This window comes from Amborella trichopoda, chromosome 6 (genome assembly GCF_054954075.1).
Source record: "Amborella trichopoda isolate Santa Cruz 75 chromosome 6, AtrichopodaSantaCruz75HAP2 v2.0, whole genome shotgun sequence".
Taxonomy (NCBI): domain Eukaryota; kingdom Viridiplantae; phylum Streptophyta; class Magnoliopsida; order Amborellales; family Amborellaceae; genus Amborella; species Amborella trichopoda.
This window is the reverse complement of record NC_142341.1, coordinates 49,575,296-49,706,952: the sequence shown is the minus strand read 5'-3', so window position 1 is coordinate 49,706,952 and position 131,657 is coordinate 49,575,296. Positions and strand designations below refer to the sequence as shown.

Here is a 131,657-nt window from a genome sequence, read left to right as displayed (position 1 = left end):
TAGACCTAGGGTTGGGGCCTGCCCCCTATGGAACTTTAAGAGAGAGAAAGTTAGAGAGAGAAAATCTGAGAGGAGAGAGAGAGAGTTTATGGGAGAGAGAGAGGTATGTAGAGATGCGGGAGAGTACCCCTATTTATATTGAAATTTAGATTTAGGGTTTCTCATTGTTTGCCTCTTTCTTGAGATTGAATATGGACCGTTCATCAAGGTGACTTGTGGGATGAGAGATATGAGCCATCCATTCTATAGATGGGTCATCAACAATATGGAAGGTGTATGAACCATTATCCCTCTTTTCTTAAACCATTTTCCCATCAATATATTTAAATAAAATAAATATCATGTATTCCATAAAACTGTATGATATATCTCACATATTCCATAAGGATATGTCAAATATTATTAAGTTAATATATACTACCATATTTAAACAAGATAAAGTCAATGTTTACTATATACTCAAATTGACCATATCCCTTAAAGATTTGACCACATGCTACAAATCAAAGTTACCGAAACTTAAATGACTTGAACACAAAGCAAAAAAAAAAAATCCAAAGGGGTTGGGCATGCCACCCCTATGTGGCACATGTGGGCCCCCACCCACATGTCACATGGTGGGCCTATGTGCACTATGGGCTCCCATGAAATTTTATAAATATTTTTAAAAATTAAATAAAATAATTTAATATAAATTTGAATTTTTATAACTTTGTAAAATCAAAAACTGTATTTTTATAAATCCAAAAATCATAAATAAAACATTGAGAGATTCATAAAAATTCAAATAATAAAACTAAAATTACTTCAATAATAAAATGAAAACAATCAAATTAATATGATGGAAAAATGATTCATATGATTTTAGAAATTCAATCTGTAATTATGCGGTACTCCACCTTCAACTGCAGACTACAGACCAAACTTGCTTTATCGAACCGACCAAATGTTTCAACCCACAATCCAAGCAGGGGCTCATTAGCAGATCACCAAAGTCGGCCAGATGAGTCAAGGGGTCGCAATCCTAGTATGTGGATTATAAGTCCTCCTCTATAGACGAGTCAATGTCACCACGATCTGATGCGACTACAACTCTATAGTGCATATGGGCATCTTTCGCACATGCATATGTTTCATTCAAAAGGTGGATAACTGGTTTTTTCGAACGATCTATCGATATGCATGTTGTGTGATGGAATATGGATGAGGTTTTGGCTCCCATCTCTATAGGCCAACCGTCACACATAAGGGTCACACAGTCTATCAGCTCAGTCATCCAGGCATAAGCTTCGACCTCATCAAGGGCTAACCCAAAACCCTTCTTGGTTTATTCTTTATGCCCAGATACCTTGGGTTTTCTAACCGACTGGCCTAGATCGTCAAGCACATTCCGGTATTAGCAAACATCATTTGCTTAGTATGGTCATCGAGGGATCGCACTCCCACTGAGTTTATGTTCCACTATAATAAATGTTTTTCATTACACACTCATAAGGTCTTTAAAGATCACATAAACCTAACAGTTTCAACGCTCAAATATCCTCAAATTGATCATCTCAACCTCAAGATGTATTAACATGGAAAAAAAAAAAAAAAGATTTCAAATCTTGGAAGTAGTACATCTTGTAATGCATTTTTGGACCGTCAATTTTCAAGATTTCCAAATGTTAATAAATATACTCAATCTACACTATTTTTAAAACTTTAAATTTTATAATTAGGATGAAGATATATTTTCATGACAAAAATGGCCAATACTTAAACAACACCTTTCAACACTATTTAAAGGCGCTCGACCTTACTTAGATGGTTTAGGTGCTGGCCTTATACAAACCACAACCAACAAATAATAATCATTTATAGCCGTGCTTTTGAGAATATCTATAGAGAGAGAGAGACAGAGCTTGGGAAGTGAAAGTACAATGGATAAAGAGCAGAAAAATCCTTTAAGTTATACATTCGATTTAAGATGTCACTTGGCCCACAATTATGAAAGAGAGAGAGAGAGTAGAGGGAGAAAAAGAGAGATACGTAAATAAGAGAGAGAGTAGAGAGATACATAAGAGAGAGAGAGAGAGAGAGGGATGTACAAATAGGAAAGATGACACGGGCACATACAAAAGGTTTTGCATGTAGGATGTGACCCTGACCCTAAAATTTAGGGGTTTTCTTTTCTTAAGGAAATATGACCAAGAAACCGACCAAATGTGTTGCGTATGTGTGAAAATATATAAGAGAGAGAGAGAGAGTCCTAGTGGATATGAACCTCCAAAGAGAAGGGATATCCCCTCGTGGAGAAAAGTCTCCAAATATGAGAGAGAGGGGGGTCCATTCCTAGAGAGAGAGAGTAGGGTCTGTAGCCGCCTTTCTTCTTTTCCTTTTCCTTTTTTTTTTCTTTTTTTTTTTTTTTTTTTTTTTTTTTTTTTTTTTTTTGTAAAAAAAAAGAGAGTTGGGCTCATAAGATATGGGATGCGAGTGGCACGAGTAAAGATAAATACTTATATTTGTACCTACCTTAGCGTTTATGGCGTGCCTCATCTCACAATAATTGTGACCCTCTTCTCTCTACAAGCCCTTCCCCTTCCATTTGAAAGGCCCAACGCACATACAAATAAATTATAAATTTGGTTTTGGTAAGAAATAAAAATAAATTTATCTTTGGTGAGAAATAAAAATAAATCGAGAAATTAATTTTAATATCGCTTTATTTTAGAGGTACTATCTTTTTATTTTTGAGATAGTCGGTGTGGAAGAGAACCCTTACCCCTATTAGGAGTGGAATTCGAGACGTCTTGAGGCATCATATTGTAGTGCCCCACTACCTTGAGATATCGTATTGTAGTGCCCCACCACCTTGACTTCCTAGCTTTACGCCCATTTTCTTAAAAACATCTCCAAATTTTTAAATTTTACATACATGTCTTTCTTTTCTCTTTTTCTATTTTTTTAAAAATACCTATCGGAAATCTGAGTATTAAACCTACTTTGTTCACATTTTACTCTTGTTGGTTCGAAACTTTGAGTTGTGAACCAATTCTTTGTTAAAATTTTGAAGTGGGGAACTAACTAACTAACTAACAATTCATTGAAAAACTTATTTCTAATGATAAAAATAATAAGGGCGTGGTTTGTATAGAGTCGAGGCTCAAAACAATCAAAATAAAGCACACCTTTAACTAGTGTCGAGAAATGTTGTTTCAATACAGAAAATCTTTGTGATGGCTTTAAAATATATTTTCATCTTTAATTCTAAAAAATTAAAGCTTCAAAAATAGTGTAGATTAAGCATATCTATGAAATTTTGAAAATTGACGATTCAAAAATGCATTACAAGATGCACTATTTTTAAAACTTGAAATCTATTTTTTTCCTCATGTCTATGCATCTTGATGTCGAGATGATCAATTTGAAGATATTCGGACATCAAAACAACCTCTTCTAGTGAAATGTTTGAGGTGGGCTCTAATTTAATTGCTTAGAACCTCAGCTGTATATAAACTTTTTTCTAATAATAATGATATATTTCCCAACACAGTTTACTTCCTATTGCGATTAGGTATTGATGATAAGCATTACTTCAATCTAGCTCTAAATTTTCAAAGTCATTGTCAAATTTAAAATCCAAGGAAAAGGCCAAAGCTCTTCGTGCAAAATTCTAAATGGTCCAAGGAATTTGCCAAAAATGGTGAAATTCATTCTAAGTCGAAAACAACCATAATTGGCTGCATTTTCTTCAACTTGCAATTATTTGGAGGAATCTGAATGTCAGAAATTTCCCAAAAAAAAATAATAAAAAAAAGAAACCCAAATTACCAAAATTGACCCTAGAACTGTACAAAAATATAAAGGACATTATCACACTCAGGTTAAATATCTACAATTCTATTCTCCGGAAATTCATTGAAGGCATAAAACAAAGGTTATTACAAAACGAATAAGGGCATAATAGTCCAACAAAAAAGAAAAAGTCCTTTTTGTCATTTGAGAAAACGTTTAGTGGTATTATCGTCCGGGCGCTTTCCCGGTCATTCAAGGTGGTCCATAATGCAAAACATAACACCAATAAATGAGTCTTTGGTGATAGAAAATCACAGCCGTCCATTGGCTAAAAATAGAAAACAAAAGATATTTGAAATTTCAAAACTAAAAAAATATATATATATATTTATTGAATATTTTGACAGGGGGTTTGAAAGGGGTCCAAGTAAAATTCATTCAAACATTTGGTTTACTTAAAGCAAGTGGAATTAATAAAATCAAAACCATTGTATCTACCCTTTCCTTTCCACAATGTAGGAGGCTCACCATTGAATAATCCTGATCATTGGTTTCAACCCATTGAATCTAGCCCTTGCGTTTAGCCTATGAATGCTTGAGAAGGTTCTTCCTCTATAAAAGTTTTCAGTGGCTTAGTGGTGCTCTTTTGAATGAGATTTTGCCTTTTAAGGGGCCCTTTTAGGTTTTTTTTCATTGTGGATTATTTGACTCATTTACCATTGGCTTAGTTTTCTTGTGAAAGAAAGCCTAGTGGAAGTGGAGGGTGGCTTGAAGAAGAGGAATATGACTTTTGATGAACATGTTCATACTGGAAGAGAAAACATGGAGTAGGGGACTCTCGATTTGAGAATAAGTGATAGAATCTTATGACACTTGGGTAATTTAAGGTGGCTTACTTGCATTGCTGTTTTGTACACTCGCAAAGAAAAGATCCCAATTCGTTCCTAGTCAAATCTAAACCTAACAAAAGATGAAAGATCTCTCTCACTTTATATCTCTCTAAATTGAACATTCAAAAAGTTGAGAGGGAAACAAGCTCTAAGTCAGCGTTATCACGATTGGATCGGTCATTGAATCAGTGGGGGCTTTGATCGATCTTGTCTAACCATTCGTCGAACCGATTGGACTGATCTTCAAAAATATAAAAAAATTTCGATATAATAGCTTAAATATATAAAACGCATTAAAAAGATTTCACAATTTTATTTAGCTGATTGAACCGGTCAAAACTGATTAGTCTGATAGGTCCGAATCAATTGAAGAATGATTTTACCCAGTTTTTAGCCAAACCTTAATTTTATCTTGGACCAGATTGGCTACGACACGAATCGACAGTCCGATCGGTCAGACCACTGGTTCGCTCTGATCTTACTATGCTCTAGGTTATAGTTTCTTTCTTTCTTGGAGAAGGCATGCGACCATGGAATTGAGATTTTCTTCGGGCCAATTCTGCACCAAAAACATATACTCCATTAGATTAATGGTAAAATAGAGAACAATTGACTATCGTTGGAGAAATTCATGAATGATGACGATGTCGGACATTCTTATATCTTATCGCAAATCTTCAGTTTTATTATGAGCTTCACAAAGATAGGAATCTCCCTGTACGACGCTGATAAATTTCTTGAAGTTTTCTCAAGAATTTTTAGGAATCCGTGAGATTTTGGAGAGAGGGGCTCAGAATTTGAAAAGTTGTGTAAATGAGCCTCCCCACTTTGATGACCCCTTGGAGAATTGGTCTATCACTCTCCCCTGTTTGATAATTTGGAAAGCTAAACTTTCACTAGAAAATGTTGTTTTGATGCTTAAATATACTCAAATTGATCATCTCGACATCAAGATACATGGACATGAGAAACAAGTTTTGAAAATAGTGCATCTTGTAACGTATTTTTTTACCGTCAATTGTCAAGATTTATAAGTTTTTATAGATTTGTTCGATCTACACTCTTTTTTAATATTTAAATTTTATAATTGAAGATGAAAATATATTTTAAGGCTATCACAAAGATTTCTAGTATTGAAACCACATTTCTCGATACTATTTGAAGGTGTGATATACTTTGATTGTTTAGAGCAATGGTTTAAAAAACGGATCGGTGACCCGGATCGGGCTTCCAAAAAACCGATCCTGATCGACGAATCGGCGATCCGGATCGGGAATCGGGTGAATCGGTCAGAATAAAGCTTAAAAAAAATTCGAAAAAATTATTAAAATTCATTATAAATATTGTTTTTTAGGAATTCAATAAAAAATGAGGGTACTCCATTAAGAACTTTCATGTTTTTGAATGAATATGCGAATATTGATATGTTCCCTCCCTACATGAACCGCCATTCAGCATTTAATTTACAGTATTTTGTGCTCATCCCTACACTGTTGCTGTTGGGACTCGATATGTGAATAATATGGCTGGGATAGGGTGGCCTCAGAATCATCATCTCTCTCATTTTCTCTTTGAATAATATGGATTAAAAAAAAAAAAAACAAATTTTCAAAAAAATCGATCATGGATTAAAAAAAAAATCACAAATTTTCAAAAAATTCTATCATGGATTACAAAAAAAAATTCGATCATGGATTAAAAAAAAAAAATCACAAATTTTCAAAAAATTCAATCATAGATTACATAAAATTCGATCATGGATTACATAAAATTTGATCATGGATTACATAAAATTCGATCATGGATTACAAAAAAAAACAAACAAAAAAAACAAAAAATTCAATCGTGGATTACAAAAAAAGAAAAAAACAGTTCGATCATGGATTACAAAAAATTCAATCATGGATTACAAAAAACTCTATCATGGGTTACAAAAAAAGCAAAAAACAAAAAATTCAATCATGGATTACAAAAAAAAAAACAAACATTTCGATCATGGATTACAAAAAAAAAACAAACATTTCGATCATGTACTACAAAACATTCGATCATGGATTACAAAAAATTCTATCATGGGTTACAAAAAAAAAAAAAAAAACAAAAAAATCGATCATGGATTACAAGAAAAGAAAACAAACATTTCGATCATGGATTACAAAAAAATAAAAACAATTCGATCATGGATTACAAAAAAATCGATTAAGTATTACAAAAAAATCTATCATGGATTACAAAAAAAAAAAAAAAAAAAAAAAAAAAAAAAAAAAAAAAAAAAAAAATCGTACGGGACTCGCCGATTCCGTACAGTGAATCGGAGATTCACTGTACAGAATCGTCCGGTTCTCTCTAGAACCGGACGATTTCCAATTTTTTAAGCGATCCGGTCCCCTTTTCACTATTTCCGAGTCGAACCGGGTGAGTCCGGTTCGACTCGGCGTTTTTTAAAACACTAGTTTAGAGCCTCAGATCTATATAAACTGCACCCTTTATGTAAGGAAAATTGTTTCAAGAGGGCTGGACCGCATTTCTACATTTACGGTCCAAAAAGTGCAAAGTATCCATCCTAAAGATGGATGCAAAAAGGTGTTCTATCTAAAAAAATAGAAACTAACGATCCAAATGTTTTCTTATTAAAATTATTATTTTTAGTTTTTAAAAGTGGTATATGTTTTTCATATTCATGATCTCCGTATTAGCTATTACATGTCCTTAAAAATTAAGTCTTAAAATTCACCTCAAATATAGATTTATTAAGAGGCCTGCATTTCTACATCTGCAGGCTTGGTCGCATCGACTCGGCGTTTTTTAAAACACTAGTTTAGAGCATCAGATCTATATAAACTGCACCCTTTATATAAGGAAAATTGTTTCAAGAGGGCTGGACCGCATTTCTACATTTACGGTCCAAAAAGTGCAAAGTATCTATCCTAAAGATGGATGCAAAAAGGTGTTCTATCTAAAAAAATAGAAACTAACGATCCAAATGTTTTCTTATTAGAATTATTATTTTTAGTTTTTAAAAGTGGTATATGTTTTTCATATTCATGATCTCCGTATTAGCTATTACATGTCCTTAAAAATTAAGTCTTAAAATTCACCTCAAATATAGATTTATTAAGAGGCCTGTATTTCTACATCTGCAGGCTTGGTCGCATCGAGTCAAACATTTTGTGGACACCAATTTTTGGGGGTGGGTGTGGCCCTTAGAACCCAATAACCGATTTTATAGAAAAAAAAAAAAGATTTAGGCAGGTCTTTGTGCCTAAAAATATTCAAGATCCCCAAGATTAAATAACAATCGTCCATTTTTCCGAGGGCAAGGTCTAGGTATTCAATAACTTAAAGTTTTTTTTTTTTTAATAATCATTCGAGGATAATTAGATGGATCCCAAAAATTCGGATAAAAAAATCGTCTCCAGGTGCTCTTTTGCCCCAGGGATGCCCTCTTCTTAAAATATAGACAATTTTCTCTCTCTTTCTCCACATCAGTCTCTTTGGTGGTTTTCTAGGGATGGGCTTTTTCGTATACATCATATGGCAAAAGTTACAATGTGAAGCACTAATCTCAAATATTTTCATCACAAAATAGAGCTTGTTAAGGAAGTGTATATAATCTACCGGGTTAATATAAAAGGTGTATATTTTATTAGTATCTGTGCGAAGGGTAGATACAATATCTTATATTTTATAATACGTATGTTTATGGTGTAGATGTCGATGACTTATTTCTATTTTTGTCATCTATATTTGTCTTGTCGGATAAGCTTTCTATATTTCTACTACATAAAACTTAGATACTTCCCCCTATCCAACCGTCCATTCTGAATGGACGGCTGAGATGGCTCATTCACAGTGTAAAGTCTCTACACTATTTTATTTTTAATTTTTTTCTGTAAGATATTTTGACATCAAATTTTAGGTGTCCACTCCTATGTTAAAATTGCACTTGTAAAAAAATATAAAGAAAATATTCTCAATAAAATAAAATGATGGCAATACCCCTAAAAATTTTAAAGGGTATTTTGGTCATTATATTTTATCAAAAAATCTTTCTAATATTTTTTAGGTGCACCGCATTGAGAAGATGGCACGTACCAAATTTCATATTCATACAATTTTAAAAAAAAAAAACTAAAAATAAAATACTCTAAAGCGTCGTATCTAGATCAAACGATCAGCTCACCTTATTTAAATTGGATGTCTGCATGGGGGATGGAAAAATATATATCTTTTATATTTTAAAAAAAATATAGAAACTTTTTTCTTATCTATATAAGACAAGATTGTATATTCATATTAATTAATAGACACAAATAGTATCTTCACATAAACATGAGACTCTAACATGGTTTCATAGGCAGATTCATCTGCTCCATATCCATTCCTACATGACCATGCATGTTAATCTATTATTACTCGACCTTTTCTTTGCTACCTGCTTAAAGCCTATTGATCAATCCCATAAATTAGCGATTCGATTTCCATTCTACTGTGCACCATAGAATCGATGACCTTATTTGCTGGTCTTCATCTTACCTTTCTTCTCTTCTGCTTTCCTTGAGTTGTCTCTCTCCTGCATTTCCTCTCTGTTAAGACTTCTTTCAGTCACCTGATTCTCTCCCTCCCCTCTGTTTTCTTTTGGGTCTCTCTTATTTCAAAAATGTTTTGAAACCTCCTTAAAGTAATGTGTAACACTTTTTTCTAAAGCCTTTTCTTTGTAATGACGGACCATATGTGGTGACGAACCTCTTTGATGCAGTGATGAAACATCTGTAAATCTGTGGTGATGGACCATTCTTCTTTTGATGTTCTAACAGGCCAACAAGTCGTCATGGACCATCAATTGTGAGTTATGACATACTGATCTTTTTTATCTGTTAGAAAAAAATGAAAAAAGTAAAAATCATGTAAGATACTAAATGGGTAGTATATACTTCAAGTGCTATGTTAGGAAGGAGACCTCATGTCCAAAAAATAATTCATACAGATGAAATCTACATCAGTTTCTGGATTCAAACTGAGATGAAAATAATCTTATATAAGGCACCTAATGCTTTTCAACATTAAAGTTGTGTTTGGATAAACTCATTATCACTAATAATTTATTGTTTCTATAAAACTCATTTTGATAATGAATTATCCATTGTCTGATAGTGTTAATAACAAAATTACCTAAGATAAAATTCTAGGAAATTTTACATATAAATTTATCTTTTTGAAAATTTATTTTTAATTTATCCAAAATAATTAGCTAAAAATGCATAAAAACCAGCGTTTTAAAAAACGCCGAGTCGAACCGGACTCGCCCGGTTCGACTCGGAAATAGTGAAAAAGGAACCGGAATGTCCAAAAATCGGAAATCGTCCGGTTCTAGAGAGAACCGGACGATTCTGTACAGTGAATCGCCGATTCACTGTACGGAATCGGCGAGTCCGAACAGTGAATCGGCGATTCCGTACGGAATTTTTTTTTTTTTTTTTTTTTTTTTTTTTTTTTTTTTTTTTTTTTTTGGTAATCCGTGATAGATTTTTTTTGTAATCCATGATCGAATTTTTTGGTTATTTGTAACCCATAATAGAATTTTTTGTAATCCATGATCGAAATGTTTGTTTTCTTTTCTTGTAATCCATGATCGATTTTTTTGTTTTTTTTTTTTTTTTTGTAACCCATGATAGAATTTTTTGTAATCCATGATCGAATGTTTTGTAATATATGATCGAAATGTTTGTTTTTTTTTTGTAATCCATGATTGAAATGTTTGTTTGTTTTTTTTTAATCCATGATTGAATTTTTTGTTTTTTGCTTTTTTTGTAACCCATGATAGAGTTTTTTGTAATCCATGATTGAATTTTTTGTAATCCATGATCGAACTATTTTTTTCTTTTTTTGTAATCCACGATTGAATTTTTTGTTTTTTTTGTTTGTTTTTTTTTGTAATCCATGATCGAATTTTATGTAATCCATGATCGAATTTTATGTAATCCATGATCGAATTTTATGTAATCCATGATTGAATTTTTTGAAAATTTGTGATTTTTTTTGTTTAATCCATGATCGAATTTTTTTTTGTAATCCATGATAGAATTTTTTGAAAATTTGTGATTTTTTTTTTAATCCATGATAGATTTTTTTGAAAATTTGTTTTTTTTTTTTTTTAATCCATATTATTCAAAGAGAAAACGAGAGAGATGATGATTCTGAGGCCACCCTATCCCAGCCATATTATTCACATATCGAGTCCCAACAGCAACAGTGTAGGGATGAGCACGAAATACTGTAAATTAAATGCTGAATGGCGGTTCATGCAGGGAAAGAACATATCAATATTCGCATATTCATTCAAAAACATGAAAATTCTTAATGGAGTACCCTCATTTTTTATTGAATTCCTAAAAACCAATATTTATAATGAATTTTAATAATTTTTTCAGATTTTTTTGAAGCTTTATTCTGACCGATTCACCCGATTTCGATCCGGATCGCCGATTCGCCGATCCGGATCGGTTTTTGAAAAGCCCGATCCGGGTCACCGATCCGGTTTTTAAACCATTGATAAAAACTATCAGAAAATCACCCAAAAAAGTTGAACAATTACATAATATTATATATATATGTAAGGTACCAAACAACTAACAAAAATAATATCATTTAAAGTATATTAATTTTAGATAAAATAGTCTACTCCTAATAAAATTATTTGTCATTTAAACAAGAAAAAAGTTTATATAGAGCCCCAGTTCTAAACAATCAAATTAGAGCCCACCTCAAAAATTTCACTAGAAGAAGTTGTTTTGATGCCCAAGTATCCTCAAATTGATCATCTCAATATCAAGATACATGGACATGAGAAAATTATTTTGGACTCAATTTTCAAGATACATGCACTAGAGCCCACCTCAAGTGCATCTTGTAATGCATTTTTGGACTCAATTTTGAAGATTTTCAAGTTTTCATAGATTTGCTCAATATAAATTATTTTTGAAGCTTTAAATTATAATTAAATATAAAAATATATTTTAAGGCTATCACAAAGATTTCCACTACTGGAATCACATTTCTTGACACTATTTGAAGGTGCCTTTACTTTGATTGTTTAGAGCCTCAGCTCTATACAAACCACACCCTTTAGAGAAGCCAATGAAGATAAAACATCAAAAAGAAAATAAAGGAGCCCTAGTATGCATCGAGGATGATTACTATATTCACCTTTCGCTGATTAATAATTTGAAATTTCAAATCCACAATAAAGAGAAGCAAAAATTCTAATTAGGTCACTGGGCAGGAAAGTGAGATCATTAATGGAGCTATGGACTAAGAAATTTTGAGAAGCAATTTAGAGCTAGGAGGGGCTAGGGCGGAGGGGGAAGAGAATACTAGGAGGAGAAAGAGAGAAGAAAGAGCAAAGAGAGATGAAGAGCCTATTTTAGGTTTGGAAAATTATACAATGAGACCATTTATTGTTGGTGCAAGGTGGTCACCGTTAATCTTGACCACTGGATGTGAAATTAGAAAGTTGCATTTATTCCATTGACCAAGCTTAAACTCCAAAAAAAAAAATTTAGAACTTTATGTTATACTTAAACTTTCAGATTTCACATCGGATAGCTATACATAATTATGACCGCCTTATAAAAAAAAATTGATGTGTCCTTTTTAAGCTTTGAGATTCCTCATCTTTCTAGAAAGTCATAAACCATATTAGAGATTGATATGTGACCTTCCTTGTGTTTCCCCGTTGACAAGCAAAGACAGGGAAAATACTCAATGTAGCGCTCACCCGTACGAGTGAAATCTATTGAAACTAGGAAACGTGGATAAAATCAGTGGTTTCCGCATTTCCTATTTATCATACCCTAAGGGGCGTATGTTTCCTGTGAAAGCACTTTTGCCTTGAAAAAAGCTTGTTTTATTGAGAAAAAAAAAATTTAGTTTGAAAATGTGTTTTCAAAATGAATTAAATGTTAGACCACTTTTTTAGAAATATATAAAGCATTGGAAAAGATAAGGAAATGTTTTCATAGTAGCTATACGTAGTGTCCTGTGAAAACAAAAGTTAATACGAAAAAAACAAAAGCCTTTAAAAATAGGGTGGGGTTTCCATAAGGTTGCAACCTTAAACAATCCAATTAAGAGTACACTTTCAAATTTTATCATAATATATAATTTGATGTAAAATGTTATTAGGGTTATCTCAAAATCTATTTTTATATCTAATTATAAAATTTTAAATTTCAAAAATAGTTAAAATCAAGTAGAGATATAAACATGTGAAAACCTTGAAAATGGACGGTGTAGATAATATGTTGTAAGATGCACTATTTTTTAGTTTATTTTTCATAGTCATACATCTCGATGTCGACAGGGTTTTTCAACATTAAAAAACTTTTTTCGATAGATTTTTAAAGTGCATCCATAATTCTACATTTTAAGGTTGCAACTTTATATAAACTTTTTTTAAAAAAATATCCTTTCCCACGAATTTCCCATGAAACGAACATGCCCTAAGAGAGGCTCTCATGTAACTGTAACTATGGAGGAAAAATTCCTTCCACTCTTTACCAGTCAAATCATATGTGGTACCCTCAATGAGGGGAGCCCACATAAAATAAAGGTGCAGTGGGCATACGGATGCATCCGTAGCTGTAGAGGTAAAGTGCACCTTCAAATTTTATTAAAGTATATAATTTTGATGTAAAATGTTCTTAAGATTATCTCAAACTTTATTTTTATTTCTAATTATAAAATTTTAAATTTAAAAAATAGTTAAAATCAAGTAGATCTATAAACATATGAAAACCTTGAAAATGAACGGTGTAGATAATATGTTGTAAAATGTACTATTTCTGAAACTTAAAATCCTTTTATTTTTCATGGTCATACATCTTGATGTCGAGATGATCAATCAAAGGGTTTTTCAACATTAAAACTACCTTTTCCGATAGATTTTAGAGGTGCATCCGTAGTTCTACATTATAAAGTTGCATCCCTATATAAACTTTTTCCATAAAGAATATACGACTTTTTAACATTTTATGAGTTCTTTTTTTTTGGTAAATGACTCCTTAGTCCAACAAAAGCAAGAAACTAGCGTTCATGGTGGCACATGGACACATCCTTCAAATCCTCGTGTTCAAGTGCTATCCTGGCTAGTCCAAAATATTTATTGAATTCCATTTAGGGGTGGCAATGGATCCGGACCCGTCCCAAGAACCAAGGGGTAGACCTGATTCAAGTCCGGGTATAGGCCAAATTGAACCGGGCGGGTTGGGTTCGGGTCTAAATATTTTACCCAAACACTATTCAGGTCCAGGTCTAAATTTTTTACCCAAACACTATTCAGGTCCGGGTTTGGTAATATTTTTCGGGTTTTAATATATTAAATATATTTAAATACATAAAATTTTTAATTTTTGGATCGAGTCTAGGTCCAGCTCCGGGTCCCACACTATATTTTCGAGTCCAAGTCCAGGAAATTCATGTTCGGTCCAGGTCCCATATCATTATTTCGGGCCAGACCCAGACCCGACCTAACCCATTGCCACCTCTAATTCCATTGCACAAGGTCACTGTATGGGGAGTGGGAATGGGCTGGGTCAGGTCCAAGGAAATTGTAAAACTCGGATCAAACTTAAACGTAGTCGGGCCAGGTTTGGGTCTATATAAAAATTATTTCATGTATTTTATATTATATAGTTAACATGAAAAATTATAGGCATGCCTACCCCTAATATGTTTTTAATTACATTATTAACTACAATATTTTTTTTTTTTACATCGGACCCCCGAATAAGAAAGCATTTTTCTTCGAATGAAACCACCCCCATTACATAAACATGCATTCATTCCCATCTCTTCACTCTTTTTCAAATGTTTAGAATGTGTCTCTCTAGATACTTGAAGTTTGATATAGTTTGAAATTTAAGATAATTTCACTCTCTAAAAAATGGAGATAGTTTATGTCTCTAACATTTTAAATTTAATGTAATTTCTTTCTCACTAAAAATTATGAGATGGTTTTGCTTCTAAAAATTTAAAATTTGATATAGTTTCTTGCTCTAAAAACTTTTAGATAGTTTCTCTATTTAAAATTTAAAATTTCAAGTTTTTAGAGTGAGAAACTATCTTAAAAATACATGGGTATTTTTATCCTAGAAACACTTATCTTTTTACTTTGGAGAGAGGGGTTAGATATAAAAATAAATAGTATTGAGGTTAATAGTTGCATATAAAATATTTAGGTGGCATATCTAAAAATTATGGTCAAGGGGGATATCCATAAATTGGGATTACATACAATGAGATTGTTTATGTTTGTTATAAATTGGTCACAATTACTTATAAGTTATAACATTCTCATGTGAAATCCGATAGCTTGGGTGTGTTACAGAGTTCAGGAAAAAAAAATTTGGAACTTTGAGCTTGGTCAATGGAATAAATGTAGCCACCCAATTTCGGATCCAATGGTCAAGATTAATTGTGACTACCTTGTACCAATAGTAAATGGCTTTATTTTATACTTTTCCCTATAAATTTCTTGGGTGCAATTTATATAGAATTGAGGCTCTAAACAATCAAAGTAAAGTGAACATTCAAATAGTGTCAAAAAATGTAGTTTCAATACTGGAAATAGCCTTAAAGGATATTTTTATTCTTAATTATAAAATTGAACGCTTCAAAATAGTATAGATCTATAAAAAGTTAATAATCTTGAAAATTGACAATCCAAAAATACGTTACAAGATGCTCTATTTCCAAAACTTGAAATCTATTTTTTTCCTGATGTCCATGTATTTTGATGTCGAGATGATCAATTTGACGATATTTGGGCATCAAAACAACCTCTTCTAGTGAAATTTGTGAGGTGGGCTCTAATTTGATTGTTTAGAGCTTCTACTCTATATAAAGTTATTCCATATTTCCCTAGTTATGCGGGGATAGGTTAGGTGTGAGTCAGGGTCAAGCCAAATGCAGACTTGGACCTAAACCCAACCCGATCTAAATTGAGTCAAGGTCAATTGAACTTAGACCAAACCTATTGGGTCCATTATTTAGGTCCAGACCTAGACCCAAGCGGTGCGTCAGCCCGACCCGTATGGCAGTCTTTATTACATGGATCACCGGCCACATGTACCCAAAAAAACATGGACCACCAAATCTATTATGTGGACAAAACGAATTAGAAAAAAATTGCACTTGCAAATCACGTGCGAGTCTGTCTCTTGTGCCTGCTCGAAAATCAAGCGTTTTACATCCTTGGGCTCGACCTCAAATGTTTGTTAAAAGCCCCTCCATGTCCCATCTTTGCATGTATACTCCCGCGTGTTGTTTTCCACTTTTTTCCTCTCTCTCGCTCAATCAATGCAGTTTCAACATGACATGTTTAAATATTAGGGACAATTATGCCCGTATCGTTTTATTTGACCGTTATCATGATTTAAAAATATGTTATATTCATATAATGTTTTTGCCTTTATTTTTTATTTATTTATTTTAAGTTTGGTCTTAATACGAGGTTAAAAACATCGGACAACCTTAAACCTTGAAGTCTAAATGTGGTCCGATGTTAACCAACTTAAAACTTCAAAATATTAGATCCAAATGCAATCCGATGTTAGAAGATCGCCTTAAACCTTAAAAAAAACGAGCCCTAAATGTAGACTACTTTAAACCTGTTAAAACTTGGAGTTTAAATACATAGCGATGTTAAAAACATCACACCGCTACGAACTTTAAAAAGAAATGGACCCTAAAACAAGTTCCGATGTTAAATATCCAATCGGGACCGAAGCAAATTTATTAAACAATAAAAATTTGGAAGGGCCCATCCTTCACAAGAACGGCCTATTTTTGGGGCCTTTTCATTATAAAATCAGTACGGAAGTAAATCGTGAATGTTGTGTTGCTTGACTTGTGTTATAAGCCTACCTCTCTCTCGATAGAACCAACAGCCCATGTTTGCCAACGTTTATCTACTAAGACCGACGGCCCACGTTTGCCTGTATTTGACTCTCTGATCTCTCTCTCGGATCAACACCCATGATGGTTTGGTTTCACAGCGATCTCTTTCTCTCTCAAGGCATTGGCCGTCAACTCTTCTCTCGGCATGCTGTGTCCTGTGTCACTATATGTTTCTTTGTTTGGGTCACTATGTCTATATGTCTATCCCAATGCACATCTGTATATTTTTTTTTCACAATCAATGTTCGACAACCTGGTCGGGTTGGACCGAAAGCGGCCGGGTTACTCAGAACTGGCCACTGGCAGAAGCCGGTTTTGGCCGGTTCTGGTGGTCAACGAGCTTGACTACCTTAGCTTTATATATATATATATATATATATATATATATATATATATGAAAAAACAAAAAAAATAAGAAATTTGTTTGTCTATTGTATTGGAAAAGTTTGAGAAGCCTTGGCCATAAATACTTTTATATTTGAGAAAATTATATAAATATCTGTTATATTTTTTGTTATTATGAAAATATCTTAAACTTTCCGCTATTACTTAGATTTCTGGTTTTCAACTTCATAAAAAAAAAAATTTAAAAAAAAACAACAAAACTGCTCATTTTCTTTTTTTTGCTTTTTAATAAAATAAAAATATCCATTTTTTATTAAAAAATAAAATGGTATCAAATACTGTAGCAAGACTTGAACCCACCCTTGACATAAACGTGTAGAGCCATGCAACATAACCAAAAAGGCAATTCAACCCAAAGTGCACATATTTGGGCATACATAATATTGATATTTAAAAGCTTTGGTTTTTAAAATTCGGTTATTCAAAAACTGAAAAATAGGTAATTTTGTCTTTGTAAAAAAAAATGTTATGAAGTTGAAAAAACGGACATCTGTGTAATAATAGATAGTTTCAGCTATTTTTGTAATAATAAAAAATATGACATATATATTTATGTAATTTTCCCTTTATATTTTCCCATCTTTTTAAAATTATTTTTAAAATACCCCTGGTCCCAATTTGATTTTTCAAAATTCATTCTTTCACTACTTCTTTACTCTCATTTGGATATATCTTGTTTAATTATACTTTAAATATATTTTTTAGGATTTTTTTAGGATTTTTTAAAAAAAAAATGGATTTTTCGAAAAACAATTAGATTTTTTTTAACCCTTTCTGGCCGGATTGAGGCCTGTTCAGTTAGGGCTGGTTACCCGGACCAGGCCTGGGTTACTTGGACACCACCCATGGCCGGGTTCCGACGTACCATGCCTACAATCGAACACTGGTCCAACATACTATATATGTTTTCTATGTTTCTCTTACAACTTGCAACTTAGAACAAAGTGTCCGCGTACGCTTCTCTGTCGGTGGTTGAATAGGCTTTCAATGTCAATGTTTTGTATTCGAACATGTGTCCCCATGTGTTCCTGTCCTGTCCTATGCTCATTTCACTGACTCTCTCCTATGCTCATTTCACTGACTCTCTCCCTATACAAAGGCATGCCGTGTCGTGTCGTGTCGTGTCGTGTCGTGTCGTGTCGTGTCGCACTACAGGCTTCTTCCTTTGTATATTTTATGTCTCTAAATGCACATTATATTATTTTTTTACTATATATGTTTCTTTTACAACTTTTTTTCTTTTTTTTTTTTAATATTATGTTTCTCTTGAACAAGTTCCCCTGAAGCCTTCTATGCATGTGGTTGAACATGATTCAATTCAATGTTTGTGTTCGAACATGTGTCCCCAGGCGTTCCTATTGTCCTATGCTTGTTTTAGTAGTAGTGATGTAACCAAACTCTCTCTCCCTCTCTCTATCACTCATTTTATGTTTCTCTATATCTGTCTGTCTATCTATTTATTTATTTATTGATCCATATACATACTCAGCAAATAGCCCAACAACTATAAATATGTAGGCAAACAAAGTTGAGACGTTTATTTCGTTTTTTTAATAAATACAGATAAAAAATTGGGTTAAAAATGAATGAGAGTATCAAAGGCTTTTCAGAAAGTACACATGTGATTATTTCGGGTTTGGATCATAAAATCAGACTAAAAAAGGAGTATATAGGAGGATTGATACAAGCAATTTATTGCAAGTCAAACAATGTAAATTTCCAATTTATAATTCACAATGTAGGTAATCGAATACTATGTTAACATCCAGACATTGTCATTTTTAACCAGTAAAACCGTTAATATATTTATTTTAAAAGAAAAGTTAGCATTTATTTTGGAATAATATCATCTCAAACTATAGTATTTGAAATGTGTATTGTTATAGAGTGAAAAGTAGCGAGTTTAAGTCCCATGTTAAGAAACATCTAAGAGAAAATCTTACTTAAATATGGGAATATCCTCTTCTACTATGTTTATAACCAGTGGGAGAGAAGGCTCATAGACTGTGTGAAGCGTGCGAGGGTGCTTGAGGAGCACCGGCATGCTAGTGCCGATGCCCTTAGTATCTGCATTTGTACAGCATGCTTTTCTTTCTTTTGCGAATCATGTCATTGAAGGGGTTCATGTTGCTGCCCTGCAAGCGTTGCTAACCAAGCCAACGAGAGGTTCACAACAATGTTTGTGGCACGTTGCATCTCCTGCATGGTGAGCATCAGACGGCCACGCATTCACAGGGACGGTAATACATATGCGTCGCGTATTTGCATGTGAAATGACACATGCAGGGAACGTTTTCTACATGACTGTTGACGAACTAGGTTGAGTGACTATTAAACAATGAAGTGGTGTTAGATCAAACCACACAAAATGAACGGTCACAAGGCATCAAAATAGTCCTAATTCTCAACCAAAAAAGTCATCTATACGTGAAACTCATTTTCATTTCTAAAATACAGCCTCTTACACACTACCTCTTCTTTCACAGCTTAATTTGTCTCTCTAAAACTTAGGTAATTCTGGTAACTCTAGTGCTTTATGGTCTCATTATTCTAGTATCCGAGAACAAACTTGCCTGAAGAACTGGTTTTATTAATAGATGATAAATCGTGTCTTGAGATAAGGCATTGATGTGCTAAAAACAGTAGGATTTCCTATTCAATTACTTGCAAAATCCATCAGGCAATCGATTTATTACGACCCCGTTTCACCCACAACCACATTCGACCAAAGAAAAACTCGATCAACAAGCTAATTGATTTGAGGGTAAAAGAATATAAGCATGAATACCTAGCTCTATGAAAAAGATTTGGAATATGAAGTGTAAGAGGTAGAGAGAGAGGGAGAGAGAGAAAGTTTGACTAATTGATCCAATGACCCAAGAGAGAGAGAGATGGAAGTGAGAACTCTAAAAAGATTTTTTTATAAAATCTTGAAACAATGATACAATACTGCTATATTTCATTATCGTCAACAAAAGGATTATTTTGAAAAGATTGTGTAAACACAAGACGCAGTATTGCTAAGTATGAGCATGCCCCAATGGAAATATGGTTTCCCAAATTGTGTTCAAAGGCCCAAGTCTCTGTCTCTCTCAACTTCCTGAAAACCCTATATTTTCCCTCTCACGCTTCTTGACTTTGTGGTTCTGTTTCTCTCTCTTGTTCTGTCTCTCTCACTACCTTAAAATTCAGTCACTTTCTCTACTGCATCATAACATTAAAACTCTCTCTCTCTCTCTCTCTCTTTCTCTCCAGAGCAGCCCATGTTGTTTGCCTTGGACTTTGTGAACGCCGACCGTGAAAAAGTAGAGCTTTGTTTGTGAAAATAAGTGTTTAAAGCTTGAAGTTTGCGCATATGATCACGCATGCATGGCTCAGTTTCCCTCTCCTTTCGCGTGCAATAATATAATCGTCTTTTTGTGACAAGTCTTCCAAAATATGAAAAGGACAAATGCTTGCAATTAATGAGGCATGAAGAATTTGACGAGCACAAAAGCCTTGGTCTACGCTTTATGGTCATGGCTTCAATCTTCACCTATGATGATTATCCTCCTTGGTCGTGAGTCGTGACAAATCGAGTTGAGCTGGTGCTATCAGATTGGGGTGTAAATGTGGGGGGTCGGCCCGGGCCGGGCTTAGGTCCGAGGTCAGACACAAACTCCGTTGGGGTTTGATTGACCAGACCTATAACCTACCTGTTGGGGTTGGGTTGCTTTGGTCCTATTGAAAATAATAAAAATATACACAATTATATATAGAAAAAGTTTATATAAGGTTACAACCTTAAAATGTAAAATTAAAGCTGCGTCTCAAAAATACATCATAAAAGGTTGTTTGGACGTTGGAAAACCCTCTAATTGATCATCTCGACCTCGAGATGTGTGAATATGAAAAGAAAATAAAATACATTCTCAAGCCATTCTAATAATTTTTTATATCAAATTACATTTATGATAAAATTTAGAGGTGTGCCTTAATTGGATTGTTTAATGTTATGACCTTATGCAAACCACAACCATTATATATTTTGTATATATTATAACATAAAGGAAAAAAGATATATAAGGTCGCAACGTTAAAATATAAAATTAAAGATGCACCTCAAAAATCCATTGGAAAATGTCGTTTTAATGTTGAAAAGCCCTCTAATTGATCATCTTGACATCGAGATATATGAATATGAAAATAAAAAAAGATTTTGAGTCCCACAAATAGTGCATCTGGCAATACATTATCTAGACTGTTCATTTTCAAGGTCTTCGTATGTTTGTAGATCTACTTGATTTTAACTATTTTTGAAGTTTAAATCTTATAATTAGATATGAAAATAAGTTTTGATATAATCCTAATAATTTTTTACACCAAACTTATATGTTATGATAAAAATTTGGAGGTGCGCTTTAATTGGATTGTTTAAGGATGCAATCTTACATAAACCACACTCGCACAAAAATGTATCTATTCATATTAAACATAATAGGTTGGACCGGACCTGACTTGACTCTCTGGCCTATACTTCTAGACCTGGACCCAATTTGCTGGGTGTAGAACTCCGAACTGAACCTCGACCAGAGTTGGGTCAACGGCTCAATCTGTGGGTCGGCCAAACCCTATTGATAGCCCTTTTAGTAGAGCGGCATTGATCACCTTTGGTTGAATCAAAACCGGTCCATTGTCGTTGTACCAATTGAATTGGATTCAAAAAAATAAAAATAAAATACAACGAATAGTTTAAAATATAAACTATATTAAAAAATAGTTGTCCAACAATTTTTAGTCATTCCAATTTATTATCAAAAAATTAATCGAACATTGATTTTGACAAGTTTTCAATCATACTTATGATATGTTTGGTTCGTGTCAAAATATTTTCTAGAAAGCATTTTCACATGAAAAATTCTCTCATGCGGTCAAGTGTGGGAATATTTTTATATGAATTTGTCTTAGTATATCTTTTCACACCAATGAGCAACTAATTGATGTGAAAATATTCTTACACTTGATCGTATGAACAAATTTTTTCATACGAAACCAAACATGCCATTGGTCTTTGTTATGGATCAAACTGGCTAAGGCACTCTGGTCAGCGGTCCACTATGTGGGATCAAAAGGGTTTTAGTAACAAGACTACACTTTCTTTACTTACTAGAACAAATTAGGGCCAGCCTAAAGCATGGAGTTATGTTATGAAAAAGTAATTTAATTAAATAGTTTCTCAATCATAGGAAAAGAGAGAAAATTAAATGCCCTTTATATTCTACAAATAATCATAATTGATAATAAAAGATGAAATATGTGAGACTATTCTTAAATATTAAAAATAAGACAAGACTTGTATATAAATTTCTCTTATTGTTGTTTGATCTGCCAAACATGCTTAGAGTTCCATGCGCCACTATGAGAGCACTCAAGCACATGATACTGCGTTTTTTGGATGTATGTACACAATCTTGAGTGAAACCTTGTACACAATCTTGAGTGAAACCTTACACCAAAAAACCATAAGATGGATTTGAGGGAGATTAGCTTGTAGCCACCTAACCATTTTTTAGGCCTTATTTACCCAAAAAGTACCATTAATGCTTACATATTCCTATTTTAAATAACCGACCTTAATTTTAGTTAGGAAAAAGTTTTGAGGACGTTCCAGATAATTTTGAAAATTCGTTTTGAATGCCTGACACAAAAGCGTTTTGAATGCCTTCTTGAATAACATTAGTTCATTTGGTAATTAAAGTAAAAGTTAAACTCATTCGGTATTACAAGAATAGGAACTAAATTAAGTATGTGATATGTGCATATTGCATGCAATTCATTATCCAAAAGTCATTTCAATTTTCAACTATTTCCAAGTGGGACAAAATTATGTGAAGTAGACCTTGTGTGATTCAATTTATTGGAATCTCATATTCTATTTTCGAGAAAAGTTACTGAGTTTTATTCAATATTATATCTAAGGATCACAAGGAATCTCCTCATGATCATTAGATGAATATCTCATCATTGGGAATAGGCTCGAGTCATCGGAAGTTGGAGAGTCAGATGCTTCAACATAACATCCTAATCTTTATTCCCACTGTTCATACTTCAAAACATAAAATAAAATGAAGAATATTTTATTAAATAAAATAGGGATCGATGTGCACCCTACTCTTATATATAATATGTATAGATGCGAGGCTCTAAACAATCAAATTTGAACCTACTTCAAGGTTGTCTTGATGCCCAAATATCTTTAAATTGATTATTTCGACATCAAGATGTATGGACATGAAAAAAAAAAATGGATTTCAAGTTTTGAAAATAATGTATTTTATCATTCATTTTTTTACCGTCAATTTTCAAGTTTTCATATATATATTGATCTACACTATTTTTTAAGATTAAAAATTTATAAATAAATATGAAAACATATTTTAAGGCTATCACAAAGATTTCTAGAAGTGAAACTAAATTTCTCGACACTATTTGAAGGTAGGCTCTAATTTGATTGTTTAGAGCCTAGGCTCTATACAAACCGTACCCTTAGAAGAGGTTGTTTCGATGCCCCAATATCCTCAAATCGATCATCCCGACATCAAGATGTATGAACATGAGAAAAAAATGGATTTCAAATTTTGAAAATAGTACATCTTGTAACGCATTTTTGGACCGTCAATTTTCAAGATTTTCAAGTTTTTATAAATCTACGTGATCTATACTATTTTTTAAACTTTAAATTTTATAATTAAAAATAAAATGTATTTTAAGGCTACCACAAAGATTTCCAATATTGAAACCACATTTCTCGATACTATTTGAAGGTGTGTTTTACTTTGACTGTTTAGAGCCTCGGCTCTATACAAACTGCACCATATATATATATATATATATATATATATATATATATATATATATATATATATATATATATATATATATATATATATATATATATATATATAATTATTTAAAATATATACATAAAATATATTACCCAACAAAATATATCTTATATATTTTTTTATGTCTAATATAAAATAATATTTAATATATAATCTTTAAATAAACATAAATTTATATTTCAATAGGCTGTCAAACACAAGTACCTAGAATTTCCTTATCATTCCAGCCAGTTATCAAACATATACCCTCATAATTTCCTTAATTGCCTTCTTTCTTTCCAGCAAAGAATAGCTTCCAAATTTCCAAGGGACATTTATCTTTTAGTTATCAAACAGTCCTAAAAAAACATGGAAGTAAGGTTTTAGGTGGTATCAAGCACTTTTAGTGAGATTTCAATGTTAATAAAAGGCGTTTAAAATATGAAATATATGTGTCATATCCTTAATGTGTCAACACATACAAAAACTTAGATACAAGTATCCATGTTATACAAGTTTGAGTCTATTGATTGTTCAAATAATTTATTTTGAAAAAGATTTATATAAGATCGCAAATATAAACCATTGAAGTAAGGTACACCTTAAAAATCCTATAGAGGATAGTGCTCTGACGTTGGAGAACCATCCAGGTGATCCTTTGACATCAAGATGATTGGACATGAAGAATATAAAAAGAATTTCAAGCCTCAACCTTTCACATCAAGATATGATTGGACATGAAGAATATAAAAAGAATTCCAAGCCTACATAATGGTGATATGAAACAACTTCTTTAACTAAATTTTATAGGCGGGCCATATTTTGTACAGTATAAGAAGGCAACCTTATCCAAACCTCACCCATTTATTTTTCATTTTTATCGATACCACTTGATGAGAATAAAATAAGGGCATTTTAAACGCCAGCACTTAATGACTTGCTTATTTAATACTATTAATTCGCAATGTGGAATCGGCTATTTGAGACATGCGTATTTCACAGCCTTAATTATTGTTCATTTTCAAATTTTAATTGAAAAGATTGTTTATTGGTGATTAGGATAGGCCAATTAACATGGAAAAATATTTCATAGGCATACTTCGAAATTGTTCATTTGGACTTATGGGTCAAGGTCCTACTTAGAAGTGCTTCATTGATTCGAACACACTCAGATCATACTTATCACGTTCTAATATCATGTAAAACCATTAGTTTATTCTAGTGTTTTAAAACTGATTTTTAAGCAGGATCGTCGGTCTGGATGGGAATCGGTCAGGATAAAACCGGTTTCAAGATGGTTGGGCTCTAGCATTGTTCCCCTCTTAAGCCCCACCTTATATGATTTTCTTTTTTTTTAAGCTTATTTAATGTTTTTTTAGATCTCCTCTATATATCCCTACTCTATAAGCCTTTATGTTAATGTTAATTTTATTTCATTTACTTTTAATATTTTTTTGGATCACCAATTCGGACCGATCATACCCAATTTACATCGCCGATCCAATGATCGAACACGGGTTTGTGGGTGAACATTACACCCCACCGATCCTGATCTTGAAACATTGATTTAATCTAATATCCTTTAAATTATCAATTTGGAGCTCAAAAAGTGCCTCAAATAAAAATTCCCTCCAACTAAATCCTAGGCTGGCCCATTCTGGTAAACAGAAGCACAGGGGAATTTCAAGGTCAACATAATTTTCCTTTAATTTATATTGAATCACAATGTGATCTGGGCAAATTTGGAGGTCACACACTGCCCCCAAGTATTTCAGTTATTGGACCAATGTATAATTTGAACCGGCAGGTCCACCATATACTTTATTTCACATATTCTCGGATGTGCCCGCATTTCTTGACCTTAACAATAAACAAGCCTGTGAAACACGGAGATTCAAAATAAGATAAGATTTACACTGCGCCAAGAGACATAAACCTATGTGATTGGTGCTTCCCAGCCGTTAGATCTAAATAAACGACTGGGATGCTACCTGGCCAAATGTAAAAAAAAAAGTGGAATTTTTCTTGATGCTTTCGCTCTCAACCGTCAAAATGGACAATTAAGAGCGCTCCTGAATATTTTGATTGCTACATTGGATTGATCTCAAATTTGGAGCATCCATACTTATCATGGTCATGTACTTGTAAGAAATTATAGTTGCATTTCATTTTTATATAGGTGACACTACATTTGCCCTTCAAAATATTTACATTTGTGATGCATGAAAATTAATTAAAGAAAAAAGTTTAGATAAAATTGTAACTTAGAATTATAGAAGTAAGGTATACCTAAAAAATATAGTAAAAAAGAGTATTCCAAATAAGAAAACATTCCAACTGATTATTTCGACCTCAAGATGCATGGATATAAATAACAAAAGAATTTTGAGTCCTAAAAACAAAGCATCTTGTAACAAGTTATTTCAACTGTCCATATTCAAGATTTTCTAGTATTTAGAGATCTGTTCGATCTACACCATTTTTGAAATTCTAAATTTAGATTTTTAAACCATCATAAGATTTCAGACACCTGAACTACGTCTTCTGACAGAGTGCAAAGGTAGGCCCCTTTACATCAACCTTGTTAAAAGGCTTGTAAATTATGGGAATTTGATATCCTCATAATTTCACCACAATCTGTTGCACTAAAAACAAACGATCTTGTTGAAGGGCCTATATCATCGATTTCCCTTAGTCATGTTGGGAATTGCAAGATGCACAAAACTTGTTAATTGTTAATTGGGTTACCAAAGAAAGAGCTTACATTTTTTCTAGCTTTTTTTCCTTGTATAATTTGGCACTTCGAAAGGTTGGAATAAATGAGCAGAAAGGAAGATTTATAGAATGCATTTAATGAGTGCAACAAAAGTTTGGATGAAAGACATCACCCCAAGCCATTAGATGTGAACCCACGCGGTTGATGAGTGCTGTTCCTCTGTTCAAAGTTCTTAGAATTGTATACAAACCCCACATTCTTAATCGCGGAGCTCGAAAAAGCCACGCCGAAAAGAAAGTGCTAGATTAGCATGGTTAGTTTCAGTTATCATGGATTGCTACTTAGATGGCTACGTGTTTTGCACGTGTGTTTAAGAGTCATTGAACATCAAAATCAACAATATGAATTTTCTTTCAAACCAATAATTTAAGAATTTATAATGGAGCACAACAACAAATACCAATTTATGAAATTTTAATCGATTAAGGAGAAAATTTTATATCATAGTTAAGAAAATTAACAGCTATAAAGCTTGAAACTTAAACTGTGCTCTTTATTTAGACTTATCTTTAGGAGTATGATGGCATAACATGCACACACACATGCTTCTATATGTTCATGCATCAGTAGATAGTAGATAGATTGAAGAGATTTGGTCCATTTCTATTGTATCTGATGCATTCTCTTTTTAACTTCAAAGATATTTCTGGTTTAAGACTCGAACCTTTTATGTCTTGAATGGTACCTATGTTCCTTATAACAATGAGGAAGACCGGGCTGCCAAAGCTAGAGCTTGCACAGCCGCTAAAGCTGCGGTGGAGGTAATAAGAGTTTACACCTCTTGTCAAAGTAGAAGAATGCCATGTTTATCGAGATCAGGGCCAAAAGGCTGCTGAGTCCTATTTTACTGATACTCTTTAACAATCTTCATTGCCAACAGTGAGCCAACCAGCCTCTACCTGTTGCTCCCACTATAGATTTCATATGACTTGAAGCACTTTCAAGACTTCCAACTTCTATAACTCTGAACCTCCACCTTTATGTTTCCCAAATGAGTTGCTATATTGCACAGTTATAGGGATAGAAATGCAGTTCCACTTCCATCACCTTTGTCTGCTTCAATTCCTTTCCAATGGAATGTGGCTTCCACCTCATCAGGGTATCGGCAGGATGTATCTCTTAATGATTATTTTTCCCCAGGTATGTTTTGTCTTAAATTTTCTATTTGTTTGCAAATACTTTGATCATGAACTGCTGGCTTCAGTCTTCATTATTTATATTTGTTGTATTTTATTAAAAATCTTTCAAAACTGTGTACTTATTCAGAGATACTGATGGATATGTTTGGGGTGAGGACCTTGAATAGGCAGTTCATTTGCTTCATTGTCATATCCTTCAGTCTTTTTGAGTCCCTTATCTGTCTCAGGTTCTTTTGTTATTTACTAACTTATCTGAGTAGCTAAGGTATTACATAAAATCTAAGTTCTTGTTTGTTACTTGGACAATTGGGTTATGCATGTCTGTGTTCTGTGCGTTAAGGTAAGTTCACACAACTGAGTTAAGTCTTGTGCTGTGGATACTTGGTAAATTTCCGTTCAATTTCATCACCTACTGCAGATTGATTTCACCTAGTTAAGCTATGTTGATCAATGCAACTCAACATTGCCGATGTTTAAGTCAGAAATTGTTTTTGGCATTTTGATGCAACCCTTCATCTTTCATTCATTTCTTTCATGATGTTTTGAGCTTGGAACTCGTTTCTTAAGTGCATGTTATGTAAATTTTCACCCTTTTTTCTTTGTAGCAAGTAACCAATGCATTTCATTTGTTATGAGTCATCTTACGTGACCACACACACACACGAGATAAAAATCAGAATGTGCTTCTGTTATCCACTAGGGCTTTGGAGTTTACTGCCGTGTCCAGTGAACCTGCATTATAGAGTTGTCTCCATTAGAAGAGACCAGAGAGATACTTGGAGGAAGACTCTGATAACATAGCCTAAATGAAGAGGTCCCAACACTAACATATCCTAACACTATCCCATACCAAATTCTCCTATTTAATGACCTAGTGAGCAACTCTAGCTCAACACATTCATCATCCTTCATGTTCCCTCAAAAATAAGGATGCCCAAAAAATACCCAATCTGTCCTGATGTAGATCTTTAGTTCATAAGTTATCACAGTTTCAGTGAATTACTAAACACTGAAAAATAAATTAGACATTTGTCAAGTCTGTTGATATGGAAGATGATAAATTTTGGAGTGATACTTCTGGTTTTACAAGTTGTAAGATATGAATGCATTTTATAAATCATTAATTATGCTAAAAACATATCCCCTCAATTGTAGAAAATAAAGGGGAAGACCTTATCTTTATTCACAAACCTCAATGGCTTTTACTCCATTATACCTTGGAAGTTGTGGAAGAATGTGAATACCAGAAAACTGTAATGTTAACCTAGCCAAAAAAAAAAAGGAAATGAATTATACTGTTAACGTCAGGTAAGTTGCTGGTTCTACATGTACTTTCTGCAATACTTGTTGGTGTAATTTGGCTGATATTCAGGAATACTATAGGGAGTCGACAGAGTTCCTAAATTATACAGGAGTACTAGGGGTTTTATTGGGGAGACTTTTTTTTAATCGAAATATAGTTATTTATGTTGCATGTTTGTCCTGTGCATCTGCTATTGGCATCGTGTCCACTGCATCATCATGGCCAATTCCATATTTGTTTCCTTGATGCCATGTTTAATAAATTGATATTACAGAGAGTTCAGGAAGTGTTCTGAACCAAATAGCATGAACTCTGGGGGTTAAATTGTATGCACTAATTTTGTCAAGTTGGTGGGTACCTCATCCTAGAACTGACTATGGTTCAATCAGATTTGGCAGAACTACCTCAGTTTCCATGTGGGAATCAATCTTTTTTTCCTCTAACTAGGGCTGACAGTGGACTTGGTTCTTCCCGGATGCGGGCCCGAGCTTTTTTTAGTAAGACTAGGTGCAGCCCTGACTCTAAATATGACCGGGCTAGGCCCCAGCCCAGCCTGAACTCCTCAGTGGAGGCCCGAACCTGGTCCTGCCCAAACTCACGTAGACTTCAAGGCTTAATAGATCACCCCGTACTCTACCTCTCTCTTCCTGCACGATGTGGAATGGCATCCACAGAATGATGGATGGTGATAGTAGAGTGGGAACATCAGAACAGGACATGACCCCAATGGTGGATGCTACTCTCCTGATCCGCATATATCATGTCATTTGACAGTGACGGCCATGGACTATGATTTGCCATATCCAATGGATTATTGAACACTTTCCATTATTGGAAATCAAGTAATTTACGATTTTTGTTTAATGCTATTTGAGTAGCCAAGTCCTCGAGCACACTGCAACAGTTATTCAAGGAATTCTCACCAGTTAGGGCCACCATTTTTCATGGAGACCCCAGGCCATGCTTTCCATCTGCTTTAAAAGATGAGAAGCCTTTTGATGAGGTTATGCATATCCTCTTGTCGAAAGTTTGCATTTTAAGTTCCACGAGTGGAATTTGGTGGATGTTAAATCTTGAAGTTTAATGCAAGATCTTGCCTACATCTTTCATCACAAAAGCTGATGCTTCCATAGAAATATTTTGAAACCTAATCAATGGCACAACACAGCACCCAGTAGATGCATCAGAGGTGATAAATGTCAATCAATTGATGGAGTCGTTACTGCGTGAGTTGCAGCTTTGTTTATTTGGAGAGAGTGGTTATAATTTGGACACTAGATTATTTTGATCTTTCTATCATTCTGAAATAAAATAAAATTCTGAAGCTTTTATGCCATATGATGGTGATCAGTTGATTGTATTCTGACAAAATGCGCTGCAATGCACGAATCTTCCAAATCTCTAATGATCCAACTCTTTTTCTTAAACTTTTGCCAGTTTTATCACATTCTAGATCATTTTTTAGATGAAACTCATAACATATTGCCAATAGTTTGTTGAGTTCACATGAATAATTCATACAAATGATTATGCATGCATTTGGAACTCTTTCTCATTTGAGCGCCTAATTAAATGAGTGAAACCATGGTAATAGATATTTTGTGTTCTTTGTTGAGAGATGTAAATGACATTCCGATGGAGATTTTGAATGACAGCTGAGTAGGTAGTGTCATTTCTCTTTTACATTATCAAGCCTAACCAATTCAGAATGGAAGCTTGGCTGGTTTGGTCTAAAGCGAAGACTAAGTATGATAAAAAATGGTTGAAACTTGCCAGTTGATTTGAATTGGTTGGACTAGCTAAACAAGATTGGAAATTATTTTTCTGTAATACAGTTCATATTTTTAAACTATCCTTCCTATAATTTGCTTCATTTGTTATACTCTTGTCCAACCAATTTGAAAGGCGGTTGAACCAAACTCCTCATCAGGTTGCTAGTCTGATTCTGAAAACATTGATGTCCTGGCGTCCTCATTATATTTCACCAATCCTTTCCCTCATCTCCAATGCAATTGCCAAACAGGTATACCAAGCTCTTGCCCTCCACTTCAAAGATAGACTTAATATAAAACTCACCAACTTAGGCATTGGAGGGTGATCTGTAGGTTCTTTCTTCTTCATTGGTGAAGTTTTTTATGGGTTTCCTTGAATGCAGCCACTCTTTCATACCATGATTTACAGTCTCACCTACTTCGGGCCTTTGATTAGTATAGGTTAAGCAATTTGTAGAGAAAGTTCTTTTGAAGACCTAGGTTTTTTTCACTTTTCCAGTAGCTTGGTTGCCTTTCATGCATTTACGCTTGCTGGTTCAAATCCCATGCTCCCAATATAAAAGAATAACACTGTAAGACATCACTAATTTTAGTAGTTTGTTTTGGGTTGGTCTATAACCAACTGAGCTTGCAGTCCATTTTTTTAGCATATATAGTGTTCTCCCCTAGGAGCATATACTGTGCAATAACTCCCTCGAGCAAAAGAGGTACTAGGAGATTTTAACTTATCTGTCTAGTAGATGCCTTGCTCGAAGAGGGGGCATCAAACCAAAACTTTGTAATTAATTTATAGTCTGCAAGGTGCAAGTGAATCCATGTAAATTATACATTTCTCAACTTAATGTAATATTTTTTACTCAATATAATATATTAAGTCAATTTGTTCATAAAGGAAACTCAAATGAATTTGTTCCCACGACAGAGCAAACTGATAATTTGATCACTTAGGCAAAAACCAAGCTAGGGTATTTTTAGGACCTCAGATGTTCGGGGTGTATACTCTTCAACCTAGCGACCAACTTCAAAAAGAAAAAAACAAGGTCCAAATGCCCACTCCATGCATCTTAAAAAAAAAAACCTTAATTCAAATGTAGACTGTCAAATTTTTGGACAACAAGATCCAAGTGTTAAAGAACTCAACATTCAAATTATGAAATCATCTGGTGCTTCTCAAGTGGATCTCAAAATTTCTGACTCAAAACATCTTCCTAGTTACTTGTTTTTACCCTGAGGGAGCAAGTAGATAGTAGACTCCCGTGGAGAGTGTTTTTACCCTGAGGGAGTAAGTAGATAGTGGACTCATGCAGAGAGTATATGCGCTAGAAAAACTCAAAAAGCTAATCTCCTCAGCTCCTTTCACCAATTGAAAACTTCTCATAATTCATGAAACTGCTCCACAGGTTGCAATTGACCCAGTTTCCAAGACACATGTGCCTTATGATCAATGTGAGGCACTTTTGTGATTGAAAATGAAAATGAAAACAACTGATGTCTTTGATTGTGAATGTTAAGCAGCAAGAAGCTTAGTGCTCTTTGATTTGCCACAAAAATGAACAAAGAGAAGTCTTAAGAACCTTCAAATCAATCATCTCAGCCTTGACCGTTATAGTAGTAAAAAAAAAGGGATTTCAAGCCTTAAAAGTAATATATATTGTAACACATATCTAGATTATCTATTTTGCCCAAAAAATAAGTAGTCATAGATCTACAAGATCTGTACTATTTTTTTAGCATCAAATGTCATAGTCGGTGTTAGAAAATGATTATAGAGTCATCATGGAGATCTTCCTAAAGTGCTATTTGGATAAGGATTCGAGGTGAGGCTTTACTTTGTTTTCCTAAGACCTAGGCCTCGTAGAAACCGCATCCAAAAGAAATAATTTGTATATCATTTTTTATTTAAAAAAAGTTTACATAAGGTTGCAACCTTAAAATGTAAAATTAAGATGCACCTAAAAAATCCATTGCAAAAGATCATTTCGATGTTGGAAAACCGTTTAATCGATCATCTTGACATCAAAATGTATGGATATGGAAAAAAAAAAACTTCAAATCTCAAAAATAATACATCATGCAACATATTATCCGGATCGTCCATTTTCAATATTTTCATTTGCTTATGGATCTACTTGATTTGAACCAATTTTGGAGTTTAAATTTTTATAGAGGGATAAAAATAGATTTTAAAATCATTCTAAAAATTTTTGGCACCAAAATTACATTTTGTTAGAGATGCGCCTTAATTTGATTGTTTAAGGTTGCAACCTTATGCAAACCATACCCCATTTGTTTTCCCTATTTTTAATCATTTTTAATTCTTTATTTGTCTCTTTTGTGTGACTGTTCTTGAAATTTAATGCGATTACGTGAGATGGCCGAGGAAGCCTGAGAAGTATGGATAAGGTGAATCTTTTGTGGATTCCAAACTTGGAATTATGCATAAAAAAATTTTAATTGGGAAGTTGTCATGTTAAAACATCAAAATCTACTATGGAAAGATTATTTGAAAGAAAATTTAAATTGATGGAGGAAGGCATTTCGATTAATTGGTTTCTGAACTCTGACTTATTGCCTGTTGATTGTGCCCACTTGTGCATACATGCACATGGTTTTTTATGCTTTTTTTTTTTTTTTTTCTTTGCTTAAAAAGCTCTGAATAATATTAGATTTGCCAAGAGATTATATATACTCTCATTAGAGCATATCTTACATTTATTCCCTCAAATCTCATTTTGGAGTGTCTTCACGACCTCAATATTTAGGCTCTAATGTCAGCAACCAACTTTACCCAAAAAAAAAAAAAAAAAAATTCCACGCCCCTGTTGGAGCAGACTTTCACTTACTTCCTCATTTAAAACCCAATTTCGAAGTGTGATTGGGGGACCTCAAATTTTAGGACGTAAACTCTTCAAAACACATAGATTAATCTCAATAAAAAAAAATTTCCTAAGCACTTGGAAAAAAATAATGTATCGAGACTGCACGCAGACACCATCTAATTTTTTGCGTGAGACCTAAGTCTTAAAAACTTCCAATTTCAAATCTTTTATTTTGAAAAATAATCATATAGTGAGTTTTAGGTGCTTCTCAATTTTTCAAATTGAAATTTTTATTGTCTATTCAAAGAAGATGGTGTATTGTATATGCTCCCGCTGGAGCATAGTATATCGGCTCAAAAAAGAAAACTGCACTTTAGACATGCATGAAATGAATAGCATCGTGATGAGTGTTTTAAAACCCAGCGAATCCCAATTAGAATTGGGAATCAGCCAGGACCAAACCAGTTCTCCGATTCTGGTACGGTCCAAGTACCAATTCGGTTCCCCTAAACCCCATCTAAAATCCCGATCGTTCATATATTTTTTTCATTTTATATACGTTTATCCAATGTTTTTTTAGGTCTTTTCTAAATCTCCACTCCATAAACCAATATTTTAATTTCAATTTATTTTAAAAAATTTATAGATACCGATTTGGATCCATCTAGCAATCCAACAGGGATACGTAGGAAGAACAATCTACCCCATTCTTTTTGGGTTTTGAAACACTAATCCTACAAGACCGGTCCCTTGGCCGGGAGGCTCAAGATTGGGGGACCCTCTAGGTCGAGAGGATCCTTAAATGGATCCTAACAGGAATAAGGTATGACAGAGGAGTCAGAGTTCGATGAAGGGATGATGGAAGGGGAATGAAAAATAGGATTAGGGTTAGGGTTTTCAGCTTCAACAACCTAGAGATGGGGAAAATTTTTGCACACATCTTGTACTTCTTCACCCATGTCCATAGCTATGTCATCTTCGGGAGAGGAAGAATGTATAATTAAAAGAAATTTATGCGCTTTACATACCATTTTTTTGTAATTTTTGAAATAACCAAATTGTCCATAATTTGTAATTTTTGAAATAACCAAATTGTCCATAATTCAGATCTTCAGTATTCGAAAACAGACATTTTAGGAATTGAGTTACACTTTAAAAATTCAGATCTTGGAATCTGAAATTAGTACATCCGAAACTTGTGAAATTTCGGCCTCATTTTTGGATTCTAAATATCCGATATTGTGCATGTTCTCCGAGGGCCCCGGGACCAAAAAAATTTCATATTTTCAACCAATGAAGTTTTTATAATTTTCAGATTTTGAACACCTGAACAGGGATACATTGTAAAAAATGTGGTTTTAAGTGTCCTATCCAGTACCCAAACTTTTCTTATTTTATAGAATTTTGGACTTTGAAGGTCGATTAAACATGAACATTACGACACGTCGATTAAAAATATAACATGAGTGTCTGATTAAAAAAATACACCAAAACCTCGGCTATAATCCATAACCCTAAGCCCAATTAGTGTATGGGTTAAACAATAACGTCAGCTTAACCATGTAACCACTTATAACCTGTAACCCTCAAGCTCCCACGCCAAAGCGACACAGTAATACTTCATTTTTAGCTTTTCAAAATTCATTTTATCTTTTTTATTTCAAGAGAAAATATGCTTAATTTACCTACTTATTAATGTGATCATTTAATTTACGTACTTATTAATCTGATCAAGTGGAAAAATGATGCTAGTTCCGTTACAGCAACTCAACAGCAAATTCGAAAATTAAATTAAATGGTTGAGCAAATCATCCCACAATAAATTTGAAATATGCATTTTTAGTATAACCAGAAACCGAATCCCAATGTAACCAAGTATAACCACTAAAAGAATTACAGTTGGATGTGAATCAATCGCCTCTATTTCAGAAATTGCATCACTTTTTTTTTTGGATCAAAACTCTCTAATGCCCATTCAGGAACGCTACCTCAAAATGGTTGCAAAGGTTAGCTCCCCCACTTGCACATTTGCCCTATTTTAAAATAGAATTTTTTTAAAAAAATAAAAATCTCTTATTTTTTTGGGAAAGGTTTTGATACTTCTCTTGTTGTATAGAAGTTATATACTTCCCCTCCCATCCAATCGTCCAATTTAGATCAAGTGATTGTTTGATCATATGCGATCCCCAAGATTTTTTTATTTTTATTTTTTACTTTTTACAACTTATATGAATATGAAATTTGATAAGTGTCACCATCTCAATGGGGTGCACTTAAAAACAAAATGTTCTCGATAAAATAAAATGACCAAAATACCCCTAAAATTTCATAGATTTGGTTATTTTATTTTATCGGAGATATTTTTATATTTTTTTTGTAGATGCGAGTTTAAGAGAGTAGTAGATGTCCAAACTTTGGTATTAAAATATTTTATATAAAAAATTAAGATTAAAACAATGTAGAGGCATGATATTGTAATTGGGTCCATCTCAATCATTCATTCAGATCAGACGGTTGGATATGGGGAAATATATAGATTCTATAAAGTAGCAGGAGTACATAACGTTTGAGTTTTTTTTTATTTCTATAGTTTCTTCTATGTAGAGATTTAGAATTGAAATGAAATAATAATAATAATAATAATAATAATATAAGGAAAATTATAAAGAGAGTATTTACTTTAAGTTACAATTATTATTATCCATCAAATAATTTCTCAAACTTCATGCAACATATGAATCATCCAATTTGACATTTAATGGCTAATAGTAATCATAACCTCCTTATAAGAAAGATAATTGGTGTCATAGTATACAATCCCATAATATAATATAACAAATTTAATATCACTCAGAATTTATATCACATATATGTAAGAAATAATATACCATTTTAGTTTGGTACTTACGCTAAATCAAATATAAATTTTATTTTTTAAATTTAAAACAACCTTTCTCTATTTATTTTTTACTCTCTTTCTTTTGTTAGATGCCCTTAACATGCCAGGTCGATGTTTATTTATTTATTTACTCCCTTTCTTTTGTTAGATGCCCCCAACATCTCCCAGACCGTACATCGACTGTATCGCTCCATATGATATTGAGCGACCACTTGGAGAAAAAATAACGTAAGCATAATAATTCAACAAAATTAGTATAAAAATGGTATCTAAATTTGGAAGATTAAGTAAATAACTTTATGTATGGACTCAAATATTTAAAAAAAAAAAAAAAAAAAATCCAAATTTTGTGTTGCACCTAAGTCATCCAATTTGACATTAAGTAAACCATTGCCGGCAAAACATCATTTTTGTGGTGCACACTATATTCGGCTATCTACTCAACTTGTATGACATTCATTTTAAAGATAACACGAATGTAGAATTTATTTGAACTCTACATATTGTTTCATTATAGAGTTTAAAAAGAAGTGTACATTAGATTGCTTAAAAATTAAAATGGGGAATTTTTTATTATTACCTTGCTAGATTATATTATGGATTTGACTTTATTGTGTGTTCTCTCACATGTTATACAATCTCTCAACTAAACACTACATCTTATTTTTTTTAAAACAATTTTTAACATATTTATTTTCAAATACTGCAATTGTCGTACATACATAAAATTTCTTTTAAGTCCATAAACACTAATACATATACTTCATGATGAATCATAAATACAGCGTACTCCTAAGGGTACACGATGAAACAATATTTTATAAGATCATAACATGCTAACATTAAATGCTAAAATCGTATATTACACAAAGTTATTTTTAACTTCTTCCAAACTAACTAATCTTTTTTTTTAATAAAGATAATAAACTCTACCAATTTTAATGAAGTACATTTCATAAATTTTATAAATTATTAAAAGGAACACAATCAACTTTGATTTTTATATGAACCAACCATTTTTTTGAAAATTTAAATCGTAATTTATTTTTATGAGCATAAATTTAAGAAAATGTCAAAATTAAAACAAATAAAAAATAATAATTAAACTCAATAAAATTATAATTATGTAATAAATTTATATTTGAACAATATATTTAATTAATAAACAAAGTAAAAATTCAATTTATAAATAGCAAATTAGCAATACACTATTTGCATATCCCAAAATTTAGGTCACTACTTCATAGACGTAATGGCCACAATTTACTTTAAAGGATCTCAGAGTACCTTCGTATATTTTTATACATAAAAATGGATGTCCACTCCATAAAGTTTTATTGATTTACTAAGAGGAAAATCATTCATACAAAAAATTAGTGAGAGAGATTAACAATAAATTTAAATTTATGATTATAATTAAAAGTTTATAATCAAGTAATATTATTAATTAACAAAACTAATAATATCAAAATCTTCAATATTTTTTGTGACAAACAGAGTCAATAGGGTAAACTTTCAAGTTCTGAACCATGTTATATTAGAAAATTGAAGCTTATAAGGTTTGTATATTGGTTCGGATAAAATTTTACGTATACTACGTACATAAATTGATGGTAATGTAGTAAAGTATCATAGGAAAGCTTTCTATGTTCCCCTTATAACATAAAAGTTCTATCCTCCCCCTTATCCAACAGTCCATTTTTTAATGGAGGGTTAAGATTGCCCCAATCACAATGTCACGTTTGTGCATTGTTTTATTTTTAAATTTTTTATATAAACTATTTTGATACCAAATTTTGGACATCCATTCCTCTATTAACCTCACAGTAATGAAAAATATAAAACAAAATAATTTCAATAAAATAAAATATCCAAAATACCTCTAAAAGTTTCAAGGGATATTTTGGTCATTATTTTTATCAAAAAATCATTGTTAATATTTTTTATAGGTGCACCCCAATAAAAAGATGACACGTACCAAATTTCATATTCAAACAAATTGTATTAAAAAAAATAAAAATAAAATACTTTGAGACGTTGGATCTAAGATCAAACAGTGAGTGACTTTCTTCATAAAAAATGGACGGCCAGATGGTAGGGGGAGGATAGAACTTCTATATTGTATGGGGAACATAGAAAGCTTTTCCAAGTATCATATGACCATATATCGATTAAATGCAACTATGAAGTGATTTGTGTACTTAAACTCATTAAAAATACGTCCTAATTAAAAAACAAAAAAACATTTGAATATCATAAATATTATTCCTTAAAATTAAAATGGGAAATTAGTTCTATTCTACTTTTGAAATTAAATATACATTACAAATTTTGTATTATTAAAAATAATAACTTCACCTTGAGTAAAAATAGTCCTTAAATTTACTGCTATAATTAAACTATGAAATTTAAATTTTACATTTTTTGAACAATTATTATTTATTGAAAGTTATTTTATTTAAATAACATTACTAATATTATTATTTTCTAAATAAAAAATAATTTTGTTATAAAAAAAATTGGATATATTAAACTGCAGTTAAATGTAGGGCATACGGCATTCTTAGAAGAAATATCTAATGAAACTGAGATATGATAACTAGCATACAATATTAATAGTAACTCTTTGGGTATGCCCCAACTGAAGGGAGACGGACGTGTCTAACATGCGTAAAAGCGCGCATGTAGAAAGAGTTTTAATTTAAATAGTAAAAGAGGGAAGAATGATATGCACCAAATTTAGAAAAAAAAATGAACTATATGAATAATATAAATATGATATGAAAGAGATGAACTATATGAATAATATAAATATAATATATTGTTAATAAAATAATTATAAAATAATTAAACTCCTATTATAATGATAATTATATGATACAAATAAATAAATTTTGTATTAACACATCATTTAATTGTTACCATTTTAAATAGATAATTATTAAAAAAAGTATCTAAAAATTATATGAAAGGTGAGTTTCTTTCTCATAGTTCTTTCATCCTTGTTCTGAATCATTTCTTTTCTAAAAATTACATGAATGACGGGTTTTTTTTTTTTATTATTCTTTTCTCTTTTGTCTCTCTCATTTCTTTTCATATCTTTTGAAATCAAAAAGACGTAAATTTGAAACCCTAATTTCTCTTTATATTTTTTAAAACAAAAATGGACAAATTTATATTATTAGTCTCTTCCAATGTCTCAATGATTACCACGAAGTTTCATTCTTTTTTATATGAGTCTTATCTAGATAATTGTAATTATAATAATCTATAGTTACAACGTTAACTCACACTATTTAGCTATTATTTTTCAAGGCATGAAAAACATGATATTATCATACTATCTATAATGCATATGCAATTTTTAAAGACGTCCATTTGTAGATTCATCTCTTCAAATATAAAATATTTTAAAGTAATAATTAGTAAGTATACCTATAATATATATAATTGTAATTATAATAATCTATAGTTAACGAGTATTTCAAATGTTTCAATGCTATCTTTAAAATATTTGAAAATAAGGAAAATATAATGAGACCATTCAGCTTTAGTTTAAGGTGGTCATTGTGAGAAATATATATTTATGTATATCTAAATTGTGTACAGACACCCTCAATTTATAGGTTTACTAAGCAATATGGGATAATTAACAGAGTAAATAATATGAGTACCAAAAGAAGGAAAGTAAATAGTATACAGAGACAATATTCACATGTTACTATATTTTCACACTCCCCCTCAAACTCGAGATGGTTTAATAGAAATAAGAGTTTGGAGAGAAACTGAGAGAATTGAGGTGCATTATGTGTTTTGGTGAAGAAGTCAGAGTAAATAATATGAGTACCAAAAGAAGGAAAGTAAATAGTACACAGAGACAATATTCACATGTTACTATATTTTCACACTCCCCCTCAAACTCGAGGTGGTTTAATAGAAATAAGAGTTTGGAGAGAAACTGAGAAAATTGAGGTGCAGTATGTGTTTTGGTGAAGAAGTCAACAAGTTGCTCAGATGAGACAATATATGGAAGAGAGATTGTGTCTGGAAAAAAACACTTGCTCGATAAGGTAACAATCAACTTCAATATGTTTGGTGCATTTATGGAACTCTGGACTTTTAGAAATGTATATGACGCTCTTATTGTCACAGTAAATTGGTGTGGGAGTGGTAAGGATAACACTCATATCAGCAAGTAACCATCGAAACCAAACAATTATAGTTGTTTCTGTTTCTATCGTAGATTGGGCAATACATTTTTGCTTATGTTGTAGGGGAAGAAGAAGAGAAAAACAAAGCCTGGTGCTGAGTATCCCAGATATACCGAATTATTCGTAAGGCTTTAGCTAGGTGAATAAATCGGGAAGCACTCAAGAATTGGCTAACCAGATGCACAACATAGGCAATATTTGTGCGATAAATAGCCAATTATATCAACTTCCCAATCAATTGGCGATAAAATGTTGGATCTAATAGTATTTCACCATCAGTTGCACAAAGTTTTTTTCAATTTAATGGGAGTATCAACTCTCTTAGTATCACCCTTGAGGCGAGCTTGAGAGACAATTTCTGAGGCATATTTGTGCTGAGATAGCAAATAACCGCGAGGAGAATAAACAACTTCTAGGCCAAGGAAATAGCACAAGAACCTCAAGTCCTTCATTTCAAATATCTAATTGAGTTTTTGCTTAATCTTATGAATGGTGTCCTCATCATCATCAAATATTATCATATCGTCCACATAGAGTAACAAAAGCACTCAACTATTAGGAGTATCAGATACAAATACGGTTAGATCATGATGGCTTTGTCGAAATCCTGCTGACATGACTGCATTACGAAATTTTTCAAACCAAGCACGAGGTGCTTGTTTGAGTCCATATAGTGCATGTTGGAGCCGACATACTCCATTCTATGAATTTGTAAACCTAGGGGGAAGCTTCATATATATACTTCCTCATTGACATCACCTTTAAGAAATGCATTTTTGACATTTAGCTAATATAAAGGCCATTGTCTGACAGATGCAACAGAAATAAGTGTCTGAACAATTGTCATATGAGCTACTGGGGCAAAAGTTTCGACAAGTCAATTTCATATTGTTGATTGTAACCTTTTGCGACCAAACAAGCTTTACATTGTTCAAGACTGTCATCTGCTTTTGCTTTGATTTTATAGATTCATCGAGAACCAATGACATTCTTTCTTTTAGGAAGAGGGACCAGATCCCAAGCATGCATTCGATCAAGAGCATTATGTTCTTCTTCCATTGCTTGTTGTCATTCCACCTGGTTGGCAAGTTCTTTGTAAGTTTGTGGCATAATTAGCAAATCTGGAAAGCGAAACAGAAAGACGTGTACTATGACGCACAGGAGGTGTATGTGCACGATTAGCAGATGCAGGCGCTTGACTGGGATCTAGAGCAGCAACAGAATGATTGTCGTCCTGGCAATTTATGTTAGAGATAGAATGTGAGGACTGAGGTGCAGAAGGTGATGAATCATTATCAGAAAAAAGAATCAGAAAAGAAAAATCCGAAGAAGAATCGGTAATAGTGGAGGTCGAGGAAAAAGGAATGTGTTCAAAGAATACAACATGTCTAGATACGCGAAGTCTATTTGTTTCTGAATCATAGCACTTTTTGATAATCAAGATACCCCAAAAAACAACATTTCACAGCTTTTACCAATAATTTGTTTCGCTCAAATGCAGGCAACAACACAAAAGCATGTACAACCAAAAACACGAAGAGTAGAGTAATCAAGGGGGTGAGAAAAAAATTTCTCAAAAGGTAAGCATCCAGATAGGATAGAAGAAGGCATAATATTTATTAGGTGGGCAGCGGTGCGAACTGCTTCAGCCCAAAAACACTGTGGAACAAAGCTAGACAATAGAAGAGCCCTTGTGGTTTCTAAAAGATGACGATTTTTATGTTCAACAACACCGTTTTGTTCACGAGTATAAGGGCAAGATTTTTTATGTTGAATATTTCTATCTAAAAGAACTTTTGAAGCATCTCATTAATGTACTCCCCGCCAGAATTTAAGCGCAAAGTTTTAATTTTAGTATAAAACTACATTTCAATATAGGAGTAAAATTTGGTAATACATCAAAAAATTCAATGCGACTATTTATAAAACAAATCCATGTATAACGAGTGAAATCATGAATAAAGGTAACAAAATATCTTGAACCTCCTTTTGAAGAAATAGGAGCTGACCCCCATACATCAGTATGCCCAAGATCAAATTTAGAAGTGGAAAGTGTACTACTACGATTAAATGGCTAAGCATGTGACTTTGCAAGCTTACATGGTTCACAATGTTTGACATCAACATACACTTTATTAGTGGTGGGAAAAAGAACACCACAAGACAATAAAAATTATAACCAAGAAGCATAAACATGACCAAGACGTTGATGCCATAAAGATAAAAAGATAACAACTAGAGGGAAAAAAGATAACATCACAATTAGAGCGAATAATTTGGCCAACAAAAGCAGATTCATGGTGATAGATGGAACTTGATAAACATCATAAATGTGTAATTTACCAGAGGGATCAGAAGCAATGGTAATAGAGCCAACATGAGAGACTTTTATAATAGCCCCATTGGCAGTGTGAATAGTTTCATAAAAAGGTTTACAATCAACTAGAATTGACTCATTAGCAGTCATACGCTGAGAAGCACATGAGTCTATCAACCAAAAAGCAGAAATATTGTTACCTACAGTGGATGGGCTGGATTGAGAAGGAAGTTGGGATTGAGAGAGTATATATTGTAACTACTCAATTGTAAGAGTTATTGAAGAACTAGCAACAACAGCAGGAATGGCAGTTTGATCATGAATGCATCATTCGAAGGGCTTACTTGACTCTGCAGCTGCTGCAATACCAGGTTTCTTCTTCTTCTTTGAGCATGTGTATTTCATATGCCCAAGTTCCTTACAGTAATTGCATTTAACGTAGGACATATCCTTACACGGTATATAAGAAACACTTTGTTTAGGGTCTCTGCATTCAAAATTTCGAGTGGCAACAAAAGTTGATTCTCCCTTTGAAACAATACTAAGAGACTTAATTTTGGTCTCTTCAATAATCAACTCAGAAAGAGCACGAGGGAGAGCAGGAAGAGTGACTTTATGCATAATGGCATTTCTAACACTCTCAAATTGTAACAATCCTAAAATTTAGAAAAAAAAAAAAAAAAAGGAGAAAATATGCTTATAAATAGGTGATGTTCTGTTTGAGTATGATGGTCCTTGGGGACCATCACTGTTTTCAAAAACTTTTGCTTTGAATTAACTTTTGCTTTGCCTTTACTTTTTCCTTTCCCCGCTTTTGCCTCCTGCTGCTTGCAGCTGGCAGCGTCCTTTAGCGGACGTGGTTTTCGTACGATAAATGTTTACTTTTAACGCGACACCTCAGGTATGAGGTAGAGCGTAAGAAAATAATATAATAATACGTTATAAGAATTTAAATAGGGGATGTGAGCACTCCCACCCTAAAACAAAACTTTGAGATCTCTCTCTGGTCGAAACACAGTGAACTTCTCTCTCTCGAACCGAAAATTTTTATCGGAAGTTCCCTCTCAAATAATTGTGTGTAAGTGATATCGTCTTCCTGAAAAATAGTATATTTTTAATAAATGGTGATATTTCCGTCTAGGATCTTTATTTTATAAGTTTTGTGTGTAAGTGACATCGTCTTTCTGAAAAATAGTCTATTTTTAATAAATAGTGATATTTCCGTCTAGGATCTTTATTTTATCAGTTTTGTGTGTAAATGACCTCATTGTCTCGAAAAATAATCCATTCTTTTTAAAACTAAAATGAAATAATTATTTCTGCTTATTATCATGAATTTTAGGCGCGAAAAATTTTATGCGCACGTGACCTCATTATCTTGAAACATAACCTTTTTAATAAAAATTGTGATATTTTATCTATGTTAGAAATTTTGAATGCTGTAAATTAGAAAAATAAATTTAATTATTTTTCTTGTCTATTGTTAGAAATAAATGTGATATTTCTGCTTTTAGTAAAATTGTGATATTTCTTTCTACCGTTTTGAATATTTAGACATTGTAAAATTCATGTGCAAATGACTGCCTTATTATTTAAAAATTGACATTTTTGCAATTGATTATAGTATTGTTGTGAAATAATATTCCATAAATTGTGATAATTCCGTATTCTTGAATTTTTATAAGAGTTTTTCTATACATATTAAATTGGCAATTATGCTAGAATGCCTTTACAAACTGCTACCTTTCTAAATTTGAGCCCAAAATATTTGATTGGTTATTTTTGAAATATTATAGAGAGTGACTGTTATTAATGGTTTAAGTGAAATTCATATTAATGGTTTCAGTGATATGTTGAGTACATGATATTGCTGCTTTCGAATGTTTAAAGAGATTTAGAAATAATTTAAGTATGCAAGTGGACTCATCCGGTTTGCCGGTGAGGTATAAGTGGACCTAACCGGGACGTCGGTAGGGATTAAGTGGACTCATCCGGTACGCCGGTGAGGTATACGTGGACCTGCAGGGATTAAGTGGACCTATCTGGGACACCGATAGGGATTAAGTGGACCTATCAGGACGCTGATGGGGTATATAGGTGACCTACTTGGGACGCCAGTAGGGTATTTTGTGAAATCCTTTGAATTATGTACTGCCGTTAAAAGTGTTATAAGCATTTCAATTACTCGGATTATACTTCATTATGCATTTATTGAAAGTGAAACTGTTGATGCATTTCTGTTAATAGATCTCGTTTTGGAAAATATTGATATCTTTCAATCATGATTATTTTTAGGATTATGATGATCACTTACTGAGTAGCCAAACTCATCAAACTATGGTAAACATTTTTTCAGGATAACTACGGATTCATTTTGAGTGCTAGTCAAGATCAATCTTGGAAGATACTGTTGTTGTGCTAGCTTTCTTTATTTACTATGTAAGATCTCGCCACTGTAAATTTATCCTATCAATAGATGTATATATGTTTTGTCCGTCACATCTCAGGAATAATAGTATTGTAAATTCTTGGGGTGTGACATTTATGGTATCAGAGCAATAGGTTTAAGATCCTTAGGAAATTTTTTTTTTTTTAAAAAAAAGAATATACTTAAAAATCACATTTATTGTGTGTACAGACTGGGACAAAGTCAAGATCCAGAATAGCTGAAGCCAATATGGAAGGAATTCACAAAGCCTTGAAAAATATGGTTGCTTTAATGCAACATCAGATGGAAAACAATAATCCACCCAAGCAGTCAGTTACAGGAAATGGTGGGAGCAATATCGAACAATTTAAGAAATTAAACCCACCTTCTTTTAAGGGTGCTGTAAACCCACTGGAAGCCGAGGGATGGATTATGCAATTGGAAAAAATATTCGAGGTTATGGAATGTCCTGATGATGGGAAGGTGGCCTTGGCAGTTTTTATGTTAGAAGGTGAGGCACAACACTGGTGGCAAATGGCAAAAGGAGTATTGGTTAACCTTGACTTGGGATGTATTTCTAGAGGCATTCAATGAAAAATATTTCCCAGATTTTATTCGAGACCAAAAAGAAATGGAATTTTTAGAATTAATCCAAGGAAATAAAACAGTAGCACAGTACGAGGCCAAGTTTACTGAATTGGCCAGGTTTACACCACATATGATTAATAATGAGGCAAGAAAGGTGAAGAAATTTGAAAGGAGTCTCAGGCCAGCTATTAGAAGCAGAATATCAGTCTTGAAATTAAGAACTTATGCTGAAATAGTGGATCGTACCCAAATTGTCGAAAAAGATTTTGAAGATTACCAAAAGACGAAAAATCAGAACAGTCATGTTAGACCTACATCATCTAATCGACAACAGTTTGAAAGGCCAAACAAGAAGCCAAGGCCCTCGCCATTTCAAAACCCAATAGAACCATGTAGAAAATGTGGGAAAAATCATGGATCAAGCCCTTGTTATTGGAATACCGGAGCCTGTTTTAAATGTGGAAAATTGGGACACCAGATTAAACAATGTCCTAGCTTACAGACACAACAGCTTCCAAAGCAGGGAGAGATAGCTCCAAAGCCTCAGATGAAGGGAAGAGTATTTGCGATTACCGAGCAAGACGCTCAGGCCTCAAAATCAGTGATCCAAGGTACTCTTACTATCTTCCAAAAAGTAGCTCATGTTTTTATTGATCCTGGATCTACTCATTCATTTGTGTCACAACACATGCCACTTAAAGGTAGAACCAGAACAATTAGAATACATTCTAGAGGCAGCCACACCGATGGGAGATTCAATTAACACCAATATAATGTACAAATCATGTGTAATAAAGATAGAAGAAAAGGAACTGTTGGTTGATTTAATACTCCTGGAAATTCAAGATTTTGATGTAATCTTAGGCATGGATTAGCTCTCTGCATACCATGCAAGTATTGATTGTTATAAGAAAATTGTTACCTTTAGTATTCCGAATCAACCAGTATTTTACTTCAATGGTGTCAAAGAAGACTCCCCATCATATTTAATCTGTTGTATTCGAGCTAATCGCCTCCTTCGAAAAGGGTGTCAAGGCTTTCTTGCCTATATCAAAGAAGATAGGAAGGAAGAAATAAATTTGGATACCACTCCGGTTATTCGAGAATTTCCCGACGTTTTTCCTGAAGAATTGCCAGGATTACCGCCTGACAGGGAAATTGAATTCTCCATTGAATTATTGCCATGGGTAGCACCAATTTCTAAGGCACCTTACAGAATGGCTCCTGCAGAACTTAAAGAACTGAAACAACAATTGGAAGAATTATTAGATAAAGGTTTTATCAAGCCCAGTGTGTCACCTTGGGGTGCTCCAGTACTGTTTGTCAAAAAGAGAGATGGGACTATGAGATTGTGTATTGATTATAGACAGTTGAACCAAGTGACAGTGAAAAATAAGTATCCATTACCTAGGATTGATGATTTATTTGATCAATTACAAGGATCACAAGTGTTTTCAAAAATTGATCTTAGATATGGATACCATCAGCTTAAGATTAAAGGTGAAGATATACTCAAGACAGCTTTCAGAACAAGGTACGGCCATTATGAATGTTTAGTTATGCCTTTTGGATTAACTAATGCACCGGCTGCATTTATGGATTTGATGAATCGAATCTTTAGGCTCTTTTTGGATAAATTTATTGTGGTATTCATCGATGATATTTTAATTTATTCCAAGAATCAAAAGGAACATGAGCAGCATGTAAGAATGGTATTGCAAATATTAAGAGAAAATAAATTGTATGTCAAACTTAGTAAATGTGAATTTTGGCTTGAACAAGTGACATTTTTAGGACATGTCATATCAAAGGAAGGTCTATCAGTTGATCCTTCAAAGGTTGAAGCCGTTGTTAATTGGAAACAACCAAGTAATGTGACTGAAGTTCGAAGCTTTTTGAGATTGGCAGGATATTACAGAAAATTTGTAGAAGGATTTTCTCGAATTGCAATCCCATTGACTCGATTGACACAGAAAAATGTCAAATTTGAGTGGACTAGTGAATGTGAGGAGAGTTTTCAAGAACTAAAAGTTCGATTAACTTCAGCACCTATTTTAACTATTCCTGAGGGGAGTGGGGGATTTGTGATTTATAGTGATGCTTCACATAAAGGTTTGGGCTGTGTATTAATGCAATATGGGAAAGTAGTGGCATATGCATCCAGACAGTTGAAAGAATATGAGAAAAAATATCCAATTCATGATTTGGAGCTAGCTGCAATAGTATTCGCTTTGAAAATATGGAGGCATTATCTATATGGTGAGCAATTCGTAATATACACGGATCATAAGAGTTTGAAATACCTTTTCTCTCAGAAGGATTTAAATATGCGGCAGATAATATGGATGGATTTCTTAAAAGATTATGATTGTACAATCCATTAACATTCAGGAAAAGCTAACGTTGTGGCCGACGCTCTAAGTAGAAAATCTACGGGAGTCTTAGCTCATCTAATGATCCAAGAAATGCGATTGTTAGAGGAAATAGTGGATTGGCATCCAACTCCGTCCATTAATAGTGTGGTAAGTATGATTGCCAATATTAAGGCGGAACCTCAACTAATCCAACAGATTCGATTGGCACAAAAGAAAGACCCTCAGCTTATAACAATTATAGAAGAGGTGAAGCAAGGAAAGAGAGATGAATTCTCTATATGTAGTGAGGATTTGCTAAGATTCAAAAATCGAGTTTGTGTCCCGAATGATGAGAGTGTAAAGAAAGCTATCTTAGAAGAAGCACATCATTCTCGTTATACGATACATCTCGGAAGTATTAAAATGTATCAGGACCTGAAGAAAACCTTTTGGTGGAATAATATGAAAAAAGAGGTAGCACTATTTGTGTCTAAATGCCTAACATGCCAGCAAGTAAAAGCTGAACATCAAAGGCCCGCTGGGTTGTTGCAGCCTTTACCGATGCCAGAATGGAAATGGGAGCACATCTCTATGGATTTTGTCTCTGGCTTGCCTAGAACAAATTCAAGACATGATAGCATTTGGGTCATTGTGGACGGTTAACCAAAGCTGCCCACTTTCTACCGATTCGCACGACGTACACTTTGGATCGACTGGCTCAGTTGTACATTAAGGAAATAGTGCGGTTGCATGGAGTTCCTGTCAGTATTGTATCGGACAGGGATACTCGGTTTACTTCTAAATTTTGGGCTAGACAACAGTCAGCCATGGGGACGAGACTCGCCTTTAGTACTGCCTTTCACCCCTAAACTGATGGACAATCGGAGAGGACCATCCAAACCTTGGAAGATATGTTGAGGGCCTGTGTTATTGACCTTACAGGAAGCTGGGATGACCATTTACCCCTGATTGAGTTTGCTTATGATAATAGCTTCCAAGCCAGTATTCAAATGGCACCATATGAAGCCCTGTATGGAAGAAAATGCAGGTCACCCATATGTTGGGACGAGGTTGGTGAAAGAAAGCTTTTGGGGTCAGAAATTATCCAGATAACCACAGATAAAATAGCATTACTTCGTGAAAGGCTCAGGACAGCTCAGTGTCGGCAAAAGAGTTATGCTGATAATCGAAAGAGAGATCTTGAATTTGAGGAAGGTGATCGAGTTTTCCTAAAAATCTCACCAATAAAGGGCATTATGAGATTCGGCAAGAAAGGAAAGTTGAGCCCACGTTACATCGGACCATTTGAAATCCTGGAAAGAATCGGAGGTGTCGCTTATAGACTTGCCTTACCACCCGAATTGGCAAATGTCCATAATGTCTTTCATGTATCTTCACTACGAAAATATCAGCCCGACCCGTCCCATATCTTAAAATATGAACCTTTACCGATCAGGAAGGACCTATCCTTCATTGAGCAGCCAATTTTGATACTGGATAGAAGGGTGCAAGTGTTGCGTAACAAGGAGATTCCTTTAGTCCGTGTATTATGGCAGTACCATTCAAGAGAAGAGTCGACTTGGGAACGAGAAAACGAAATCAGAGAAAAATACCCCTATCTTTTTCAGTAATCAGGTACAGAAATTTAGAGGACTAAATTTCTTTAAGGAGGGAAGAATGTAACAATCCTAAAATTTCAAAAAAAAAAAAAAAAAAGGAGAAAATATGCTTATAAATAGGTGATGTTCTGTTTGAGTATGATGGTCCTTGGGGACCATCACTGTTTTCAAAAACTTTTGCTTTGAATTAACTTTTGCTTTGCCTTTACTTTTTCCTTTCCCCGCTTTTGCCTCCTGCTGCTTGCAGCTGGCAGCGTCCTTTAGCGGACGTGGTTTTCGTACGATAAACGTTTGCTTTTAACGCGACACCTCAGGTATGAGGTAGAGCGTAAGAAAATAATATAATAATACGTTATAAGAATTTAAATAGGGGATGTGAGCACTCCCACCCTAAAACAAAACTTTGAGATCTCTCTCTGGTCGAAACACAGTGAACTTCTCTCTCTCGAACCGAAAATTTTTATCGGAAGCTCCCTCTCAAATAATTGTGTGTAAGTGATATCGTCTTCCTGAAAAATAGTATATTTTTAATAAATGGTGATATTTCCGTCTAGGATCTTTATTTATAAGTTTTGTGTGTAAGTGACATCGTCTTTCTGAAAAATAGTCTATTTTTAATAAATAGTGATATTTCCGTCTAGGATCTTTATTTTATCAGTTTTGTGTGTAAATGACCTCATTGTCTCGAAAAATAATCCATTCTTTTTAAAAATAAAATGAAATAATTATTTCTGCTTATTATCATGAATTTTAGGCTCGAAAAATTTTATGCGCACGTGACCTCATTATCTTGAAACATAACCTTTTTAATAAAAATTGTGATATTTTATAAATGTTAGAAATTTCGAATGCTGTAAATTAGAAAAATAAATTTAATTATTTTTCTTGTCTATTGTTAGAAATAAATGTGATATTTCTGCTTTTAGTAAAATTGTGATATTTCTTTCTACTGTTTTGAATATTTAGACATTATAAAATTCATGTGCAAATGACTGCCTTATTATTTAAAAATTGACATTTTTGCAATTGATTATAGTATTGTTGTGAAATAATATTCCATAAATTGTGATAATTCCGTATTCTTGAATTTTTATAAGAGTTTTTCTATACATATTAAATTGGCAATTATGCTAGAATGCCTTTACAAACTGCTACCTTTCTAAATTTGAGCCCAAAATATTTGATTGGTTATTTTTGAAATATTATAGAGAGTGACTGTTATTAATGGTTTAAGTGAAATTCATATTAATGGTTTCAGTGATATGTTGAGTACATGATATTGCTGGTTTCGAATGTTTAAAGAGATTTAGAAATAATTTAAGTATGCAAGTGGACTCATCCGGTTCGCCGGTGAGGTATAAGTGGACCTAATCGGGACGTCGGTAGGGATTAAGTGGACTCATCCGGTACGCCGGTGAGGTATACGTGGACCTGCAGGGATTAAGTGGACCTATCTGGGACGCCGATAGGGATTAAGTGGACCTATCAGGACGCTGATGGGGTATATAGGTGACCTACTTGGAACGCCAGTAGGGTATTTTGTGAAATCTTTTGAATTATGTACTGCCGTTAAAAGTGTTATAAGCATTTCAATTACTCGGATTATACTTCATTATGCATTTATTGAAAGTGAAACTGTTGATGCATTTCTGTTAATAGATCTCGTTTTGGAAAATATTGATATCTTTCAATCGTGATTATTTTTAGGATTATGATGATCACTTACTGAGTAGCCAAACTCATCAAACTATGGTAAACATTTTTTCAGGATAACTACGGATTCATTTTGAGTGCTAGTCAAGATCAACCTTGGAAGATACTGTTGTTGTGCTAGCTTTCTTTATTTACTATGTAAGATCTCGCCACTGTAAATTTGTCCTATCAATAGATGTATATATGTTTTGTCCGTCACATCTCAGGAATAATAGTATTGTAAATTCTTGGGGTGTGACATTTATGGTATCAGAGCAATAGGTTTAAGATCCTTAGGAAATTTTTTTTTTTTAAAAAAAAGAATATACTTAAAAATCACATTTATTGTGTGTACAGACTGGGACAAAGTCAAGATCCAGAATAGCTGAAGCCAATATGGAAGGAATTCACAAAGCCTTGGAAAATATGGTTGCTTTAATGCAACATCAGATGGAAAACAACAATCCACCCAAGCAGTCAGTTACAGGAAATGGTGGGAGCAATATCGAACAATTTAAGAAATTAAACCCACCTTCTTTTAAGGGTGCTGTAAACCCACTGGAAGCCGAGGGATGGATAATGCAATTGGAAAAAATATTCGAGGTTATGGAATGTCCTGATGATAGGAAGGTGGCCTTGGTAGTTTTTATGTTAGAAGGTGAGGCACAACACTGGTGGCAAATGGCAAAAGGAGTATTGGTCAAAGAAAATAAAACCTTGACTTGGGAAGTATTTCTAGAGGCATTCAATGAAAAATATTTCCCAGATTTTATTCGAGACCAAAAAGAAATGGAATTTCTAGAATTAATCCAAGGAAATAAGACAGTAGCACAGTACGAGGCCAAGTTTACTGAATTGGCCAGGTTTGCACCGCATATGATTAATAATGAGACAAGAAAGGTGAAGAAATTTGAAAGGAGTCTCAGGCCAGCTATTAGAAGCAGAATATCAGTCTTGAAATTAAGAACTTATGCTGAAGTAGTGGATCGTGCCCAAATTGTCGAAAAAGATTTTGAAGATTACCAAAAGACGAAAAATCAGAACAGTCATGTTAGACCTACATCATCTAATCGACAACAGTTTGAAAGGCCAAATAAGATGCCAAGGCCCTCGCCATTTCAAAACCCAATAGAACCATGTAGAAAATGTGGGAAAAATCATGGATCAAGCCCTTGTTATTGGAATACCGGAGGCTGTTTTAAATGTGGAAAATTGGGACACCAGATTAAACAATGTCCTAGCTTACAGACACAACAGCTTCCAAAGCAGGGAGAGATAGCTCCAAAGCCTCAGATGAAGGGAAGAGTATTTGCGATTACCGAGCAAGACGCTCAGGCCTCAAAATCAGTGATCCAAGGTACTCTTACTATCTTCCAAAAAGTAGCTCATGTTTTGATTGATCCTGGATCTACTCATTCATTTGTGTCACAACACATGCCACTTAAAGGTAGAACCAGAACAATTAGAATACATTCTAGAGGTAGCCACACCGATGGGAGATTCAATTAACACCAATATAATGTACAAATCATGTGTAATAAAGATAGAAGAAAAGGAACTGTTGGTTGATTTAATACTCCTGGAAATTCAAGATTTTGATGTAATCTTAGGCATGGATTGGCTCTCTGCATACCATGCAAGTATTGATTGTTATAAGAAAATTGTTACCTTTAGTATTCTGAATCAACCAGTATTTTACTTCAATGGTGTCAAAGAAGACTCCCCATCATATTTAATCTGTTGTATTCGAGCTAATCGCCTCCTTCGAAAAGGGTGTCAAGGCTTTCTTGCCTATATCAAAGAAGATAGGAAGGAAGAAATAAATTTGGATACCACTCCGGTTATCCGAGAATTTCCCGACGTTTTTCCTGAAGAATTGCCAGGATTACCGCCTGACAGGGAAATTGAATTCTCCATTGAATTATTGCCATGGGTAGCACCAATTTCTAAGGCACCTTACAGAATGGCTCCTGCAGAACTTAAAGAACTGAAACAACAATTGGAAGAATTATTAGATAAAGGTTTTATCAAGCCCAGTGTGTCACCTTGGGGTGCTCCAGTACTGTTTGTCAAAAAGAGAGATGGGACTATGAGATTGTGTATTGATTATAGACAGTTGAACCAAGTGACAGTGAAAAATAAGTATCCATTACCTAGGATTGATGATTTATTTGATCAATTACAAGGATCACAAGTGTTTTCAAAAATTGATCTTAGATATGGATACCATCAGCTTAAGATTAAAGGTGAAGATATACTCAAGACAGCTTTCAGAACAAGGTATGGCCATTATGAATTTTTAGTTATGCCTTTTGGATTAACTAATGCACCGGCTGCATTTATGGATTTGATGAATCGAATCTTTAGGCCCTTTTTGGATAAATTTATTGTGGTATTCATCGATGATATTTTAATTTATTCCAAGAATCAGAAGGAACATTAGCAGCATGTAAGAATGGTATTGCAAATATTAAGAGAAAATAAATTGTATGTCAAACTTAGTAAATGTGAATTTTGGCTTGAACAAGTGACATTTTTAGGACATGTCATATCAAAGGAAGGTCTATCAGTTGATCCTTCAAAGGTTGAAGCCGTTGTTAATTGGAAACAACCAAGTAATGTGACTGAAGTTCGAAGCTTTTTGAGATTGGCAGGATATTACAGAAAATTTGTAGAAGGATTTTCTCGAATTGCAATCCCATTGACTCGATTGACACAGAAAAATGTCAAATTTGAGTGGACTAGTGAATGTGAGGAGAGTTTTCAAGAACTAAAAGTTCGATTAACTTCAGCACCTATTTTAACTATTCCTGAGGGGAGTGGGGGATTTGTGATTTATAGTGATGCTTCACATAAAGGTTTGGGCTGTGTATTAATGCAATATGGGAAAGTAGTGGCATATGCATCCAGACAGTTGAAAGAATATGAGAAAAAATATCCAATTCATGATTTGGAGCTAGCTGCAATAGTATTCGCTTTGAAAATATGGAGGCATTATCTATATGGTGAGCAATTCGTAATATACACGGATCATAAGAGTTTGAAATACCTTTTCTCTCAGAAGGATTTAAATATGCGGCAGAAAATATGGATGGATTTCTTAAAAGATTATGATTGTACAATCCATTATCATTCAGGAAAAGCTAACGTTGTGGCCGATGCTCTAAGTAGAAAATCTACGGGAGTCTTAGCTCATCTAATGATCCAAGAAATGCGATTGTTAGAGGAAATAGTGGATTGGCATCCAACTCCGTCCATTAATAGTGTGGTAAGTATGATTGCCAATATTATGGCGGAACCCCAACTAATCCAACAGATTCGATTGGCACAAAAGAAAGACCCTCAGCTTATAACAATTATAGAAGAGGTGAAGCAAGGAAAGAGAGATGAATTCTCTATATGTAGTGAGGATTTGCTAAGATTCAAAAATCGAGTTTGTGTCCCGAATGATGAGAGTGTAAAGAAAGCTATCTTAGAAGAAGCACATCATTCTCGTTATACGATACATCTCGGAAGTATTAAAATGTATCAGGACCTGAAGAAAACCTTTGGGTGGAATAATATGAAAAAAGAGGTAGCACTATTTGTGTCTAAATGCCTAACATGCCAGCAAGTAAAAGCTGAACATCAAAGGCCCGCTGGGTTGTTGCAGCCTTTACCGGTGCCAGAATGGAAATGGGAGCACATCTCTATGGATTTTGTCTCTGGCTTGCCTAGAACAAATTCAGGACATGATAGCATTTGGGTCATTGTGGACGGTTAACCAAAGCTGCCCACTTTCTACCGATTCGCACGACGTACACTTTGGATCGACTGGCTCAGTTGTACATTAAGGAAATAGTGCGGATGCATGGAGTTCCTGTCAGTATTGTATCGGACAGGGATACTCGGTTTACTTCTAAATTTTGGGCTAGACAACAGTCAGCCATGGGGACGAGACTCCCCTTTAGTACTGCCTTTCACCCCCAAACTGATGGACAATCGGAGAGGACCATCCAAATCTTGGAAGATATGTTGAGGGCCTGTGTTATTGACCTTACAGGAAGCTAGGATGACCATTTACCCCTGATTGAGTTTGCTTATGATAATAGCTTCCAAGCCAGTATTCAAATGGCACCATATGAAGCCCTGTATGGAAGAAAATGCAGGTCACCCATATGTTGGGACGAGGTTGGTGAAAGAAAGCTTTTGGGGTCAGAAATTGTCCAGATAACCACAGATAAAATAGCATTACTTCGTGAAAGGCTCAGGACAGCTCAGTGTCGGCAAAAGAGTTATGCTGATAACCGAAAGAGAGATCTTGAATTTGAGGAAGGTGATCGAGTTTTCCTAAAAATCTCACCAATAAAGGGCATTATGAGATTCGGCAAGAAAGGAAAGTTGAGCCCACGTTACATCGGACCATTTGAAATCCTGGAAAGAATCGGAGGTGTCGCTTATTGACTTGCCTTACCACCCGAATTAGCAAATGTCCATAATGTCTTTCATGTATCTTCACTACGAAAATATCAGCCCGACCCGTCCCATATCTTAAAATATGAACCTTTACCGATCAGGAAGGACCTATCCTTCATTGAGCAGCCAAATTTGATACTGGATAGAAGGGTGCAAGTGTTGCGTAACAAGGAGATTCCTTTAGTCCGTGTATTATGGCAGTACCATTCAAGAGAAGAGTCGACTTGGGAACGAGAAAACGAAATCAGAGAAAAATACCCCTATCTTTTTCAGTAATCAGGTACACAAATTTAGAGGACTAAATTTCTTTAAGGCGGGAAGAATGCAACAATCCTAAAATTTCAAAAAAAAAAAGGAGAAAATATGCTTATAAATAGGTGATGTTTTGTTTGAGTATGATGGTCCTTAGGGACCATCACTGTTTTCAAAAACTTTTGCTTTGAATTAACTTTTGCTTTGCCTTTACTTTTTCCTTTCCCCGCTTTTGCCTCCTTGCAACTGGCAGCGTCCTTTAGCGGACGTGGTTTTCGTACGATAAACGTTTGCTTTTAACGCGACACCTCAGGTATGAGGTAGAACGTAAGAAAATAATATAATAATACGTTATAAGAATTTAAATAGGGGATGTGAGCACTCCCACCCTAAAACAAAACTTTGAGATCTCTCTCTGGTCGAAACACAGTGAACTTCTCTCTCTCGAACCGAAAATTTTTATCGGAAGCTCCCTCTTAAATAATTGTGTGTAAGTGATATCGTCTTCCTGAAAAATAGTATATTTTTAATAAATGGTGATATTTCCGTCTAGGATCTTTATTTTATAAGTTTTGTGTGTAAGTGACATCGTCTTTCTGAAAAATAGTCTATTTTTAATAAATAGTGATATTTCCGTCTAGGATCTTTATTTTATCAGTTTTGTGCGTAAATGACCTCATTGTCTCGAAAAATAATCCATTCTTTTTAAAAATAAAATGAAATAATTATTTCTGCTTATTATCATGAATTTTAGGCGCGAAAAATTTTATGCGCACGTGACCTCATTATCTTGAAACATAACCTTTTTAATAAAAATTGTGATATTTTATCTATGTTAGAAATTTTGAATGCTGTAAATTAGAAAAATAAATTTATTTATTTTTCTTGTCTATTGTTAGAAATAAATGTGATATTTCTGCTTTTAGTAAAATTGTGATATTTCTTTCTACTGTTTTGAATATTTAGACATTGTAAAATTCATGTGCAAATGACTGCCTTATTATTTAAAAATTGACATTTTTGCAATTGATTATAGTATTGTTGTGAAATAATATTCCATAAATTGTGATAATTCCGTATTCTTGAATTTTAATAAGAGTTTTTCTATACATATTAAATTGGCAATTATGCTAGAATGCCTTTACAAACTGCTACCTTTCTAAATTTGAGCCCAAAATATTTGATTGGTTATTTTTGAAATATTATAGAGAGTGACTGTTATTAATGGTTTAAGTGAAATTCATATTAATGGTTTCAGTGATATGTTGAGTACATGATATTGCTGCTTTCGAATGTTTAAAGAGATTTAGAAATAATTTAAGTATGCAAGTGGACTCATCCGGTTCGCCGGTGAGGTATAAGTGGACCTATCCGGGACGCCGGTAGGGATTAAGTGGACTCATCCGGTACGCCGGTGAGGTATACGTGGACCTGCAGGGATTAAGTGGACCTATCTGGGACGCCGATAAGGATTAAGTGGACCTATCAGGACGCTGATGGGGTATATAGGTGACCTACTTGGGACGCCAGTAGGGTATTTTGTGAAATCCTTTGAATTATGTACTGCCGTTAAAAGTGTTATAAGCATTTCAATTACTCGGATTGTACTTCATTATGCATTTATTGAAAGTGAAACTGTTGATGCATTTCTGTTAATAGATCTCGTTTTGGAAAATATTGATATCTTTCAATCATGAATGTTTTTAGGATTATGATGATCACTTACTGAGTAGCCAAACTCATCAAACTATGGTAAACATTTTTTCAGGATAACTACGGATTCATTTTGAGTGCTAGTCAAAATCAACCTTGGAAGATACTGTTGTTGTGCTAGCTTTCTTTATTTACTATGTAAGACCTCGCCACTGTAAATTTGTCCTATCAATAGATGTATATATGTTTTGTCCGTCACATCTCAGGAATAATAGTATTGTAAATTCTTGGGGTGTGACACAAATTCAGGCCGAAGTGCCATTAAGAACTCAATAACTTGGAACTCATTTCTTTATTTTTCGACAATCTTTATGTTGGACCTATTAGTAATTTCACCACAAGGGTTAGGGCATCCCAAAGCACCTTCATGACAGAATAAAAGTCTTGAATGGATTGGTCCTCTTGATGGAGTGAACGAAGTTCTTATATTAACCGATACTTCATTGCCCAGTTAATTTGATGATAGATTTTTTCTAAAAAGACTCAGGCATCTCTAACATTTTGGTATGTATTTAAATTGACCCCAATATTATTCTCTACGGAGCCCATCAACCAACATATAATCCTAGCATTATTGACCCCCCATTCAGCTAGTTTTTCTAGATCAAGTGGGTTTTTCTATGGTCTTCTCTTGCCTCATTGTTGGTATAAATAAGGGCACATTCACTTTAGTTTTGTACAGATGCTAATTGGCATATATTTTTCTAGCTTTTGGGGTGTAGATGTGTTTTATAGCAGCCTTTTCTTAAGACTATTTCAAGAAAACATTTCTTTAATTAAAAGCTTGAGTTAGTTGCTTTAATATTTGGAACATTTTTCTTGATGTTACTTGAATTAGTTGCTTTAGCTTGCTGATGGATTTTATTTTGTTTGATTTATCAACTCAATTCATATTTCATTTGCTGTTCATTGCTTAGTTGTTGTTTATAAACTCAATTTATTGATTAAAATTTTAAATATTTTTCTTAGGTGCATCCATTGAGAAGATGACATTGACACAATTTGTAGAAAAAAAACTAAAAATAAAATACTTTGAGGCATCGGATCTAGATCAAGCAGTGTGTGGCTCAATTGATCGAAATTGGACGGCTGGATGGGAGGAGCATATGCCTTTGGACCCGGTTTCTATGCGGCAAAGCCCGCATATGTAGAAATACTGGCCTATTAATAAATCTATTTTTGAGATGGGTTTTTTGACTTAATTTTTAAGGATATGTAATCTGTAATATGGAGATCATGAATACGAAAAATAAGAAAATTTTAAAAACTAGAAATAATAATTTTAGTAAGAAAATATTTGGACCGTTAGTTTCCATTGTTTTTAGATGAAACGCCCACTTGCATTCATCTTTAAGATGGATGTTTTACACTTTTTGGACTGCATATGTAGTTATGCGGTCTAGCCTGCATGAGACAATTTTCCTATATCACAATGCTTTCCATGCCCTATCCAACCGACATTTTGAATGGACGGCTGAGATAGTCCCAATCACAATGACACGTCTCTATACTATTTTATTTTTTTTTTATGTTTTTACAAATTATTTTGACGTCAAATTGTGGGTGTCCACTCCTTTCTTAAAATCGCACTTGTAAAAAAAAAAAAAATTCCCAATGAAATAAAATAACCAAAATACCCCTGAAAGTTTTAAGGGGTACTTTGGTTATTATATTTTATCGAAAAGTTATTTTTAATATTTTTTTTAGATGCACCCTATTGAGAAGATAGCACATACCAAATTTCATTTTTATATAGTTTGTATAAAAACATTTAAAAATAAAATACTTTGAAGCATCAGATATAGATCAAACAATCAATGGCTCACTTGATCAAAATTGGACGTCTGGATGGAGAAAGTATATATCTTCCATGGTATAGAGGAAATATAGAAACCTTTCCCTAATTTTAAAAAAATGATATATTAATAACAAAAATGAGATAATGCTACAAATAAAATCTGACAGAGGCCCAAACAAGGATCTTTATACAAAGATTGAGCTACTCCTTAGATATAATGTAAAATTCATAGCAATTTTTTGGTGGGGGAATTATCCTCATTAAAATCCAGCTTGAATGTTCCAATATCACATGAACCTCCAAAATCTGTAAAATCGTTGAAATAAAATTTTTAAAATAGATACTGTAAAATCGTTGAAATAAAATTGCTAAAATAGATAAGAGAATGGCCATTATTGATTCTAACAATGAAATCTAAATTCACAGGAAATGCTTCAAATGGGGAAAAGAGCAAATTAATTAAGTGACTTAAAAAATAGCAATAAAAAATAGAAAAATATCTTTGTCCCCTTTATTTTTTATTTTCATATATCTCAATATACTCAAATATTCAAAATATATATCTTAACTTCCTGACTAACTTTATCCATTTTAAACTATTTTTTTATCCCTAACAAATATAAAAAAGATACGTTCATTCTAAATCTTTCATCGATATGTCTTTTTTATATTTATTTGGAGCAAAAAAATAAGTTTAAAGGCAATAAAATTAGTTTATAGAGTTAAAATATATAAAACTTAAAAGTTTATGACCCAAAATATATTTTGTAATATGAGTCTATTGAGATATAAAATTTAAAAATAAAAAATATAGAGATATTTTTTTATAAAATATCTACGAAACGTAAAGCTAAAGAAAATGTGTACACTCTCCGTACACCTACGGAGAGAAAATAAAAATATAAAAGTAAAATTACACATCTCTCAAGACATTGAAGCCATCACCAAATAAAACCTTGAACTTCTCTTCATTGCCAAAGCCCGATGTTTAGACTCGACAAGAGGTTGAGCTCACCATTGAAGAGGCCTGGGTTCACCCTTCCTGGTTGTTAGAGAGTCAATGAGAGAAGGAGAGAGTTGGATCACCATTAAGGGGCAAGGGTTCTGTTTTGGGTGTTCTTTTTTTTCTAAGAAACTAGAGGGAGCCCGGAGAGGAGAAAAAGTGAACGAGGCTTAGAAGCTACGGCTAGCAACAGGCCGAGTCCAGTCCGGTCCTAACTAAATATTATGGGATCTGGATTAGAAGTCACAGGATTCGGACCTCGATCTAATCCAACCCAAAAATAAAAAAAATATATACATTTAACATATTTTATAAATCGAGACCATAAATATGATATGGGACCCGAATTGGATTTGAACCCGATCGGACCAAGACCTAGACCCAAATTTGAATATTATTTGGGTTTCAGATTCGGATCCAAGACCAAAACCGTCAAGTGTAATTTTCGAACTCATACCTAGACCCTATCGGGTTTAAGGGAATAATCCTTAGTTTCATACTTTAAAAAAAAAAAAGAAAAATGGTTTGATAGGGCTGCAACTCTATTAAAATAAATAATGTCTCATCTTATAACTCATTGAAAATTGGAATTTAAACATTGGAAAAGTTTATATTGATCATCATGGCTTCAACATTATGGTTATAAAAAATAATAATAATAATAATAATTTAGATTTCAAGCATTAAAAATAATATAAATTGTAACAAATTACCTAGACAGCCTATTTCACCCTAAAAATAAGTATTCAAATATATGCAAAATATGTACCATTTTCTCCGAAAGAGGTTCCTAAGGAGGATTTGCCTTGAGGCTTTTATTTTCATAAAGCGTAGGCCTTAAGCCTTAGAGAAAAAACCGGTTTAAAAGAGGCGCAGGCCTAAAAATACTAGGCTTTAAAAAGGGCGGGTTAATGGGCCGTATTAAGGGCTGCAGTCCCTATAAAAGCATCTTCCTTCAGATATTTTGGTATCTTTCTTCAGATATTTGGGCTATTTTAGGGTTTTCAACTTATTTAAGGCCTCGATCTAGGGTTTTTTTTTTGAATTTTGGGGATGGCGAAGAAAAAGGGGGACGATGCTTCTGCAACTTCTAAGGCAAGAGGTAAAGATTCAAAAGATCAGCCAAAAAAAGAGCGGATTTCTGTTTCTGCTATGCTTGCTAGCATGGACCAGAGGTCTGAAAAACCCAAATCGTCTTCGTCTTCTCGATTGAAACCAAAGCCTTCAAGCTCTTCTTACACCGATGGCCTGGACCTTCCACCAACAGATGACGAAGAGGATATTGAAGAACAAGAAAAACTAGACACGGCAAGAGAGAAAAGGAACCAAGTTCAAGTGAGCCGGTCGGGCACACAAACCCTAGATTTATCGATCTCAGATAAGGAGTTAAAAAAGAGAGAGAGGAAGGAACAGGAATTGGCTCATATTGCAGAGATCGTGAAGAAGGAGTCTCTTGCTGATGACCGGGATGCGTTCTCAGTGGTGATTGGAACTAGGGTTTCTGAATCAGAAGTAGATGCCAATGTTAAGGATATAACTGTTGAGAATTTTTCCGTATCAGCTAGAGGAAAGGAACTCTTAAAGAACGCTTCTGTGAGGATCTCTCACGGAAAAAGATATGGGCTTGTTGGTCCTAATGGGAAGGGGAAGTCCACTCTTTTGAAGCTCTTGGCATGGAGGAAAATCCCTGTTCCCATGAACATCGATGTTCTTCTTGTCGAGCAAGAGGTTGTGGCCGATGATACACCTGCCCTTGAGGCTGTGGTCTCTGCTAACCAAGAGCTTGTGAGCCTTCGAAGTGAGGCCTCAAAGCTTCAGATGAATTCAGAAGAAGATGATGAATCAGGTGAAAAGCTTGCTGAGATATACGAGAAGTTACAGATTGTGGGGAGTGACTCGGCTGAAGCCCAAGCTTCAAAAATTCTTGCTGGTTTAGGGTTTTCAAAAGAGATGCAAGCTCGTCCCACTAAATCGTTTAGTGGAGGTTGGAGAATGAGGATTTCATTAGCTAGGGCACTTTTCTTGCAACCGACTCTTTTGCTATTGGATGAACCCACGAACCATCTCGATCTCAGAGCTGTTCTCTGGTTGGAGGAGTATCTTTGTAGGTGGAAGAAAACGCTAGTTGTGGTCTCCCATGATCGTGATTTCTTGAACACAGTTTGTACTGAGATTATCCACCTTCATGATGAGAAACTCCACTTCTATAGAGGAAATTTTGATGATTTTGAAACTGGATATGAGCAAAAGCGCAAAGAAAGCAACAAAAAGTTTGAGATTTATGAGAAGCAGGTCAAGGCGGCGAAGAGGACAGGGAGTAAAGCTCAGCAAGATAAGGTTAAGAATAGGGCAAAATTTGTGGCTACCAAGGAGGCGACAAAGGCAAAGGGCAAGGGCAAGGCTGATGATGATGATGGGCCACCACCTGAGGCTCCTAAGAAATGGAGGGATTATAGTGTGGAGTTCCATTTCCCTGAGCCAACTGAACTAACCCCGCCTCTATTGCAGCTCATTGAGATTTGTTTTAGCTATCCAAACAGGGAAGACTTTAGGCTTTCTAATGTTGATGTGGGTATTGATATGGGCACGAGGGTTGCAATTGTGGGACCAAATGGGGCAGGGAAGTCCACTTTGCTCAATTTAATTGCTGGAGATTTGCAGCCTGCTGAGGGAGAGGTTAGGAGGAGCCAGAAACTTAGAATTGGAAGGTATTCTCAACATTTTGTTGATTTACTAACCATGGAAGAAACCCCAGTCCAATACCTTCTCAGGCTTCACCCTGAACAGGAAGGGCTCAGCAAACAAGAGGCTGTGCGTGCAAAGCTGGGGAAATTCGGTCTCCCAAGTCATAACCATCTTACCCCAATTGCAAAACTATCAGGTGGTCAGAAAGCAAGAGTGGTTTTCACGTCAATATCAATGGCAAGGCCCCACATTTTGTTGTTGGATGAACCAACAAATCATTTAGATATGCAGAGCATTGATGCATTAGCTGAAGCACTGGATGAGTTTACTGGTGGGGTGGTCTTGGTTAGTCATGATTCGAGGCTTATTTCTCGGGTTTGTGACGATGAAGAGAAAAGCGAGATATGGGTGGTTGAGAATGGGACTGTTAGAAAGTTCCCCGGATCATTTGAGGAGTACAAGGATGAATTGGTGAGAGAGATCAAGGCTGAGGTTGATGATTAATGCAGTTTTTGGTCATATTAATATTTGATTTTCCATTACACAATAATAGGTTAGTTACCATTCAGTTTTTGCAACTGCTTCCATTTGATTTGCGTGATGTAAGTTTATAAGTTGAGCTTGATTTGTACTCACAACTTTATTATTTACAATTTAAGGTTGTCAGTTTGTGAGTTAAATGTGTTTTTGGAGCTTTAATCTACCCATTATGTGTTTTCTGTAACATACTGGAGAGATCGCTTCAGCTTTGCATTATTAAACAGAAAGAATGGATGTCATGGCCTCCATTCTCACTAAAACTTTCAAAAAATTAACTCTTTCCAAAACAGGTAGGGGCTTGTAATCTACACTAAGCAGGAAGCATGATCTATCACGCTTCTATTGTGCATTTAGCAATAGGGCTTGGGCTTGAGTGGTTAGCAGCTGATGTTGAGCAACACTAATCTCAAGTTCTATTCCTACTGCTAAACTACCCAAAAAAAACAAAAAGAGGAGCCCCACCCCTCCCTGCCCCACCAGAAAAAAGAAAAGGCAAAAAAAAGAAAGAACATTTTGCTGTCCATGGGCCCTTGTTCTTGCTAAATAATTATCATGGGATGTTATTTTATGCTTGATCGGTTGGTGAAACTTGCAAATGGGTTAGCGATTCTCAAAAATTTTAATTTTGAAGCTTGGCTTCTGAGTGTTTTGAGATCTTGGTAATGCTTTGTTTAATTGCCTTTCCATATACATGATGAACTTGATGCGAAAGAGAACTTGTGTTTTTCGCTTAGTGATTGGTAAATTATAAATACCATCAAATGCATTTTCAACTTTTTGTAAATATAATAATTTCAATGATTAATTAGTAGCTTATTTGGCTGGTTATCATTTCTTGTTTCAGTTTCTTGGTCCTGAATGCAGTTGCATTATATGCTGAGCAACAACGTGTCTCTTATTATTCAACCACATCCAATGAAGTACCGGAACTTTTGAGTATCATTTTAATTGATATAGTTCAAATGGTATCATGCCCCTTTTTATCTTAGAATATTTGCACAATCAAGGACATGAGATGTGACTTTTTTAGGGGGTAGCAATTGGTGAGAAGAAAATAAGAATTTATGGTTTCTAGGGAAGAAGGACTAGTGTCTTAGGGGATTTCAACATGTAACTTATCCTGTTCCTTAAGCATGGCAAAAATTTGTTCTAGATGATTGAATTTTCGAGGTTTGTCTTCCTCCCCTAAAGCTACATCATCATAGAAATGTTGCCAGTTCTTTAGTTTATTTAACAACCAAAACAAAGAAAAAAGATGCCGATGCTTGAGTTTTTATGGACATAATTGCCCCATTACTCCCTGATCTAGAGTTAGTCGGCAAACTAATTATAACAAGAAAAAGAAAAATGACAACAATAATCAGAAGAATCGCCCTTTTGTTATAGTTATACTCCCTTATGTTTTCGCATATGGGTATTTCATGGAATAAGCACTTGATACATTTGAAAACTGTGTTTCAAATCATTAAGGTAGTACAAACAAAGAATAGAAATAGAGAGCAGAGTCTAGAATGAATTTGAAGGGGTGTGAACTTGACGAAGTAGTGACAGTTTATTTATAAGTTGGGACACTTCACTGAAATTAGAGTGATAAAAATTGATCCATTAAGTGGTAACATCGTTTTTAAGGATTGTCAAAACCTTGTACAATTACTGGATTGAGTAGATTCATTGGCCAATGCATTATCTTTGGGAAGTTATAAAAAAGTTTCCACATAGCCGTGGCTGCAATTGGATGATTGCAAATTGACAAGGGCACTAATTGGAAGAGTTAGAAGAAGGGTGTCTTGATTATTGATAATGGTATATTCGCAATGCTTTGGTGTCAGACATGCTTGGCGTGGGATTGCCTTAAAAGAGAGGTGGATTTGGTCATGCCATCCGAGACTGTTGAGTAGTTTTGTCACTTGACGTAGCAGTGCTGGTTACAATTGTGATCTATTATCTGTCATGTAGTGAATTTACTCTAAGTGATAGAATTGCAAGCACTAGGTAAGAAATGGAGACATTATATTTTGGGTAAGCTTAAGAATGCAAATTTCTGCAAACAGCAAACTCAAACCGAGCTACAACTAACATGTAACATGAAATTTAAAATGTTTGGTCAAATACAGAAAATACCAGGATCAATTAACAAAGTTGTTCTGTCCTCTGTGATGGACACAGAGTAGTCGTGGAAAGAAGTGTGTGACGTGATGCGCGCATTTTATTTTATTTATCTGGTTCACATATGCACACGTAAAACGTGAATAATGATTTGATATGATAATTGGGAAGTGCAAACATCCAATTTCCCTTCGAGGTTTAGCCTTTTTCCTATGAACTCTGAAGGTGGGGAAGTCATCCACATCCAAATTATGGAAAATTTCCACTAATAATGAATAAATTGTAGAGGGCATCAGTCGAACTCGCCAGCATGATACTGACCTCAGGATATGGGCATCCCTTTTGTTTATCTTGAAATGGAGGTTGAATCCCAGCTCTCCACCAAATCTATGTGGAGGCATATCACCCACATGTCTCTTTTAAGATTTACTCAAACTCCCAAACGCTATGGAACTATGGAGGTGGAGGTGGAGGAGCTTGATAATAGAGGGCATTCCTTTATCATTGATTGGTGGGTGTTTATTATTTTTTTGTATTCTTTTGGGGCTATCAAAACTGAAATTTCCTTTACATGTCATCTCTTCTGTCAGAGTGGCAATTGTTAGAATTTAGAACAATTTTTTATTTGGAGCTGAAACTGTTGTTTTATTTTGTTATACAGACTAGTGTTTCACTGTTTTGCAGCAGTTGACTTATTACGAGATGGTACCATTGTGATTATGGCCCAAAAATCAATTTGAGAACAAGCTGGTTTGCGGAAGTACATATTCTCTTTTAAGTCAAGGAGAACTGATATTTTGTGGGTTGTTTCATCCCCCCGCCCTTTGTTATGGATGGGTATGGGAAACTGGCAGAACATAAATTGTTTTTTTTGGGTGTTAATCACACAATAGGAATTATAAGGGTGGCAGCGGGCCGGGTCTGGGCAGGGCCAGCCTGGCCCTTGTCTCCATAGGGCCGGCCCAGTCTTGGCCTTGTTAGTGTCAGGCCAGGCCAAAAACAAATGAAGAAAAATAAAAAGAAAAAACAAGAGAAAAAGTCTCGCACTGGCCTTATCCCAGCCCTTAGACCACAGTTTGTGGCCCAGGCCCTACTTCACTAGGGCCGGGCCGGGGCACCCAGCCATTGCCAGCCTTAAGGAATTAATAGGATTCTCAAATCCTGCAACTCTTTTGTGGGAACCTATAGGTGCTATTCTCTTTGTATATGTTTTAGTTGTTTCATGATTTGCTTTTGGTTCCATTCCATCTTTTGTGGGTTGTTTGAGTGGGTTCCTTGGGCTTCGGCATAACTTTTCCAAGGGTCTGGGATAAAAGGGGAGTATAATGCGGTTACAGTGCTTCTATGTCGTATCCTTAGGATCAGGAGAGTTGAGTTATTCTTTACTTTCCTGCAATGTTTTGACGAGAATCAACTCGGACTCACCCAAGTCAACCTGCCAAGCCCAGAACACCCCCAACCCAAGGCTATATAAAATTGATTTATAGTTATAATTGATTTAATCTTTGACTAAATCAATTGTAATTGATCTATAATAAATTTTCTATGTATTTTTTTCTTTTTCTATTTTTTATATCTTTTCTATTTATTTATTTTTAAATCTCATCTGTTATATACTTTTTATGTTGTTTGTCATTTTTTTTCCTATTTACTATATTTCTGGGTTTTTTTTTTTTCTCTCTTTTGGTTGCTCAGCATGGACTCAGCAAGTCGTCTCGGACTTGCCAAGTCACTCTGATTGCCCAGGGCCTGAATTCCATGGCCGAGCCTCATTTTCGAGCACTACTTTCATGTGATGATAGAAAAGATGAATGGAGGGAATTCTGATCAAGTTGAAGATGATGAGGTTTGTGGCTGTTAAGTTATTTCTATCAGGAAATGAGACTTAAGAATGATGCCAACTACCTATATGCCCCTATTAGGTTAAGAATATGTTTCTCTTTTAGTCTTACTATATGGTGTGGATGGTTAAGGTGTTGCATCCTTAAAGCTTCTAAAGTCATGTGGCTTGATGTTGATTTTGATGTGTTAGTTCCATTTCAGTCTTGGAAGTTAGCGTAGGAATCTTTCAACATGTGTCTAGTGAAAATTCTATTTGGTTGAAGTTCTCTTCTTTAATGGTTGAATGCACTTGCGTTGGCTACTGGTTAACATTATTTTTTTGAGACTGTTAACATTGCATTGAAGGAAGAGAGAAATTGCAAAGGTACAAGACAGCCTGGGGTTGAGCGAGGCCACCGAGGGAGGTGACAAGGATTTTTTTCGATTGTCTTAGTGGGAATGGAAACCTAGACCGGTAGATGAGGCTTAAGTAGTGCTACCACCACGACCTCAAACTCATTCCCTTCATAAAAATGGGCACCGGGCATTTATGAAAGAAACTCGATCCTTTTAAATTTCGAGTTCTAGAGTTTAAGAGTGAAAGATGATGTGGGACCAATTTTTTTTATCACTTGAAATTGTGTTGATCTAAATGCTTGTATGAAGTATGAGGCTTCTTCCCAAAACCATTGTGGATGTGTATGATGCTTTTTTTGAGGATGGGGCTGCATAAGCATGGTTTTGAAGTTTGAGCCCTAGAAAGCTACTGGTGGAGGCAGAATTTCATACTTAATCCTTCATTATGCCGGAATTTGAAGACATTCATTGGCATGAGACCCATCTTGATTGGTTCTTTGGAGCTAATTGGTTGGTTACCTTGGGTTTCTTATTTAAATTCAGTTCTACACAAAGGTTGACTTCCCATATGGATCAATTTGGAGCTTCCAGATATGGTAGAAAGTGACCCTTTTATGTTGTAGTCAATTAAGCAAAAAATCAAATCGGAAGAAGCCTAAATTCTCAGTACAATGATAAACATAACACGAAATAAAAATAAAAAACAAAAATAAGAAGTAGCCTCTACTCTGGGGGACAACAATATGATAGGTTTTTCATATTTTATTCAAGCTTTTTGATGAATGGCCTTGTTAGTGTAGCTGAATGGGTAAGGGAGGTCACATATTCTGAGCTTGACGAAGACTCTGCAAGTGGATACTTCAGAGGAGGATTTGGTCTCCTACTAGACAAGGAGGAGTAATATTTCATGTTAATGGATGGATTGGGTTCCTTAATATCTATTGTTGCAGAGGAGTTGCAAGTAGTTGAGGGAGCTTTTATATGGGACTAATTCATTTAGTCTTTTGTGCACTAGTAATTGGAAATCTTTATCTGATGACCTTTCTGGTGAAGTCGATTAGTTGAAGGTTTAGCACATCTTTCTGAGGTTTATATGCATCCCATGACAGTGCCTAGTTGAGTTGCAGATAGTAGGTTTACTTGGGAAATGGATCGGTGCCTCCGAAGAGTGAAAGAATGTTTATTTAGTGTTATGCACTAGTAATTGGAAACTTCGATCTGATGGATGATTAATCTTTCTGGTGAAGGCAATTAGTTGAAGATTTTGCACATCTTTCTGAGGTTTATATGCATCCGATGGCTGCGCCTAATCAAGTTGCAGAGAGTAGGTTTACTTGGGAAATGGAATGGTTTGTCCGAAGAGAGAGAATGTTTCTTGAGAGAAGTTTTAAATTTGGGTTGTTTCCAAAATCAGAGATTCTTGGAAACGTCCTGTTGAAATAGGGGTGATGTAAAGGGAGTTGTTATGAGATGGTGACGATGCTAAAATTCCATCACTGCAATTTGCCAAAATTCATTGTGCTTTCGTATAGTCATTAACTGATTATCTGTGGTTCCATGTTTTTAGGCTAGCAACTGAAAGCTGAAGCTCTTCCCTTTAAGCTGTCGTTGCAGCTCACCATAAGTTGTTTTGACCAATGTTTCATAACCCTGGATTGGATACCAGACCACCGATTTACTGGTCCATATCGGCAAAAAATCAGGAAAAGTTTTAAATGTTAGTATTGGCGCGATCCAGGAGGGGGAGAAGGATCACCCACCCAGTGATTCTATTCCAGATCAGTACTTCTTGGGCTCTCTGGGTGGTCAAATGAGAGAGAGAGAGAGAGAGAGAGAGAGAGAGAGAGAGAGTTATTAGAAGTAAACAATCAGTACTTGAGAGGGTGGGGGGTTTAGTGAATGATTAGTAGTATAACAATTAGGTTTAAGTGATGGTCATGAGCAATTGGGCATGTCAAAGGCTTTTATATTTCTTAACACATATATTATTGGGAAAATTTAAAAAAAAAAAACCAAAATGAGACAATCTGGGCAGCCTACTTCCAACAAAGTTTTTTTTAGCAACTTTTATCTCAAGTTGAAATTTTTCTAGCAAATGCCTCTGAAGAAAAAAAAGTCATTTTTTGACGAAAATGCCTATAGTACCGGATTATCCTATTTTGTGTCGGACCGCATGCCCAAAGTACTGGACCGCCCCTATTTTGTGTTTTGAGCCACATGCTTTCCAAAAACCCAAAGTGCTGGACCGCACCTATTTTGTGCTAGATCACATGCCCAAAATGCCAGACCGCCTCTATTTTGTATCGGACTGTATGGTTTCCAGAAGCAAAATACCGGACCGCATGCTTTCCAGAAGCAAAGTGCAGGACCACCCCCATTTTATGTCGGACCGCCCTCATTTTTGTGTTGGACCATATGTTTTCTCGAGGGTATTTTGATCTTTATTTTATTTTATTTTTTACTTGAGGTATTTGCTAGGAAAGTTAAATTTTAAATAAAAACTGAGAAAAAAAGGTTTGGTTGGGTAAGTTACCTAGATAGCCTATTCCTCGAGGTTATTTGTAATTTTAAAGAAAACGCTGGCTATCAATCATTTAGGAGGGAGAGAGACCACATACATCTCTACCATATCAGTTGAGTATATTTTTGTGGTGAATGAATATGCCCTAATGGATGGCCTCATCAATTGGGCCCTTAAAAAATTATAAAAACCCTCCAAATATACTATCTAGGCAACTTAATCGCCAGCTAATATTTTTTCTCACTTTTTTTCCCACAACCACTTTTCCTTGTAAAAACCTCCAAGGTAAAAAGTTGTTATTTATTTTTTTTGATAGAAATGCCTTTCCTGTACAAAAAAAAAAGTCAATTGACGGTCTCAAGTAGCGTATTGCCGCAGCGGCCAATTCAACCGTCGGAGCGATGTAGCTCCAGAAGGAGTATTGCCGGAGCGCATCTTTATACTGCCGGAGCACTTGGTTTCATTGCCGGAACGACCTATTCAACCGCCGGAGCACTGTGGCTCCAAAAAGTGTACTGCCGGAGTGAGTCCTTGCATTGTTGGAGCGCTTGTCCTCATTGCCGAAGCGACCTATCCAACTGCCGAAGTGCTTTGGCTTCAGAAGGTGTACTACCGGAGTGAGTCATTGCATTGCTGGAACGCGTGTCCTCATTGCCGAAGCATTTAAATGTACTGCCGGAGTGCACAGGGAGAGAGTCGTGGGTAAAAGCCACAAGGAGAGAGAGGGGATAGTTTAGTCTCATTTTTCTTTTTTTGTGGATTGCTGGGTTTTGCGAGGAAAAGTGGTTGTGGGAAAAAAAGTGAGAAACAAGTTCGCTGGGGGTAAGTTGCATAAGATGATATACTTGAGGGGTTCTTTATAATTTTCCATAGATTTAAATGACACTTTTAAATTTAATGTTTATGGAGGATGGGGTTCCCTTGTCAAAAATGTCAACCAGGAGCTTATCTCACGATTCCATCACTTCCCATAAAATAACATAACTAAAAAATTATCTCACGATTCCATCACTTCCCATAAAATAACATAACTAAAAAATGTGAAGTAGCCAAAACTCGTGGTTTTTTTATATGGATAGAAATCAATTGGGACCTAATCGGTTTTGAGATAGTACGGGTCTCGGTTTAGACCCTTGGAAAGCCTTTTATATATATATATATATATATATATATATATATATATATATATATATATATATATATATATAAAAAGATGCTACAAAATGCTTATAAGTGAATATGAATAGTAATTTCATTTACCCAAATCACCCTCCAAACTTCATTGTACAGTCACAGTTGTCCAATAGTGTTTCAATTTTCATTTTCCATATCGTGTCCCCAAGTTAGGGTAAGGGCCGGGCGTAGGTTAGGGCATCTTTGGCCCGATATAGGCTGTGCTTGGCTTATGTGGACCCAACCCGACCCCTTTATTGAATTTAAACTCTCTTATCCCGACATTTAGGCAAAATTTGAGTAAAGAATTTAGGGAAAATTACAAAAACCCCTCAGGAGTAGATTTTCTAAACAACTTCCCCTAACCAACTTTTTTTTTCACAACTTGTTGAAATAATACTCGATATGGATAATTATAATATAGTTATCCATAGCTCATATTTTACCACAACTTTTACCCTAAAACTATATTTTATAATAAATACCCACAAGTTAAAAAGTTATATTCTTTGACGAAAATGCACCCACGAAACCCACAACTCTGCCATGTCGAGCAAGTGAAATTGCGCTCCAGCAATAAGTGTCGTCGGTCTGGTAGTTGTTTGACGCTGTTCAACAACGTTGTCTGGCGATCTCAGTTTGACAAATCAAATTTCGCTCCGACAATATATGTCATCGGTCCGACAGTCGTTTACCACGGTTTGGCACTTGTTTTACACGGTCCGACACTTGTTTGCCGCAGTCCGACACCTATTTGCCGCAATCCAGCACTTGTTTTTCGAGATCCAGCAGTAAACCTATTGTTCTTATGACATGGTACCTTTCTGGCAAGAATATGTGCCAGACTGTCTTTGGTCATTGTGCTTCCAATGGGATGTGATGCCATCATGTACGAACAAACCTATTTTTGTGAAAAAAAATAAAAAATATGACTTTTCGACTTGAGGAGTATTTCCTATAAAAAAAAAATTTCGAGGTGAAAGTTGTAAAAAAAAAAGGTGCAGTTGGCATACAAACACCTCCGTAGGTGTAGAGGTAAGGTGCCTTTCAAATTTTATCATGGTATATAATTTTGATGTAAAATGTTACTAAGATTATCTCAAAATCTATTTTTCTATCTAATTATAAAATTTTAAATTTAAAAGATGATTAAAATCAAGTAGATCTATAAACATATGAAAACCTTGTAAATGGATGGTGTAGATAATATGTTGTAAAATGCACTATTTTTTAGATTTAAAATCTATTTAGTTTTCATAGTCATACATCTCGATGTTGAGATGATCAATCAAAGGGTTTTTCAACATTAAAATTACCTTTTTCAATGGATTTTTAAGGGGCATCCATAGTTCTACATTATAAGGTAGCATCCTTGTATAAACTTTTTCCAAAAAAAAATTGATAATATCTCAAACCTGTTCCTTTTGGGGAACCAGATTCACATAAAACACTAATAGGGAAGGCCGGGCCGTCTTTCTTTAACGAAATTTTGGAGCGTCAAGTTCAAAAATTTCGCAAAGAATGAAGGGGAATCACGTTCCAAAATTTCGCAAAGAACGAAGGGGAATCACGGTTATTTCTTGAAATAATGGGGATGTCATTGTCATTTCATGAATAGGAAAGGGTATGTCTTCTCCATTTCTTCCAATCGCTAGGAAGAGTTATAGTAAAACGACGCGGGATGGTCAGGACAGGAGGTGGCGTACGCAGCCTCAGAATTGGAGCCAAAAGATCATATGCTCCTGCAGGATCATTTCATGCATTCAATTCTCTACAAGTAGTACTTTAGGACCTAAATTTGAGATGTGGCCTCTTCAGTTCCCACATAAAAAGATAAAACAACCAAAATAAAAAAATACGCGCTTTGTACATCCTGAAATAAGAAGTTTCAAAATTGAATAAAACTGATGTCAAGATTTTTTAATGTAAAGTAGATTCCAGTATTTCAAATCCATAGAATTTTCTAAAGGAAAAAGCTTATATAAAAAGTTACAATAATTGATATCATCAATTTTATTTGAATGGTGTATATTTGATGCGTTCTTAAAAGATGTGCCACTTTTTTTATAGCTTTAATAGCTTTAAAAGATGGAAAAAATTTATATAAAATTGCAACCTTAAAATATAGAATTATAGATGAACATAAAAAATCCATCGGAAAAAGTTGTTTTAATGTTGAAAAACCTCTAATGGGTCATCTCGACTGCAAGATGTATGAATGTGAAAAATATATATATATATATATATTTTGAGTCCAAAAAATAATGCATCTTGCAAGACATTATCTGACCGTCGATTTTCAAGATTTTCATATATTTATATATCTACTTGATTTTAACCATTTTTTGAAGTTTTAAATTTTATAATTAAATATAAAAATAGATTTTTAGATAATCATAATAATTTTTTTCACCAAAATTACATATTATGATACAATTTGGAGATGTGGCTTAATTAGATTGTTTAAGATTGAAACCTTATATAAACTACACCCCTTAAAAGATATACAAAATACACAGTATCCAACTAAAATGGACCGTATAAAGTGTGCAACCTTAATTCTACTTACAAGTAAGGTTGCAACATTATACAAACCTCACCCTTATCTAAAAGATAAAAAAGTTTATTTGCAACCTTATATTACATAAGGTAAACCTCAAAAAATAAAAACTGTTTGAAATCGTAAAACCTTCCAATTGATCATCTCGACCTCGAGATGCATGGGTGTAATAAAAAAAAAGAATTTTTAAGTCCTAAAAATAATAGATTTTGTAATAAATTATCTAGACGTTCTATTTTCAAGAATTTATAGATGTCCTTAATCTATATTGTTAGTAAAATTTTAAATTTCATAAATGGGATTGAACATGGATTTTGAAACTATCATAAGATTTCTAAACCGAAACACCATCTTTCGATAACATTTAGAAGTGCAAATCTCTCTCCCTCTCTCTCAAATGCATCACACCCGTTAGTAAAATTGACAATAATCTCCCTTTACATACTTTTTGAGATGATGTTAATTGTCTCTCCATAAGTTTATGAAGTTTATAAGGGCATAGCTTGACAAAACCATTCAATAAATTGGCCAAAAACAAAATGTCTCTATCTAAATTCACTCGATTATCAGAAAGAATAATGGTTATAATGAGAACGACAAGAAGGGGAGAGAAATATTACCAATCTACTGTGTGTCAAAAGATTCTCTGCTCCGCAGGAGCTTCTCCTTCAATTTTTGGATGTAACCTCCTCAACCTAGCAACAACCAACCCAAAAAAAAAAAAATCAAAACCCACTCTGTGTCACTGAAAAAAATACTGGCCATAGATTGAACACAGCACTCAGCTCTCTAACTGTTTAGGAACATAAAACCCAAATTTTAAAACCACTCATTTGTGTTATAAAGTGGATCCCAAAACTTTAGATCAAGAAAATAAATCCCCTCACAAGTCTTTTGCCGAGACCAAATATACAGTGTGTTCCTGTGGGAGCCCACTGCTTTTTTTTGGGTAGCTGGAGTAATGACTTTTTCTATTGCCACTTTCCTTCCTGATATAAAATTCATATAAAAATGGTTGGATATTTTGTGGAAAACGCGGAGCAAATGCTGATAGAGGTGCCGGAGTTTAACAAGTCAAACTAACCACCAAAGAAAGCAGGCCTTATTGAATGGGTTTTCAATGCTGAGACCACTTCTCTATCTCTCTCTCTCTCTAAAGACTTAAAAGGCCTTTCTTCTTCTTCTCTCAACCTTCACAGAGAACACAACCACCTTCATCTGATCCTTATTGTTTCTAGCCTCCTCTAGGGTCTCTCACCACCCACCGATCTATTTATTCAGTCCGACACCAACAAATACTGGCAGCAGCTTTGTGCCCTATCGTACCCATTTCCGGTGAGTTCTAGTGCTTTTTCAGACTGATCAGAACTGAATTCTGCGTTTTCTGGCTGATTGAATTGAATCTCAGGAGCTGAGTTACCAGTTGGCCAGATCAAAGTTTCAATAGTTCCATTTCAAAATCCGGCAACTCACACCAAAGCCTGGTGAGTACTGAACAATTAACAAAAGGTTTGTGAGTTTAATGCTTGTTTGACCAAATTCTAGTCATTCTCATCCTACTCAATTGAACCTCTACAAATTTCTCAGATTGTCAGAGAGAGATTTCTGCACTCTCTGGCCAATCTAACCAAAACCTGGCGATATCCTATTGATTGTAAGAAATTTAATCTATTCATTGTTGACCCCAAAACCAAATTCGGCTAGGTTTCACTATAAACCCCAAAAAACTCAGGCAATCGTAACCAAATTCTCGGGCAACTCAAATCTAAATCAGCCCATTTCCCTTTAAATCCTTGGAAAAAGTCCCTTTTAACCCCAAAAAGTTCAGGCCAATCCGAATCAAATTCCATCAATTCCTTGTGATCCAAAAAAGAGCTTAGGCAATTCCTGATCAAATTCTGGTGACTCCCCACCATGAATGACCTTTTCTCAAGCTCCTTCAACCGCCAAGCCCAGCCCGACCTCGAGGCAGGAGGTCCTGGCACAGAGATGCGACGCGGGCCCCACAGGGATGGGGCCACTGTTAACCTAGACCAGTTCTTCTCTGATGTTGAGGCCCTTAAAGATGAGCTCCGAGCAATTGAGTCCCTCCACTCGCACCTCAAGGAGGCCCATGAGGAGAGCAAAACCCTACACGAGCGAGCCTCAGTGCGGGCCTTGCGAACCCGAATGGACTCTGATGTGAGCCAAGCTGTTCGTCGTGCCAAGCTCGTGAAGGTTCGGCTTGAGGCGCTGGACCGAGCCAATGCAGCTCACCGAGTTCAGCCCGGGTGTGGACCTGGCTCATCGACCGATCGCACCCGCACCTCTGTAGTAAGTGGTCTTCGAAAAAAACTCAGGGACTTAATGGAGGAGTTTCAATCACTAAGAAACACTATACAAGGTGAATATCGAGAAACCATAGAGAGAAGGTATTTTACGGTTACTGGAGAGAAACCGGACGAGGCCATGCTTGATAGGCTAGTTTCGACCGGAGAGGGTGAGAACTTCATGAGAAGAGCTTTGCAAGAGGGGGGGAGAGGGCAAATTCTGGATGTCATTTCAGAGATTCAAGAGAGAAGAGATGCAGTTAAAGAGTTGGAGAAGAGCTTGGTTGAGCTGCATCAGGTCTTTATGGACATGTCGGTTTTGGTGAATGCGCAAGGCGAGCAGCTCGATAATATTGAGAGTCATGTTGAGAGGGCAAATTCGTATGTGAGGGGAGGAACGCAACAGTTGGAGACTGCAAGGAAGCATCAGAAGAGCACTAGGAAATGGACTTGCATCGGTATAGTTGTGCTCTTGGTCATCCTCCTCATCATCCTCCTACCAATTCTACTAAGGAATACAAACAATGGTGGAAACAACAATGGCACCGCACAACCGTAGTTATTAGCGGCATTTTGTTCATCTTCTTTCTGTTTTCTTCTTTTTTTTTCCTTTTTTTTGTTTGTAGTGTGGGGTGTTCATACCTGATCATCATTTTGTGCTTGAGTGGTATACATGATAATGGATTTGATTTCCTACATTGACATCATACTAAACTTGTTGATCTTCCTCTAAAGAATTAGGGAAAACATGTAGAAAATGAAGAAATTTATCTAAAACACATCAAAAGAAGACAAAAAAAACATCTTTATGTATCCAAAGAAGGAAAAATCTCCTCCTCATTTTCATTAATTCATAACACACGCATACACATTTCTTATATTCCATCCGAACAGGAGGAAATCAAAGTTCATGTAAAGCTAAATGTTTATTTTATTTAATTGATACCAGAAAACCAAGTTGGACAAAAAGTTGAATGTTTATTTTTCATTGTTTTATTTAATTGATACCAGGAAACCAAATTGGACAAAAAGTTGAAAAAGTTGAACGTTTATTTTTCATTGTTACTAGAATGTCTCACCATATCTAACACGAGTATTGAAAGGCAGCAGGAATGGAGCCGTGAAAAGCATAATGCATATAAACCAATGAAACAAATTGGTGCAGTGCAAGAAAGCAGAGCAAAATGCACAAAACAACACTTGCGCACACACACAGCTAATTAGTGATGGAAACTCATTTCTCCAACCAGAAGTCAGCTTTTTGTAGAAGGAGTCTCATGGAATAGCTTTAAGGGTTACCAATTTCATAGGTTCCATAAAATCTGCCTCAAAGCAAATAGTTGCATCAGGCACGTAAATACAAATCTGAAACAACCAACCTTAAAACTGGCCAAAAAAACAGGGAAGATTACACTTGAAGACTGTTACACACATGAAATCCATGACAGTTGTTTTTGCATATCCTCTAAACCTGGTTATTGCCAAAACCCTAATCCGTTTAAGTCCATTCTCTGTTTCTTTCCTAATTTTATTTTGTCTTTGAGAATTCTACCACTTTCCCAATATTTTCAGAGAGATTCAGAACTTTTCATTGGACCATTTCCAAACTCATTGAAAAGTCTAAATGTCTCGTGGTTCTGTCAAGGAATTTCTTATCATGCGGAACTAGAGCCAGGCCTAGGTAAAAGGTACATAATAAATGAGTGGCTTAAGGAGTGGCATTCTGTCATTGGGGCCAGGAGTCTCTTTTAGAAATTCTAGAGTTTAGAGTCAATTAAGGCCTAGAACTCATGAGGTGGGAGAAGGGCTTTGGCAGGGTTGCAATATAATTGTTGGATTAACACAAGCATCAGACAATGGTTCCTGAGAGAAAAATATTCTCCCTTATTTATATAGTAATGCTTGTTATACTTTCCTCCCCCTCTTTGTTGTCTCTTTTAGGGTAAAGTAGCACAATATCAACCGGAAGAAGCTCTAAAAACAGCTACCATAATGTATGAAGTTCTGAAGTATCTAACGTAAAGATTGAAATTGTAGCAGTAACAACAATAAAGACCACTGAAAAGCATTCTATTACAAATCAATTAATAGAACACATACAAGAGCGCTGGCAGCCTGGCAAATGATGCAGCTCAAGAAGCTTTAGAAGCATCCTAATAGGAGTTTTATCATTTGCTTGCTTAAATTCTAATTCCCTTTTTTTAAAAAGTTTTTTCAAGCTTTTCCCTGACAAATAAAGCTGGAGACCAAATGGAATCTCAAAGAATCAAGTTTTACAGGTTCACCAATAGAATTACAAAGCTTACACAGAAAAACTCATGAGGAAAACAGAGAGTCTGGTGTGTTGGTTAAGAAACTTCACATCATCTCCAGACAGCAATGCACAAGTAAAACCAGGAGATTCAAAGAGGGAAAAAAACCAGGAGATTCAAAGAGAAAGACTAGAATCTCTGAGAAGAGATCAGAGCATTTAAGATGCAGCCTGCGAGCGTCTCAGTAGAAGCATCAACCTTTATGTCTATGCCATATTTGGAACTCAGTAGGCTCCACTCAGACTCCCCTGGGTCACTCAGGCTCAGCAGGGTGCCAAATCCGGAACCATACAGATTGGAACCGGCTGATGTCGCCAATTTCCATTGTTTTTATTAACTTTTTGAACAAACAGACTTGTCTGAGTTTCTCAGACATGATACCGTCACAGCCCTTCTGAGTTCCCACCCAACTTTTTGTTTTCTAACACTGTTTCTATGAAGCAACTACCAGATGAATAGAGCTGGAATTCAACCACAATAACCAGACAACCCCTAAGAGTACACGCATACAGATCATGGAAAACTAGAAAGTTCAGACAGAAGTACATGGGTGGCTTTCAAGCTACTACCTAAAAATAAAGTTTGATCAGCCTATAACAAAAAACGCCATGGCAAAGCATAAAATTTATCTTTAACAGGTGCTCCATGACGACCAAAAAAATCACGAATTCAACAAGGAATCAACCATCAAAATAGCCCTAAAAACTCTAATGACATATATCTTTAATACAGCCTAAAACTCACAACATAACCCGTCAATAGAACCATGAAATTCATGAGAAAATATGAAATTGAAAATAGAGACTTATGGTCTTGATTTAAGAATTTTAGAGAAAAGCTTCAGCCATCATTTTTTTAAAGAATGAACAAATACTTTATCAGAGAAATAGATTGAATTCAGCATAAATAACCATTCAAGAAACCATGAATTATAGCTATGAAGCCCAAAATTAAAATTGGCAAAGAGGCACTTAAATTACAGCATTACAGATCCTCCATTCTTCAGGGCCATTTTTCACATTACAACAAAGCATAAAGATTCACAGGTAGACAGAAATAGGGTTTGGTCTCTCAGGTGCGAACAAAAGGGTTCACCTGAATGCCATTATTTTTCAGGGCAGCAAGCAAAGCTTGAATCCTTTTCTTATAATGGAGAGGCCTGGACTCCTCCTCCTTTGAATCGATCAGAACCTGTGAAATCCCCAATTCTGAGATCCTGTTCCCCAGGTTTTTCCCAACTTTAGCTGCGGCTTGGGAGTCCCAAAACATGTGAGAACGAGGAAATCTGTTAAGTTTTGCCTTGTACTCTGGTAAGAATTCTTGCTCCATTGAAGACGCCATGGCTACAATGGACTCTGTGTTTGTGTTCACCACCTGAGCCAATACTCTTCTGCAACTCACTGCAACTTTGAGAAGATGGCCCATGGCGAATGGGCACACATAGCTTGGAGCTTGGAGCCTCTTGTGCTGTGGTGAAGCAGTGAAAATGGCGATAAAAAGGGCGAGAATGTTAGGGTAGGGTTTCTTGACAAAAATTTCAGAACAGAGTGTGTAAGAAATTGTACTTAGCATCCATGTCATGCTTGCATTTCTCTCTCGCCATGTTCGCGTCTATCTCTGAGAAATTCAACGACTTGCATCTCTCTTTGCCATAAATTCATGTTCTCTCCCGTTCTGTCACGTCTTCTCGTAAATAGGGTTCTCTCTTTCTCCAGGGACTACTCGAAAGACTGCTCTCTCGCTCGATGACGACTGCTCGTGAATAGAGCAGCCAATGTGTCGGGCTGGCCTTGGGCTCGCACCCGAGGGATTCGATCGGGCGGGTTTTTAAGCCAATTGTTATTAGTTAAAATAGGGAAAATTATAGAGTAAAAGGTTTCCATAATTCCCTAACAACATGGAAGATCTATGCTTCGCCTACCATCGAGCCATCCAATTTTGATCTAGTGAACCACTCACCATTTGATCTTAGATCCAACGTCTCAAAGTATTTTATTTTTAATTTTTGTTATACAAATTGTATTAATATAAAATTTGGTTGTATTAATATAAAAATTGGTACGTGCTATCTTTTCATTGGGGTGCACCTATAAAAAATATTAAAAATAAATTTTCAATAAAATATAATAACCAAAATACCCCTTGAAACTTTTTGAAATATTTTGATCATTTTTTTTATTGTAAATATTTTTTTTAATATTTTTTACAAGTGCATGTTTAATAGAGGATTGGACGCCGTGTTAAAATAATTTATATAAAAAATATTACAAATAAAACAGTGTACAGACATGACATTGTGATTGGGGCAATCTTAGCCCTCCATTCAAAATGGGCGGTTAGATCAGAGGTATAAGTTTTATGTTAGGGAAGCATAGAAAGTTTGTATACTTACCCAAAAGCTAAAACTATTTCTGTCATTGATATTCTCTCTCTACTTACCTAGCCAAAACAACACTCTCTCTCATATCTATATTTTCTCTCTCTAGTTTCTCCCAAAACTATCCATCTCTATATTTCCCTCTCTACCCAATTTTTTTTTTTGCGGTGTAGTACATTTCGTGTCGGACCGCCTTTTTAGCCAAAAAACTTCAAGAAAGTTATCGGTCGAATTTTTTTTTGCAGTCTAGCACACATTTTTTTTTTTGGGGTTTGGGAGCATGTTTTTGTGTGCCGAACCGCAAAAAGATTTCATTGTCGAACCGTATTTTCAAGCCTTGTATCATTTGATGTAGAGAGAATAAGAGTGACGATAGGTAAAGAGAGAGAGAGAGAAAAAGAGAATGTGAAATAATAGGCCTGTAGGTAAAGAGAGAATAAGAGAGGTAGAGAGAGAAAGTGCATTTTGAGACAAATTGATAGCATGTCACTAATCTTTTCAAAAGGGGAAGAGATGGAACAAATGACATTTTAATCCTAAAACTCATAAACTATTTGACTGCGGGTAGATATAAGAATAAATAATTTGGAGTTTGGGATATAATACAAAAAGTAATTAGAAGTAGAATATGTGAAAAGTTAGAATTGGGGATATCTATAATTTTCCAGAAAAATTATTAGGTAAAATATACAATGAAACCATTTACTGTTGGTGCAATGTGCTCATAATTAATCTTTACCAATGGATGTGAAATGGATGGTTGCATTTATTCCATTAACTAAGCTCAAACTTAAAAAATATAAATGGTTTTATTATAAATAATCTCAATATATAAAAAGATTATTTTAGTTTTAATGTAAAGAGATCACAACTTTTATTGTCTTTCATATTTGGGTGCAGTTGGTATATGGATGCTTCCGTAGTTGTAGAGGTAAGGTGCACCTTCAAATTATATCATGGTATATAATTTTGATTTAAAATGTTCTTATGATTATCTCAAAATCTATTTTTATATTTGATTATAAAATTTTAAATTTAAAAAATTGTTAAAATCAAGTAGATTTATAAACATATGAAAATCTTGAAAATAGACAGTGTAGACAATATGTTGTAAAATATGTAGATAATATGTTGTAAAATACACTATTTATGAGACTTGAAATCTTTTTATTTTTCATGTTCATACATCTCGATGTCGAGATGATCAATCAAAGGGTTTTTCAAAAGTAAAACTATCTTTTCCGATAGATTTTTGAGGTGCATCCGTAGCTGTAGAGGTAAGGTTGCAATCTTATATAAACTTTTTCCTTCATATTTTAACTCAAATATTTGGTTGTAGACTCAAAGTTTAAAATAACGAAAAATAAATTACGGAACTTTGTGAGACCCATCTCTTTATAATAATGGTAAATAATTTCATGAGGTTTTTATAAGACCTAGGTTTTATAAAAACAAAATAAAATCTCACCTCAAATCCTCATGCAGAAAATATTTTTAGCGACAAAAATCTCTATGATGGCTCTAAAATCAATATCCAACACCAACAAAAAAAAAATAAGACTCATCAAATATTAATAAAGGATAATTTAGCCCCTATGATAAATTGTGAGAGGTTCATCCCTTATTTGAGATTTTCCGAATAGATAAAAAAAGGACTTTCATGTAAAATGGGAATATTTTCGAGCCATTTTTTAGTTTTGAAAAGAATACGAGTATCCAATCGAGAACTTTAAAAGTTAATGGAAAAAGTTGATATGATGTTGGCACCATAAAAAGTAGAATTAAGGTGCACCATTAAAATCCATTGCAAAATGTTGTTTTGATGTTTGAAAAATATCAAATTGATCATTTCAAGATCGAGATGTATAAATATAAACAAAAAAAAAGAAGTTCTCAACTATGAAAAATAGTACATCTTGCAATATATTATATTTACTTTCAAAATTTTCATGTATTTGTAGATATACTTATTAAAATTATTTTTAAATTTTATAATTAGATGTATAAATAGATTCTTGCACCATGTTAAAAAATTTTTATAGTAAAATTACATCTTATCACAAAATTTGGAAATGTGTTTTTTTATAGTAATGAACCTATAAGACCGTCGCACATTTATGTGTGTAGGACCTTAAATGATCACTATTGACTTTGGTACATATCTCTAAAAAAAAGTCCAGTCTTAATAATAATTTTTTAAAAAATTTATGTCAAATTTGAAGGTGATTATTCGAGGTCCTATACACGTTACACGGAGAAGGGTCGATCATTTTTTTTTTTTTTTTTTTTATAAATTTTATTTTTTTACAAAATTTGAAGCCGCAGCTTATTTACTTTGATTATTTAGGGTATGCAAACCACACCAGAAATTAAAATCCTCGGTTTCTCACTCTCTACGAGAAAATGAAATATTCTCCAGCTAAAGTTTCCCCTTGTCAACCAATTGATGGAACCCTCGGTGCCCATCCGCGCTCCGTATGCGCCTGAAACTTGTCGTCAGTGATCGTGGTTTCTTCTCCTTTAATGGAGGGTTCGAATTTAATGGCTTCGATTCATCAGAGAGAGCAGAGGCGCTTGGCTTCAATCTTATTATCTCTCTGCCTCTTTTTTCTGGCCATTGTTTCTGGTATCCGGTAAAGTTCCTGCATCAAGAGACGTATGCATGAATAACTAGCGAATGGTTGAATTTAGAGAGAGAGAGAGAGAGGGAGACGGAGGGAGGATAATCAGTGGCAAAAGATTAAAGTTATAGAGAGAGAGAATGCAAAAGACTCAATTTATAGATAGAGAATGTAAAAGACTAAATTTATAGACAGAGAGTTGAATCTTCTTCTTTTTATACAGTTACTCTGATCTTTCTTTGTAGCAATTCTTTTTTTTTCTTCCTGTTTTTTATTTATTTTTGGGTGGCTCATATTTTCGTGAATTTTGCTAGTGAAATTCTAAGAGAGTAGTAAATTTTTTATTACTTATTTTCTGCATAAAATTAGCTGAGAGAGAGAGAGAGAGAGAGAGAGAGAGAGAGAGAGAGAGAGAGAGAGAGAGAGAGAGAGAGATTATTTAAGTGCAAGTTTTGAAAATATGGTTCAAATTGAATGGTATTCAAGAGAATATTTATTTCCAAGGTATGTACAAGAATTTTTGTCATCTATGTGTACGTGTGCAGTCAATCTAATTGATTAGTTGATGCGATTTTAGAATTCCATGATAATTATATAAAGCTTTACGGTTCTATAGATATTGCTTTATTTGGAAGTTTCATAGCTAGATTAAATATGATATCTGTGTTAGTATTGATTTGAGATGGTTCCTAGAAAAAAATTTCGTGGACCAAAATATTTAAGGAGGCCTATCTAACAGGAACCACTTAGGATTATCATCAATCTCGTGGCATTCATAATGTTTTCTTCGTTTTTTTGATGCTGTACATTCATAGTGTTATACACATAACAATACCAAAATCAGTAAACAAATAACATCCAAAAGGGCTTCCCAAACTACAGCAGTATGCCTAAAACTATACTTCTTCCTTTACTTCTTTTTCCCTAAACATATATCACCAACATATGAATAACCAAGGCAACATAAAGGAATGTTCTCAACAATATGTTATCCACCAACAATGAGCATGGAAAATAGATGCACAACCATAATAGAGATGCTGGAAATGAACCAATCCTTGGGTCAATTCATTGTAATGAAAAGAAGCACTTCAATGGATATCTGGTTAGATAAATAGAAGGAAAATAGTGTAGGGCATGAGGCTGGGCAGCACTTGTTTTTAGGTTGGCCTTGCAAAGGTTAGGGTGCTCCCTTGTGACCAAGCCACCTCTAAAATTTTTACAGAGAAAGGGAGGAAGTATGGGTGAGAAGATAGAGAGAGACTAGAGCACCATAGCTTTCTTCCAACCCATGCCACTTAAAGCTTCCATATTCCAATGTGGCATTGCAAAGCTTAGGGTGCTCCCTCGTGACAAAAGCACCTCTGATATTTTGTGTGTGTGTGTGTGTGTGTGTGTGTGTGAGAGAGAGAGAGAGAGAGAGAGAGAGAGAGAGAGAGAGCACCATAGCTCTCTCCTCCAACCCATGCCTTTTAAAGCTTCCATATTCCAACTAGTGATTTTGGTGAATGAGTTTTTCTTACACTTGGCGAAAGGGGTTTGTGCAAATATTATTATATGGGCATTCCAAGTCTCTGTGCGTCGATGATGCATGTTGGGCATTTCAGGTTTTCATCCCGATGACATGTGTTGTATGAGCATCTTTGTGATGTGATGGTTAGTGATATAATCATTTCTTTGTAATCCATGCACTTGTCTAGTTGCCTTTCTGAGCATTCATGGGGGATTGGACCTTTTGTGGTTCACCCTTTTGATGTGCTAATATGGTTATTTGGGCAGTTGAGTATCTCTTAGTGAGATATATCTCATTGTGAGATTGTATGACAACTCATTGCAACAACAAAGAATCAACGCCTCAGTAATGGATGCATGTATATCGTCTATAGTGCGGGTGCCCTACACATTTATTGTTGGGTATTGTGTGAGAGAGTTGTTAATCCAAAAGCATATGCCATGATGTTAATAAGATGGTTGATGAACACATAATAAGTCACGAGTAATGAGCGTGGGAAAGTGTGTACTTGATGCCATTGAGTGGATAAAATATATATGGATGGACTGTGGATCAACTGAGGGTGTATAGCTCATGTGGTTGTAGATAGAGCTCACTGTTTCAGTGGATGGATGATTTTATAGAGCAAAACCATGTCAAAAATAGTGGGAGGATGTTGGGCACATTTTTTCTCCATGTTTTTTGTTTTCCAAAATTAGCCGTTTTCAAAAATCACCAATATGCCCGTAACTTCTAATATTTTGCATGGACACCTTATACCAAGTGCAAGAAGAAATCATTCCCCAATAACCATCCATTGGAATATGGAAGCTTTAAGAGGCAGGGGTTGGAGGAGAGAGCTATGGTGCTCTAGTCTCTCTCCCTCTCCTCACCCCTACTTCCTCTCTCTCTCTCAAAATGTGAGAGGTACCGTGGTCACAAAGGAGCACCCTAGGCGTTGTAAGTCTACCATGAAAACATCCACTGCCCATGCTCATGCCATACACTATTTTCCTTCTACTTCTCTAACCTAATATCCGTTGAAGTGCTTCTTTCATTACAGTGAATCTACCTAAGGATTGACTGATTAACAGCATCTCTTTGTGGTTGTGCATCTATTTTTGATGCTCAATGTTTGTGGACAACGGATTGGTAAGGATGTTCCTTTCTCTTGCCTTGGTTATTCATGTATTAATGATATATGTTTAAGGGGAAATAAGTAAAGGAGTAAGTATAGTTTTGAGCATATAGTTGTAGTTTGAAGAGCTCTTTTGGATGTTATTTGCATGCTGATTTTGATATTGTTAATTGCCTAGGAATTTATGCATGCTATGTGATCGATGATATTCCCAAGTGCTTCCTGTTAGATAAACTTCATTGCATACTTTGGTTTTTTGCTAGATTTTCATGTAGTAGCCATCTCAAATCGTTCCTAACATTTGGTATCAAAGCAATGTATTTTGCTTCCATGGTGGAGGGTAAAATGCACTTTTGCTTTTTACTTCCCCACGATATACATGCCGTAACAAAGGTCAGCACCCATCTTGGTGTGGATTAAATATGCATCACTATAACCTTCAAGAATTAGATCCTTAGTCCCATAGCATTAGCATTGGCCATGACTTGTGTCCCTTTAAAAATCTAAATATCATCTTAACCAATTTCCAATGTTCAATTCCCACGTTGGTCCTATATCGAGTAGCAACCCCCATAGCGTAAGCACATGAGGTCCAAAACAATTCATCAAATAGTTAAGAGAACCTATGGCTTGTGTATAATGATATTTCTTCACAATTATTAGTTTTGGACGCATTTCTACGGATGCTTTACAATTTTTGTCAATTGGGTTGGCCATTGGTTTGGAGTCCACCATATTAAATTTTTTAGTATCTTAGGGGCATAATGCTCTTGATTAAGATATAAAAATGTTTTATTTCTATATTTAGTCACTTTGATTCCTACGATATATATTTCATCACAAATTTGGAGGACAACCACTCTTTACAATCAGCAGTGGCTTTTCCATCACTCCCTATTAAACTATGTCATGTATGTATAGGGCTAAAGCTAAATTTACACCTGAACTCCATCGAGTATATACACAACTTACTTTAGTTTCTTGGCTTTGAGATTCAAAACTTTCAATTTGACTTCCTCTTCCAATTTTTTTTGAGGAAATGTTAACTTTATAATTATAAAATACAGTATTACATCATCTAAAATAAAGAAGGCAATCCACAAGTTGGGCGCTCAGACTACAGGTAGAGAGGGTTAGTGAGAGAAAGAGGGAAAATAAGAGAGGGTTACAATAAAATAAACAAGTGGAAAAAATCAAGATACATGGATTAGAGTTGTAGAAAGGGAGGGTGGTTTTGGGAGATAAGAGCCCATGAGAACCCAGGAGAAAGTTAAATCTGCTGCATCACGAGTGGATGGTCTGATGAGTGCTGTCTGTATTAAGGCGGGAACACCGTGGGGGTGAAGTAGCAACTCAGCTGCAGGAGGTAAAGCCAGTGCTAGCTGAGTTGCACCTGTCCGTGAGGTCCCTGCATAAGATATGAAGAAGAAGAGGCGTGCAGTAGGGTAAGAGGAACGAGGAGTGCAAGAGAAGAGAATGTGAGTCATAGGTGGTGAGAGATATGGGTAAGGAGAGAGTATAGAGTGAGAGTGATGTGTGGTGGGAAGGAAAAGAAGGTGCATTAGGAGAGAAGTGTGTGTACAAAGAGGGAAAGGGGGTAATGAGGTGGAGATAAGAAAGAGATGGAAGCGAGGGGAGGAGAGAGAGAGAGGAAAAGGAGAGTAAGTTGCGAGGCTTACACACTAGAAGGCCTCCTCGTAGGGAAAATTTTTTTCTTCTACTTTTTTTTTTTTTTCCTTCCTTTTTTTTCCCCCTTTTTTCTTGTTCTCTTTTCTTTTTCTTTTTTCCCCCCTTATTCCACTCTCTTTTTTTTCTTGAGAGGGGAAGGAGAAGATAAGAGAATGAAGAGAGATAGAAGCTGAGTGTTTCAGAGAATGGAGGGTGCACCTCATGTGTTGCAAGCTCCTTCTTTGTCCAACCTATCTACTTCGGTGTTGGCCTCTCGAAGGATGTGCTTGAAGGTTACCTGTGGTAGTGAACTGCATAAAAAGGAGATATGCTCACAAATAGAATTCAGCTGCCAAGGGGTCTGTGAATGTTGGGTGTCCCAGGAGATAGTATTGCTGGAATCCAACTCTATTATAAGTCCCTGGAATTGTGACCCATATTGAATTACTTGCTTGAGGCCTTCTCGGAGAGCCGAGGCTTATGCTGTGGTGGAGTCTGTGATCTCTATGTACCCCAAGAAGGCGAGAAATATACCATCTGAATTTGCCATAGTACCTCCAAAACCAGAGGAGCCAAGATTTCCTAAGGGTCAGCCATCTGTGTTAAGTTTAAGGAATCCTGGCTGAGGTGGGGCCACTGAGCTCTGAATCTGGTCGAGAGAGCCGAGAGGTTCAGGAGGGAATCCCAATTAGCTAGAAAGTGAGAGATAGGAAGGTTGGCAAAGATAGGGATGACTTTTCCCCTGAGGAGATAAAGATGAGGGCGGAATCAACAATAGAACGTTCATGGCTAGAGTGTCCTCTAAAGGTCCTAGAGTTTCTTTCCAACCAGATGCTCAAGAGAAGAGCTGCACCGACAGTTGCTGCAGTTTTCTGCCATTTCTAGGAAATGGCGGGGATAGAAGAGCAGAGAATAGACTAGCTAGGGAAGGGGGGGAGTAGCCCATTGAAGGTCCAAGAGATTAAGAAGAGATGACCAAAGGCAGGAAGAGACCTCATAATGGATGAAGAGATGAGGGTTAGTCTCCAAGATGTGGAGACACATAATGCGTCGATTGGGTAAAGAGGGCCCATGTCTCTGCAGTTGGTCTCATATAAGGGCCTTGCCCTTACAAATGCAACATATGCCTCCATTTAATGATCATCAACATCATAATGATAGCTATTGCTAGTATTATCCTTATTGAGGATTTCCCTATTACTGGTGAAAATATTTCTCGGTAATCAATACATTCCTTTTGACTTAGGGAAAGGTTTCTATACTCCCCCTACAGCATAAAAGGTATGTGCTTCCCCTCCCTTCCAGCCATCCAATTTAAGATCAAGTGAGCCATACAACGCTTGATCTAGATCTGACGCCTCAAGAGTATTTTATTTTTGATTTTTTTGTACAATTTGTATGAGTATGAAATTTGGTACGTATCATCTTCTCAATGGGGCACACCTACGAAAAATATTTTTAAAAAAATTTCGATAACATAAAATGACTAAAATACCCTTTGAAGCTTTCAGGGGTATTTTAGCCATTTTATTTTATTGATAGTATTTTTATATTTTTTTTGCAAATGCGAATTCAAGAGAGGGGTGGACGTCCAAAATTTGGTATCAAAATAATTTCTAGAAAAAATATTAAAAATAAAATAGTGTAGAGATGTGACAGTGATTGTGGTCATCTCATCCGTCCATTCAGAATGGATGGTTGGATAAGGGGAAGCATACAATTTTTATGCTGTAGGGGAAGCATAGAAAGCTTGCCCTTTGACTGAACCCCTTAGCCACCAATCTAACTTTATACTTATCAACATACCATCAAAATTACTAACAATTGTCTTTCTACTTTGAGGGCAAATCCGTTATGATCTATGTTTTATTTTTTATTAGGGACTTATGCTCATCGTTCATAACTTCCATCCAACTACTCGCATCATTCAAGCTAATCGCTTCTTTAAAAGTTTGGGGTACTTCGTTTAATCCATTTTAACATAATTGTCTAAATAGCTAGGTCATTTAATTTCCCTAGTACTTCTTCTAGGCTCATAAGATTAAGGACTTTGATAATCTCTAGAAGAACTTCTAACATCCACTATGCTAGGGTCTTTTGATTCTACATGAAAAGAGAAAAAAACTAGAACCTAAAACAGTTGAGTGCTATTTGTGGGGTATTTGGCTGGTTCCAAGGGATATGGATTTTATAATGACGAAACTAAAGAAATTATAGAGAGCAGAGAAGCTCACTTCTTTGAAGGCCTTGAAATACCTAAAATTAAGCCAGCTGGACTTTTAGAATAAATTACTTAGAAGGGCTACTACAAAGGCATTTATCTCCTATTTAGTAATGATAAGAAACTAGATGGGTTGAACTTTTCTATCTGGAAAATTAAATTGTTGTCTTGCTTCATACTATGGAGTTGCTACATAAGATTAATGAAGAGAAACTAGCTGAACCTATTGATGATACAACTCTTAGGGATGGGCAAACGTGTACCAAGTGGAAAAATGATGATCTCACATGTAGAGGTGCCATCTTAAATTGTCTTAGTGATAGATTACATAAAGTATTTGAATGTTATGCCAATGCTAAAGATTTGTCGACTAATTGAAAAGAGGCATTCCGATGATAACTATGTGGCTAACTGTGAGTTATATGAAAGATAAAATATCTATGAAATGAAGGAAAATTAATCGGTGCTTGAATGTTTGGCACAGAAGGCTTGGTCCCATTGATTATGAAAGAATAACAAGCTTGAATTCTATTCATTGTTGGAATGTATTTCAAATTTGTCTTTGATGCTGTTTTTCTAATTCTCTTGTTGTAATTATCTTTGAATCCCCAAATTATTTTTCAGACTCAATGATTTCCAACCAACATCTTGTTTAAAGAAATGTGTTGCTCGGTCTGGATTGGTTTTTTGACTTTGAGACAGTGAAATTTCTGCATTTCTATTAGTTTCATCTTACGTAGTTTTCTCCATGTACTTTTACCTGGTCATGGGTTGAAAAATCCACGAGATATGTTCCAAGAAAATTCTCTTAACAGAAGCTATGTAATGATTGTTAAGTTTGCTTGATGTTCTTGATTCTACGCCTTCTGCTGTTACGTATTTTATATGACTACACTCCATTAAGCATGCTTTTTTTTGTGTAAATGCAACAAAATCATAACGTGGATAAAAAATTCCTTCTTAATCAGTGCATTGTTTGATGGCTAGGGAGTACAGGGAGCCGAATCCTTAAAATTTCTCAAATTTGAGGACCTTGCTATTGTTTTATGACACTTAACCTTCAATAAATGGCTTTATTTCCTTCTATAGTATCTATATTAAAAAATTGCCTCACAATTACTGAAACTGTATTTAAATTTATTTCATGTAGCCAGGCAGAACTACATTGTTTGTAAAAAAAATTATTATATTGATCATTACAACCAATAACTGCTTCTTTGCAGGGATGATTTTAGACCTATTGAGAAAGAATTTTGCAAAAATACTGTTCAAGGAAGATACTTACTGTCGGATGATCATGGTACGTGCCAAATAAAGTGTATTTTGCTTGCTCTTTCTTATGAGTTGCTAAATCTGTTCTGTACCATCTGTCATTTTATTAATGGATTTCTCTGATTTCTTTTTCTTCTTGTTTGGATGTCACTTGCGATTCTTATAGTATTGAAAGTGAAGAGATGAATAACATAGCAATCAATCAACTTTCATTATTTTTATCCATTCACTTTTTTTTTTTTCCTCTCATTGCTATTCATGGCAGCAACTCTTGGTCTTGTGCAGGCCATGTATGTGATGTTCTCTCAATTGATCCATGGTCTCAATGTTGCCCTGAAAGAGGAGAGCGTTTCTCTTGTCAGTGAGTTTTTCTCTAAGTCGCCACTTCACAAATACTAAATATTGACAACTTGTGTCTTTATGTTGAGTTTTGTGTCGCAGGGGATGTAATCTTGTCTCACAATGTTGTAACTCTTATGAATATTGTGTATCTTGCTGCTTGAGTCCAGATCGGGTATATTTCACAGCAAGGGCATGCATTTTTGTTATCTCCATGTATCATTGAGATTGATTTTTATGTTTCATCTCATGGTGTCCACAGACAAATAAAGAGTTTGCATTGAAAGTGAGGATAGGCAAGCCAGTAACTGCAGGTAATTGGAGTTTAAAATTATGATTTTTCATCTGGGAAGGTATATTGAATATATTGATATTGGTTATTCTGAATTTAATATATTCTACTTTCATTCAATTCCATTATTGCAGGCACTTATGCTAGTGTGTTTGATTTTTGTGCTGGAAGGTGCCGCCACAATTCTGCTAGCGTGGTACTGCATGACTCTAACCTTTAAATTGGTTCATGGCTTTCCTTTCTTCTATGGGAAAGTATGATAATATCCAATGGTTTATGTAAAACTCGTATGGTCATCACCATCCAATGGAAAAATGACTGGTGGTCTAGGGAGATTACATTCCACCATAGGAGTCGTTGCCTAGTGGTTCCCCCTCAGTGTCTAAGACTGTTCATCATTCCAATGGACCATGATGATCCAATGGACTACGGTCCTTCCATATCCCATTTGATTATCAGTTTCTTTCCCCCCATCATTGTTAATTTCACTTTTCTAACTTTGAATTATTATTCACTTTAATACCCTCCCACTCTTCAAAAAAAAAATGAACATGTTCGGCCAGGCTAGTGGAATTTGTCTTAGCTGATTGTCATCATCATCATAGCCTTATCCCAACTATTTAGGATCGGCTGCACGAATCATGTTCCGTCATTCTACTCTATCAAGGGCCATACCCTCAGTAAGATCATTAGTCCCCAGATCTTTTCTCATTACTTCTATTGATGTTCCTTTGGGCCTTTCTCTTGCCCTTTAAGAGCCTTCCACTTGAACCAAATGACACCACCTAACCGGTATTGTATTGAGTCTATGTTGTACACAGCCAACGCACCTAAGTCTACTTTCCCTCATCTTATCGCCTATTGAAGTCGCACCTAAATTCCCTCGAATGTATTCATTTCAAATTCTATCCTTTCTTGTCGTGCCACTCATCTATTTCAACATCTTCAACTTAGCTACACTCATCCCTCGAATGTATTCATTTCAAATTCTATCCTTTCTTGTCTTGCCACTCATCTATCTTAACATCTTCAACTCAGCTACACTCATCCTATGGGTATGTTGTTTTTTGACCGTCCAACAGTTCCATCCCAAAAAGCAAAGCTTGTCTGACATCTGTACTATAGAACTTGCCTTTTAGCTTCATTGGTATGTGGCGATCGCATAAAGCTTCGGATGCACATCTCCTCTTCGCTCATTCAGCTCTAATTCTATGTTCGACATCTTCCTCAATCCCTCAATTTTCCTGAATTATTGACCCAAGATATTGAAAATACTCTCTTTTAGGTATTTCTTGGTCATCAATCTTAACTGCTTTCTTGTATTTATTCATATTATTACTAATCTTGCATTTCATATATTCTGTCTTAGTCCCGCCAAATTTTAAACCTTTAGATTCTAGAGCATTCCAATGTTCTAACTTTGCGTTGACGCTGCTTCTAGTCTTATCTATCAAAACTATGTCATTCACGAAAAACATACACCACGGTACCTCATCTTGTAGGTGCTTAATCAACTCGTCCTTAACTAAAACAAAGAGATATGGGCTCAACACTGACCCCTGATATAGGCCTATTGTCACTGAAAACTCACTTGTCTCACCTCTAGTTGTCTGCATACTAGTTAGCGCTCCCTCGTACATATCTCTCATTGTATCAATAAAGCATCTAGAGCCTCATTTCTTTCCACCCATCAAATTAAATCTCTAGGTAGTAGGTACCCTATCGTAAGTTTTCTTTAAATCAATAAAGAACATGTAGAGGTTTTTTTCCTTTTTCCTGAACTTTTCAATCAATTGCTTAAGTAGGAAAATGGCCTCAATTGTTAACCTTCCTGGTATATAACCGAGTTGATTTTCTAACACGCTGGTTTCATGCCTTAGTCGTTGCTCAATCTCTCTCTCCTATAGCTTTATAGTGTAGCTCATAAGTTTGATCCCTCATTAGTCCGCACAATTATGTATGTCTCATTTATTTTGGTAAAATAGGTATCACAATACTTTTCCTCTATTTGTTTGGCATTTTCTTTGTTCTCGACACCCTGTTAAATGGCTTCGTCAGCTAGCATATGCCAATCTCCTCCATGCACTTTCAAACCTCTTTCGGGATACCATCTGCTCCTAAAGCCTTTGATATTTTTACGTTCTTTCACTTCAGATATCCTAATCCTGCAAATGTATCTATGATCTTCTCCCTCATTTATGCCAAAGGTTCCTCTTTTGATACCATTGTGTTCGGCATTTGTGTGCACACACACACACACACAATATATATATATATATATATATAGATATATATATATGAAAAATGCTGAGATTAGCCCCTAGCTCATATGAACATATGGGCCCAACGGCCCAGATTGAATCTGGGCCGATCTGACTGTCACGACCTCATTTTGTGTTTGAATTTTAATTTTTTTCTACAAATCCAAATAACTTGAAATTTTAGGTGTCCATTCTTCTCATCAAGGGGCACCTAATAATTAAAAAATAATTCGCAAGAAATAAATTGATCAAAATACCCCTAAAATATTTCAGGGGTACTTTGGTCAATTTATTTCTTGCAAATTAATTTTTTGATATTTTTATTAGATTATCCTATTTTCGAAGAACACATGCCTGAAAATTCAAAATTTGGATTCGTAGAAAAAAAAATTAAAATTAAAATTTGAAATGAGGTCGTGACCGTCAAATCGGCCCAGATTCAACCTGGGCTGTTGGGCTCATATGTTCATATGAGCTAGTGGGCTAATCTCAGCATTTTCTATATATATATATATATATATATATATATATATATATACATTGAAGGTTGTAGAAAAGAATAATAATTTTGAGAATGAGGTTAAGTACTAGAAATGAGAGACTGAAAATTCAAGCATTTGCATGGGTATTCAAACAAACACTATGAGGTATGTATAAGCTTTGTTTATAGATTGTAAATCGTCACAAAATCTCCAATCTCTTGGATACTGGCAAAACCTAAAGATTTTTGGAAATCCAGTTTGCATTATAAAATATGATCCATATGGTCATAGTAGCAACGATGACAATGGGTATATATTGGCCTCCAATCAATTGCTTGAATAGTGATGGAGAAAAAGCAGGGTTGAGAAATTCTTTAATTTTTTTAGGGGAACCCCTCCCTCCCACACCTTCCAAGCCATTGATGAGACGGTGATAACCTCCAAGTGATGAAGTTTTAATGACTATATGGATCATATTATAAGGCCCATTCTGTTTGCTGAATGTCAAGCGCTGAAATAAGTTTTATTTTTTGGGAAAATATCTCCTTATCCCCTATTTTTAACTTCTATATCTCATGAGACCCAAGAATTGAAAATATTACTTGTAAGCAAAAGGTCTCCATCTTTTCTATCTTACAACCCCCTGGACCCCTTTGACCATAAATTTTTTACCCCAATAAATACTAAAATGACACCCTATTTAAACTCCATCTCTCTCTCTCTCTCTCTCTAAAACTCCATGTCTCTCTCTTCACTTCTCGATGAGTTGACCAGCCAAGGGGTTTAGCTTGAGTTCGAACACGAGCACAACTTCTTATGTATGAGAGAGATAGAGTTTTAGAGAGAGAGAGATGGAGTTTGGTTTCAGAGAGAGATAGAGTTTTAGAGAGAGAAAGAGATGGAGTTTGAGTTTTAAGGAGAGATGGAGTTTTGAGAGAGAGAGAGACGATGATGTGAGAGAGAGATGGAGTTTGGGTTTTTGAGAGAGATGGAATTTTGAGAGAGAGAGAGAGATGATGATGTGAGAGAGAGGAGTTTTAGAGAGAGAGAGAGAGTCATTTCATAAGTTGTTGAGGTCAATAATACATGGTCAAAAGGGTTTAGGGGTTGGAAGATAGAAAAGATGGAGTCTTTTTGCTTGCAAGTAATATTTTCAATTCTTGGGTCTGATGAGATATAGAAGTTAAAAATAGGGGATAATAGGATATTTTCCCTTTTTTTTATTGAGAGATGCGATCCATAAAAAGAGAGAATACTTATTTGGAACGCAGTGGGGACAGGCGTATTTTCTTCATGTTATCGTTTTACATTTTTCAGGTTCATGAGAATGCTTATGCCAGTGACTTCCATCACTGCTTCTCTTTGCAGCCAAACACTTCTGGTGAGTCAACAATGCTTTTCTATTGGTCTGATCCATTGTCTCAAATGGCTGAGAATTTACTGGAAGGAATTTCGACGGTTAGCTAAGCATTATGTAATTTGAAAATTAGTACTAGAAAATTGCATTGAGTTATCTATAATAGTGTTTAGGATTAAGCACCTGTAAGAATTTTGAGTTTGTGAAATGCCGTATTTTGCATTGAGCAATCTGTTTTACTTGGTCATTCAGCAATAATATTTGATAGTTCAATCCTACAGCACTATTACAGTAAAAAAGTGTAGAAATGTAGCCCCAAAAATATTATATTTTTATCATTTAGACACTACATCCCCAGTTCTAATCCTACTGCTGAACAACCCCATGAAATTATATTATTATATGGGATAGTACACTTTTGTGATTAATGGTTCAATGAAAATTGTACCGGAATTGGCAAATAACATGGTTTAGCATTCTTATTGAGGCAGGACCTGTGGATGCTACCATAGAAGAAAGATTGGCTGGAATCAATGTGTTTGTGGGAAGGTAATATTTCTTTTTTATTTGATAACTTGGAATGTGAGAGATTGCATGAGTTATTTGTCTTCTTTTTAATAAACAAGGTTTTTCCTTAAGTTCAAAAGCTGGAGCTATTTGGAGGTAATGACCAACCGTTGTATTTGTTTTGAGGACAGGCAAGGGCAGTCATGCAACTCAGTTTGCAAGTCACAGGGCCAGTCTTGTGTTGTAAACAAGCTGTTGGTTTTGAATACCTGTGAAATGTGAGCTTGCTAAACTTTATGTACAATTTTTGCGGCAACTTTCCTTTTTATTCGCACTGTAAGTTCCCATATGTAAATCTAAAGAGCCTGGTGATTTCCCCCCTTCTATCGTCTTTGTGTAGTCAGTTTCTGAGGACATGAATTTTATAGGCATGCTCATACGAATGCTAATGTTGGCTAGAGAGCCTGACAAGAGTTACTAGCAATTTTTTCTCCCTTGTTTGGTGGTTTCTTTTCTGCAATGAGAAGAGTTAACTAGCAAGTTTTTCTCCCTTGTTTCATGGTTGCTTCTCTGCAATGTGTGGTCTTGATATTTCTTTCTTCATTTCTTTTCGTAAAAGAAAATTTATGGTTTCAACATAATTGAAGAAACGGTGTTACTATTTGATGAATTTTGATTTGGGACTCTGTACGATCCTTACCTTCATCATGAGCATTGTTTCCTTGGTGTATTTCACTTTTACAATACTCATGGGCATTTAAAAGAATCATTTTACTTTTTCCCACTTAACACCACACTGATAATCTCTGCTTGTACAGGATGCAGAGGTATATGAGTTGCAAAGGGGCGTGTGTGGCCAGTAGGGGAGTTGATCAACCTGCAGAAGTTGCAGATAATGCTCCAAAGCATATGGTTTACTACTACTCTTTTCCTTTTCCCTAGGCAGTTGCTATTTTACTTGATACTACAAGATTATCTTTTTAGGTTTTGATCAATTTCACTGGCCTTTGATTAGATAATGTGGATTATCGTTGAGTTTTTTATTCTGTTCTATGATTTATTTCATGTCACAAAGAGGTTACGGTAGTATTTAAAAAGGCTAGATTAAATTACAAAAAGGAAAATAAAATTTTATGGTTCTTTTATTTGGAGAACTTTTGAAGTCGTTTGGCTTAATTTTGTACTTGGAAAGGGTTTTGCATCCCGTTAGAGAATGCTTTGTCTTCAGTGTTTTGGGAATGATGTGGAAAAACTCTCTCTCTCTCTCTCTAACAAAATGGAACTCATTGCAGAATCCAGGCTCATGCTTGTATACTCAAACACTGTCGGAGCTGTCATGTGAAGGTTGTCACTCGCAAACAAAGAGGTTGTGTCCATGTGCAGAGAGAGAGAGTCCATTTTTAGGATCAACATAAATTCAAATTCATTACGTTTCGGTTTAATTCATGTAAATCAAGTATGTTTCCTGTTCATTCCTGTCCATCAAGTAAATTTTGCTTTCATCTTTGGTGCATATAAGTTGAGAGATTAATGCATGGACTGCCCTATCTATTTGCTCTGTAGCCATATTCACATGTGGAAAGATGATTTTATAATTGGAATTATATATGTAAAGTAACATATAGTTGATTGAATTCGACAAGGGTGTGGTTTCTATAAGGTTGCAACTTTAAACAATCCAATTAAGGTGCACCTCCAAATTTTATCATAACATGTAATTTTGGTGTAAAAAATTCTTTAGGATTATCTAAAAATGTATTTTCATATCTAATTATAAAATTTTAAACTCCAAAATTGGTTAAAATCATGTAGATTTATAAACATGTGAAAATCTTGAAAAGGACAGTCTAGATAGACAATGTGTTGTTTTTTTTTTTATACATTCATACATCTCGATATCAAGATGATTAATTAGAGGTTCTTTCAATATTAAAACAATCTTTTTCGATGGGTTTTTAAGGGGCATCTGTAATTCTACATTTTAAGGATGCAACCTTATATAAACTTTTCCCATTCAACAATCACATTGAAACAATAAATCGGGAACCCTATGCTTCAGTTTGAGACATCTAGGATTGCTCATGCGCTCCTTGCTCCTTTACATGGATATGAGAGAGAGAGAGAGAGAGAGAGAGAGAGAGAGAGGAGTTTAAAATGCATTGATTGACAAATTGGATTCGGGCTCCAGCTCCCATGGGGCCAATTCTGATTTACCCAGTACGATTGGTGCGATTTCTGAGTCAGCTATATTTATAGAACATGAAAAATACAAGAAAATTGATGAACTAGATCAATTATGGGGTCTTTTAACCAGCCTTGCAATCCTATCCTGTGATTTCCAAGTCGGTTTGGTGATTTTTATTTTTTTTAGGCAATTTCGCGGGGAAGATATGTTTTAGGAGAGTGTTAGTGGGGTGGTTTTATTGAGAATTGAAAACTATAACGTGATGACTTGCGTTTATTTTTTAATTATTGTTCAAATTTATACTCTTTTTGGATATGTTAAAATGAAGCTCTCCCTGTCACACACACAATTGGTTGGCTGAAGATAAAAAATATATATATATAATATTATATACTGCATCTTTATATTCTAAATCTTACTGCATCTTTATATACTAAATCTTAAACATTCATAGTTTCATCGACAATGATAGCTGAAAATAAATCTTGAATCGGTTTAGATCCATGGTGGTGTTCACCTCTAAACAAATCCCGTCGTCCTCATTCCACACAGAAAAAAATAGGGAAAGAAATGGAGGTCCTGCATTTTATCCCTTGTGCTTGGCTTGTCTCCTGTGATCAGAAAGGAAAGAATATTTTGGGAAACCCATTTTAGTCTCTATACAAACACACAGAAGGAAGAGAGAGAGCGGGAGAGAGATTCTTGCAAGGCTTACAGAGAAAGAGACACAGAGAGGCACAGGAAGAGTAATTCTTGTAAGGCCGAGAGAGAGAGAGAGAGAGATTATTTTAAGGCCTAGAGAGAGAGAGAGAGCCTAGAAGCTATAATCAGGCTCAATCAAACTCCTCTTGATCAAAGGCTTGTTGGGGCTCTTCAAATTCTCCTCTCTAACGTCCTCTGTTTTCACATCTACCTCTTCCTCTTGCTCTTCTTCCACCTCGAAAGCAGGATGAGTGAGAATACTGTACAACAATTGTGTTCCCCTCAAAGCATTGGTTAGAGGCAAGTGGCCCTCTGGTGTTTCACCATTGAGCTCCCACATGAACTCAGTAGGAAAAGACCTGTACCCAAATTGCTCAACCTCAGTTTCAAGCTTTTTCATCCAACCCACCTTCACAAAAAACTTTGTAAAATCTCTCTCTACCTTTTCCCATATCTTTTTTTGAACACTATAACCAAATTTTCCATTGCTATGAGTACTCCAGAGCTTATCAATGGCCTGTAAATCCGAAGCTCCAATGAATTTGACCTCCGAGAAGAAAACATACTTCCGCGTTTGTGCTTGCTCTCCGGCTAGTTGGATGAGGAGGCGCCGGGTCTCCTCATCAGCCTCTCTGAATTGTTTGTTAGAGAGATGTTCTTCAAGGAGGTCGTAGGAGATTGTTTGTTGGTTTGTAGACAGAGAAAGGGAGGAGTTCATGGTGGTGGTGGGATTGGTGGCAAAGGTGATGGTGGGGGAGCATCTTGGGGATGTCGTTTTTAGAGAGAGAAAGTAGGGGGGGAGAGTGGTGGTGGTGGCGGTGGTTTCAGAGAGAGAGTCTTTTGAGGGGAAAAGGTGGTGGCGGGTGTGAGTCTGTAGGTGGGGCTGGTGGGGGGCTGCCATGAAGAAAGAGGGGGTAAGAAGTGAGCATATGAGAGAGGGAATGGAGGAGATAAGGCATGGGTGTTGAGGGTGCTATGGATTGTGTCATCTAGAGAGAGAAACCAACCCGGGGTTTTGATTGGTCCCAAGTGGGTAAGACAAGATTCTTTCTCCCGGCACCGGACACATTCATAATCTCTCCCCATGTTTATTTACTTTTGGACATGGATTTTATGCGGCCAGCCCACATATCGTAAAAATGCGGGCTTCCCAATAAATATATTTTTAAAAATTTAATTTAATTTTAACTTTTTAGAGAATATATAATTTTTAAAATGAAAATCATGCATATAAAAAAATATATATATATATTGAAAATTAAAAATAATAATTTTATTAAAAAAACATTTGAACCGTTGGTTGCATTTGTTTTTAAATGGACCACCTATTTACATCCATATTTAAGATGGATGCTTTATACCTCTCGACCATACGCATGAAACAATTTTCCAATACTTTTTATCCTCGGAACTTGGTTAAATTGGTGTGTCCCATGTACTCCAAAATTGGCTCTAATGAATGAAAGACATACACCATGAATATGATTTTAATATCTGCCCTTTTCTTGCACACTACTCGTAATTATGCACGAAGTCTGATGATTCTTTTCAATTTTTCAAGAGAAACTCAGATGTGACTCTTGATTTTCTGACATTTTCTCTTAGTTCCCGTGTATGTAAAGAATTGAGCACTAGAAGTTTCTAAAATTATCAACACATTTTACATTCTCCGATCTCTAAAATTAACAGGGGATTGTAGGTGTTTTCATGGAATCACCCCCGACCAAAATTTTCTTCATGTAAAATCTGCTCGATTTAGATCAGAAAAATTAAATTACAAAGTGTTGAGCTTTTCTTGAATGATGAACTAAATGGAAGTTGGTGTTTTCAACAAGTCGTCGGTTTAGCAATTAAGCAACAAAACGATAGAGACTCTATTGGGGTTGATCCAGGTCAGAAGCAAACCAACGTCAAAGTAATTCTTTGAAACACTTTGGTATTGCTCCCGGATCAAAAGAAAAAGAAGGAACCAGAGCATATGGAACCCATATCGTTATTTTTCTCTAAAGAAAAAGAAGGTGGACTAACTTTGGAGAAATATTAGGTGTTGTTTTAAAATAATATCTTTTATTTTTCTCTAAAGAAAAAGAAGGTGGACTAACTTTGGAGAAATATTAGGTGTTGTTTTAAAATAATATCTTTTAAAAAATTAGCCTTTGAAAATCAAACTTTGCATTAACATAAGGCAATGGGTTTTTCATCACAGGACTAGAGAAGAACAAGTCAAATTTAAATATTGGGTGAGGTCAATACAAGGCGTCAACTTTAAACAATTACGGTAAGGTGCACCTCAAAATCTCATTAAAAGATGTATTTTCAGTACCAAAATTTTTATAATAGCTTAAAAGTCTATTTTTCACCCCTATAATGAAATTGAAAGCTAAAAAAATGATATAAATTCAGCAAATCTATGAGCACTCAAAATCTTGAAAACGGACAGTCGTTACAAGATGTACTATTTTTAAGATTTAAAATTCATTTTTTCTTTTATATCCATATATATCGAGGACAAGATGATCGATTGGAGAATTTTTAAGTGACAACAACCTTTTTCGATGGGTTTTTGAGATGCACTTCATTTCTACAGCATAAAGTTGACTCCTTATATAAGCTTTTGCCTTAAAATACCCTGTTAATGGAACCAAAGGGAGAGAAGCTTATGAGAAGCAAAGCACATGCACACGTGAGCATGCAAAATTTGTTTGCAAAGGCGCTTGAGGTGCACTCAATGATGTCAAATTTGCTTCCAAATTTTCATCGATTTGGTGAAAAAAATAAAGTAATTTAATGCTTGATTTCAGATTTTTTTTTAATTTAATATAAATAAATTAAATACTTATATATAAATAATACAAATTTGAAATTTTAAAATAAAAAAAAAATTTATATATATATATATATATATATATATATATATATATATATATATATATATATATATATATATATATTTCTTTGTTTATACCGAAGAGGCCAAAGCTTAAGCCGAATCGATTTAAAGCAAATCCGAATCTGACTGAAGCGGTCCAAATCTAGCTGAAACGGCAGCACCAAGCTGCGCTTCACTTCAATCTAAGCCTAAATTCTGAAGGCTTCAATCTCTTTGGCCAAAGCTAAGTGAATTTGTCGTAATGGGTGCACTTCATTTACCTGCATCAGCGCAGAGGCAACCATTGATAATATCGCTGGAACCATGTCTAGCATCGCATCATGATTTTGTTTTACTGGTGGGGCGTACATGTTGGATTATTTGTGCGATTGAGATGCGAACTTTTGTGTGATGGTTGATTTTCAAAACCATTGAGAGATACAAGAGGCAATTGCAATATACTTTACCTGTTCACATTGGCAGAGACCCTTGAAATGCACATTGGCACAGAGAAGCCATTTGCAATGTGATATCTAACATCACATCACGGCATCGAGTGCATGTTGGTGGTTTAGGCATACTTACAATAAGTGTTTTAAAAATTATCAATTCTATCTGGAATTGGGCAATCCAAATTGGATATCGGTGATATTGTTTCAGATCATCGGCAGAGACCCTTGAAATGCACATTGGCACATAGAAGCCATTTGCAATGTCATATCTAACATCACATCACAACATCACGGCATCGAGTGCATGTTGGTGGTTTAGGCATATTTACAATCAGTATTTTAAAAATCGTCGATCTGATCCGGAATTAGGCGATCTAGATTGGATATCGGTGACGGTATTTCGGATCCACTAATAAAACGAGATCCATCTGTTTTTCTCGCTTAATGACGTCACGGTTCGTTCCATGACATCACAAACTTCCAGAAAGACACGTCCTGTTATCAAATACGTCCCATAAGTAAGCTTTTGCATCTAAGGGATTAAATGTACATTGTGATTCTGCCGGTACATGCACTCTTTTTCACCACTTGTTTTAGTTTTTCTATTTGAAATAGCAAAACAATCCTACAAAACGAAGATTTGAGACTTGAGCAAGTACATATAAAACCCATTGAGACATCTTTAGAAGCATATGCTTGAAGTGGGGTTTGTGTGCTTTTAAATTGTAGCCGGCAGGTAGCATGCCTATTGTTTTTATTAAAACAAAATTGAAAATTGCATGAACACGTAGCGATATTGTAGTCCAAAATCCGTTTTATGACATCATAGCATCCGATCTATGATGCCGTGGAACGATTTGTGATGTCACCAAGCGCTAAAAAACTACTTAGTACCGTTCAACTTTCATGTTTGATAGAAAATGAGAACTTCAAATCAAAACTTCAATTTACTGTTCATCTTCTTAAGTCCCCCGACCCAAAGGTCGGAACTTAAAATTGGAAGTTCGTAACTTCCTCTCCTTGGATAACCCTAGCCTCTTTTCTCTTCTTCCCCGCTGAGCACCCCTCTCTTTGCCGCTGAGCACCCGTCTCTTCGTTCATAGATTTTCCATCGGATAAAGATTTTCATTCTGAAAACCCTAGAAAATCCCTTCCCTTCCTTTCCTTACGAAGCTAGTGATCCATCTTTCTTCCACAGCTCAAGTTCTTAGTCATGGCATATGAAGATGATCCGTGAGCTCAATTCATTTCACTGATTTTTCCAATTCTTTTTTGCCATTTTTTTCAGCGTGAATTTCCATAATAATTATTCCTTTTTTTCCAATTCAGTTATCGGGATGAGGATGGAGAGCCATTGATGGATTCGGACATGGGTTTAGAACCAGAAGAAGAAGATTGGGAACGGAGCGATCACCCACGCCAGTCATGGATTCTGGTGAAGAAGATGAGCCTAAAGCTAAACCTAGAAAGAAGCTCATAAAGAAGAGTAACAAGGAAAGCTCGCCTGAAAATGATTTTTTGGCTGATGAAGTTCAGGAAAATGAGGATTTTTCAGCTGGAAAGTTGAAGGGAAAAGAGGGATCGAGCAAGAAGAGGAAACCAAAGGAAGAAAGGGCACACAAGGAGAAGCAAATTAGGGCAAAGTCTCGAGAGAGAAGGCTTGGCAAAGAGTTCAAAAGGTTAAGAATTTGGAGTTGGGTTTATTTTTACATTTTTTGGAGTTAAGTGTTTGGCGATAAATTATTGTCAATACTACAAAGTTAGATTGAATCAATCAATCTAATCTTTGGATATTTTAGATAAACGAAGAATTGGTGTTTTGAATTTGAGTTATCCATGAGTAAAATGTGAAACAGAAAAATGTAGCTAGCATTTGTGCACAATTCGGGAATTAAGGTATGAATTTTATTAAAGTTCTAATCGTAGTCTAAATCTTTTTTTTTTTTAGTGTTAGGAGCATTGTGGGACAAATAACAATATTGTTTTATTGTTGAATGAGATATATATTTTAGGTTATGATATAGATGCATAAGTGGTGAATGTATGTCTAAGTAATGTTCAAGCTATTACATGTTATTATTCAATGGGATGGTTTCGTATTGCTTGCATATGGATGCATTCATTGTGCATGTATGTTTGTATGTTGTGTTGAAATGATTATAGCACAATCCAATAGAATATAAGAAACCAATCCACAATTGCCATGGCCGTCAATAGATATGAGTGTGCATGTGTGTGCACGTGTGTGTGAAGAATAACGAGAAAGCGAGAGAGTCTGTAATCGATTTAAGAAGAAAGTCATCGACAACTTATTTATGAAATTTAAACACTTATTCCACTTCATATTTGTAAAAAGACTCAACAAATTGTATACCCACAATAATTAAGAAAATATATTGATTTCTATTTTAAGATAGTCGATTAGGAAACTAATGATTTGGTACATAATATTGAATTGAGGTTGTGCTTGACATTATCTACAGATTGCTTCAAGTTTGAGGTGCAATGAAGTTTATCATGCAACCTCTACTTCAATTGATACAAATATTTCTCTCTCTAGGATGCTTCTCTCATTCATCAATAAAACTTTCTTTCATAACACACTTTTTTTCTATCTCAATTCAACGTACTTTACTTTCAATTGATATTATATCCCAAAAAACAATATTCTACAAACTCTCTCTTAATCCAACTAACTTTACTTTCAATTGATATTGTGTCCCAAAAAATAATGTTTTGCAAATTAATAAAAAATAACTAATATCTAAGTCTCAATTTTAACTTTTTACATCTTGTCTATTACTTAAAGCTAATCCAATGTAGATACACAGTTTTCTTTAACTTCCCAGTAGGTTATCAAACACATAAACCATGAATTTCTTAACTTCAAGAACTTCTTAATTTTCCAAAGAAGTCCTAGGAGGTTATCAAACACATAAACCAGGAACTTCTTAACTTCAAGAACTTCTTAATTTTTCAAGGAGGTTATCAAACACATAAAGAACTTCTTAAGTAACTTTTAATTTACAGTTCTTCAAGAACTTCCAATTTAAAATTCATGAACTTACTTCCAGGTATCAAACAAGCCCATTGAGTACTTTTGTATCTAAAATATTTTCTGTTTAAACAATAAAAAAGGATCCAAAATATTGTATTCCATTTTAAAATCTATCAATATTTATATAAAAAAAAAACGGATTTTTAGTTTCTAAGTACTTAATGAATTTTTTTATTTTTTATGACGGCCATATCTTGTTTTTTGAATAATGTTTGTTATAATATTGTAATTAATAACTATATTAATTACAATGATAATCAAATTTTATATTTTATTTATTAATTTATTTACATTATAAATTATATAATGTATTGTTTTTTCTTATAGTTGTAAATTAGATTTTTAAATTAGATGATACTATAACACAAATTTCAAATTTATTCTTATTTGTATAGTAAAATGATGATAAAATAATAAAATACAAACCAATAATTTCAATGTATAATATTGTATTTAGTTAGGTTTTAATAGATGTTTGATGAAAATCTTCATACGGAAAAAGAATATCTCAATATTCGTATATTGATACAAAAAAATAAAAGTTATTAATGTAGTACCCTCATTATTTATTAAATTCCTAAAAAACAATATTTATAATAATTTATAATAATTTTTTGAATTTTTAAAAAATAAAAATTATTAATGTAGTACCTTCATTTTTTATTGGATTCTTAAAAAACAATATTTATAATAATTTTTAATAATTTTTTGAATTTTTTTTAAAATACCGATTCGACCGATTCCCGATCCGAAATACCGATTCACCGATCCAAATGGGTTTTGCGTATGCCCAATTCGAACCATTGCTTACAACATCGTAACGATTGACATACAAACCTGTGTGTGTGATGGTTGATTTTGAATACTGTTGCATGCCGAGTGACAAAGGCATTTAAGTGACGGAGGGTTTATGATTGTTAAAACAATCAAATGGCATTATGCAACGGAACTCTTGAAACGAAGTCAAGAGGCATCGAACAGTCACAAGCAATAACTTGAAAATACACACATTATAAATAGGATTGAAGATATAGATTTGTACACACACTTGCGCTTTTTCGTTTAAACTCTTAAAAAAAGACAGCTCTAGTACATCAAAATTTGTTCCTATAGGTTTTGTATCTTCTATTTTTACGTATCCTGAAGACAAATTTACCTAGTGAACCCTAAGGGCAAATGTTGTCTTCAGATAACGCACTGATGAACTTGAAAAGAAGATATCAATCTCTTCAATTGCCATAAGATTTCTCAGACAAATTGATTTTTAACTGCCCCATGGCACCGACACCCATTTCAATACATTCTTCTCATTATATACAAACTCGGAAAGTCTTTAAGTCAGGCAAAACAATAGAGAAGATGCTTAAAAGACCATGGGAGGTCGACAATTAATGCCAGAAATTCACAAAATATATAGAAGTTAAAATGCTCACAAAAACAGATAAATGGACCTAATCATAAGCGATTTTCACTTTAAGCAACTTGAGTCCTTATGACCTCCAGCTGCAAATGGACCTAATCATAAGCGATTTTCACTTTAAGCAACTTGAGTCCTTATGACCTCCAGCTGCAAACTCTTCTAATGGCTTCATCTCTCTATCCTGCATTATGCACTCCAGTGATATAAGTCGTAGGGTGCAGAGCTAGAAGCTTTTCATAGTCTGCGACTGTGACAAGACCGAGGAAAGATATTTATGAAGCAAAAGAAGCACTAAAAATGAATGAAGAAAAAGAAACATCAACTAATTTATATCAGGGAGATCAAGGGCTTGTTCCTGAAATGTTGTCCCTCATACAAGGCAGCTAGCACACACTCATGGAGACAATGGTCCCTTGGCCTTTGTCCAGTCGTGTGACCTGGTTTGCATCAGGACGTCAAGGTTGGGAGTCCAGACATTGTTAGGACAATGTGAAATAACCATTATAACAGTAACAGCTAATGGCCATTACATGAAAAAAGCACTTAGTGTAAACAACAGGTATGTTGGACTTCAGGTTAGCGATATGAAGACGATAACATTATGTTGTTAATGGCCTATGGCCTTTATAACTGCATAACTCTCTTTCAACCTTGAGACAAACCTAAAAGTTTACCCTCAAACAAACCACACTAGCCCTGGACATGAGAGAGAGAGAGAGAGAGAGAGACCATTATGTACTATTGCGGGTTCTCTTCTTCATGGTCTTGGTTGGGGTGGCCATTCTGGGCATCTTCATGAAGTCCATAATCAATCCAAGGGAGCATCGACTCCAAGAAAACCATTAATGGGTCTCTGTTTAATATTTCTCGAGTTGGGGCCCGATCCTCAGGAGGCGGCAACCCATGACCTTCATTAGGCATAGCTTGCAGCATACGTGGGTCCACCATCAGATTCCTCAAGTCCTCAGGTGGCATGCCCGGGACTGAATCTGAGAAATCTGATACCAAAAGGTGCGAGTACCTGCAATTCATGGGACCAGACAATTAATAACCTTGCTAAAACCAGCCAAGCTCACTAAAATCAAGGATTAAGGAAGATTTATGAAAAAACATCGCATAAATAATAAGTGTTCAATCTAGCTAAACCCGCTAAAATAGGGGCAACGAGAGAGTGTTTGGTCAATGTTCTCCTACGAGGCATGGAAATTTCGAGGACCAATTAACCCTAGGAAAGCTTCCCAAAAGTAGGTGTAAAAATTACTTGGTCATTTTTTTCCAACAAGACTGTGTACTTAAAAAACGAGCTGAATCTAGGAAACTTGTAAATGTTACTGCAAGGAAATTTAAAAACACAACTCAATCTAGTGAAATCTTGCTAAAATGAATGAAAGAACAACTTAATCAAAAGGCCATTAGAAAAACAGCTAAGTCTAGCGAAGCTAGTTGAAATGAACCTAAAAGATAACCTTATTAGAGAAAAAATAAAGGTTTAAAGACTGCTTAGTTCTTACTCATTTTTCTCTGATGAGAAAGCTTCTTTCCTCATGCATACCCAGTCCCTTGCTTCATTGTCCTTAGATTTCACTGACTCAATTGCCAAAAGAGCAGCCTGTTCCAACAGTTTCTGCAGATCTGGGAACCTCCACATGATATAACTTCTTTCTACATATATATTGATCAGATGCTCTAGGGTGGGTCCTCCAGATTTAGCGGACCCAAAGAAAGAATTCCCAAGTATCTTTGTCCATGTTGAATCCTTCAAAGGTGCCTTGGCAACCAACTTTTTTAATACTGAAGGATGGAGCATCAGAGCTTGCTTCATAAGATCAATTGATGCCGATCTCTCAGATTGTATTTGCATTTCTTTGTTTGTTGAATCCTTCTCAAGATAGAAGCGACAAATTGCAAGGGAATAGGAAAAATTTGGGAACAGCCAAAGAGAATTATCGCTTTCATACTCATCGGCAAAGTGCTCTAGCCATGCATATTCCTCTGCCCTAAGGGCAAAATAATCAATACAAAAGAGAGCGCCCATTGGATCATCTGAGTCCAGTGACAGCATTAGCTTGCAAATCTCGAGAGCTGATCTATGGCACCCTCGCCTGTCTAGGTTTTGCATGTGGTGGAAAAGGGCAGTGAATATAGGTTTATTTGTATCATAGGTGAATTTCAATTGGCAGTTGCCTTGAAGGGGATTGAAGCGTGGGTGCCATGCACATTCTAGGGCATATAAGCACTTTCCAATAGCATCGGCGGATAATTGATGCTCCCCTGAAAATTTGAAGACCTCTGCAATGGTTAAGAGAGACTCAGCATGATAAGGATGGTAGGCTAAAATACTTGCAATGCCATTGAGATCGTGGATAGATTTCGCCGCTTCAAATATTCTTTGTGCATGATCATATGAAGTTGAATGCATGTATCTGTCCAGTGTACAACAATAGCAATGAGAATAACCAGGCAAGAAAACCCTCAATAAAGAAAGAAACAAGGAGCATATAAATGGCAAAAGAATTCATTAAGGTATTTTTTCTTGTTATCTATCTTTTTGGTCAATTACTTCTTCTCGTTTCCATTTATCAGTAATTTCATATTTCTTATCACTAGTTCCATTAAATACTTCAATGAACAACTGTTTGAAAATAGAGCAACAGAATTTATGCCTGTATAGCTTCACAGAAACATCAGGTTTAATTATCGTAATTGTTCTCTCTATGATGAACATTATACAGGACATTGATGTAAATGAAGTATAATGTATAGGAGAATGCCAACATAAGTGCATAAAAATTTCTTTTTATCATTAAGACAGTCGGATACTTGTGTTCTTTCACTTTTCAACGAATTAAGCAACAAAATTTATGCAGATAATAGCATTGGAGAAACATAATGTTTAGTTATCATACTACTTCCCTACATGGCGAACATTATACTGGACATTGCAAATGAAATATGAGTGTGTGGGAGGATACAAACAAGTTGTGTTACACTTCTTTTTAGTCTTAAAGAGAAGTTGCACACATCAGGCAATGGACTCCGGCCAGGGTTAGCCAAATAGTTTAGGACTAGAATGAGCTCAAGGAAGTAAGACTGAGCCCAATCCAAAAGCATGCTGCAGAGATACTAGTGTGTTGGGTAAAATCATGGAATTTCTCCTTACTCACCTGTTGGGCCATAAGTTTTAAGTTGGGTCCAGGCCCGACTCAGCCCAGAATGATTCCCATCCGTACTAAATTAATACCATACATCTAGGGATGTTAATGCACTGGATCTCAGCCGAGCCAAGGTTTGCATGATCCCGAACCAACCGCGAGGATGCAAGCCCAAGAAGAGTCAAAAGCTTGCTGTAAAAATTTAGAAATTTGCCTAGCAAATGCAGGTTAACAGTATTAAGGATTATGTCTTCATGTTCCTACAGGATGGAACACAACATGTGCCATGATTGGTCATATGCATTGCATCATGATATTAAGTCATAAAGAAAATGATAAAATAAATTAACAGTCAACAATGTACTTATATCAATAATAGACCAAAGCGCACAAATGTCCCTGAAGTGTGAATATTTTCCTTCACAAATGATGATTTGGAAGGTTTCCTAAATGAACCAACAGTCAACAGAAAATTTCATTGTGGAAGGGTTAATTAACTTGCCTTTTTTTTTTTTCTTTTTGAGAAAGTATTTGCTAAAGGATCCAAAAATAAGAGAAGTGACTCATGATCATCTAATGCACTAACAAGAATGCATTGGAAAATGTCTATGGCTTTGCAAATAGTTCCCCAAATCTTTCATCGAAGGTCGCAATTCCGATTCGGAATCACAATTCGGCGATTCTGAGAAGGAATCTTCATGGAACCTGTTTCCGTGAAGTCTAGAATCTCAATTCCTTATTTTAGGAATATAGATTCCAACACTAATAGAATCACATTTCCAATATTTATTCATTCTTGATTCCACAATTGGTGAATCTCGATTCTACACTTAATGAAACTGGTTTCCATATTTACTAAAGTTCTACCACTTCTATTTTTTATTATTGTTAGCTTTTTACTGAGAAGTGTTTAGAAGTTTTAGAGGCATCAAACTACTCGAGCTAAACACCCAATCTCAAGCTACAAGGTGTAGCCCTCTTTTTTGCCATGTAATGACCAATAGAAACTAAAGTGGTGGTCCACGTTCTCTACTTAGTTCTTTAAGTATGCAATGTATTGATCCAATGGAGAGATTGCAACTCCAAAATGTTAGAAATAAATCAAATACTGTAACACAAATAACGTAGATGTGTATGTACGATATGTCGATCAATGAATGGTATTAAGATATGTATTGTTTCCCTCTCAGTTCCTCTCGATTCTAAAGATGTCTGAATCTCGATTCCATAAATGAAGGAATCTCAATTCCAACTTGGTCGAAAACTTGATTCCAACGAGCTAGGAATCTCATTCCATCTATGAAGGATTCTCAATTTCATTTTGGCGGAATCCCAAGCCATAAAAATAGGAATATTGCCCCCCACGATTCCTCTTGTACAGAGTTGATTCCAAAAACAAGAATATTCCAGCTGATGGCAATTCCTCGATCAATTCGGTTTTGGAATCGCTTCGGGTAACTATAGTTTTGCATAGCTAGAGAATGGCATCATAAGGGTCGTAGTTGGGTCATTGTATATCCATTTTACGACGAAACCACTTCCCAAAAAAGAGAAAAAATAAGCATCTTGTCACCATCCTCACATACAACTATTCCATGCTGGAAAAATACTCATTGAGTATACAACATTTTTATTCAATGGAGGTGCTTGAATATGGTAGATTTCCTCTTAACAAGGAACAAACAAACATGAGAAGTACGTAACATTTCTTAAGACAGATATCCTGTTAACAAGGAACAAACAAACATGAGAATTAAGATTTCTTAAGACAAAGAAGTCATGAACCATGCTAACTAAGTAACATTTCATAAGACAAAGAAGTCATGGACCATGCTAACTATGAACATATGCAATTTGCAGCTGTTCAACAATGCAAAAGTGAAATTACAAATTTCAAGAATATAGCCAAGGCAAAAAAAAAAAGCATAACACCCCTTGAATATTTGATCTCAGTTGACAACTGAAGAAACTTTAAAAAGGAGTTCACACAAGGATAAATGGAAAAGATCTCTACAATATAAGAGGAACATATGACAGCAACAGCATCATCTATTGGCAAATAACTAAAAAAAAAAAGTACCTGAAAAAATTTTGCCCATCTTTAGTCTCCAAAAAGTCCATGGAAAGAGAACCATCCCAACGAGGCCAGTCGCCTAATGGAGAAATAAGTATGGTCTTTCTAGAACTGATGCCTCCCCTTCGTGCACCATGCATTTGCCTTGAACTGCCAACACTATGGCTGTTCTCAAACGAACTCACAACTTTGGAACCAAAAATCCTTTTCAACTCATTCTCAGCCCTTAAAAACTTGGGGTCAACAGCTAAAATTGATTGTGATTGTGGTTTCCGAAGGTTGGTATGCGATTTTGCAGCCACTCCTTTTGTTTTTCCAACCCCTTCCTCACTTTTAGAAGGCTCATTCTCTGAGATGGAGTGTGTGCTACTTATAGACAACCCTTTTAAAATCAAATCGACTTCATTTTCACCCTTTGTAGAGGTGGAATTTTCTTTATTTGTTTTCTTTTTCTTCTTTGATTTCCTAATAGCTTTTGAATTTATTACTTCAGTCATTTTTGGTTTAATTTCCACGTCAGATGTGATAATTTCGTTAGTTCCTTCTTCTTCATCAGCCTGCTCAAATTTTTTTTTACAAGAGGTGTTAGATAAATGAGTATTGTATCCTAATGAATCAAAATTCAGAAAGAGAAATACCGTTTGCCCAGAAAGAACAACAAAATGTAGCAACCAATAGAAAGGAAATGGAACACTCGTTAGGGAAGCTGTCGAAATATAGCGAAAAGAAAAAGCGAAGGCACTAGTGGGATATACTCATGGAAGTAACAATGAACAAGGCTAAAAGACTAAGAAGAATCATAATGTACAAAGCTTGGAACATCCATTAGCAAAACCAACAACAACCTGTTCTTTGTCAAAAATGAAAACTGGAATAAAGGCTCCATGTATTGCAACTGCTCTCACATATATGTATGCAGAATAATGGGAACTCTAAATAAAAGAGAAAATGGTGGTTTATATTTACATAACACGAACAGAAGTTCCATGTGATACAGCACTGAGACCAAGTATCATGTGCATGTTACTTGAAATTTTATATTTTGGCATTTTTCCAATACTTTGAATTAGATATTCCTAGGCCTCTCGATCATTTACTATGGTCAAAGTTAATCAACTTTGATTCTTCTTCTTCTTTAGTTTCCTCTTCTTTTAGTAGTTCAATGATAGGATTTGAACTTGGGAAATAGTATTGCAACTGTCAACATCTTAATCAATCAAGCCAAAGCCACAATCAAATTAATGCTCTCAGTTACTGAATCAAATAAACTGTCAAGCAGTGTAAGAAAACATGGACTTGGGTTGGGACTTGCTAAGGTCCCTATCTCGAGTCAGGTCTGTCAGAGTACGCCGAGACTGTACTCGGAAGAATCCAACAAAAAAAGTTTATGGGAAACAGCTGGTTCCCATGTGAATGGTTCTGAGCTCAGCAGATGCCGAACCTTAGTGACTTAGGCAAGTCTTATCAAACACTCGTATCAAGAAAGAGACTTGAAGCAGGTTGATTGCCACAATATTCTCCATTCATATGATAAATTCATAAATAAAAAAAGAAAATTACAAAGAAGAAAGTGTAAATTGCCTAGCAGCTCCTCTCCAATGGTAGTAAAAAAACGCCACATCTAATACCCAAATTCACTAAGCTTTGACCAAATAATTTGCTAATTGGAGATATGGCCCACATTAATATATTACAAACATAAAAAATGAATGAAAAACATAAAAACTGAATGAATAAGTTGCATGTATATGGAGTGTTCTTTTAAAACTATCAAGCCCCATACATGGAATTATCCCCAATAACGTTCCCTTTTTCTTCTTTGTTTTGTACTTTGATTTAATTCATCAATAATTACAAATAGCGCAGCATGTAAGAAATAGCTAAAACAGTTTATTCTTACTGGATTACCATGTTCTTTCAGGGGGAAAAGGTCATGAAAAGTCATTGTTACCACATTGAAGAGATTACAAGTCACTAATCTTAAATACCACAAAACAAAAGCCCTAGATATGGATTTCTACCAATTGAAGAAGCTCGATTACAAATACAAAGGCCAAACCTTGAATTCTCCATAACAAATAGATTCATAAATTCACAGGTTTTATACTTGTGATTGTGCACATATTAAACAATATTTCCCTGACCCCGTATCATACAAATAACATATTCTTTTTCCTCCTCAATTTGTTACAATATCAGCATCTCATGTATAAGCTCAAACCCAATAATCTATATTCTCGAAGATGCAAGACTACACACATTAATGGCTTCAATTCTATGCCCCATAGAGAATACCCAAAAAATAAAAAATAAAAATGAAAACAACAAATTAAGAAAACCCAACTTCATTAGTGTACATATCATATCAAACTAAGAACCCCAATTCTACCAACTGTCCAAAAAAAATTAGATATGCGAGAAAAAAAACCGATAGGGGTCGAAAATAGTAGAAATTCAGAGAAAATTTAAATGAGAAAATCATGCAATCAACTTTATCAAACAATATGGGTGTACAAAAATCCATGTATTGAAGGATCAAATATTGCAGAGAAGTAGAAAACCAACCTGGTCATCGAGAATATCAAATGGGTTTCTCGAAGGAGCTGGTGATTCTGAGGAATCAGAGTCCTCTTGACATTGAGGTTCGTGATCAGTTGATTTCCGCAGTTGTTCTTGTTCTTGGAGAACCTTCCTGAGCATTCGAGCCGACATGGTTCACAGATGTAGAGAGAGAAAAAATCATGAGAGAGAAAATCGTGACCTCGCAACGAGTTTAATGAGAAAACCCATCCATGGTTCAATGACAAACCACTGAAATGTTTTGGCACGAAAACGATTTTTCTCTCTCTAAAAATTTTGTGCACCCCAAGAATACAATCGTGGAACAATTAATTATTCTCTCTAGAATTTTTGTGCACCCCAATAGCACAAAGGTAAGGCATGGGTTTCTTGCAATTCTTTGGAAGTATATATAAATAAGGTGGGGGAGCATGATCGCCGCCAATCAGTTGAATGGGCGGTGATGAATTTGGTGATCCTATAGTTTATGTGGTTGTCTGTCATAGTGTGCACACTTCAAATTACAGCCGTCGTCAATCCAATAGTATAAGCCCAATTATCCACATTCAATTTAAGCCATCAAATGGGTGCCATTCCAGTTTATTTTAAATTTGAAAAAAAAAAAATTATAAATCTAAATTATTTAAAATTTAGAGTGTAAACCCTTGAAAAATAAGCACATATAAAAAAATTATGAATAATTTATAAAAATTAATTCGACCAAAATACCCTCTAAAATTCTAAATATGTTTTGGTCCATTTATTTTATGTGCATTATTTTTAAATAATTTTTATTAAGTATGTCTTGATGAGAAACGTTGATACTTAGATTTTCAACTAATTTGAATTTGTAAAAAAATAAATTAAAAATACTAAAATTGAAATTCGAAATACAACTATCATCGTCAAATCAACCTAGATTAAATGTATATTATTGCATCCACTCTTGGGCATATACTAGTTACTCGTTATATTATGAACACATGAGCACATGACAAATGACCAATGAATGCGCTAGATGTAGCTGTAGAGCGGGAAAAGCCTACTCCTCGAAAAAGGCATATTATCAAAATTCCTACTCATATCTCTAAAATACTTATTAAATTTTGGAAAATCCTTTCAAATCAGGGTCAAATGAACTTAATTAACATTTGAGAGGTTACATCTTGTTTTTTTTTTCTTCTTCTTTCTTTCTTTATTCTTTTCTTTTCTTTTTTTTTTTATATAAGTTTGCTCCAATTGGGCAACTTAGTTGAATTTCAAATATTCTAAGCTGCTAAGTTAAGTGACATTTCTGGGATTTTTCTGGGGTGTATGTATTATATGGTGTGTTGGGCTAATAAGGTTCAAAGTCATAGGTCCCTGGAAATTCTTGTAGCCAAAATTAAGAGGAGCATCTACATTAACTAAAAATCAAAAGCATATTTGACTTTGATATACGAGGACTCAACTTTGTCTTTTCAATATCTGAAAGTCAAATGTGACTTTGGATATTGAATATTCAAAGTGGCAATTTTGGGTATAAAATGACTTTTGTCATTCAGGTCTTAAAGATACGAAGTGATGCCAATTTTAAATTTTTTTTTTTAAAAAAATAATATACACGTAAAATAGTAATTATGGGTGGTATTTGTGTAAATTTCTCTTTTTTAATTAGTGAGTGAGAGAACAATAGGGTTTGGAGAGAGAGCAAAAGGGTATAAAGGGAGAGAGAGAACCAAAGGGTATGAATAATAATGTTACATTAAGGGACCATGAGCATAAATTTCTCTAAAAAAAATTAAGATTTTTGTTTTACTTTCAAGCCCATGTTAAATTTGGTGATTTGACCATAGTAATGATTTTGTGAAGTTGTTTTACTGTTTTCGTGATATTTTTCCTTTTTGTTTGACATATTACATCCTCAAACTTTTATAAATTACGATTTTGTGAAGTTACAACTTTAAACAATTCAATTACGATGCACCTCCAAATTTTACCATAACACGTAATTTTGGTGTAAAATTTTTTTAGGTTTATCTTAAAATTTATTTTCATCTAAAATTATAAAATTTTAAGATGATTAAAATCAAGTAGATCTATAAACATATGAAAATCTTGAAACTAGACGGTCTAGATAATGTGTTGCAAGATGCATTATTTTTGGGATTCAAAATATATTTTTTTTTTTTTTTCATATTCATACATCTCGATGTTGCGATGATCAATTAGAGGGTTTTTCAATATTAAAACAACTTTTTCCAATGAATTTTTGAGGTGAATCTTTTATTTTACATTTTAGGATTGCAACCTTATATAATTTTTTTCTATTTAACATTAAATTAGTTAATTTTAAGTTTTTGTCTCACTCGGGTACTCTTAAAGAAGACTCTTTGAAATTAAAGGCTAAGAAGCATGAACGAGTAGATGCAGGGACATTCTGATAATTTTGCTTCACTTAGCTTGTGCAAGCAAAATGATTTATATACCCCTACTAAACCCTCAATATGTTGTCCTAAATATTATTATTTTTCTCTTTAGGATCCTTTAAATGGAGGAAGCAAGATAGTATCCACCTCATTTGGCTATGACCAAGTTGTCCAGGAGCAAATAAGTTCAAACTCATTTATATTTATTAGACATGCATCGTCCGAGTTTGATAAACCGTAACAAGAAGTGCTAAGATAGTTTTTATGTATTAAATAACTCCCCCAGAAAAATAACAGTTCTACCCTGACTTGTTTAGGTTAAGGAAATAAAAACTTTATTTTTTTTCATAGAAAAAGTATACTTTTTTTTTTGTTCCTAAGTCTCAAGCAATGTTTAAAAATCCGGCGATTTCCAATCTGGGTTGTCAATCCAGATGCGGAATCATTCAGGACCGAACCAATTTCCAAATGGTATAAATCCCAACTCGATTCCCCACGTAAAACCTCTGTTTCCCTTCTACATACTTAATAGAATTGTATATAATGAGACTATTTACCTTTTAATACAAGAATGTCACTATTACTTATAACCATATGATAGATTGGATGTGTCACAAAGTTCAAAAAAATTTATTTTGAAATTTGAGCTTGGTTAATGGAATAATTGTAGCCATCTAATTTCATATGCAATGATTAAGATTAACTGTGACCACCTATTACTAAAGGTAAATGGTATGGTTGTATACTTTTTAATACTTAATAGTATTAGCATGTATTTATGCTAAGGTCCTGGTTTCTATGCGGCCAAGCCCGCCTATGTAGAAATGCGAGCCTCTTAATAAATCTATATTTGAGATAGATTTTAAGATTTAATTTTTTAAAAAATATAATCTCTAACATGGAGATCATGAATATGAAAACGATACATAAAATTTAAAAACTAAAAATAATAATCTTAGTAAGAAAATATTTGGACCGTTAGTTTCCATTGTTTTTAAATGGAACACCTACTTGCATGCATTTCTAAGATGGATGCTTTACAGTTTTTAGACTGCAGATGTGGAAATGCAGCATGAAACAATTTTCCTTGTACTAATGTACACTTGGGCAGATTGGGTCGGGTCGATCCCAACCTAATATTATCTAAGTTGGACCTAGACCCAGATTTGATCCATCGGGTTCAAAATCTAGGTCCAACCAAGTCATGCCGCTCCGTCGGGCCTACTGATTAACGCGACCCAATTTCCACCCCTACCAATGCATCGACTCGCTATTCAACCAATCGGAACGACTGGATTCACCATGCATATTACTATTTAGCACATTGTTGGAGAAACATAGCAATCTAATCGCCTACCGCCCGGTTAGATGGGAACTAGCCACGGTCGATTCCGGTTTTGGCCGGTTTTGGTGATCGACCGGTATTTAATTTTTTTTTTAAAAAATGTATATAAATTCTTAAAAATAAGGAATTTGGTTCGTAATGTATTTTTTAATATTATTTACATTATGGTAAAGATTAAATTTTTTTGATCACTAATACTCACTTCTATATTTTCCGAAATTTTTCAGAAAAATTTAAAATTACTCCAAGGCACAAATCGATTAGTTAAAATCCATTTTTTCATTAATTTTTAACATTTGAATATGTTATGTTTTAATCATTCTTGCTATATTTTTTACATTTTAATATATTTTTTTATTTTTTATTTTTTTTAATACTCTTTTAACTGTTAGCGACTTTCCTGATTGGAACACATCGAATCCGCGGGTTTACGGATTATGCCGGTTAAACCGCTTCCAGCCCATATCCCGTTAACCGTTATCATTTGATTTTGCAAACACTGTTTCGTATCAAACCAATACGTCGGGAGCTTGAATCGTTTCAGTGAAGTACTGCCCGAGTGAAACGGGGAAATAAACGCGTGAAAGAGGAAGTACGATACTGAAAATTCAAGACAGAGATAGAGAGAAGAGAAGCACGATACTGAAAATTCAAGAGAGAGAGAGAGAGAGAGAGGGAGAGGGAGAGGGAGAGGGAGAGGGTGGGGGAGGAGAGAGAGTCGAGTTTTTGTTAACAGAGAGGGGAGTGATTGGAGTTGAGGAATGGAGGGAGGGGGCAAATTTGTGGTGACATTCGATGTGGATGGGACGCTTATACAGAGCTCAGGCCCTGCATCGAACAAACTCCATCGCCGTGCCTTCTCTCATGCCTTCCTCCAAGTTTGTGGCGTTGATGGAACCATTGACGCCATCCAGGTCTCTCTCTCTCTCTCATTCCCCGCTCTTTATATCTCTCTAACTCTCTACATTCCTCTTTCTCTCTCCCTTTATTTCATCTTAACCTCTCTATTTTCTCTCATCTGTGTATTCTGATTGATTGCATTGGAGAAATTGCCTTGCGTTGGGTATTGGTTTTACCCTACCAGGAAATTAACGGGGTCATGTCATTTGTTTTCTAAATATGGATGGTGATAATTTGCAGAGAAACCATGGTTAGCTAAGTAAACACAATCATGATTCTTCAGTTGCTCTGAATTTTTAGAGATGTTAAAGCTTTGGATCACTATGGAACTGTATCTATGTTTTTTCATTTAGTCTTTCCACCTTTCCTTACTAGTTGGTGATATGTTCAATTCCTTGTATTTTTTTGCATGAATCCTCTTCCTCCTTGTGATTTAAATTTCATTGCAAGGATTGCAAAGAAGCAGTTTTGAATTGGAAAGCTCAATAGTTCAACCCTAGAGTAAAATTGGGGTGCCCCGTTTTCTCATATTGATCATTTGTAAGAATATGGGCCCACTTTTCTCACGCTAGCTATGTTAGGGTAGTATCCCTCTGCCTCTGATCTCTAATGAAATTAGATGAGGCAAGTTTTAAGCATTGATGCATGTCTATGTTTCACATCCATTGAGTTTACCACCCTAACTAGACCAACAGATTGCGACATTGCAAATTTTGTTTACTGCTTCAATTGAAAGTGTAGTTCCAACCATGATGGTGGTTTCCTTCTTAGATATCTTGGAATTAATGTCCACCAATTTTCTCCATGACACCTTCACAACACCTCTAAAATATCTAGCTCACCATTTAAAATGTAATTTACCTCTCTCTCTCTCTCTCTCTCTCTCTCAGATGCAGTTTCAACGTCAACATTGAAGTAGTATCAAGCGAGATCAATTTGGGTTGGTCCATGAATACACAATTATTATACCAAGAGATATGTAGATAGATGAGTCGAGGATGATTTTGATATTGTATGAAGAGATAAACTAAAGAGTTGTTGTAGAAAGAATCAGATTCGGACGCTGGAGACCTCATTCCTTTTTCATCTCCTCTATGACTTTTATTTATTTTTAGGAGCGTCCTTACGTTGTGTAATTATATCTTTGTGCACATATTTGGCTTCATCTTTGATGATGAAACACTCGCAACTGTTTCCCTATAAAATGTACAGTAATATATAGGGGCTTATGAGCATTTCATGCAGTACTTAAACGCTTGGGCTATGTTAAGGAACTTGAATGTTATTTACTTTTTTCCTTGTGCCATGTTTTCATCAAGTAGAACTGCATCCTAGAATCATGAAGCTAATTGAAACATTTGTTTTACTTTTTGCAGCATCATGGACAAACAGATCCTTCTGTGATAGTTAACACTCTCATGCACTATGGCGTTTCTTCTGAAGTTGGTAGCTTCAACATTTGGAATTTTTGCATATATCATATGTTTTTTGAATTTGTTGCCAAATCACAGGAAGAATTGTAGCGAGATGGCCTTCCTTGTGATAGATCATACATTTTTTACATATATCATTATGGCTGTCTTGCTTTCAGCTTGAAATGCATCTTTGGGTACCCTATTATTTTCATCTTCTGTTTTTGGATAGTTATTCTTTTCATCTTCATTTTAATTGAAATCTAGCATTTCCAAACAGAGACTTTGATTTATACTTCATCCATGCAATATTGACAGTTTCTCGGGGAGATGCTCGTGCATTGCAGACGCTTCGTGCTACTATGAATTTACTAAACCATTTTTGTTAGTCCCTGTGTCTGTGGCAATCAACGTTTTGTTAAATTGATAAAAATACAATGGACTTTTCTTTGATGAAGAATTATGTCATTGAATTAAAATAATATTATGAAGTTTTGGTGTGGCAAGCCGGTCAAGGTGGCAATTGATACTCAGCTATATCCTATCCCTGTTTGAAAGTTAGTTATAGCAGATCACATGCTCTCAGCAATTCCTTAGCTTCCACAGGAATATGGAGTGGTCTTCGATCCATCAAATTACGTTTAAAGAGTTGCTTATGATATCACTCTCGTCTAGATGGGCAAGAAGTGACGTATCTTTTAATGACACTGTTTTGCTGAAATAGGAAAAGCAGCTATTATTATCCCACTTTGAGCTGTAATAGCTGCATATTGAGTTCTTCAAGAAACAAGCTTTGAATGGTGGTGATTGGGATAACAGTGATCTTATCTTGCCTTATATGCATGTAAACCTGATTGAATAATTAGCTATACCATATTCAACTGTTCAGGATATTTTTTGGAAATTATCTGGACTATGTAATGCGTTTTTTTCAAGTTTTGTTAAGTTTCTACACATTTCGGGACAAATATTTGTGAGCCGTAAAGTCTTTGTAAGTTTCTTGCTGATTTCATATTTTGGGTTGTTTTCACATTCTTGTAGGTTGCCAATGAAAAGTTGCCTGAAATAAAGCTGAGCATGATTGAATTCACTAAAGAACATGCCAATGAAATTGGGGAAGGATTGCTGGTTCTTCCTGGAGTAGCTTCATTGCTACAGGCTTTGTCATCAAAGGATAATGTGCTCATTGGCTTGGTATGTTTTATGTTCATGTTGTTACTATGTCACTTTTTCATTTTTTTTTGTTGATCTGTTTCTCTGTCACTTTTTGGCAATTTTCCATTCGTTAACAAATGCTGGTTTTTTGTATTACAAGAGTAGTTCTGGTAGCCATTCAGTGTCTTCAGTTGGTATGAAATTATGACGTGGACATGTTAAGAGCCAGTTTGGAACCCACTTGCATTTGCGGCAGTAAGTGATGGGTGCACATGCAAAAGGCGTTCTTTTACGATTGGACTAAAAACAGGAATTTTTTTTTCATCCCAATCACAAAAGTTAGGCCTTTTGCATGTCTGCCAATAGGTGTTTGTCTTTCTGTATGACGTAGGACCAAGAGAGCTTGGAACCTACACAAGTGTAATACACCTAGTAGGACTTAGAAAGAAGGACTAGGGTTCAGGTATTTGGATTAAATATAGACTGCAGGGTTAGGGTTTTGGTTAGATTTTTGGTTTAAGGTTTGACTGATGGGAATAATTTCAATTTCTAGGATGGAATAAGGGCTTTTAATAAACACAAGGGGATGATTTGGAGCTAGAAAAAGGTAAGGAAGGAGTTAGGGTAAAAATAGGGATTCAATGGAGGTGAGTCTTGATGGAAAATTGCACATTCAGCAAGAGCAATGACTGGGTTTGTAGAAAACAAGGCGAGATCAGGGTAAATTAGGTTTGGTGGCCTTAGGGGTGATGGTTTCAGAAGGTGGTGGGCTATGTTACGAGTGCTTGGGAAGGGTCTATTTGATGGGTTAGAAATAGGATGACTAATTTGCTTGAGGGAATCTTGGATGGGGAAGTGCCACAAATGTAGGAACGAAAAAGTAGGGGTCCAAACTCATGTACGGAGAACCTCCAATCCACAAGCTAAGGTTTTGGGGAATTGCTTCACCAGAAGATGAAGAGGGGCTCTAATCTTTGGGGGGACTTTCCCTAACTTAGGCTAGAGTTGTAAATTCAATCTCTCTACCAAAAAGAGTTGAGGAATGTCTCATCTAAATGTGACCTACATATGTTTTTATATGGGTTTGAATCCGTCTTTGTTTTACTGGGCTGAGGAGTCAAGCTATGTCTACTTTCCTAAACTTCCCCAATCATATAGTTTCTTTGAAAATTAGGTAACTAGTTCCTTTGTAGTTTTAGGAAGCTAGGCTCTTACAAAACAAGAGAAGAATCTTTCTGGACTCTCAAACAGAATAGGAAACTATCTTTAATCATATAATTGGAAATAATAACATCTTGCTAAGAATTAAAAGGACACGCTTATTTAGTGGGAAAGTTGTTTGATCTAAAGCGCTTTCCCCTCACCATAGGGAAGTGCTTTCCCGCCTCAAAAGGTGGAGTGCCGCTTTCTCTTGAAAGCAGCAGAAGCTAGGAAAGTGCTTTCCCATATGTTACAAGTATGCTTTCATATAGGAAACAAACATGTGAAAGTGACAGTCTCTGGAAAAGAGTTTTCTCAAAAAATTTCTCTCCCAAAAAACAAATGTTCCCAAAAGGAGTGTAACTTTTCTAACTGTATTAAAGCCAAAATATATTTTTTTGGGTAATTCAGTGGTAGGAATCAAACTTGAGATGTAGCGTTGCTACCCTCAACGGCCGACCACTCAAGCCCAAGCCACTTCTAATTAAAACCTAAATGTAATTAATGCTAAAATTCAGAACTAAATTTCGCAGCAGGCTTTTCGACCATGATTTGGAGCATTATGAAAAGCTCTTAGAGATAAGGGTTATAGATCCTGACCATATATTTAATTTAAATTTGGATCAATCCAATTGAGCATCCTCGTGAAAAGTTGCATCCTTTGAAAGCTGTCTGCACCACTTCATTGCTTCCAAAGGGATTATGGGTTGAGCTTTGGCCGTACCATGTCTATCTCTATCGACGCCCAAAACACACCTAAGTTTGGTCGAGTTCAAGTTGGATTCAAGAGAATTGGATATTTGCTTTTTTTATTTAGAGGATCTTGAAAACGATGAAAAAAATATGGGTTCATCAAATTTTGTAGAGATCACTAGATAGTATTTGACAACTGGATACAGTGAGCTTCATGTACTGATACTTGTCAATGTAGTTTATTTTTTTGGTTTAGAGAGTAACAAGCTAAAGCTCTGTATGAATGTGTTGTACGTACATGAATATGGAAGGTACTAACATAGCAAGGAGTGGTCACACTTCTTTATGCTCAAGTTATAATTCTTTATATTGTTCTTGCATAGTTAGCAGAAGCCAGGTTATTGTTGGGCTATGGAATGTTGTGCGAAGCCCCAGCAGTGGTGTTTTAGTCATTATTGTGTTCTAATTTTCCTTATATATTTGTCCATTATAATAGTGTAGCTTACAGTTGCACATACATCAGCAAAGTCTTATTTCTCGTTTTTCATGTATTTTGTTCGAGAGACCTTCTTTTCTCTTTCCATTGGTGAGTAGTACATTAGATAATTTCGGGGGAGCATAGTTTGTCCCACATGCTAGACAGCCTTAGATGGGTTAAAAGTTCCCTACTAGCCAAATGGGTCTCTGAAGATTTTCCTCCCAGCCTGATGGATATGCAGGTTCTCTTATGATGGAATAAACCTCTGCTAAAATTTTCGGAAAGGTGGATGCATCCTAGAGGATTTTGAATTCTAGAAGGGTTTTTGGAGGCACCTATGTTCACTCTCCAATGTTAGGAATAGGATCTTTATAAGAGAGGGGGTTCCTAGTTACAAGATCTATCATTCTACCTCTGCTCCTGACTAGTAATCAGAAACACTATGGCAGATGTCTGGCAAACATGGTACATGACTAGTTGAAGGTAATGCAACCTTTAGAAAGAAGGTATGGAGCCAGCCCACACCAATTACAACTATTGAAAACTAAATTTTGGAGGTCGTTAAAAACATATAAGGGCTTCTGGGTCCTTGGAAATTCTGAGGTTGAACTAATCTGGTGTAATTATGTGCCCTTGGGATCCAGAAACTCTGGTTGGGCTGATGTTGAGACTTTTTCATGGACCAGAAAACACTTATAGACTTTCAATCACTTTTTGAAGATTAAAGGAGACTAACATCATCTGAAAGCTCTAGAATGCTTGGGTTGCTCCTTAGAAAATGTACATGTTACATTTTTGCAAATATTTTTTTATACTATTTGTTTTATTGTAAATTTGTACCATCTAAAAAGGTAGCCAACTTGGTGGTAGATAGCCTTTGGTAATTTGTGGGTTTATTGGGAGGGGTTAGGGTTTTTTTTTTTTTTTCTTTCACACATTTTCTTCTTTGTGTTCTTGCTTGATAAATTTTTTTCACTGGGAATTCCTGCTGGTTGTAGATGTGCTTTTTGTTAATAGAAAAAGTATGGATGTCTTACCCATCAAAAAATACGGAAGTTAGGAATTAGGACTGGTCAAAATAGGGAGTAATTATTATTCGGCATTTGATCATTTTGCTATTGACGTATAGGCAACATCAAGTCTGCAGAGCTGGACAAGTGCGAATCTGTATCTGAATTTATTTTATTTTTTGTTTCTTTATGTTTCCCCTTCAATAAGTGCAAGAATGGCCAAGGAACAGTTTCTTTTGGTTTCTGATGTGTTCCCAGGTTACAGGTAACTTGGAAGAAATAGCATGGCTGAAGATGGAAGGGCTAGGAATCAGGAAATATTTTACGGTCCCCAATTTTGGAGGGTGAGCTAAATTGAGCTGGTTATATTATGAGTTATATCGATCTTGCTCTTCTAGTATATTGCTATAGTCTTAAATTATATTCTCTTAGTGGGTCATATTATGAGTTCATGTTGTTCCATTGTTTGATTTGTTCTCTCTCTCACACACACACACACTCTGTGTGTGTTTGCGCCCCCAACAATTTTGAACCTCATACCAGATTTGGAAGTGATCATTTTGATCGAGGGCAGCTTGTAAAAATCGCTGCAGACCGAGCTGAGAAGATGTTCCCTGGGGAAATTGGCGTACGCGTGCATGTCGGGGACACTGTATGTTTTTGCTTAACCAGTCAATGACTAGAGAATGCAAACTTTTCTTTGATTACATTATCTCTTATTTTTGAATCGTTCCTCTTTACTATGGCAGCCAAATGATGTTAAGGCAGCTGAGTTTGGAGGAGCTTTGCCTATTGGTGTGGGCACCGGCATCTTCACCAGGGAGGAGCTGGAACAGGCGAGCACTAGCGGCAAGGCTGCCATTCTGGATGATCTTGCTGATATTAGTGCTTTCATGAAATTACTGGGCTTTTGAAGCTAGAAATATCTCACTGGTAGCACTGTCAGCACAGATCATTCTACTATAAGTTAAATCTCTTAGATTCTTTTTTAAGAATATTGGTGGTTGAGATCTTCTCAATCATTTGGTATTGAAAGCTAGATTTATTTTTTCTCAATATTTATTTTGAGAAATTATCTTATCAATATAACCATCTACATGGGATTGTTTGGCATTGAGAGAGAGAGAGAGAGAGAGCGAGAGAGAGAAAGAGAGAGAGCATGTTCTTCTGATGCGAATACTGTAGGAAAATAGAACAGCTGGTCATAACCATTAAGCCAGGAGGCTAAACCCCATATTAATATAAAGAGTATGCTTAGACATGAAATCCCTATAAAACTGATATCTACCTTATACTGCTGTATAATTAAAGATCCCTTCTCACTATGTATCCTCAAACAAGGATCTCTATTTTCAGACTAGTTTATTCTATGGCTAAGGCTACATGAAGCCTATAAAGACTTCAATTCACACAACCCTTGCTACTAAACAACTCGGGAAAAGGTGGCCTAGAGTAGCCATGGTTCAAAATGAGGTCGGCCACCACCCTATACAGCGCATCAGTCATATGAACCCCATCCCAGTTCACATATTTCTCAGGGTTTGGACATGCACTGGCCCTTTGCCAAGTCACAGGGCTCACATTGTCAGTCCAACAAGTGGCGATTAGATCGAAATTGTACGGCCCGCCTACACCACAACAGGCCTTGAAGGGCTCCGTGAACCCATAAGCTTGGGGGTTTTGCATGATGGTGCGGTGGGCGCCAGAGAAGTCTGCATAGATAATAACAGTGTTGGGGTAATGCTGCCTAAGCTCCTCGAGTTTGGTTTGCAGAAGTGAGTTGTGCAGTTGGCTCTGCCTGTCTGCAAAGGCGGAGCACCCGATGTCATCCTTGGTGGAGCTCATTAGGACCATGGAGAGAGGTAGGCAGCCTATTGATGGAAGCCCCTGTACAACCAAGTACTTGGCACCCTTCTTGATTAACCCCTGATCGATTTGAAAGAAAAAAGAAAAAAATTGAATTATTAGTGTCATGATAGTGCTATCTGATTCCTTAGGAGACAAAATTTCATGAAAAATTTGATAACGAATAAAAAATATTCAAATGATATACATTGAATCAATCATAAGATTAGAACCATGTACTACGAAAATAATACTTGTTGCTTTTGATATTAGGTTCCTTGAAAGAAAATAATACTAACAAGGAACTTGTTAAATATTTGTTAAGAAAATATGCATAAATTAGACCAAAAGTTTTTTGGATTGATTGCATGCTTCTTTCTATTTTTGATGGCAAATGGAGGTTGCTTTGCATCAATTGCTTACCCCCTTGGACTAATAAATTGTTCATAAAATGAAATGAATAAAGTAGTTATCAGTTAAAACTGTGAAAAACTTGATCTATAAGAGATGTTAAAAAATCCATGAAGCCTAATAATCAAGGAAAGGATGCCACGTTCTAAGTAGCCTACTGTAGTATGCTTTTAGTGGGCACCACCATCCAACATCAATCGGACGAAAGATGCAGAAATTAAAGTTTCTTGAGGTTTCGTAGTGTCTTTCAATCATGTTTACAGAGAGAAAATGCAGTAGCGGATAGCGTAGCCAAAGAAGGGGTTCCTAACAACAATCTTTACAAAAATTTTGTGACGTCTTTGTAGAAAGTTTTGTATAGCTCAATACATTTGTACATTAATTTGTTGGCTGATGAAAGTTATGTGTTGCCATTCAAAAAAAAAAAAAAAACAGAAAATGCTTAGCCAAGCTCGGTTTTCACACTAGCCGTTAGATGGCTTGGCCTTCAATAAATGGGCTTGGAGTATTTTTGAAAAAATTTAAAAACATTTCAAAGTAGGACTTTAATGATTTGGCCCACATTTGTCCCAATGCCCCTTTGTTTGAACAAAAAATCAACATGAATTAATAAAGCACAGTGCCTTATCCTATAAAAATGAGCATGGAAGTAAATAGTGTAAGACAAGTAGGACCATGGACCACATTAGAAGCTCTTGGAAGTAAATAGTGTAAGACAAGTAGGACCATGGACCACATTAGAAGCTCTTTGTGGAGTAAATTGCATGAAACAACTTATTCGAGGCCACATGAATTTGGGAGCTCAGATATTGGTAAGTTAGGCTTAACTAAATTTCAATAGAGTAAAATTATTTAAAGAAGTCATGCAATCTACTGATATTAAGGACTTGGTCTCACTGAGGGTATGACTTTTAATAGAGCATAATGACAGATCAAGATTTATGTAGCCAACTTCAATTAATAGGAAAAAAGCTTTGACGATAATAATTAAATCTACAGATAAAATTTTATCAATATATAAATCTCATAAGAATGATGAAACATAGTGTGGAATGTGGGCAATGTACAGGTTGTCAAGGTTAGAGAGCGAGAAGACCAGAAGAAGGGAAGCATCCTGTGGACTATGAGAAAACCATAGACCATGAGGTCATCTCCATCCAACCGTTGAGGATGGCGATGTAGAGAGAATGGAGCCCACTAAAACATGCCACGACTCTCCATCACCATCCATCCATATGCCAAATCTGCCAATACTCGATAATCCAATTGATTATGCTAAGGGTGTGGTTTGGTCGCAGCCTTAAACAATCCAATTAACGTGTAACTCCAAATTTTATTATAACATGTAATTTTTGTGTAAATTTTTTTTAGGATTATCTAAAAATCTATTTTTATATCGAATTATAAGATTTTAAACTCCAAAAATGACTAAAATCAAGTAAATCTATAAACATATGATAATCTTGAAAATGGACGGTCCATAATATATTACAAGATGCATTATTTCTAGGATTCAAAATCTTCATATACATACATCTCGATGTTGAGATGATCAATTAGAAGGTATTTTAACACTAAAACAACATTTTTCGATGGATTGTTTAGTTGCAACCTTATATAAACTTTTTCCTCATGCTAATACTAACACTTTTGAGTAGTGAACATTATTGACCATAGCAGTTACCTCTACAAGCCTTGCCACGTTGAGGATGGCGAGCTCCCTCACAGTGCCGGGCAAGACCGATGTTCCAGCGGTGTATGCATAATCGTTGGCGCCGATCTCTCCGACCCAAAACAGAATGCTGTCATCAATGCACCCATCTTTTGCATGAGCGCCTCTACACTGTGCCTGCAGGAATTGGGAGAACCAGTTCCACTGGTTTTGCAGTGACTGAGGACTGAGAAAACTTATACTAAGATTCCTACTCGAGTAAAAGTCGCTATCGAGTGCAGTGGATCCTGCAACTGCAAAATTGACGCCATTTTTGAAATCTGCAGAGTTGTTGAGGTAAGCAGGTACGAAAGGGAGCCCAAGAGACTGTGCAACGAAGTCGAGCATCAGGCGGCCATCAGAGTAGCGGTTTGCAGGGCGCTGGAAGAAAGTTTCGCCATATGGGCGCCTCGGGGGGATGGCATTGCCGGTGTCGGTGTAGGAATCGCCAAAGGCGTAGATTTTGGAGAAGCACTGAGGGAAGGAGGGAAGGGAGGTGGAGAGGGGGAGGGTGGTGGTGATGAGGAGAGTGAGTAGAAGTAGCCGGTCCATTATCTTCCTCTGGTGCTGGAAGCAACTCTGATGGTGGATAATGTGTTCTATGATGAAATGGAGAGGGTGGTCATATACAGGGGGAGGTGGGGGGTTGGGGGGTCATTAGTGGTTGGGGTTGCTTTGTATATTTATTGTGGGAGAGAGAGATGTGCTTCCATACATGGAAACAACGTATGTGTGTGAGGGGGCCTGGGGAAGGGGGACGTAGGGTGCCCAAGGACCCGGACCCAACCCAGTATTGGGTCCAAAACTTGGACCCTGCAGGTCCGGGTCCAAATATTGAACCCGAATACTATTTGGGTCTCGGTCCCAGTCTATGTGGACCCGGTCCCAGTTTATGTGGACCCAACCCTATAATTTAAATGAAATTTTATATATAATATTTAAATAACTACAATTATATATTTTAGTTATAATATTTAAATAAAGAAAAAGTTTATATAAGGATACAACCTTATAATGTAGAATGACAGATGCACATCAAAAATCCATCGAAAAAGATAGTTTTAATGTTAAAAATAATTGATCATCTCGATGCATGACCATGAAAAATAAAAAGATTTTAAGTCTAAAAAATAGTACATTTTACAACATATTATCTACACCGTCCACTTTCAAGAT

General features: G+C 35.1%; 8 protein-coding genes and 1 long non-coding RNA gene across 19 annotated transcripts; 5 read left to right on the top strand and 4 right to left on the bottom strand.

The window, feature by feature from the left end:
• The first annotated feature begins 61,994 nt into the window (after window positions 1-61,994).
• On the top strand, window positions 61,995-64,396 carry ABCF4 (general control non-repressible 4). The gene has a single exon (XM_006852063.4). It carries the CDS (start codon window positions 62,085-62,087, stop codon window positions 64,218-64,220), a length of 2,136 nt encoding a protein of 711 aa, XP_006852125.1. The 5' UTR covers window positions 61,995-62,084; the 3' UTR covers window positions 64,221-64,396.
• An 8,177-nt stretch (window positions 64,397-72,573) lies between these two features.
• On the bottom strand, window positions 72,574-81,243 carry LOC18441838 (Ribosomal L18p/L5e family protein). Of its 6 annotated transcripts, none has more exons than XM_088869003.1 (4): window positions 80,981-81,219; window positions 80,511-80,882; window positions 75,415-75,489; window positions 72,574-73,135 (listed from the first exon to the last, which is right to left on the bottom strand). In XM_088869003.1, exons 2-3 carry the CDS (start codon window positions 80,838-80,840, stop codon window positions 75,463-75,465), a joined length of 357 nt encoding a protein of 118 aa, XP_088725129.1. In that variant the 5' UTR covers window positions 80,841-80,882; window positions 80,981-81,219; the 3' UTR covers window positions 72,574-73,135; window positions 75,415-75,462. The 6 variants fall into 6 exon arrangements, with proteins under 6 accessions (XP_088725129.1, XP_020527665.2, XP_088725128.1 ...); XM_088869002.1 differs by lacking the exon at window positions 72,574-73,135 and adding an exon at window positions 73,510-73,976; XM_020672006.2 differs by having other exon boundaries at window positions 80,511-81,243.
• On the top strand, window positions 75,830-77,810 carry LOC18441837 (syntaxin-125). Its single transcript, XM_006852064.4, has 2 exons — window positions 75,830-76,129; window positions 76,203-77,810. Exon 2 carries the CDS (start codon window positions 76,709-76,711, stop codon window positions 77,660-77,662), a length of 954 nt encoding a protein of 317 aa, XP_006852126.1. The 5' UTR covers window positions 75,830-76,129; window positions 76,203-76,708; the 3' UTR covers window positions 77,663-77,810.
• A 2,986-nt stretch (window positions 81,244-84,229) lies between the features above and the next one.
• Window positions 84,230-99,073, top strand: LOC18441839 (glycosyltransferase family protein). Of its 3 annotated transcripts, none has more exons than XR_016057135.1 (11): window positions 84,230-84,425; window positions 92,156-92,232; window positions 92,490-92,565; window positions 92,646-92,718; window positions 92,806-92,857; window positions 92,970-93,031; window positions 96,896-96,959; window positions 97,410-97,484; window positions 97,634-97,720; window positions 98,261-98,354; window positions 98,735-99,073. XR_016057135.1 is itself a non-coding variant. In XM_011627839.3 (11 exons), the coding sequence occupies exons 1-11, from the start codon at window positions 84,316-84,318 to the stop codon at window positions 98,855-98,857; spliced, it is 876 nt and encodes a 291-aa protein (XP_011626141.2). In that variant the 5' UTR covers window positions 84,230-84,315; the 3' UTR covers window positions 98,858-99,073. The 3 variants fall into 3 exon arrangements, 1 of the variants encoding a protein (XP_011626141.2); XM_011627839.3 differs by having other exon boundaries at window positions 97,427-97,484; XR_016057136.1 differs by lacking the exon at window positions 92,970-93,031 and having other exon boundaries at window positions 97,427-97,484.
• Window positions 99,074-100,027: 954 nt separating this feature from the next.
• GUN4 (protein GENOMES UNCOUPLED 4) lies at window positions 100,028-101,286 on the bottom strand. Its single transcript, XM_006852067.4, has one exon. It carries the CDS (start codon window positions 101,228-101,230, stop codon window positions 100,442-100,444), a length of 789 nt encoding a protein of 262 aa, XP_006852129.3. The 5' UTR covers window positions 101,231-101,286; the 3' UTR covers window positions 100,028-100,441.
• Window positions 101,287-104,631: 3,345 nt separating this feature from the next.
• Window positions 104,632-105,673, top strand: LOC110007903 (uncharacterized). Its single transcript, XR_002282232.2, has 2 exons — window positions 104,632-104,883; window positions 104,980-105,673. It is a non-coding gene; the product is annotated as an uncharacterized LOC110007903 (long non-coding RNA).
• Window positions 105,674-107,999: 2,326 nt separating this feature from the next.
• LOC18441842 (transcription factor-like protein) lies at window positions 108,000-116,285 on the bottom strand. 3 transcript variants are annotated; one of them, XM_011627840.3, is made up of 5 exons: window positions 115,920-116,285; window positions 113,361-113,911; window positions 109,640-110,551; window positions 108,858-109,149; window positions 108,000-108,375 (listed from the first exon to the last, which is right to left on the bottom strand). In XM_011627840.3, exons 1-4 carry the CDS (start codon window positions 116,064-116,066, stop codon window positions 108,867-108,869), a joined length of 1,893 nt encoding a protein of 630 aa, XP_011626142.1. In that variant the 5' UTR covers window positions 116,067-116,285; the 3' UTR covers window positions 108,000-108,375; window positions 108,858-108,866. The 3 variants fall into 3 exon arrangements, with proteins under 3 accessions (XP_011626142.1, XP_020527677.1, XP_006852131.1); XM_020672018.2 differs by having other exon boundaries at window positions 108,000-108,309; XM_006852069.4 differs by having other exon boundaries at window positions 108,000-109,149.
• Window positions 116,286-120,077: 3,792 nt separating this feature from the next.
• On the top strand, window positions 120,078-127,627 carry LOC18441844 (uncharacterized). Of its 2 annotated transcripts, none has more exons than XR_016057132.1 (6): window positions 120,078-120,580; window positions 121,943-122,008; window positions 123,020-123,172; window positions 126,780-126,858; window positions 127,058-127,166; window positions 127,264-127,627. XR_016057132.1 is itself a non-coding variant. In XM_006852071.4 (6 exons), the coding sequence occupies exons 1-6, from the start codon at window positions 120,428-120,430 to the stop codon at window positions 127,426-127,428; spliced, it is 732 nt and encodes a 243-aa protein (XP_006852133.3). In that variant the 5' UTR covers window positions 120,078-120,427; the 3' UTR covers window positions 127,429-127,627. The 2 variants fall into 2 exon arrangements, 1 of the variants encoding a protein (XP_006852133.3); XM_006852071.4 differs by having other exon boundaries at window positions 126,773-126,858.
• Window positions 127,628-127,694: 67 nt separating this feature from the next.
• LOC18441845 (GDSL-like Lipase/Acylhydrolase superfamily protein) lies at window positions 127,695-131,074 on the bottom strand. Its single transcript, XM_006852072.4, has 2 exons — window positions 130,455-131,074; window positions 127,695-128,440 (listed from the first exon to the last, which is right to left on the bottom strand). Exons 1-2 carry the CDS (start codon window positions 131,031-131,033, stop codon window positions 127,916-127,918), a joined length of 1,104 nt encoding a protein of 367 aa, XP_006852134.1. The 5' UTR covers window positions 131,034-131,074; the 3' UTR covers window positions 127,695-127,915.
• Between the last annotated feature and the right edge of the window lie 583 nt (window positions 131,075-131,657).

Bases quoted from the DNA above. Each gene is read 5' to 3' on its own strand.
- ABCF4 (XM_006852063.4), top strand. From the start codon at position 62,085: ATGGCGAAGAAAAAGGGGGACGATGCTTCTGCAACTTCTAAGGCAAGA.
- LOC18441837 (XM_006852064.4), top strand. From the start codon at position 76,709: ATGAATGACCTTTTCTCAAGCTCCTTCAACCGCCAAGCCCAGCCCGAC.
- LOC18441838 (XM_020672002.2), bottom strand. From the start codon at position 80,996: ATGACATGGATGCTAAGTACAATTTCTTACACACTCTGTTCTGAAATT. The intron at 77,797-80,510 runs GTGAACCCTTTT...ATGTCAATGTAG, and splicing joins TGAAAAATAATGGCATTCAG to GAAATCAAATCCATTATCAT.
- LOC18441839 (XM_011627839.3), top strand. From the start codon at position 84,316: ATGGAGGGTTCGAATTTAATGGCTTCGATTCATCAGAGAGAGCAGAGG. The intron at 92,566-92,645 runs GTGAGTTTTTCT...TTTGTGTCGCAG, and splicing joins GGAGAGCGTTTCTCTTGTCA to GGGATGTAATCTTGTCTCAC. The intron at 97,485-97,633 runs GTAATATTTCTT...TTTTGAGGACAG, and splicing joins ATCAATGTGTTTGTGGGAAG to GCAAGGGCAGTCATGCAACT.
- GUN4 (XM_006852067.4), bottom strand. From the start codon at position 101,230: ATGGCAGCCCCCCACCAGCCCCACCTACAGACTCACACCCGCCACCAC.
- LOC18441842 (XM_006852069.4), bottom strand. From the start codon at position 116,066: ATGTCGGCTCGAATGCTCAGGAAGGTTCTCCAAGAACAAGAACAACTG. The intron at 113,912-115,919 runs GTTGGTTTTCTA...AAATTTGAGCAG, and splicing joins TTGATATTCTCGATGACCAG to GCTGATGAAGAAGAAGGAAC. The intron at 110,552-113,360 runs GTACTTTTTTTT...TACACTGGACAG, and splicing joins GATGGGCAAAATTTTTTCAG to ATACATGCATTCAACTTCAT.
- LOC18441844 (XM_006852071.4), top strand. From the start codon at position 120,428: ATGGAGGGAGGGGGCAAATTTGTGGTGACATTCGATGTGGATGGGACG. The intron at 126,859-127,057 runs GTGAGCTAAATT...ACCTCATACCAG, and splicing joins ACGGTCCCCAATTTTGGAGG to ATTTGGAAGTGATCATTTTG. The intron at 127,167-127,263 runs GTATGTTTTTGC...TTACTATGGCAG, and splicing joins GCGTGCATGTCGGGGACACT to CCAAATGATGTTAAGGCAGC.
- LOC18441845 (XM_006852072.4), bottom strand. From the start codon at position 131,033: ATGGACCGGCTACTTCTACTCACTCTCCTCATCACCACCACCCTCCCC. The intron at 128,441-130,454 runs GTAACTGCTATG...CAAATCGATCAG, and splicing joins ACGTGGCAAGGCTTGTAGAG to GGGTTAATCAAGAAGGGTGC.